Below are 144,179 nucleotides of genomic sequence, written 5' to 3' on the forward strand. Positions count from 1 at the left end.
GCGTCCTTTGGACTCAGGTAAAGGGCCATTCGCAGCAGCCCTTTACCACATGACCAGCTATGTCCAATGACAGCTGATCATGATGTAAACACAAGCCATGAATCCCTCAAAGGCAGTAGACCATGCTATCGATGCAATTTCTGCAGATTCATACATGCAGCACGCAGTATTCTGCTTCCTAACGGTCGCCTTTTTTAGATCTAATTTTTCGGTCACATGCCAATCAGTGGGCATTGTTTACATTATGCAATGTAAATGTCAAAGGTTCTATACTGGAAAAACCAAGCGACCCTTCTTCTGCCGAATAAGAGATCATGTCTCACTGATACACAAGAAACATATGGAAACCCCCATAAGTCGACACATTGGTTTACAACACAACTTTCATAGTAGCTACATGCACTTTTTTGCCCTTGAACACATTCCCCCTGGTGATAGAGGGGGGAACTATGACAAGGTGCTTCTTCAAAAGGAGGCACGCTGGATACATGAGCTATCAGCTCTGAAGTATCCAGGCCTCAACGACACATTTAGTTATAAACCATTTCTATAAATTTTCCCTACATACATACATTTTTTTTTCTCATTGTGTGTTGTATCCCAATCATATTGTATTTATCTGTATGTGTTTTTTCCTATTTCCCCATTCGTTTGATACCATGTCCTTTACAGGCTGCCTCAAAAATGTTAAATCATTACATACTTTTTTCTTAAAAAATTAATGTACGAGGTATTTAACCTAGTTTAATCTCTCTCACTCACCAGTGTCTCGGTCAGTTTGATTTTGGTCCACACGGACGCCAGAGGCACCCATGAGGCAGGCGAGTAATCAATCGCCCTCCACTTGGGTGTCCTTTTGAGGTATCAGCCTTTGGGTTGTTCATGAACGGCTTGGATTTATTACTCATTGCATATTGGCTTGAACATGTACAGTTGTACCCATTAATTCAATTATTTGTGCGGTTTTGAGGTCTGACTATGTTGTTGTCAGTTCCGGTCCACAATACCTTTCTGACAGTTTTACCACACTGCTCATAATATCTTTATCCCTCTTTCAAGATGGACCCTGAGGCTTCATCTGCTCTAAAGACACATTGCGCGCGCATTTTGGGTTGGCGCATGCGCACTGGCAGATACTGACGCAATCAGCATCACGCTTCCAGATGCTGCTACTCTCCTCCCCCTCCATTCCTCCCGTTCATGTGCCCTTCCTTGACCTCCTCATTACTCATCCGCATCACGGCGGTGATGTCAGATGCCGCCGTGATGGAGGGAGTATAAGTGCGGTTCTTCATACCGCCACATTCTGCTGCAGCCTCCTCACTACAGGGGAGACTTTGTGTCTCTCCCCAAACCTTGTGACTGCCTTTTTTCATCCAACTGGTAAGTGCCTCTTTACAGCTCAATCTATACAGAGGCTATGCCCAGGGATGCATTGCTTATTGTCTTGCCTGTTATATGTTTATGTTTCTTAGGATCATCTTTAAACTTCACCGTCTGGAATTTCATACACATGACTCCCAGATGATGAAGCAAGGCCCCCTAGTGGATGCTGATCAATATATCGCTTTGCAATATTGTTCATGAGGCTTTTGTGCCTCTAGCACAGAGATTTTTGATTCTATTAAAGGTACTCTTCATTTTTCCACCATAATGATCAGCATGGTTACCCTCCCAATTTGAACCCTATATTTATTTTATATTTTTATATTTCTATGTATCAAGATTATACAAACTTTACATCCCTCTGTGGCCAAAAATGATGGGAACTCTTGATGTGAGAGAGACGTAGTTGAATATATTCCTTATCACTGATGCCAATCATGGGCTTGGTTCTTTAAACACAATTTTGCTTTCTATGTGCGGCAGCCTGGTAAGACTACCAATACCAGTGTCCTGATTATCAGTACAGTCCCAAAAGTGCCCACCAGTGCTGCCTATCAGTTCCCACCAGTCCTTCCAATCAGTGCCCACCAGTGCTGCTAATCAGTGCTCATCAATGCTGCCAATCAGTGCCCATCAGTGCTGCCTATCATTGCCCATCAGTGTCACCTACCAGTGCTTCCTATAAGTGCCCCATCAGTGTCAACTACCAGTGCCTATCAATGTCCATCAGTGTCACCTATCAGTGCCCATCAGCACCACCTGTTAGTGCCACCTATCAGTGCCACCTACTGTATCAGTGCCCTTCAGTGCTGCCTAGCAGTGCCCATCAGTGCCACCTATCAGTGCCCATCAGTGCCGTCTATCATTGCAGCCTCTTCAGTGCACACCAGTGCCACCTCATCACTGCCCATCAGTGCCATCTATCAGTGCCCATCAGTGCCACCTCATCAGTGTCCATCAGTGCCCATCATTGCAGCCTATCAGTGTCCATCACTGCAGCCCTTTATCAGCACACATTAGTGAAGGAGAAAAATTACCTATTTGCTAAATTTTATAACACACTATGAAAAAAAAATTTTTTTTCAAAATGATTTTGTTTGTTTAGCAAAAAATAAAAAAACAAGTGATGATTATATACCACCAAAAGAAAGCACTATTTGTGTGAAAAAAATGATAAAAAGTTCATATTGGTACAGTGTTGTATGACTGCGCAATTGTCATTCAAATTGTGACAGAGCTGAAAGCTGGAAATTGGCCTGGGCAGGAAGGAGGTAAAAGTGCCCAGTAGCCAAGTGGTTAAAAAGGGCAACCCTAGGGTTTTTAACAATGTTCACCATTGTAATCGAGTAAATGAGGGTATGAACATCCAAAACCATTTGACCTCTGAACATGTCCACCACATGTGGAACATTGTTCCCACCTGCCCACAGCCCCCAAAACACAGAGAGGAGGAACCAGGGAAAATCTTTGAGAGGTGATCAGCTACTAGGTACCAGCAAGATAGAAACACCAGTTTTCATAAGCTGTTCTCAATGTAATGTTATTGGTAGTCCACTGAAGAGAAAGTAGAAAGTGTAAAATTTGCTGTAAACAGTACAGCTCAGTGTTCAGTATCTCAAGCTGCTGGGTAAAGTGGAATACCCCAATAGTCAAGGAAATGGCCTACACGGTACAATCCTTTACAAGGGTGGTGGCCAGGTGGGATTGTTTGCAGTTAGTTTTCCACTAAACCATTGTACCATTAGCTCTGTGTTTTACTTTTGGAGTAGGAGGTTTCCATGATCTCCTTAGTAACCATAAGGATATGCATGATCAGAGCTTATTAGTACCTGCTAATATCTGGTATAGCTTTGTGTAGTAAAGCTTCCCATGAGTTTGTGACTAGGGCATACTATGGACCCAGAGTTCACATCATTTTTCAAAATGATGGTCACAGCTCTTGAAAACCATAATGTCTGCAGGAAGTATGAATTCTAAAAATAAAATAACTACACAGAAACAAGCTATATGTCCTAAAATAGAAGTAAGTGGAACAACCAAATACACATCTCAGTAATAAACAAGAAGTAATGTAGTGTGACAAACTAAACATGGTCAGGCTTTTACAGCACAGATTTTAAAGCGGTATTAAAGCCAAAACCAAAAATGTAATATATTGCAGCTTACCAATCATCAGACACAGTGTCCGCATTCATTTTCTTTTTTGTAGGCTTTTTCATCCTGTTTTTACCTGATGATCTGGCCAGTAACACACCTCCTGTATTCATGTGTCTCCGCTCTAGATGAAGGAGCTCTAGATGAAGGAGCAAAAGAGACACATTGAGACAGCAATATTGTCAGTCCCCCCGATTGACAATGTTGCTGTCCTAATGTTTCTCTTTTGCGAGGAAAGGAGAAAGGAGAGTGTTAGATGGACTAGCCGATTTTGATTACCAAATTAACAAATTGAAGCCAAACTCTAGCTAACATTTTATGAGCAGTTACAGCAAACTGTTTTGTTCCTTTTGGGACAAAGTTTTTACGTAATTAAATTAAAGATGACCATTGTAAACACCCCTGTCAGTGTTAAATAGTTTGTCTCAATCTATTAACTGCTACATCTGCAGGACTGCTTGTTCTATTGAAAAACAAAAGACTTACTGGCCAGATCACCAGATGAGATAAAAGAAAAAAAGCCTAAAATGAAAACGAATGCAGCCATCCCAACTAAGTATCGGTAAGCTGCAATTCACTAAAGCACATGGCATGCGGTATTTAGGTGATCGCGCTCATTTTTCCTAAATATCTCATGCGATGCTAAAATGTCAGATTACTATCACCTTATGCGGTATTCACTTCAACTTCCAAAAATGCGTTGTAAATACTGCATAAAACGGCATTAAAGTCAATTCACTAAAGGAAATAAATGAATAAATGCATGTGTTAAATAAGTAGTGGTCCAGGGGTTATATGAAGTAAATAGAAAACACCGCGCTAACCAGTGAAATAAATAAAAGCTGCTGCATACAGTCTGACAAAAACAATAAATAGGTATATGGAAAAATGCAGCGCATGTACAAATGAGCATATGTGTTTATAATGATAAAATAGTGCTAGAATGAATAATTAACCACAAGTGAGTTAAAACCAAAAACGTCCATAAATGGATGTGGATGTCCAACTGCGCAGGAGGTATAGGTACTCCCAGAGGTGGTGGTGATCTGATGGTGGTCAGAAGTCACCTGGCATCTTATAACGACTTTCCAACAGGGTGGATCATTCAGACAAAATGCAAAAAAGCCTCTTACCAGATCTCGTGGATTCCCGTGTCAGCGTCAGGGAATCGCATGCGCAGTTTGTCACCAATGACGTGGAATGGGAGCTGGAATCGCCAATCCCTTGGGTTGTGGTCTGTAAGGGTCTCCGACAGCGACCGGATGGGTCTTCTCACCAAACCGTCCCAGCGTGAATCCGGGAGTTTTCAAAAGGTCACCGTAAGGAAAACGGTTGGAGGTACTGGGCCTCATGCGGTGAATGTGAAAACAAAAAGAATATGCCTCCACATGGTGCAGATAAAAAGGGTGTTTTTATTGACAAAAACAGCCATAGACAGATAAAAAACGTGATCACGATGCATAAAAACAAATGGGCAACAAGGAGAGTGGTATATGTACCCGACGCGTTTCGACCTAGGGGTCTTCAACAGGGGCATAGACCACCCACTCCAGGTTGCCATATATATATAATAAAAATATCAAGAGAGGACCAATCACAATAAGTGAAAAAACAAGGCATTTCATTGGGTGGATACAATCACATGACTTGCTTGGATGATAAAACATAAAGATCATACATGGTCTTTGTAATTAAATAGATAACACTGAACTGAAACACAGAGTACTGTAGAAAGATCAACCAGCAGAGAGACCAACAACTGTAAGATCTATCTAATGGTGATAAAACGCTTTGCATTAAGTCCTAGTGAGGAAATACTCCTCTGCTGACAGTCCAGCCGAATGTAACGCCCTGTCAGCCAGAGGAGCCAATCCCCGGTTGGTAAACAACAAATGTTAGAAGGAACAACCAATAGGCCGCTGTGTATAAGCCCACCTTTGTCCCTGCACTTCCGCATGTCCGGCCCGTGGAGGGAATGACGTCACGTCCGTGGGCGTGTCTAATGTCTCCCTCTCACGTGGCTCGTTCGGCCAATCAGAGGGCAGGCGTCCGACCCAGCTGTGCTGTTCGTACAATCTGTACACAGCAGAGGGATAGGACGTGACGCAGGCATACCAAGCGTCATTCGCCCTCTACCTTCTCAACTAACGGGTGCTCAATGTGGCCAAACGGCGTCACGGTTCCATGTACATAAAGAAGTGTGTGATGGGGGATATTGGATCCTGGTAACCCGGAAATGTGTGTAAAGGTTAAGTGGACAGGAAGTGTATTCAGATAGGGGACACACATGGTGAAATGTGTCGTAATGAGAAACGTCTCAATGAAATAAAATAAAAACGTGTAAAAAGATGACCTGAATGGCACACATATTTCACTTGTGATCCATATGTATATTGCTGAAACTAACTATAAATTATATAAAAAGAAAAAAGAAAAAAGAAAAAAAAAAAACGAGGACACACCTTATAAGGTGTGTCAAAATGAAAAAATATCTGAAAGAAATATAGAAATATGTAAAAAGGTGACGTGCATAGCTCACAGGTATCATTGTGATCCATTGAGTGATGAAAAACATTCAAATATACCGAATAGGTAGATTCTCAATAGAACAATTTATATTGGATGAATAGACCCTCTAGGTCCCTCCAATAACAAATGTGTAAAACATGTGAATGAAATTAAAAATGTGAATATGATGAAAAAAGGGGAGGGGGGGGTTACGATTGATTAATAAAGGAGTTGAGGTCCCACTCCACGTTCAAGCCAAACGGGAAATAGGACCTCAACTCCCATATCCAATAGGTCTCGAGGCATGAAACGCCTTGAAGCCGGGATTCTCCTCTCCAATGTGGGACAAATTTGTCGATCACCTGGAATAAAGTCCCCGTCGGGTCTTTATTGTGACATTCCAGATAATGGCGGGGTACTGTGTGTTTATCCTTGCCTTTCTTGATACCTGCCACATGTTCATTAACTCGTATAGAGAAAGTCCTGATGGTGCGACCAACATACTGTTTGTGGCAGGGGCAAGTGATCAAGTAAACAATGTATTGTGATGTACAAGTTGTAAAATGTTTCATCTGATAAACAAGAGAAGTAACTGTAGACTGGAAAGTGGTACTTTTTTGTCTGCCTCGGATGTTGTGGAGGCAGACATTGCATCTACGGCAGGGGTAATAACCCTGACATTCCTGAAAAAAGGATACTTTTTTGGGGGGATCTATTATATTCGGAGCAATCTGTCCTTGAATGGACCGTGCTCCCCTGAATACAACAGCCGCCCGTTCCAGGAAGAACTGACCCAAGAAGATTATCATTTAAAAGTACTTTCCAATGTTTCTTAATTATAGCTTTCACTTGTTTGGACTGAATGGAGTGAGTAGTGAAGAAAGACCATTTATACATAGGTTCAGCTATGGATTTAGGGCGTTCTATCAGGGTGGATTCTCTATCTGTAAATAGTGCTCTATTGAATTCCTCATCTAGATGTCTGGGATCGTAACCTTTTTCAATAAATCGATCTCTCAGAATTAATGCTTGTGACTGGAAATCAGTAGCATTGGTGCAATTGCGCCGTAGTCTCAAGAATTGGCTACGGGGGACAGACTTGAGCCACTGCTCCTGATGACAACTGTCAAGCGGAATAAATCCGTTCCGGTCCGTAGCTTTAAAATACGTGCGGAACTCAAGATGCTTATCCACCACAAATATTTCTAAGTCCAAAAAATGTACACTGGTAGAGCTGGCCTCATAGCTCAAAGATATTCCTCTATCATTGGTATTGAGACTGGTCATGAAAATATCTAGCGATGTGCGGTCACCATGCGGCCCGGAGATCTGAATTGATCCTCTGGGCCAGATACATAGACGACATCCTCTTCCTATGGGATGGTGACCGCACATCGCTAGATATTTTCATGACCAGTCTCAATACCAATGATAGAGGAATATCTTTGAGCTATGAGGCCAGCTCTACCAGTGTACATTTTTTGGACTTAGAAATATTTGTGGTGGATAAGCATCTTGAGTTCCGCACGTATTTTAAAGCTACGGACCGGAACAGATTTATTCCGCTTGACAGTTGTCATCAGGAGCAGTGGCTCAAGTCTGTCCCCCGTAGCCAATTCTTGAGACTACGGCGCAATTGCACCAATGCTACTGTCACAAGCATTAATTCTGAGAGATCGATTTATTGAAAAAGGTTACGATCCCAGACATCTAGATGAGGAATTCAATAGAGCACTATTTACAGATAGAGAATCCACCCTGATAGAACGCCCTAAATCCATAGCTGAACCTATGTATAAATGGTCTTTCTTCACTACTCACTCCATTCAGTCCAAACAAGTGAAAGCTATAATTAAGAAACATTGGAAAGTACTTTTAAATGATAATCTTCTTGGGTCAGTTCTTCCGGAACGGGCGGCTGTTGTATTCAGGGGAGCGCGGTCCATTCAAGGACAGATTGCTCCGAATATAATAGATCCCCCCAAAAAAGTATCCTTTTTTCAGGAATGTCAGGGTTATTACCCCTGCCGTAGATGCAATGTCTGCCTCCACAACATCCGAGGCAGACAAAAAAGTACCACTTTCCAGTCTACAGTTACTTCTCTTGTTTATCAGATGAAACATTTTACAACTTGTACATCACAATACATTGTTTACTTGATCACTTGCCCCTGCCACAAACAGTATGTTGGTCGCACCATCAGGACTTTCTCTATACGAGTTAATGAACATGTGGCAGGTATCAAGAAAGGCAAGGATAAACACACAGTACCCCGCCATTATCTGGAATGTCACAATAAAGACCCGACGGGGACTTTATTCCAGGTGATCGACAAATTTGTCCCACATTGGAGAGGAGAATCCCAGCTTCGAGGCGTTTCACGCCTCGAGACCTATTGGATATGGGAGTTGAGGTCCTATTTCCCGTTTGGCTTGAACGTGGAGTGGGACCTCAACTCCTTTATTAATCAATCGTAACGCCCCCCCCTCCCCTTTTTTCATCATATTCACATTTTTAATTTCATTCACATGTTTTACACATTTGTTATTGGAGGGACCTAGAGGGTCTATTCATCCAATATAAATTGTTCTATTGAGAATCTACCTATTCGGTATATTTGAATGTTTTTCATCACTCAATGGATCACAATGATACCTGTGAGCTATGCACGTCACCTTTTTACATTTTTCTATATTTCTTTCAGATATTTTTTCATTTTGACACACCTTATAAGGTGTGTCCTCGTTTTTTTTTTTTTTTCTTTTTTCTTTTTTCTTTTTATATAATTTATAGTTAGTTTCAGCAATATACATATGGATCACAAGTGAAATATGTGTGCCATTCAGGTCATCTTTTTACACGTTTTTATTTTATTTCATTGAGACGTTTCTCATTACGACACATTTCACCATGTGTGTCCGATATCTGAATACACTTCCTGTCCACTTAACCTTTACACACATTTCCGGGTTACCAGGATCCAATATCCCCCATCACACACTTCTTTATGTACATGGAACCGTGACGCGTTTGGCCACATTGAGCACCCGTTAGTTGAGAAGGTAGAGGGCGAATGACGCTTGGTATGCCTGCGTCACGTCCTATCCCTCTGCTGTGTACAGATTGTACGAACAGCACAGCTGGGTCGGACGCCTGCCCTCTGATTGGCCGAACGAGCCACGTGAGAGGGAGACGTTAGACACGCCCACGGACGTGACGTCATTCCCTCCACGGACCGGACATGCGGAAGTGCAGAGACAAAGGTCGGCTTATACACAGCGGCCTATTGGTTGTTCCTTCTAACATTTGTTGTTTACCAACCGGGGATTGGCTCCTCTGGCTGACAGGGCGTTACATTCGGCTGGACTGTCAGTACAGGAGTATTTCCTCACTAGGACTTAATGCAAAGCGTTTTATCACCATTAGATAGATCTTACAGTTGTTGGTCTCTCTGCTGGTTGATCTTTCTACAGTACTCTGTGTTTCAGATCAGTGTTATCTATTTAATTACAAAGACCATGTATGATCTTTATGTTTTATCATCCAAGCAAGTCATGTGATTGTATCCACCCAATGAAATGCCTTGTTTTTTCACTTATTGTGATTGGTCCTCTCTTGATATTTTTATTATATATATAAGGCAACCTGGAGTGGGTGGTCTATGCCCCTGTTGAAGACCCCTAGGTCGAAACGCTTCGGGTACATATACCACTCTCCTTGTTGCCCATTTGTTTTTATGCATCGTGATCATGTTTTTTATCTGTCTATGGCTGTTTTTGTCAATAAAAACACCCTTTTTATCTGCACCATGTGGAGGCATATTCTTTTTGTTTTCACATTCACCGCATGAGGCCCAGTACCTCCAACCGTTTTCCTTACGGTGACCTTTTGAAAACTCCCGGATTCACGCTGGGACGGTTTGGTGAGAAGACCCATCCGGTCGCTGTCGGAGACCCTTACAGACCACAACCCAAGGGATTGGCGATTCCAGCTCCCATTCCACGTCATTGGTGACAAACTGCGCATGCGATTCCCTGTCGCTGACACGGGAATCCACGAGATCTGGTAAGAGGCTTTTTTGCATTTTGTCTGAATGATCCACCCTGGTGGAAAGTCGTTATAAGATGCCAGGTGACTTCTGACCACCATCAGATCACCACCACCTCTGGGAGTACCTATACCTCCTGCGCAGTTGGACATCCACATCCATTTATGGACGTCCAGGGGTTATAACCCTCCCTTCTAAAATGAAAACGTTGTGCATATAGTTCTACTTTAGTGTGTACCATGCAGGTACTGTATCTGCATTAAAGAAATATCTGATGCTAGAGGCACTTTAAAGGGCTTCCATGTCAAAAACTAGTTTTTTGAGCAGCTATTAAAAATTTTACAGTCAACACTTTTTTCATGACATATTGGGGGGTTATTTACTAACACTAAAGTGTGCAAAATCTGGTGCAGCTCTGCATAGAAACCATCCAGCTTCCAGGTTTTATTGCTAAAGTTTAGTCGAACAAGCTGAAGCTAGAAGCTGATTGGCTACCATGCACAGCTGCACCAGATTATGAGTGTTCCAGTTTTGGTAAATCTACCCTATTCCCACAAAAATAATTCATTTACAACAGGCATGTATTATTAAAACAATTAGCAATGATGTTTATGGTAACCATAAACCAGTGGTCTCCAAACTGGGGCCTTCAGGCTGGATGTGACCCTTTGCTCACCTTTATCTGGCCCTTGGGGAACTGTTCCTCCTATTGATATGAGGCTATAACAGCTATAACATATAGCATAATAATATATGATTTAGCTTGATTAAAACAGTAGAAGATATTCATTCTCCCTCTTAACCGTGTGAGAAAAACATGGGATTGTTGGTAAATCTTATACCCATAAACCCATGTTTTTTCCTTGTAGTTAAGAGGGCTGGAAGGGAGCATTTGTCTTTTAGACACATGCCCCCTTCTATGACACTGGTGTGCCTCCACTGCAGCATTTTTATTGGACAGGTTGGGTGCTTTACCATTGGTCCAAGACTCCAAGCTGTCTAGTGAGCCCAGTGCCTCTGACAAGAAGTGAGGAGAGTCACTGTGAGCTCATCCTCTCAGTCTTCTGCAAACAGAGTGTGCCAGCTTGTATTTAAACTGGCCGCTCTCTATGTAGTGTCTGACAGGCTGCACAAGGATCCCCATATCTCCAGAACCATAGGCCGTAGGAGGCCCATATTTTGACCAGTGGTGGGGTAGGACTTCAGCTACCTATCCACTCTGTGACCCCAGGTCGCCGAGCTACAACCCTCAAAGCTCTGCCTCACCTGTCTCACCTGCCTCCCCTGGCTGCACATCCCTGCTATGCACAGCTGCATAGCAGGGATGTGCAGCCAGGGGAGGCAGGTGAGACAGGTGAGGCAGAGCTTTGAGGGTTGTAGCTCGGGGACTTGGGGTCATAGAGTGGATAGGTAGCTGAAGTCCTACCCCACCACTGGTCAAAATGTGGGCCTCCTACGGCTTCAGATTCTGTGTGCACCAGTTTTAATAAATCTTCCCCAGTGTTTCTGGAGTCAGAACTCTAAAGTGAAAAGCTACTTGCACTTTCATTCTGGTCCTCATCATTTCATTCCATAAAGTATTTTTCATGTCTTTAGGACACCTCTTGTATGCCAGGTTGTGTTTTGTCATCCTTGTAACATTTGAAAAAGAATATTTCTTTGCTTTGCTTGCAGCAGAAATTTCACTGTGGAAAGGTTTCCAAACTCTAGATGTTGGTCTCACCATTTTACAGGGGAGAAAAAGGAAAAAACGATTTACTGACCAGACTCTGGGTAAACAGTAGGCTATTATGGTGTAGAACATTAATAGGAATATTTAAAAGGTTAACAAAGATAAACTAATTTGTCAGACAAATTTACCCTCTTATCTGTCAATTAAGGCCTTAGTGGACAGAGATTATCATCTACTGTATCCCAACAATCACCCAACTGTAGAAGGTACAAGATGGAGCCCACAATCAAACTAATCTGGAGCCCTTCCCCTGCAGTGTCCACTAGTGACAGACATGCATATATCTCTTGTTTAAGAACTGCATTGAGAAGTACAGTGTTACTTGAACTGTATTCCAGGATTTGTTTGTCTTCAGCTGAGAGAACTTACAATAGTTTAAAACGTTACATAAAGTCTCAGAAATCGTTCAGTAAAGTCTTCATGTTATATATGCAGTATCCGCCTAGGTAGGTGCTAGGATAGTTAGCTAAGTGTTAGAATGTGTTTTTTTTTTAAACTTCATTTTTATTGTAGTTTATAAATGAGTACAGTACAACTTATGGGATATGTTACATTCAAAAGGCTGAAGAAAAATATACAGGAGTTAAGCCTTGTTAGGATAGTGAATAAAACATTAGTTGTAAGACAAGTATTCCATCTAAAGCATCTTATGCTGTTGCACATCTAAGAAACAGTATGTTGATGATACGTAAAAAAAAAAAAAAATTAACAATATGGGTTAGAAACCAAAGTAATGAACAAATAAAACCCTATAGAACTAACAACTCTACAGAAGTGGCAATATATAAGAGGATAATGGCAATATATAAGATAGATATCTCACCTCGCTTTTTGTACTTATATCAAACAGTGCCCATAGCTCTTCCTCTGACTTTTTTTCGGTCTCTAAGATCTAGCCTACTTCGGTATATCTGGCCAAACTCTTCGGCTAGGCTGTGTTACGATATCCTGGTAAAGCGGAAGATAGAGGGGGGAGCAGGTCTACCGCAGATGGAATTTTATTATATAGCCTCGGTATTGACTAGAATATTAGACTGGTTCCATTGTGATAGAATAAAACAATGGGTAGCCATTGAACAGCAAACAATAGGGGTCCCCCTGACCTCACTGCCGTGGGTTGCTTCTTAAATATGCCCATCTAGACAAACACTCCCACCCTTGACCCAGTCTTTGTTAAAAGTCTGGGACCGTACTGCCCAAATGTGGGGTGTCTCCTCAGTACCAGGCCCATTAACACTGATAATGGGGAATCCAGAATTTTTGCCTGGCATGTTGCCAGATACGTTTTTATGATGAATATGGCCAAATCCTTCCCTGATTACAAAAGCTTTGTCATCAAAAGGACTTCAGGCACTTTAATATGATAATGACTACTGAACGCAATTATGCAGGTCAGTGGTATCAGTACCTCCAGCTTCAAAATTATTATAGATACTTCTCCAAAATTACTTCACTCCATAGGGACTTATAGCTCATGCATTTCCCCTAAGGCCATATTAAATCAGAGACTGGGAGAGAGAATTGGGCCACTTGATATCTGTAGATGAATGTATGAAAGCTTTTTGGTTTACCTTTAAATCAAGATCTTCAACTCACATACAAGAAAAAAATTATAAAATATTAATTAGATGGTACAGATGCCTGGAGAGGCTACATAGAATTTCTCAGATTTACCCTAATAAGTGTTGGCGATGTGGAAGAGATGTAGGTACAATGATCCATATATGGTGGACCTGTCTACAGCTTAACGAATTCTGGGAGTCTATTTTCCAAATTTGCACCTCTGTTACTAGCATATCTTATCAGAAATCCCCAGAAATAGCTTTATTATCTAAATATCTGGGCTCTACGCGAGAGGTCACAAAAGAAGTGCTACCCCCACTATTAAGGAGTGGATTGTTGAACTCCATCAATTAATGAGAATGGAGGAAATAACTGCAAGCATGCAGGGATGCTACCATAAGTTTATGGAATTGTGGTCACCTTGGGTTGAATTCTTGAGCACGGAAATGTTGAGATCCTATCTTTGAAAAGGTAACTATGCATGAGCAGGACTTGGATTCTACTTGGGTGAATAGCCTGATGGTTGGGAGAGGGGGCTCCCCAGAAGTTTTTGAAGTTTTTGTAGATATGTCCATGTCTGTGTGGGTATGTGTTAATGTATGCCTCTTTCCTTTTTTTTCTTCTTTCCTTCTCTTTTCTCTTCTCTTTTTTTCTACTTTTGCCTGTCTCTGGGGCAGGCATCAGTCCACGGGGATCACTTGACAGCACAAAATAGCTATATGGAAGAATAGGTAAAAAATACCTAAATATATGTATTTTCTTTTCTTATTTTTCTCTTATTTTTCCCTTTTTTATTTAGTTTATATGAGTAGCCCTAAAGGAAGAATCTGAGCTATGGATTAATAATAAAAGTATAAAGGTATATGGGAATATGATATACATGTGCTGTGAGTGTAAAGACAAAATACTTAATAAAATGTGATTGTTATAAAACTCTACAGAAGTGGTCTAATCAGAAAAAACGTTCTTGTCATACAATAGGAAAATCCAGGAAAAGGTTAAGTATACAAGCACAAACTAAGACATTCCTCCACATATGAGAAATTCCTTTCGAAATGTTTGAATACATGGCACCCACTGTATACATTAGTAGCATGAGAAGGTCTAAAAGGAGTGAATCAGTTTTCACGCAATTCACACAATCCAAATGTATCCACCCATTGTCCCCAAATTTTATTACATTTTTGACGGCATCCCCTTGCTTCATAGGTTCTAAATATTTTTAAATAGTTTATAAATTGGTAGCTTATAAATTGGTAGCACATGATTAATGAGATTCTTCCAGAGATTAATGGGGACAATCTCTGAGTGAATCCACTACAGTACCACCGTTTTCCTGGCAAAAAATAACAGAAATCTAAGAAATTGTTTTTGATAGGAGCAGAGATCTATATCTTCTAAAACCCCTAGTATACACCACTTCGGACTACAAATATTAGGGAGATCAAAATGTGTGGCGATAAATTGAGTGATTTGAGACCAGAAGGGAAGTATTTTATCATAACTCCATAACATATGTAGAAGGGTACCCTGGGCATTATGATATTTATGGCACTCTGAGTGGTCTTTCCTTTACATCCAAAAGAGTCGGAGTGGGGTATAGTATGTCCTATGAAAAATACGTATCTGGATCAATCTATCCTTGACTGAGATTGTGGTAGTGAAATATCTGTGAAGCAGCTCTTCCCAATTATCACCAGACAAATCAGGGATATCCGCTGTCCTCTAGGCTCATATAGTGACGGGATGGGATACTACAAATTAGAGTACCCTAATAAGAACTAATTACCATAGTTTAGAATGTTCATTGTATAATAATTCTTTTTCCAGCAAGGAGTTATCTAGGTGCACTGCACTGAGTCCTAGTTGTATTGTGGCTGCATGCCTCAGTTGAAGGTAATGATAGTACCAAGAGTTTGGGATCTAGATATCCTGTTACAATTGGGCGAAGAATTTAAAGATATATTAGATTTGTCAAGGTTTCATAAAAAGTCACCACAGCAGCCTCAGCAGCTGTGGCAGGATCATTTAGTTGCGGGAAGAGCCACCAGTGTATATACACCAGTTGAGAGGCATAATAATACAAATGCAAATTAGAAAGCATGCTTAATGAGAGTCTGGGCACCTTAGGGTGCCAAAGAAATGAGATAAGGAGGGAGTTTATTTATTTCAAAATCCTATTGGGAATGAATACTGACCTGTTAGATAGTTTACAAGTATGCCACATAATTTACACAGGGGAGTAAACGTGTATTAGTAGGTACCATCATCCTGAATGTGAATACGGTCAGAAAATAGGGTTAAAAGAGGAATCAGAGCAAGGACCTCTCCAGTAACGTCCTGCCTCTTTTAATGAAAGAAAACGGACTGTTGCGGTACCATGAAGAAAAGACATTAATTTAAAAAGCATACATTTATTTCAAAACATAGTAAAAAGTCCTACAAGGGACATCAATTGAACATATTCATGATTTAGAAATACATTAACAATGATAATTGTTTTACAGCGTTGTTGATACTGGGTTGGTATAGCTAATGCCCACACAGATGCATGGACAAAAATTATATGGTGTAATACTTGCAGACGTGACCTCTACGTTTCGCGGTCACAGCCGCTTCTTCAGGAGGCGTCTGATAGTATATAATCTATGAAGATGAGAAACAATACAGTATCAACATGACAAAGTACATATATGATTTTGCAAAGAGATATACATGATTAATATTGGAGAACATATTTAAAATTTGAGATTTAGAATTTGCACTCACCAAACTATACCCATAAAGGTTCTCTGGAGCGATATTGTGAGACGCCCTTACGAGGCGTTCCCCCGGGGGCGAGCCAGGGAGGCACGTTAGGATAGTACTATTGTAAAGAATTCAAATAGGATATGGTTCTTTTAGAATCAATCAATTAGTGTGTCAAATTAAGAGGTCACCCAGGAGTGTCAAGGTGGGGGTGTGGTGACAAGGATGGTGACTGGAGTCACCATCCTTGTCACCACACCCCCACCTTGACACTCCTGGGTGACCTCTTAATTTGACACACTAATTGATTGATTCTAAAAGAACCATATCCTATTTGAATTCTTTACAATAGTACTATCCTAACGTGCCTCCCTGGCTCGCCCCCGGGGGAACGCCTCGTAAGGGCGTCTCACAATATCGCTCCAGAGAACCTTTATGGGTATAGTTTGGTGAGTGCAAATTCTAAATCTCAAATTTTAAATATGTTCTCCAATATTAATCATGTATATCTCTTTGCAAAATCATATATGTACTTTGTCATGTTGATACTGTATTGTTTCTCATCTTCATAGATTATATACTATCAGACGCCTCCTGAAGAAGCGGCTGTGACCGCGAAACGTAGAGGTCACGTCTGCAAGTATTACACCATATAATTTTTGTCCATGCATCTGTGTGGGCATTAGCTATACCAACCCAGTATCAACAACGCTGTAAAACAATTATCATTGTTAATGTATTTCTAAATCATGAATATGTTCAATTGATGTCCCTTGTAGGACTTTTTACTATGTTTTGAAATAAATGTATGCTTTTTAAATTAATGTCTTTTCTTCATGGTACCGCAACAGTCCGTTTTCTTTCATTAAAAGAGGCAGGACGTTACTGGAGAGGTCCTTGCTCTGATTCCTCTTTTAACCCTATTTTCTGACCTGTTAGATAGGATATATAAGAATTTAGCTAACGGAACCATTTTAAAAAGGCTTATCCTCCCTGACAAAGTCAAGGGTAAATTTTTCCAACTAGCAATCTTGGTTTTGAATAAGGATATACAGGGAAAAAGATTATTTGTCACATACGTGCTGCACCTGAATTCGGAATGAAGTAGTTAGCTGTAGTGGACATTCCAAAGGAAGGGAGATGGGAGACCCCAAGTCTACAGGACAGACACTTGATTTGGACCAGTTAACCTTGAAACCAGAAAAAGTCCCAAAGTCTTGTATAATCTTTAACACCTTCATAATTGTTGACAAGTAAAGCAACATATCATCCACGTAAAGGGATACACGCTCTTCCAAAGTACCAATCCACATGCCTTGCATATCAGGGGAATGACTAAGAATTTGCGCATGGGGTTCTATAGCAATCGAAAATAGTAATGGAGACAACAGGCAGCCCTGTCTCGCACCTCGATGATGAGAAAATGGTCTGGATACTCTACCGTTAATACACAGACGAGCTCGTGTAAGCGTACGAAAAGGAATAGAATCAACATATTCATACAACTCGGGGGGGGGAATGTGCTTGAGCTGCATAAAGATTGGTGTAAAAATGTAAAAAAAGAATCCATTATCCCTTCCTGAGACAAATGAAGAACAGCAGTGTGATCGTAAATACTGGCGATAGTTATAGGGTCAGGGGTAGCTTTTGCCAAAAGGGCCATTAGGCAACCATTACGATCACCGGACTCAAAGATCCTTTGTGACTGATACAAAAGCCTCTTCTGAGTTTTGTTCACCAAGGCCAATTAATTCTCTCTCTGGGCAGCCTTCCACACCTGATAACTAGTTGAGGTAAGATATAACATATATGACCTTTCCACTGCACCCAATCCATCTGCTAGTTCATCTATTTTTGTGCATAGAATGTGTTTTTGATAGGTAAATTAAGTTGCCACACTGTAAGCAGTGTGGCTATAACTTTGTGTAGGTAAAAGCTCTAGTTTGACTCACTGTATCCAGTGAGCTGTGATTGTTTAGTTAGGTCTGATCTGAGTGCTCTGCTGCTGCCGGTCTGCTAGATAGCTCCCTCTGTATCCAGGCAACTTGAGAAGTTTCTGGATGATAGGTGGGAAGCTATGCATATGGCAGAATGAATACTGATACAGTCCCATCCTATCCCAGAGAAGCAGGCATACTGGGACACTGTATTTATTCTGGGAACATACAAAGCTCTGGGTCTTGTCCCAGAGTGAAAGAGTTCAGCCTGAGAGGGGCATGCTGCCCTCTCAGGCACAAACTGCAATGAGGAGGCCTCAGGTGAGCGACCTGAGGGAGGAATGCAGAGACCCAGGTTCTTAAAAGAAAAGAAGCTGACTAAGGGGAGCTGTCTACCACATATCTGTCTGGTATTACTGCAGGGCATCGCTTTGGAAGATTGGAAGGCGGCATTCATCTGTCCAAACAGCACATGAAAGGGCAACACATGCAAAACAAAACCAAAGTAATTCCCGGCTCAACTTACTGACCAGCCAGCTAACCAACCGAATTGTCCTGTCTAACAACATGCGTTAAATACACAGGCAAAGGCCAGTTATAGGCGAGGGCATTGGCCATTTGTTTGTACTGTTGACATATTGGTGTAGGGGCTGTACCGGACACCTTTGCCTCCATGCAGCTATATGTTGGGTGTCCAGTGCGCCCCTGTGCCTTTAAGGAGGGATGGGCTCCCTCCAGGCTCACCTGTCATCTGCCTATCCATTATAATGCATGTGCTTCAACTGTGCAGTTTCTCAAAATTTAGAGTCAGGACTACAGATACTGAAGTGCCTCGACAAGGCTCTGTAGCTTACGCATGTATTTGCAAATGTGTGCAAACTAAACCCTGTTTTTAGCGCATACTGTTAGACAGGACAATTCGGTTAGTTAGCAGGCTGGTCTGTAAGTTGAACCGGGAATTTCTTTGGTTTTGTTTATCATCCATCTGTTTTGGGCCTTGTGAGTACAGACATTGAAAGATCTTGGGGACCTTGCACTTTAGCTACCCCTATGTTGCCTTGTTATAGTCGGTTGAGGGCCTATTAAAGGGGGCACTGGCTGGTGTTCTGAAGAGCTCTGTCCGGTTATTTTCCTACATAAAGGGACTTTGCTCTACTGCCTCTACTTCTACTTAAGCTGAAGTCTACAGCTTGTTACAAGTCCAGACTTCATTATGTCCTAAAGAAAACCCAAGTCCTCAGTTTTACATCTTATTCTTGGAGTATCCCACCACTTCCCTCATCCCTGTCCAAGTTCTCCAAAAATAAAAAAAAGCATCCTCTAGATTGGTCTTTGGAGAAAGAGTGAATTAGCCTGTTGTGTGCCTGGTGGCAGGGCTGAAGTTGGGAAGACTTGAACAGTAATTCCTGCAGCTCCTACATGATTAGCAACTACATATAGTTTGAGTACCATGTCATAGATACTGTATACTATTTATAATTTAAAATAACATATTTTACACTCCTTAAACAAACCCATGATCTCACATGAAAGGTAGGGCTGGATCTAGCCCATCTGATCTGGGGGTACCATAAAAAAAGTCAGAAGGTATAATGTCAACAGTGTGTCAGAAATGCAGGGAACCAGTATTCCTCGTTCACATCTGTACCACGAGTCACAACTTTGAAATAACACCTGACAGTAGTGCATAGGTGGTGCAGGAGTGAACAGCATCACTAGTAGGTATTAGGCTGTCATTAGATTAGGATGATTATACATAACCTGTATCAAGTGTCCCCATCAGAGTCCCCACTTTCATCAGAAGTCCTGTAAGGTAAACCAATTCCCAGAAACAGAAAACCAATGCAGGCTTATGCTCATATTTGTGCACGTGCACATTGCTCATGTGCTCATACGTTTAAGCAAAGAGGCAATGTTAGACGTACTATTCCAGCAATGGTGCTGACATTTAGTGCCATTTAGAAAGCATGTGTACATCTGTTGTTATATAGTGGGCATGTCACTTCTAGACAAAAGCAGACCTCTCCCAGGGTTCTTATGCCTCCACCATCCCCACCGCCAGCAAGGACCATAGCACCTGCATAGTATGGAAAAACAAAGTGCGGCGTTATGCATATGCTGTGTACATATAATTAAATACAGTGACAAAAAAAAACAATGAATGTATGAATCAAAAATAATGTGCCTTTCTGATTGAAGGCAAATATTTTTATGTGTGGCGCGCAGCGTGAGTACGGACCCCTGATGATGTCACTTCTGACGAAACACGTTGATTCGAGCTACGTACACACGCTACTGTCCATGCGCAACCAAGGTTTCCCGCCATCTTGGTTTTGTGAAACAGATTTGTTCTTAATGACATATGTTAAAAAGCGTAACTACTGTATGTCGTTTTGAATGTAAGTGCACTACTTTTCTTTTAATAAACATTGCAAGCTATACAGTATTGTGCTATGAGGAGTTTTATGTGTAGCGCTGGTAGATTTGCGATCTACCGCAGATTAGGTAAATTTAGTAAATTGTGTGTTAGGAAGGTTAAAAGTTCGCCTCTGTTCCAGCTTGGCTGACGTTGTGTGTGCTTCCGTGCTGACCGGTGGGTATCACTGTTACCATTAGTCAGTGTTGGAAGGGCAACGTGTCGAAGTGTATAGATGCTCCTCTGTCTCGGAGGCAAGCTCGGTGGAGGTGGTCCTCCGAGTTGCATTCTGGGAAGGGGGTATTTATGGGACAGACGTCATGTTCTAGGGTCGTTTTGCAGCCACCTGCTGGGGAGGTCCCAGGGGAGGACCCGTCTTGGAGGGATCACGCAGCATGCTGGTCTATAGAGGGGCCCAGTGACTCGGTTGCAGAACATATCCAAAAGAATAATTATACAGCATAGTGTCGCCGGTTCGGCTTGAAGGTTCAGGCACTGTGACTAACTGTTCACTGCAGAAGATCTGATACATCCTGTGGCAGAGGATCATGCAGATTTACCCCCCAAATAAGTCTGTGGCAGAGACTTTAGATTCATGCTGCGTACTGGCTGCTAGACCGGTGAGAGAGGCCTATCCAGACGAGCAAGGAGTGCGTCCCACGAGGGGAACGCATCCCATAATTATCTGAATTCTACCGGGACATTTGTCGCTAAGATCTTGCAAGAAGATATTTGAGTTTCTCCTGAAGGTTTCCTTTTCCGTCTCTTTCCTGCTACTTCCTAAAGTTTGACTGTTCAATAAAGCATTGAAAACGTACTCCAGTGTTGGTGTGTGTGTCATCCAGCAGTAAATTCAACGGAACCCCTAGACCGGTGCCGGTGAAACAGAGGGAAGCAAAGTGAAGGTAACAGACCCATTTAAACCAGCAGCTCCACTGTGAGTTAGTGCTACATATGTTTTACATATATCCCGTCCACTGAGTGTATACGCAGTTATACTGCTGCAACTTCCGTGATTGGTGGTCTATTCTACTCGGATGCTGTTTGGAGCCATGCCTAACGCTGTTTAAGTTAAAGTGATGGGATTTAAAGCCTAAACCATGCGCATATTGATCCCCCTGAGTAAGGGGGATAGCTGGCTCTTTGGTAAGCCTCCAGTGTGAATTTAATGTGGGTGTCACTGTTAAATTACCTGGATTCTTTTTGAGCACAGATTCCTTTTTGGGACATTTCTTTCTTTTCTGGACTACTATGTTTGATTCACATTATTTTTGATTCACACATTCATTGTTTTATTTGTCACTGTATTTAATAATATGTACACAGCATATGCGTAGCGCCGCACTTTGTTTTCCCATATTATCGCACCTAGTATCAAGGTTGTAATGCTTGGCTGCTGTTTTAGTTTCCAAGCGCAGATACCCCCCCCTCCCCCCTTTTTTTAGCACCTACATAGTGTTATAGCTAATTTCTTCATTCTTTGACCACCAGCAGAGGTGGCACACTATGGCCACGAGCAGAAGACTGAAAGGACATATAGCTAAACACACGGGCTGTATGTTGGGAAGCATCGGCCAGTTCAATAGAAACTGGCTGACATTTGGGCCCATGTGTACGGCAGCAGGTCCAACAGAAGCCGGCTTATGTCAAAGGGTCATGACCGAAAAAGGTCTGCTGACTTGCTCCTGATCAGTACTCTCAGCCAAATGGCTGAGAGCGCTGACCGGAATGTTCTGGTAGGGGGGCCGCCCACCTGTCAGAACACAATAGCACAGCAGGGGAGATCACTGTACTAACATTGTATTGTTAGTACAGCGGTTCTGACCTGAGCTGTCAGGTTTTGTCAGAGGGTTGAGAGGAAAAAAAAAAAACTAGTAGTGTGTACGAGACTTATGCCGCGTACACACGGTCGGACTTTCTATCCTACTTGGTCCGGCACACTTTCCGACGGACTTTGTCCACCAGGTGCGCCGGACTTTAAAACGGACGGACTTGCCCACACACGCCGGGACTTTCCGGCGGGCTAGGTCCGCCCGTCTTTCCGACGGATTTTCGCCGGAGTTCCGGCGGACTTTCAGAATGAACGGACTTGCCCACACACGGACAAGTCCGTTCATTTTGAACGTGACTCAGGTGCGACGGGACTAGCAAAGGATGTCAATCTTGCCGCTTTTATCGGCGAGATTGACACCTTGCGAGCCCCGTTGCGAGGCATACCAGGCCCTTAGGTCTGGTATGGATTATAAAGGGAAGCCCCTACGCCGAAAAAAACGGCGTGGGGTCCCCCCTAAAATCCATACCAGACCCCGATCCGAGCACGCAGCCTGGCCGGTCAGGAAAGGGGGTGGGGACGAGCGAGCGCCCCCCCCTCCTGAACCGTACCAGGCCGCATGCCCTCAACATGGGGGGTGGGTGCTTTGGGGGAGGGGGGCGCCCTGCGGGGCCCCCCACCCCAAAGCACCTTGTCCCCATGTTGATGAGGACAAGGGCCTCTTCCCGACAACCCTGGCCGTTGGTTGTCAGGGTCTGCGGGCGGGGGCTTATCGGAATCTGGGAGCCCCTTTAATAAGGGGGCCCCCAGATCCCGGCCCCCCACCCTATGTGAATGACCTCTGCTGGCAAGAGAGCTACCTGAAGACAGCAGAGGAGCCGGCCGAAGAACTGGAACACCGGGAGAAGAACCAACCGGACGCCGGGAGAAGATGAAGCGGAGGGACCCCCGAAGCCGGAGGAAGATCCCCCCCCCGGAGCTGTTTAATAAACTATTTTAAAAACCTGTGTAGTGTGTTTTATTACTTACACTTTTTCCCTAGGTGAATGGGTAGGGGTACCATGTACCCCATACTCATTCACATAGGGTGGGGGGCCGGGATCTGGGGGCCCCCTTATTAAAGGGGCTCCCAGATTCCGATAAGCCCCCGCCCGCAGACCCCGACAACCAACGGCCAGGGTTGTCGGGAAGAGGCCCTTGTCCTCATCAACATGGGGACAAGGTGCTTTGGGGTGGGGGGCCCTGCAGGGCGCCCCCCTCCCCCAAAGCACCCACCCCCCATGTTGAGGGCATGCGGCCTGGTACGGTTCAGGAGGGCTCGCTCGTCCCCACCCCCTTTCCTGACCGGCCAGGCTGCGTGCTCGGATCGGGGTCTGGTATGGATTTTAGGGGGGACCCCACGCCGTTTTTTTCGGCGTAGGGGCTTCCCTTTATAATCCATACCAGACCTAAGGGCCTGGTATGCCCCGCGCTCGCCGCAATAGGAAAATGTGTTTTTCCTATTGCAGCAAGCGCGAGATGCAATACCCTGCCCTCGTGTCGTATCTGGTCCGTCGGACCAGCATACACACGAGCGGGCTTTCCGTCGGACCAGCACACACACGAGCGGACTTTCCGCCCGAAACTGAGTCCGGCGGAAAGATTTAGAACTTTCTTCAAATCTAGGTCCGGCGGGCTTTTGGGAAAAAGTCAGCTGGAAAAGTCCGCCGGCGCCTACACACGGGCGGATTGTCCGGCACACTCTGGTCCGCCGGACCAAGTATGCCGGAAAGTCCGACCGTGTGTACGCGGCATTAGATGTAGCACCCTGATGTTTAGGCAGGGTTGCTATTAAATATATTTGCCAAGTGATAGTTGCCTTGGCCAATTGTTAGGAGGTTAGATAAGACAGGGGCATTGCAGGGACAGATTAGAAATGAATGGGGTGTCTCAGCCAATGAGCGCACCACAGAGGACAGATGTGAACCCTATATGCATTGTGGTGCTCTGGAATGACAAAAATTTTAAAGATGTGTTAAAACCACTGATGGTGATATTTTTTGTTCTCACATACAGTTTAACTATCTGTTTACTTTCACTTCCTCTGCACCAATATGACATTGCCACTATGAACAGGAAGCATCACAAGAAGAACATATGTGGGAAATTATATTAAAGTGGAACTGAACTCTCTCAATCAACATTAATTATTTTTAATCCTCAAGCTGCTAGCATTAGTAAACAGGTAGAATGATATATTATATTATAAACTATTTCTTTACATTTCTTCAACTGCTTCCTGGTTTCTGGCCTAGGCCAAAATGATGTCATACATCCCAGGAGCCTTCACGGCCAATATTTTTTATTTTTTTATTTCTCAGCTAAGCACACACTCCTGGCTGCATTTTTAAGCTAAGGGCTGATGAATTCCAGGAAGTAAATGCTGCATTAATCAACTGCCCTTACTCAAGATGGCCATGGCTAGAAATGCTAGGGGGGGGGGTATATTTCAAAGTGGCTTCTCAGAAAAATAAAGCATGCAGACATGGATAGATGGGTGAGTTTGCTTTAAAAAATAAAAAAGATTTAAATAGTGTTTTCAGTTTGTGGTTCTCTGATACAGTTTAGTTCCACTTTAATTTAGTGTATCTGGTCGCAGGACATTTTATCATGAAGGTAGCTAAAGCACTCTACAAGACATCTTTACTTGGAGACAGCAAAATCAGAGAGAAATATGAATTTAAAAATATCACTTTAATATCACTTTGAGTCATTTTTTTCTTCTTTTTAAAGTAAATCCTCAGATCCCGTGTAAGCAATACAGACCTTACATGAGAAGAGAGAGAGAGAAAGAGAGAGATTTTTTTAGCCACATTATAATAAATGTATACGCAGATTTAGAAGTCATTGAAACAGAAATTCAGGTAAATATTCCTTTCCAGGCAAACACTCCTCCTTCCTTTGCTTTTTTCCTGGGTGCTCCTTTTTTTCTATGAATATCGTCCACTGCGAATGGTAACTGTCTGTATGGAGAACTCTTGGAGAACAGCAATACAGGTTCTTTACTGTATCCACTTTAGTAAATTAATAATTAGAAGAAAATTAGAGTGCAGCACTAATAACTCATATGCAAGACCAAAATGTCTGACATAATGTGTGCAAAATAAGCAAACAATTGATCAAAAAAATATACAAAGTGCTTGTGCATGAATAATCTATGAAATTTATATAAACATTTTTAAAAAATGTGGCAAATCAGTTAATCAGAAAAAATGAATAAAGTGCTAATGCATAAATAATCTGTGAAATTCATCAAGAAACCATTAAATGGGGGTAGCCAATAAAGTGCTAGTGCCAAAAGATTAATGAATTGATCAAATTGTGCATATATAATAAGTTCCAAAAAAGATAACCATAAAAGACTCCAAAAAAGCCTATAGAGGTGAAGAGGTGTCTCCAGCAGAAGATAATGGAAGGTATCCAGATGCCCCAAGAAAAGGAAACAAGGTTAAAGCCACCCTAGTGTGATAAGCAGGGGGGCTTACCAAAAGACTTGACCAGGTGGTCAATATGCGCCTTGGTAATATCAACTCGCCTTGGTAATATCAACTCCAGTACTCTAGAAATAAAACTATAATCCTGCCACGTTATAAGACTCTGGTTCGACCACATCTGGAGTATTTTGTCCAGTTCTGGGCACCAGTCTTCAGAAGGGAGGTGAGGGAACTGGAGAGAGTCCAGAGAAAGGCAACAACATTAATAAGAGAGATGGAGGACATCAGTTATGAGGATCGCCTACAAGCACTAAACTTTTTCTCCTTGGAGAAGAGACACTTAAGAGGAGATTTGATAGCGATATACAGATATCTTAATGGTGATTCTGGCATACAGAATAAACTATTCAGTCTCAGGGAGTGTAAGGCCTGATTCACACCTATGAAATTTTAGTGAAAATTTTGCAGATTTGCACTACAGAACGTGTTCCATAGGAAGCCATATTAAATGGACTGTAGTGCAAATCTACAAAATGCAAAAAGCAACTAAAAAGACATGGGGCCACTCAATTAAATTGGAGGAGAAGCGATTTAACCCTGAACTATGTAGGGGGTTTTTCACTGTCAGGGCTGTAAGGATGTGGACTTCACTTCCACAATCAGTGGTGTCAGCAGGAAGTATTGACAGTTTTAAAAAAAAAAACTCTGGGACGTGTTTCTTAGCAAGCACAGTATACTGGGATATGGGAAATGTTAATGAACACACACACCTACACAGGTTGAACTGGATGGACTGGTGTCTTTATTCAACCTTACCAACTATGTAACCCCATTGCGTTTCTTTTTAAATTAAATTAATTTAAGCAATGCTTGGCACAGATAAGACTCCAATCTGTGTGAGAGGCTGACCTGGAATAAGCACCAGGGCAAATCTAGAGCCTTTGACCTGGACGATGAGAAGGGCAAACACAACAAGATATCCCATTCATGGTCAAGGAAAAGATTTTCATGGGCTAAAAAAATATACCATGCTAAATGTGCTATGTTGCTTCATTAATTGGCAGGTATGAGGAAAGGTGGATGTTGCTAAAGAACATTGTTTACTGTGATACACCTTTTCATATCTTCCATCTACAGCTTCCTTGGCAGACACTTGCCATTAAGTTGCATGACATCTAACAGCTGCAAAGAAAGTTGATGCTGGAAGACTCTTTTTTGCCAGAGGCTATAATTGCAGGACTGAACAGAGAGCCGGTAGCTATAGTATGTGTCACTTGTAAGCAGGTTGAAATGATGCTAGTTAGGTGCTGCCCCAGACGGGAGGGTAAGGGTTAATGTTTTTACTGGTTCCTTAATTATTGGGGGAGGGTTATCCTTGGGTCTGACCCCCACTGCTCCTGTGTTATAAACAAGGGACAGTGGTCTGGAGCCAGAGGGGGGGGTTGATGGGAGTTAGTGGTTGGGAGCGGTGTGGAGAAGAAGCCCATAAGGGAGAGAATCGGAGAGCTGCACCTGCGAGGAGGGTGTATCACCTACTGCTAGTACTACCATTCTCTGGAAGGTGATTCGGACCTGGGGTTCGTCTCCAAAGATACCAGGTACTGGGAAATGCCATTGATGGACTCCTGTCTATACATGGACTTTACCTTTGCAGGTATGCCACGGCAGCGCATAGCCTGAGTTAGGAGTAGGGACATAGGAATGAGATGTTCATTCTGTACGTTTCCATGTAAAGCTCTGAAACTTTGTTCCCTCTTGGTCTGAAGTTACTCAAGGGGTGTAATGCAAGTAACTGGCACATGAATATATATATATAGCCAGGGGAACTGAGAGGGGTAGCTTATTGGGCATGAAAACGTGTGGTAGAAAGGATAGAAGACCACCTGTATACTACACCATTTAGTATGGAGTTTAAAAAAATAAAAAATATTGTTGAACGTCACCTCCCCATATTGTATGGCGACAGGGGGAACGCCCATACTCTTTCTAGTGGCATCAGAGTGGTTCCTGACATGCCTTTTCTTTGGGCAATTTCCTCTCCCCCAGTTATTTTATTATTTTTTTTAATTCTTTATTTAAGGTATGCAACATGACTATGTAGTATGACATGACAGTCTGTTCTCAATGATAACCATCAACAGTGATACAATAAGTGAATACAGACAGCAGGTTTAAAGCCAGCGTTAATGCCATAGGCCAAGTTCCTTCCAATAACATACATTGCCTAAAGTCTTATGCCCCGTACACACGGTCGGACATTGATCGGACATTCCGACAACAAAATCCTAGGATTTTTTCCGACGGATGTTGGCTCAAACTTGTCTTGCATACACATGGTCACGCAAAGTTGTCAGAAAATCCGATCGTTCTAAACGCGGTGACGTAAAACACGTACGTCGGGACTATAAACGGGGCAGTGGCCAATAGCTTTCATCTCTTTATTTATTCTGAGCATGCGTGGCACTTTGTCCGTCGGATTTGTGTACACACGATCAGAATTTCCAACAACGGATTTTGTTGTCGGAAAATTTTATATCCTGCTCTCCAACTTTGTGTGTCGGAAAATCCTAAGGAAAATGTATGATGGAGCCTACACACGGTCGGAATTTCCGACAACAAGGTCCTATCACACATTTTCCGTCGGAAAATCCGACCGTGTGTACGGGGCATAAGTCTGATGATCATGGCATTCACGGTGAGTATATCCTGTAATGCGGAGAAAGTCACATAGGAGAACATGACTGACAGTTACATACCAAAACTACTATGAGGTCGGGGGGGGGGGGTAAACAAAGACCTCATATGGCATAAGGCAATTACATCCAGGCTTCAAAGCAGCCACGCCAAAGGTCAGCGAAATACCGGGTAGCTTTTTTTCCCTTTATTTTTGAGGGAGAGAGAAAACTACATGCTGGGTATCTGGGAAAAGAAGAGAAGGGGTACTGAGAGAGGAAAAAATTCAGAAGATGTTTCAACAAAGAACCTACGGTATCTCTTACTGGACATAGGGGTTATGTTAAGGAGCGCTGCAGCTGGGTTGTCAAAAAGAGAAATGTCCCTAAATTTGTGAACAATCTGTAAGACCTGTTGCCAGAAGGGGTGGAGCTTTGGTCAGTCCCAGAAGATATGAAGTGCCAGTCTGGGAACCACATCACCAACACAACGGCTGTGTCCAGGGAACAGGGATGTTAATACTGATGGGATCCGAAACCAACGTGTCAAAATGTATCTCCTGGGCTGAGGGGGATTCTACCAACGTCACTGATTAACCTAAGTGGAATGCCTTCTCTATATCTACTTACCATACTATCTTAACCCCCTTATTTCCCCCTCCTTTCTCTCTTCTCTCTTTTATATGTTAAAGTGCTACATGAACACCCAAACCATAACTTTTAGTCTCGCCAGACAAGAAACCTGCGATCCAAATAGTGTACCCCTTTACGAGAAATTCACAATAACAAAAGCCTTATCAAGTTTTCAATAAGTGGGCATTGTTCGTTGAGTAGATAGTGGTGTTCACCGAATCTTCATGTGTTATGCAAGATGTTATAGCTTCTTATGCTTCTTATGGACTAAGCTCCGTCGGCATTTCCAACGGAAAGATTTAGAACATGTTCTATATCTAAGTCCGTTGGAAATGCTGACAGAAAAAGTCCGATGGGGCATACACACGGTCGGAATGTCCGATGAAATGCTCCCATCGGACTTTTTATGCCGGAAAGTCCTACCGTGTGTACGCGGCATTAGGCTTATGTACTTAACAACTTCTCTATACCTCAAGAACATAAGATCCTTTACAAGTAATATTGTTTATTTCTATATCTGTATTGCTGAACGATATATTTGTGTATTATACACTTTTCCCCAATAAAATAAGATTGAACTAAGATTTTAAATGTAATTTCCAGGTATTTACTGCAGAGGGAAGACTTGTGAGCAAATAGAAGTATCTGGTTCTTTTGATCCTCTGAGAATGTAGCATTAACCACTTCCCGACCGGCGCACGCCGATGTACGTCGGTAGAATGGCACGTCTGGGCAAATGGGCGTACCTGTAAGTACCATTTGAATTCCCCGCCATGCCATTGCGTGCGCACCGTGAGTCGGGTCGCGGGTCCTGCGGACTCGATCACCGCGAGGATACCTACGATCGCCTTACGGAGAGGACGAACGGGGAGATGCTGATGTAAACAAGCATCTCCCCATTCTGCCTAGTGACAATCTCACTGATCTCTGCTCCCTGTCATCGGGAGCAGAGATCAGTGACGTGCCACAGCTAGCCCATCCCCCCTACAGTTAGAAATCACTCCCTAGTACTGACTTAACCCCTCTCCACCCCCTAGTGGTTAACCCCTTCACTGACAGTGTCATTTACACAGGAAACAGTGCATTTTTATAGCACTGATTGCTGTATAAATGACAATGGTCCCAAAAATGTGTCAAAAATGTCCGATGTGTCCGCTATAATGTCGCAGTCACAATAAAAATTGCTGATCGCCGCCATTTAAAAAAAAAAAAAATATTAATAAAAATGCCATAAAACTATCCCCTATTTTGTAAACGCTATAACTTTTGCGCAAACCAATCAATAATCGCTTATTGCAAAATTTTTTTACCAAAAATATGTAGAAGAATATGTATCGGCCTAAACTGAGGAAAAAAATGTTTTTTATTTATTTTTTGGGGCTATTTATTATAGCAAAAAGTAAAAAATAATGCGTTTTTTTCAAAATTGTCGCTATTTTTTTATTTATAGCGCAAAAAACAAAAACCGCAGAGGTGATCAAATACCACCAAAAGAAAGCTCTATTTATGGGAAAAAAAGGACGTCAATTTTGTTTGGGAGCCACGTCGCACGACCGCGCAATTGTCAGCTAAAGCGACTCAGTGCCGAATCCCAAAAAGTGCTCTGGTCAGGAAGGGGGTAAATTCTTCCGGGGGCTGAAGCAGTTAAGGTCTTTTTCACATTTGCGTAAATATGGAGGACCGTGCTGGGATGTACAGTATCTCACAAAAGTGAGTACACCCCTCACATTTTTGTAAATATTTTATTATATCTTTTCATGTGACAACACTGAAGAAATGACACTTTGCTACAATGTAAAGTAGTGATTGTACAGCTTGTATAACAGTGTAAATTTGCTGTCCCTTCAAAATAACTCAACACACAGCCATTAATGTCTAAACCGCTGGCAACAAAAGTGAGTACACCCCTAAGTGAAAATGTCCAAATTGGGCCCAATTATTTTTCAGCACTGCCTTAACCCTATTGGGCATGGAGTTCAAAGGTTGCCACCCAAGTCCTCTTCCACTCCTCCATGATGACATCACAGGATGGTAGATGTTAGAGAGCTTGCGCTCCTCCTCTTTCTGTTTGAGGAAGCCCCACAGATGCTCAATAGGGTTTAGGTCTGAAGACATGCTTGGCCAGTCCATCACCTGTACCCTCAGCTTCTTTAGCAAGGCAGCGGTCATCTTGGAGGTGTGATTGGGGTCGTTATCATGTTGGAATATCGCCCTGCGACCCAGTCTCCAAAGGGAGGGGATCATGCCCTGCTTCAGTATGTCACAGTACATGGAAAAGAGAGTGGGACATAGGGGACAGTGGCTGATGTTGGCCCCATAATGTTCACACCCTAAAATGGCTGGACTATACCGGTACAGGTAAACGATGATAGACAAAATATATAAAAGAAGTTTATTACAAAAAGGAAATACATGGTATACAAATTAAAATGCAAAAACAGAAATTCAAAGATCACCAAAGAATATCTGAAAATTACAAAGTATTGACTGGTCTGGTTCTCGACTAGTTTCGCGATATTATCGCTTCCTCAGGAGGACCAATCTATAAGACAAATAATATAATACAATACAAGCAAAAACATTATACAGTACACTACAAGTAGTGATCGTAAAAACAGCATGTAGAAAGGGGAAAAAATAAAACATAATTACTAGTTCGGCTTACCCTATAATTGGGTGATCGTGTGCGGCACCGGGGCGCCCAAACAACTCTCCCCCGCGGCGGACAAGGGGGATAGTTTAGAGCCCTCTAAAAAAAGCATAGCATAAGTGGGGGGCCACAAAAATAGCTGATGAAAGGATACAATGGATTTAGCCAAACACAAGTTAGGGGGCGGAAGGGAAAGGGAAGGGAGGGCCAAGGGGAAAAGGGGGAGGGAAACTGGGGGGAAGGGGAAGAAGGAGGGGGGGAAAAGGAGGGAGGGAAAAAGGGGGGGAAAGGGGGGGCGGGGAGGGAGGAGGGAAGGAGGGTAAGGGTAATGGAACATGGGAAGGGGAAGGGGGGGGAGGGGGGAGGGAAAACTGGGAGGGACACCGGGGGAGGGGGTAGTGGAGGGAAGGGAAGAAGGGGGTGGGGGACAGGGTGAGGAAGAACAGACAAAGCACAGGGACAGGGAAGATAGAGGGAGGGGGGGAAAGGGGAGCAAACAAGAGGGATTACACTAGGCTAATAAACAGTAGGAACATGTAATGTGGCTCACCATAATGGTTGGAACGAAGGGTAATACATATGCTAGCCACGAAGAGACTTGCGATGGCGTGGGGGTCGGGTGGCCCGTAATGAGCAGGAGAGCCAACCAATTCCAAACACTGGGGCATCATGGAGGATACAATGTGTGGAAGTCCACCACTAAGGGTAGATAACCACAGGGTTGCATGGCAGTCTGTCAATAAATAGTATCAAATGTAACATGAGATACAGGATAAAATCCAAGTGAAGGTATCTAGAATAGATAGCGTCGGATAGAGGATACTATCCAAGGTAAGAGAGCATAACGTACCTATAGATGTACACCAGTGAGGTGTTGAAGGCCTCCCTTCCATCCCAGCCCCACGTCAGCAGTCTATCATGGGGAGAGCTCAGATGCTCACTCACAGGCCCGAGGGCCCATTAAGTGAGCTCCCCAACCCGGAGACGCCCACGACGCTGCCGGCCGGCAAGCGTCTGACATCACCGGGTCAGTTTCTCCGCACTGCGCAGGTGCGCGGATCGCGCTACTGCGCAAGCGCGTTCAAGGCGAGCCCGTGGGTAGGAAACCCTGGGCTCCACAAGAACAAGCAGGAGACGAACACCAAAGCGTCTTCTCCTGCCAGGAGAAACACATGTCCGCCGCTTGAAAAGGCACAGGCAGCCACGGACCACACAGGGCACCTAGGGTCAGCCGAACAAAATAAACAAAAACATTAAACATCATGACAAAAAATGGTAATAAATAAATAGCAGTATGTGTAAAAGAAATAAGAGTGGCAGTAAATTGCCACCCAATCCATTAAGGTGTTGGTAAACACAAACGGGACTTAGTCCCCATAGATGGCTCTACAAACAGAGGGGGGGCAGCATTGGCTACTAAGAGACCTAGTTGAAGGATAAGTATTAATAAGTTGGGGCTACCTGTTGGTGAGTGATAGGAGTGAGAATAAGGACAGGGAACAAAAGGGGGGGGGAGGGGTGTGGGGGGAGGGGGTGTAGGGGGAGAGGGGGGGTTGGGGGGGTTTTATGGATGTGCCGATGCGAAGATGAAGTGTGTGTTGTAAATGAATAGAGGTGATGCAGTGAAGAGTGGTAAGGGATAGATGAAAATTATACATAGTTGATTGGTAGTATCGGATAATAAAATAAAAAACGTGAGAATGTGTGAAACAGTGGATCTAAGTACAACGTAGTGGGGATAGAAATCTGGAGGTAATAGTGACAACCAACAGCGAGGAAACCATGACAGATGAATGGGAAAAATGGAATAAATCCTAAAATTAATTAGATTAGGGGTTAGATGACATGAAGGCAGGGGACTCCATAGAGTGTCAAACTACATAATGTAATATTCTAGGCTAGAGAGGGGTAATCGCAAAAGGGCGATGATGTAGCACTGATAGGATTAGGTTACAAAGGGCCAAAATGGGTAAGGGTCAGCTACGGATTAGGAGTATGGATAACACAATAATCACACTGGGCCGGAGATTAACCGGTCCATAGTAGCACGTACTCTTGGGTAAAGGGTAGTGAATATAGACTGACCAAACCCCATTCATGGCAATAAAAGGTGTAATATTGAAGGTTTGAGTTGAAACATGGTATAGTGGGGTAACTGTGAAGGAACGTCTAGCTGTATGGAACTTAACCTGCGTAGTCAGTGATAGGGCTGCTCCCATGTATGGTCCATCTAAAGGAGGGGGCCAAACTCCGACGTAATGGGATAATTGATAAACAAAAAAGTGATATAAGTTAGGAATGAGAGGCACTCAAGGGGAAAAAAAGAAAACGGGTGTGTTATCCACCCAATGAATATGCACAAATTGTGAGTATAGCCTCAAATAATAAGGGTAATAAAATTTAAACCGTACCATCATCCAAATTAATATGTACAAGGAAAAGAGAGTGGGACATAGGGGACAGTGGCTGATGTTGGCCCCATAATGTTCACACCCTAAAATGGCTGGACTATACCGGTACAGGTAAACAATGATAGACAAAATATATAAAAGAAGTTTATTACCCTTATTATTTGAGGCTATACTCACAATTTGTGCATGTCACAGTACATGTTGGCATTCATGGTTCCCTCAATGAACTGTAGCTCCCCAGTTCCAGCAGCAGTCATGCAGCCCCAGACCATGACACTCCCACCACCATGCTTGACTTTAGACAAGACACACTTGTCTTTGTATTCTTCACCTGGTTGTCGCCACACACGTTTGACACCATCTGAACCAAATAAGTTTATCTTGGCCTGATCAGACCACGGGACATGGTTCCAGTAATCCATGTCTTTAGTCTGCTTGTCTCCAGCAAACTGTTTGTGGGCTTACTTGTGCATCATCTTTAGAAGAGCCTTCCTTCTGGAATGACAGCCATGCAGACCAATTTGATGCAATGTGCGGCGTATGGTCTGAGCACTGACAGGCTGAGCCCCCACCCCTTCAACCTCTGCAGCAATGCTAGCAGCACTCATACGTCTATTTCCCAAAGACAACCTCTGGATATGATGCTGAGCATGTACACTCAACTTCTTTGGTGGACCATGACGAGGCCTGTTCTGAGTGGAACCTGTCCTGTTAAACCGCTGTATGGTCTTGAGCTCCATGCTGCAGCTCAGTTTCAGGGTCTTGGCAATCTTCTTATAGCCTAGGCCATCTTTGTGTAGAGAAACAATTCTTTTTTTCAGATCCTCAGAGAGTTCTTTGCCATGAGGTGCCATGTTGAACTTCCAGTGACCAGTATGATATAGTGAGAGTGATAACACCAAATTTAACACACCTGCTCCCCATTCACACCTGAGACCTTGTAACACTAACGATTCACATGACACCGGGGAGGGAAAATGGCTAATTGGTCCCAATTTGGACATTTTTACTTAGGGGTTTACTCACTTTTGTTGCCAGCGGTTTAAACATTAATAAAGCAAAAAATGGGGGGTAAAAGGTCCTTGAATCCACACTCACCAAAGTAGCAAACAGCAAATAGAGTACCAGCCGATTCGTCAATATGTGACGGGATACCTGCCCTAAAAGCAATGGCACTATATCAACAACAGAAAGAGGAGACAAGGGAGTCCCCAGAAAGCAAAAAAGGGGAATGGTCAACTACGGCTTATGGTACAAAAATGCAAAAAGGCTTTATTAAGGGTAGGGGGGGTGGGAGTATTTACATATACAAAAAATTCCAAATATATGTAAGATAAACAATGTATCTAAATAACACAGTCCGTCTCACTACACTAAACCAAAATTAAAAACCATGCTGCAACATTGATGAATAAAACTGCAGAGCGTGCCTGCAGGCCAAAAACGCATGCAGTGTCCATTTGAATCCAAAGAAAAAAGTATTGCACCAAACATTACATGGAGTAAGCTACTGATGGGATATCAAGTCTTATGTGGTCTAGTATTAACTGTGCATCAGATTGAGCAGTACTGAGAAAAAAAAAAAAAAAAAAAAAAACCCACATATATCCACATAGACAGGACCTTACATAGCTGAATTAGGTGGGGTTTTTTAAAAAAACATTGCATTTTTGTACCATAAGCCGTAGTTGACCATTCCCCTTTTTTGCTTTCTGGGGACTCCCTTGTCTCCTCTTTCTGTTGTTGGTTTAAACATTAATGGCTGTGTAAAGAAAAAAGAATAGAATTTGGGACGGGACTTTGCATGAGGCATATCAAGAAGTTGATCATGGTTATTTATTAAGAGATAGATTGGATTTATTTTAATATAATATGACAATGTCAAATCAGTGGTCCATGGTATTAAAAACATATGAATATGCAGTAATATAGACTGAATAGTGTAATCACAGAGGATTTACATATAAAATATTTAATATAATTAAACACAGGACATGATAAGGTTAGTACAGAATAAATCAGATAATAAACATAATTGGTACAGTTGATGCAAAGGTCAATACATAAGAAAAATTATGAATATACAGGTTTTTTTGGGGCATCCATTAGTTGGTAACTCAACGCGTTTCATGGCTTTCAATTAATCATCAGGAGTCAGATGCATATATAACTAAAAAATGATAATACAACATCTGTTAATGTATGAGGCCCTCTATATAGGTAGGAGGTAAGTAAAAAAGAAATACCAGTTTCAATACTACTTACGGAAAACCGCAGATCGATCACCACTCCTAGGGTGGGTTATATCGGTGGATTGGGTTACAAAGTCTCACCCAGGGTTGAGGCAGAGAACATCCCCCAAGAAGATGAGCTTCAGACCCGAGGAAGGCAGCAGCCAAGGACACCGGAACACCCCAACACACCGCCACATGGGAGTGGCAGACATGCTGCAATGCGCACCCAGTTCTAAAAAAGGGGAAGTGTGGATGATTAGATAAGGTTGGGAAGGGAGGGATGAGTAAGTTTAGATAGTGAAGGTAAATGTTGCATCCATAGGTAAACACCAGGGGATGAGTGTATGTGAGTGTAGAATATGTGTTATGCACTAGAGCCCACTAGGAAGCATGGACCAGGTGTATGTGATGGTCGGAAAAAGGCACAGCAAAGAATCAAGGAATAAGTTTATGTGTACCATAAGGGTGTGCAACAAAAAACAAAACAACAAAATAGCAAGCTAGTGAGTGGAAATGAACACAAATGGTGAAGTGTTTACATGTCTGGTCAATGTGTGGCACATGGGTGGTCACTTCCCCACTGTGGTAATGCATGGAGTGGACCGGCAAATGGCCCCCCGCTAAAATACCCCGGGTTAGGGGCGTGTTCACACCAGCATCATGTAGAGGCCTCAGAGCAGCATGTAGGGACAAGGGGACATCCCCCCGTGATACACCGATCATGGTGGGTGCCCGCCCAGCGCTGCAGCGCAGGATGGAATGGACACAGATTCCCACAGCATGGCGTCAGATGGCTCCGCGTGCGGAACGTGAGACCATGATGCCGATGCGCTGGAGTCACAACCCGCCCCCATCATGTGACAGGGATGGGCAGGGGGTGGTGAACTGAGCGCATCGCAACCCGGGGACTAAGACCAGATAGACCAGCCCCGAACACCCACATGATGGAATGGCTAGGAGGTGAATAGGGGGATACTTGCAGGGAATCATATATCCCTCCATCTAGGTATAGCAATTTATTTAAAAAAAATGCAGCCTTTGTGATCCTGTGATTCTATGGAGGTTTATATGTTTTTTTTGACAAGCCTTGATCCACTTTTAACTAGTGAGTGCATTTTTATTGTCTTTTATACTTTATTTAATAAATCACTGCAGTATTTTTTATAGCCTGCATTGACCCACTGGCTTATCTTGGTGTTTTTTTTGTTTTCTCTTTCTTTCATATCTCTACCCAAAACTCCCAAAGTATACTTAACCTAACAAGTTATAGCTTTGAGTGAAGCCTATTCTTAGGATTCAACACTTCAACAAAATACAATGTAAGATACAGTGCCTCCTCTTTCAACAGCTGGCTTGTAAGTTTAAAGACAAATTCTAGGTGTTGATTTTTTTTTTTACAGTTACATTAGTCGAGATTGGACCAGTGTAATATGCATATACCATACCTGTGTGATCCATCTAGAAGCTGTACATTTCTACAGTAGAGCCTGCTAATACAGTGATCTCCACCTGCTTCTGGGTGTCGTGCTGACTGACTGGCCTGCTGCATTCTAAACACGGGAGGTTACATGATTAGCACAGGCTCCAATCAGAGAATGCTCTGCATTTCCTTAATGAATGAAAAATGTTCTCTGATTGGATGAAGTGGAGAGACGGGTGGTGACATCATACCTCCTACCTCGTCCCATCAGAGAATGCTTGCATTCATTAAGAAATGCAAAGTATTCTCTGAATGGCATACTTGCTGACTAGGTAACTTCCTGTGTTCAACATGCAGCAGGTCAACCGCTTTGTATGGAACCCAGAAGCTACTGGAGTAGCGGTGCATATTACAGTAATTTTCAGCTTCCACAGGGATCCCACAGGTATGGTATATGCATAGTTACATTGGCCAATGCTTAAAGATAGGAAGGCCCGGAAAAATAAAACTGAAAAATTGGGGGAAAAAAATGTTTCCCATTTTTTTTTCAAATCTGTTTTTTTTCAGGAAAAAAAAGAAGTGTGGAATATTTACAATGATAAATTATATATGATAAATTATATATCTAAGACATGGTCTTCAAACTATATAACATGAAGACCTTGATGAAAGACTTCTGAGACTATGTAAAGTCTTAAATTATTGTAAGATTGAACTAATTATTGTAAGTTGAAGACTAGCAAATCCTGGAATACAATTCAAGTAACACTGGGGTTTATTTACTATAGCTGGAGAGTGTAAAATCAGGCTCACTTCTGCATAGAAACCAATCAGTTTTTAACCTCAGCTTCTTCAATTAGGCTTTCACAATAAAACCTGGAAGCTGATTTGTTTATATGCAGAAGTGATCCTAATTTTGCACTCTCCAGCTTCAGTAAATAACCCAAACTGTATTTCTCAATGCCATTCTCAAACAAGAGAAATATCAAAAAAGGAGTGGGGAAGGAGGTGCACCTAAGTGTATTATTAATAACACAGTTTATTGCACAAGATACAATTCACTTACAAGATGTAAGAACAACACACGCATTGTGTTAAGGAGATCCTCATCCTCAAGGGCTGCCCCTGTCCACTGTGTCTTCCAGGGTCCAGAGGTCCTAAAGGCCAGTAGAAGGAGCTGTGAGCTCCGAGCACGTAGCCAGCTATCCTCCCATCCCATCTGGGTCCCGCCCATCTGTCAATGTAATTTCCTTCTGTGTGGTCCACGCTGAGCAGCTCTGACTTCCTGGTTGCTTCCTGCGTCCCAGCTCTCCCCTCCACAGCCATCTGGACCCCGGAAGACACACCGGACAGAGACAGCCCTTAAGGATGATGATCTCCTTAACATAATACGTGTATTCTTCTTACATCTTGTAAGTGAAATGTATCTTGTGCAATAAACTGTGTTATTAATACTACACTTAGGTCTGCCTTCCTCTCCCTTCCTTTTCTGTCATTTCTTACAGAGTCTTGGACACACTCTGGGGGTGGCTGCCACCTAAAATCACTTTTAAATGTATAACTTTTCTCTTGGATACGGAAATTAACAACTTATTATAAGGACAATATACACACATTTTTCCTGCTACTGTGGCACAATTGTCAATATGTTGTGCACCGGTTTATTTTTACTTTTAAAACACAATATGCAGTTCTGCCACTACAGGGCACTGCAAGGGAAATGCTCCAGTTTAGTTTGCTTGTGGGCTCTTGTACCTCCTACAGTGATTGTTGGGATACAGTAGATCAGAGATATGCAATTAGCGGACCTCCAGATGTTGCAGAACTACAAGTCCCATGAGGCATAGCAAGACTCTGACAGCCACAAGCATGACCCCCAGAGGCAGAGACATGATGGGACTTGTAGTTTTGCAACAGCTGGAGGTCCACTAATTGCATATCCCTGCAGTAGATGATGGTTTCTGTCCTCTCAGGCCTTAAAGTGTTACTAAACTCAGGACCCTGCATTCATTATATCTGGTCTCCCACAGAACACAGAACATGGAAATGCAACTCTTTTAGTAAATATAAACTGCTAAATACATACATTTTCTTATCAGCAGTATATAGCAGTCGTGTGACTTCTATCAGTGTCCAACAGAGCACTGGTTAAAGCTTGTAGTGGAAGTTTTCATTCTCCTCTGACTGTCCTATGAGGCTGCATGAACCCTGACCCTCTGTCTGGACAGTGCTGATTGGCCATGTGCTAATCACATGCACCCTCCCAGAAAAAAAAATCTCTAGCACTACACATGAAACTGATCATGTGCACAGTATCCCCAAGGCTCTGTACTATCAGGAGATGCATTGGGGACAGTGGACAAAGGGAAGGATCAGAGAAGACAGGCTCAAACAAGGTTTTTAAACAATGTGCAGGATTAACCCCTTAGGTTCCTTAGTGAGTATAGCAAGCATGCTTTAGTGCATATACAGACTGATTTTACTGTTGTGGGTTTAGTAGCACTTGAATTGACAGGTAAGAGGGTACATTTGTCTAACAAAGTAGTGTATTTTTTTAAACTTTAAAATGATTCCTAATAACATTCTTCACCATAACAGCATATAGACTGGTCAGTAAATAGTTTTCCCTTTTCCTCCTGTCAGTAAAATGATGAGACCAACATCTAGAGTTTGGAAACATTTCTACAGTGCAATTTCTGCTGAGAGCAAAGCTGCAATTTGCAAATCTTCTTTTCCAAATGCTACAAGGATGACAAAACACATCCTTGCATGCCAAAGGTGCCCTAAGGCCATTAAAAATACTTTATGGAATGAAATGATGAGGTTCATAGTGAAAGTGCAAGTAGCTTTTCCCTCCAGAGTGTTTCATTACCAGCAGCATCTTCAGGTAAGGAAGAGTTGCAAGCATAATTGATTTTTATACACTGCATTTTACCTTGCCAGCCAGTGTAACAAAAGGACTTTTAATTCATAAAACTACTCCACACTAAAAAAAAAAAAAAAAATTTCAAACAAATTTAAATTTTTCCCAGGAAAAAAACTTCCAGAAATTTTACATCTCTACCCCTGTTGGACCAATGTAACTGTGTAAAAATATCCCAGAATTCTTCTTTAAGAGAAACTATACTATAGCTTTTAGTGTGTATGTATTCAATGTATTTGCAAATGAAATTGTTATTGACTGTTAAAGTTTTCGCAAACTTGCTTTTATATGGATACATTCATAATTCATCTCTCGTTAAATGCCTGCAAAAATGTGAAGCCCCTCAGATCCAAAACACATACACACACATACTATATATTATACATTTAGAGTCCATTAATGAAATAGTTATTGTCTGTTGGATACCCAGATAGCAAGGATAACTTGCCACAAATTTGTGGCAGTGTTGAATTGTAAGTTTTGTTAACTTGCTGCACATTTTCACTGGCATGTTGCACACTTGAAGAGCACTTGAAGCACAAGTTCTAGTTGACACTTTTCCAATTTGTAGCAAATTTGCGTGGCAAGTCTTTAGCAGGAGCAAAATTGCAGTGGTGAATCTACAGCAAGAGCTCTGCAAGTCTACAGCAGGGAGCAAAGATGAAAATTCAGCCACAGCGACCCCTGTGGTGGGATGACTATTGCACAACATAACTGAACCAGAACTTGAAGCAAATTTGCAGAATGTTTGCAAAGAAAGTTGCTTGCTACCTGAGTAGATATAATTATCCCCATGTGTATGTTTCTTCTTTTTTCAGTGTTCATTCTAAGCTCATTTCTCATGATACCTAGGGAACCACAATGATCAGCACATCTAGCAGTAACAACAAAGTATGCAATCTGACTCTTTGTCAGTAATTTGTTAGCTGAGTTCGCCCTACTGAACCTTGTATACAAGCTTAATCTGCTTATATTTTGCCATTTCTGGTCCCTCCTTTCCCCCCTCATAAACATGTTGATGAAATTATTAAATTAAATCTTTTTATTTTTATGCTGTAAGGCCTAGTGAGATTGTCACTAGGTCTCTGTGCTTCTTTATACAATGACAGCAGATCATGAGTAGTGAGAGGGTCCTACAGGGTACTAAACAGAAAGCTGCAGTAACACTCAGATGTGAAGCTAAGCCTCCTTGATTGAAATTAAAGTGAAAGGGGTGGGCAGGGACAGCCAGGCTTGATAGGAAACAAGATTGCCTCTATCTAGTTTGCCGAAGCTTCCAACTCATATATTGTAGGTGGGAACTGCAGCATGGGGGAACCATTCTATTTATGCCACAACAACAGTAATAATGAGTGTGGGTTTACCACCCGCAGGTATTCATATCTTGAATTATCCTGCCAGGCCCCACACTAGAAGGGTCTCGTCTCCTAACCAGCCTTTGGCATGGGTCTGTTTCAACCTGCACTAGACTATAGAGCATTTTGTGGCTAACAGGGCAAAACATGAAATACTCTCCACCAGTTCTTTAACACAGCACAATTGTCTTGCTCCAACCCGTGGTTTTGTAGGGGATTACCTACACTTGCAAGGCCTCACTTCTTCTGTGGCTTAGGCCCTTTCTCTGGAAATGCTCTGTACCACTGTGGGTCTAGCATAGGGACCCACCACTGAGAAGGGCATGCTTAGACAGACACCAAGCCACCTTTTCGATTGGAACACTCCATTAATGGCCACCACCATCCCCATCCCGGACTGGCTGCTCTTTCTTCTGTATGGTGATGTTACACAAGCACTGCAATTACTCCCTTCATTATAACACTGTAATGACAACATAAGCTCATGTACATTAGGACCAGACTTTGTGGAATAAATTAACTGATTTATTGGAGTTTCTCTTCACAGTACTGGTACATTGATCTTAGACAGTTCAGTATTTAACACCTCCAGATGCAAACTTAAAAGATACAGTAACAGTCGCTTTAAAATAGCTTTGGGACACAGCAATAGATTAACTGGTGCAATGTTTAACTGGTGCAATGGTTTAGACTTGTGCAGTGGTGCGCATACCTTTAGCTTGATCCACCTCCTTAAAAATGACTTTCATTTGCTCACTTTTACCTGTACCCAGGTCCCATCTTTTTGTATAGCTTGTTCGCTGATTTGGTGTGGGGGCACATTGATTGCCTTCAGCTGCCATTGTGCTATTGCTAGGCATCCAATATGTCCCCATGCCTTTAAGGAGAAGTGGGGTCTCTCCAGGCAAACTTGCCCTTAATTTATCCATTATATATGTGCTCCAACTTGGAGACTCTCAAAACTATAGAGTTAGGACCATAGTATACAGAGTCTTTTTTCATTGATGTTTTGTCAACCAATAAAATTGTGATTTTTTTTTTTTTTTAATGAAAAATATGCCTACAAAGTCCATTTTTTTAAACTATTTTTTTACTATTTTTTTTACTATTTATTTCCATAGTATACAGAGGACTAAACCCTCAGTTTTTAATTATGAATTAATAAAATACTTAAAATCTGTGCTAGTGGCAACAAAAAACAAAGCAACTGAATGCTATGCCTTGATACCAAGCCTAGTCTTAAATGTAAACCAAACAGTGCAGTGCATCTACTATAATCAGTGACCCTTGGGCATCAAAAAGTAACAGTATATTGAACTAACACAGAAAATTGTAATACACTTGTGGCTACTGTCATTACATGACCAATAAAGTTGCGTGCAGTAAAAACAGTGACTGTAAATAAACAGAAAAAAAAAAGTGTCTTTAAATTAACCAAAACCAAGAAGAAAAATTACCGATATGAGCAGTCCAAAATGACAGTCCCACAAGTAATGATGGAAATGGAAAACTTCTAGGATAATCAAGATGACAAAATCCACTCCACATGCAAGGCTTACCAGAATGTCTGTGACCCCCTAATAAGAGTGGTCAACAAACGCTTACTGTAATACAATAGAGAGACTGTCATCATTGAAGAGGATGATCTTCATATAAAACCCAGGAATGTTTTGTAATAATTAAACCACACCTTTCTTAACAGAGACTCCTCAGTCATTTAACTCAGCCCAATGCATTAGGATATGCCGTAGAATGCCTGGGTAAGTCTGGGAGCTCATGTCAGGCCAAGAGGATTCTTCGAGAAATTACAACCAGATCCAACAGCCAGAAAATGTGCTAAGCAAAAGAACATGAAAGAACCACTTTGTGGCAAAGCAAATCCAATATCACCAACATGAAGCCACTGAGAAAGACTTCCAAACGTACGGACCTCAGCTGCCTATATTTATCAACTGTATGGCTTCCCCTGGCCTTCCCAACGTACCGGGCCTTGTTCTATCTCCGCCCACAAAGCTTGTATATTCTCCTGTTCTACCCGAGGCTCTACGTTTGTTGATCACTCTTATTAGGGGGTCACAGGCATTTTGGTAAGCCTTGCATGTGAGTTGTTGGTGCTACCTTGGTTTTCATCACAGCTTGTGGGACTGTAATTTTTGACCGCTCAAATCGGTCATATTTCTTCTTGGTTTTGGATAATTAAGGACACTTTTTACTGTTTATTTACAGTCACTGTTTTTACTGTACACAGCTTTATTGATCATGTAATGACAGTAGCCACAAGTGTATTATAAATTTCTGTGTTAGTTCAATATATTGTTACTTTTTGATGCCCATATGGGTACTGATTATAGTTACAAGTTTACGAACCTTGGTGATAGCCAATTCAATTTTTTGTTTAACCCTTGCACTTCTCCTTTGATAAAATGAACAATGTAAGCTCTATTTGTTCCTGCTTATAAGAGCATAAGTGACTTTCTCCTCTGATTGTATGACCCTTGGGTGAGAAGGCCTGATGATTTCAGCATATTTAAGATCTTCTGTATCCTGCAACAGTGACATAGTTACATAGTTAGTCAGGTTGAAAAAAAGACACAAAACCATCTAGATTAACCAATGAAAAAAATTAATTAATAGAAAACCTCTATATATAAAACACTATACCCACAGCTGATCCAGTTGAAGGTAAAGAAAAACATCTCATAAAGCATGGTCCAATTTGCTCCAGTGGGGAAGAAAATCTTTCCTGATGGCCTATTTTGTGCATTTTTAAAACAGTCAACTAGCTGGCCAGAACTCATTCCTGATGGAGTCTATTCCATGTTTTCTCTTAATTTGAATAATCCTTTCTGTATATATGGAGGTTATACCGCTTTTCCTCCAGACGTAAAGATTAAAAGTAGAAGAATACTATACGTTACAGTACATAAATTAGAGATGAAAAATGAACAAAGAATATCCTTTTATAGTATTTGCCTCAAACCAAAGCACTGAGTGTTATTTCTGTCTCCTCCCTCATTCCTTAGATAGTTACATAGAAAGTCTGGTTGAAAAAAAAGTCCATCCAGTTCAACCAATAATAATAATATATATATACACATATATATACATATACATACATACATATACATACATTCAGACCCCCTTAAATTTTTCACTCTTTGTTATATTGCAGCCATTTGCTAAAATCATTTAAGTTATTTTTTTTCCTCATTAATGTACACACAGCACCCCATATTGACAGAAAAACACAGAATTGTTGACATTTTTGCAGATTTATTAAAAAAGAAAAACTAAAATATCACATGGTCCTAAGTATTCAGACCCTTTGCTGTGACACTCATATATTTAACTCAGGTGCTGTCCATTTCTTCTGATCATCCTTGAGATGGTTCTACACCTTCATTTGAGTCCAGCTGTGTTTGATTATACTGATTGGACTTGATTAGGAAAGCCACACACCAGTCTATATAAGACCTTACAGCTCACAGTGCATGTCAGAGCAAATGAGAATCATGAGGTCAAAGGAACTGCCTGAAGAGCTCAGAGACAGAATTGTGGCAAGGCACAGATCTGGTTAAGGTTACAAAAAAATTTCTGCTGCACTTATGGTTCCTAAGGAAAAAAAATGAACTTAAATGATTTTAGCATATGGCTGCAATATAACAAAGAGTGAAAAATTTAAGGGGTTTTGGATACTTTCCGTCCCCACTGTATATATACACACATATATATATATAATTATTATTATTATTATTAAACAGGATTTATATAGCGTCAACAGTTTATGCAGCGCTTTACAACATGAGGGCAGACAGTACACTTACAATACAAATCAATACAGTAGGAATCAGAGGGCCCTGCTCGTTAGAGCTTACAATCTAGAAGGGAGGGTCAAGTGGAAACAAAAGGTAATAACTGTGGGGGGTGAGCTGATGGAGAAAATTAAGAAACAGTTGTTAGGTGTGGGTAGGGTAGGCTTCTCTGAAGAGAAGGGTTTTCAGGGATCGTCTAAAAGCTAATAGAGTAGGAGATAAGCGGACAGATTGGGGTAAGGCATTCCATAGGATTGGAGAGGCTTTGGAAAAGTCCTGGAGGCGAGCATGGGAGGAGGTGATGAGGGAGCTAGAGAGCAGAAGGTCTTGAGAGGAACAAAGAGAACGAGTAGGTTGGTATTTAGAGACTAGGCTAGTGATGTAGCCAGAGGATAAATTGTGGATGGCTTTGTACGTAGTTGTTAGTATTTTGAATTTAATTCTTTGGCTGACCGGAAGCCAGTGGAGGGATTGACAGAGAGGGGTATCAGAGAAAGAGCGATTGGTAAGGTGGATGAGTCTGGCTGCAGCATTCATGATGGATTGAAGAGGTGATAGACTATGTAGAGGTAAGCCAATGAGAAGGGAGTGTCAGTAGTCGAGGCGAGAGATGACCAGCGAGTGAATTAAGAGCTTTGTTGTGTCATTGGTTATAAAGGGGCGTATTTTGGAGATGTTGCGGAGGTTGAAGCGGCAGGATTTGGACAGTGATTGGACGTGGTGCTTGAAGGGAAGTTCAGAGTCCAGGACGACACCTAGAACCTTGGCATGTGGGGATGGGCTTATAGTTGTGCCATCGATTTTGACCGAGAGATCAGGGGAAGGGGCATATGGGGGAGGAAAAATTATAAGTTTGTTTTTGGATAGATTGAGTTTGAGGAAGTGGTGTGACATCCAGACTGATATATCTGATAGTAAATTAGTGATACTTGAGGAGAGGGAGTGAGCTGAGGGGTAGAGAAATAGATTTGGGTGTCGTCAGCGTAGACGTGGTATTGGAAGCCATGGGATGCTATCAGCTGACTCAGGGAGGAGGTGTAGATTGAAAATAGGAGAGGTCCAAGAACAGAACCTTGGGGGACCCCAACTGAAAAAGGAAGAGGAGAAGAGGAAGTAGAGTTGTAGGAGATGCTAAAGGTGTGGTTGGATAAGTAGGAAGAGAACCAGCGAAGAGCACAGTCACGGAGACCAAAGGCGTGGAGTTTTTTGAGGAGGAGGGGGTGGTCAACCGTATCAAAGGCAGCAGAAAGGTCCAGGAGTAGGAGTGCAGAATAGTGTTGATTGGTTTTGGCCGTTAGTAGATTGTTTGTTAGTTTTAGGAGAGCAGTTTCTGTGGAGTGTTGAGGGTGAAATCCAGACTGAAGGGGATCAAGAAGGCTATTATCAGTGAGGTGGACGCTCAGTCGGTTGTAAACCAGACGTTCGAGGAGTTTGGATAAAAACGGGAGCAATATATATATATATATATACACACATACAGTGCCTTGCAAAAGTATTCACCCCCCTTGGCTTTTTACCTATTTTGTTACATTACAGCCTTTAGTTCAATGTTTTTTTAAACTGAATTATATGTAATGGATCGGAACACAACAGTCTAATTTGGTGAAGCAAAATTAAAAAACTGATAATTGGCATGTGCGTATGTATTTACCCCCTTTGTTATGAAGCTCATAAAAAGCTCTGGTGCAACCAATTACCTTCAGAACTCACATAATTAGTGAAATGATGTCCACCTGTGTGCAATCTAAGTGTCACATGATCTGTGATTACATATACACACCTTTTTGAAAGGCGCCAGAGGATTCTACACCTAAGCAAGAGGCACCACTAACCAAACACTGCCGTGAAGACCAAGGAACTCTCCAAACAAGTAAGGGATAATGTTGTTGAGAAGTCAGGGTTAGGTTATCAAAAAATATCCAAAGCTTTGATGATCCCCAGGAGCACCATCAAATCTATCATAAGCACAGAGACCTAAGGTAACCCTGGAGGAGCGGCAGAGTTCCACAGCAGAAACTGGAGTATTTGTACATAGGATGACAATAAGCCGTACGCTCCATAGAGTTGGGCCAGAAGAAAGCCATTACTTTCAGCAAAATCAAAATGGCACGTTTTGAGTTTGCGAAAAGGCATGTGGGAGACTTCCAAAATGTATGGAGGAAGGTGCTTTGGTCTGATGAGACTAAAATTTAAATTTTTGGCATCAAAGAAAACGCTATGTCTGGCGCAAACCCAACACATCACGTCACCCAAAGAACCCCATCCCCACAGTGAAACATGGTGGTGGCAGCATCATGCTGTGGGGATGTTTTTCAGCAGTCGGGACTGGGAAACTGGTCAGAGTTGAGGGAAAGATGAATGGTGCTGAATACAAGGATATTCTTGTGCAAAACCTGTACCACTCTGTGTGTGATTTGAGGCTAGGACGGAGGTTCACCTTCCAGCAGGACAATGACCTCAAACACACTGCTAAAGCAACACTTGAGTGGTTTAAGGGGAAACATGTAAATGTGTTGGAATGGCCTAGTCAAAGCCCAGACCTCAATCCAATAGAAAATCTGTGGTCAGACTTAAAGATTGCTGTTCGCAAGCGCAATGCATCCAACTTGAAGGAGCTAGAGCAGTTTTGCAATGAGGAATGGGCAAAAGTCCCATGGTAAGATGTGGCAAGCTCATAGAGACTTATCCAAAATGACTTGGCGCTGTGATAGCCGCAAAAGGTGGCTCTACAAAGTATTGACTTTAGAGGGGTGAATAGTTATGCACATTGACTTTTTCTGTTATTTTGTCCTATTTGTTGTTTGCTTCACAATAAAAAAAAAAAAACATCTTCAAAGTTGTGGGCATGTTCTGTAAATTAAATGATGCAAACCCTCTAACAATCCGTGTTAATTTTAATTCCAGGTTGAGAGGCAACAAAAGACGAAAAATGCCAAGGGGGTGAATACTTTTGCAAGGCACTGTATTTACAATCCTATATATTTAATCCCATACTCACAGTTGATCCAGAGGAAGGAAAAAAAAAAACAGCAAAGCATGATACAATTTGCTCCAACAGGGGGAAAAAAATCCTTCCGCATCCCCCAAGAGGCAATCGCATATTGAAGTCTTTCTGTATTTGGAGATTAAATCTCTTTTCCTCCAGATGTAAAGAGTGCCCCCTTGTCCTCTGTGATGACCTTAAAGTGAATAACTCAACACCAAGTTCACTATATGAACCATTTATGTATTTGTACATGTTGATCATATCCCCCCTTAATCTCCTCTTCTTTAAGAGAGAATAAATTCAGTTCCTCTAATCTTTACTAATAGCTGTGCTCCTCCATGCCTCTTATCAGTTTGGTTTGCCTTTCTCTGCACTTCCTCCAGTTTCCCGATACCCTTTTTGAGAACTGGTGCCCAAAATTGAACTGCATATTCCAGATAACATCATACTAATGATTTGTACAGGGGCAAAATGATATCTCTCGCTCTGGAGTCCATACCTCTCTTATAACAAGAAAGGACTTTACTCGCTTTGCTTTGCATTGCATTGCAAAACTGCTGCTTGGCATTGCATGCTATTATTAAGACTACGAACTAGCAGAATACCCAGATCCTTCTTCACTATTGATTCCCCCAGTTGTACCCCCCACCCCCAGTACCTATGATGCATGCATATTCTTAGCCCCCAAGTGCATAACTTTACATTTATCAACATTAAACCTCATCTGCCACCTAGTCGCCCAATTAAACAGTGCATTGAGGTCGGCTTGTAAGTTGGAGACATCCTGTAAGGACATTATTCCACTGCATAGCTTGGTGTCATCTGCAAAGACATGGTACTTTTAATCCCAGACACTATATCATTTATAAAGATATTAAAAAGTAGGGGTCCCAACACTGAACCTTGGGGTACACCACTGATAACCTTAGACCATTCAGAGTACGAATCATTAACTACTACACTCTGAATTCTGTCTTTTAGCCAGTTTACCATACATTTACAATCTGATTTTCATGATGAAGTCATGTGATGCTATGCAACGGGTAGAGCCCCCGTGAACGGAAGTGATGTGAGACACCATTATTTGCCGAGTATACACATCATTACATGCGCTTTTGTCTTTCCTATTTTAATAAAGTGTTGTACATACGGTTTTACGCTATGGGAGACTTGTTATGCTTTATTCTAACATGTTACTGAGCGTATGCAGTGGAGGTATTAAGGGACCATTGGTGTCCTAAAGGGACCAGCACCTTATTACCCTGGTTATCTGTGTATGAAAAGTGGAGATCACTGGAGTTCATTGGAAACAAATTTATCACTAAAGACTTATATTTATATTTATCACATGCATTAAGTGTGTCCTGAGAGTACGTCAAATTATGAAACGCAGAGGGCGGGGCAAGGACGCTAACATCGTTGCGCACACCTTTATCACACTCGTGGCTTTGAGATCATGGCCAGAGGTGATAGCCAAACACTAATAAGCGTTATTACCCTAGTGTCGGGGAGAAACTTAATGCATGTGAGTGGATCTATGTTTTAAATAAAAGTTTGGTCCTAAAAACATTTTTACTCTATGGAAACCTTGCTTCCTCTATCTTGATTTCATGTGTGACCGGGACTTGCTTGAGCGGGCTCAAATGTGAGGGACCATATTGGCAACCAGGATCATGGAGATTAACCCCTTTGGGTATATTGTGGAGTACAGTAACTGGTTTACATTAATTCTGGTGAGTCAATAGAGTGTGGATGGTGAAGGATTTGCACTGGATGTCGCCTATATCGATTTGAATAATACTTTTAAGAAGATTTTCTGTGGTTTTCTGGGGTTCTTCCTTCTGGATCACAAATGAACTTTGTTTTCTGATTGGACATTTATTTTTGTACTTTGCACATTTTTACATTTGTAGCACAATATTTCCCAGTTTTTTGCAGAATTTGAACTTTATTGATAAGCATTAATAATAAGCATTGTTTACACATCACATTGTATTTAATTAATCTATTATTCATTACATGATATATATTTTTATGTTTATTGTTGCACATGTCAAATGTTTGATTAGGATTACTTTCATCTATATTTTCACTACTGGTATAAGCCAGAGTGATTACAGAAGGGATTATAGACCAGCGCCACAACTTTTTGGCAGCAGTTTTAAAAATGTTTCCCTTCATTTCCCATGAATATCCTAGGTGCTGTATTTCCTCTTTTTTACAGAGATTTCTACATGTATTGCTGCTTCTAGAAGCAACTACACTATATACAGGTTCATTATTAAAGTGTGAATTGTTCGAATTAGGGAATTGCAGCTTATTACTGCAGGTTTTATTTAATATCTGGGTTACAACTAAAATTAAAATTTTCAATCAATTTGAAACATTGTGTGAAATAAAAATAAAAAAAATACGTACAATGTGTCCAGTGACTTGTCTTTGAAAGCCAGATGTTGATGCTGTAAAGACAAAAATGAGAACCATTAAAGTAAAAATCAGGGCAAAATGATATACAGAAATAAAAAACATATTCAGGATACTTATTTTTTCAATATGTGCTCTATTCCCTATATTTTACTTGTTCATCTGCTACAAATCCTTCTGTGTAGGATGACGACATGGAGACTTTCTATTCAGACTGACAACTCTGCTGCAGTGAAATCCTTAGCAGTGTTGTCAGAGCTGCTTGCTGGACTATAGAACTCCACCTATTCCCCACCACTCTTTGTCCCCCTCCACATGCATAGTTTTATTTCTTACCTAGCAAAACTTTTCTGCTACCTGGAGTACCAAGAGCCTGCACACAAACTCTGAATGTAGGAAAAGAGCTCTTGCGAGATGTAGTTCTGGGGTGTGCCTAAAGCCTGGTACACAGAGGTGGTTTTTGTTTCGTTCAACTAATCACACTGAACAAAAAAATAACGAAAGAGATTGCTGTACTAACTATGCAATGTTAGTACGGCAATCTCCCCGCTGAGCTATTGTGTTCTGACAGGGGGACTGCCCATCCCCACCAGAACACATCGGCCATTGGCTGCAAGCGCTGATCTGATGCCGGTCGGCTGCTGGTTTTACAGCGTGGCCGCTTGACAGAAGCCGTACAATAGGCTGGCTTCTGTTGGACAGGTTGCTGTACACACGGTCTGAATGTCGTCTGGTTTCTGTTAAACCAGTTGATACTGACCGATGTAAAAATGAAAGAACCAAGCGTCAATGGATATGAAACGTAATAAGCTTCCTGATGATGGATCGCTGATTGGCTGAAACGCGTCTAGGTATTACCGCGTCACTGCGACACACTTCCGCCCAGACGAACACAGGGTATCAAGCAGCACCATGGTTAGCGGTAACTACCACCGTTGTGGGACGATTTTTCCCAAAAAAATCACCTGTTACACACGTCGGGTACCAGGATGTTCAGGCACCCTAACATGTGAGTGATACTTTTTATTTTTAAATGCTTTTAACAAACGTTTTGAAACAATATTTTACGCAATGAGAATTCTATAACCATTGTATGCCCAATTACTTGCATATAAGCCTTCAAAATGGACACTTTTGATTTTTGACGTTCAGGTCCCTTTGACTTTAATGAGGTTTGTTAATTGGGTCCAAACTTTCACCGTGTTTGAAAGTTCTGGTGCTTACCGAACAGGGGTCCGTTCGGCCCATCCCTAGTGGTAATATCACAATGAGTAATAAATGTTGTTTTTCTGTACAGGTACAAGTCTAGTTCATGCGCTAGAGGTCACCAAACTTTTCTGTACAAAGACCACATCATATATTTTACAAATATCAATTAATTATTTTGTTTTTACTTTTTAAGAATCAGCATAATGTGATTCAGAACATAAGAGAGAGAACTTACGAAAAACAAAGCAAAGTTCCCCCTTACATCAGGTCCCCCCATCAGAACCCCCTCACATTAGTGTCCCCATCAGATTCCCCTCTTACATCAAGGTCCCCATGAGAGTCCAACTTTACATCATGGTTTCCATCAGGGTCACTCTTACATTATGGTTCCCATCAGAGTACCCCTTAATATCAGGATCCCCATCAGTGTCCTCCCTTACATCAGTATTCCCATCAGAGTTCCCACTTACATCAGGATCTTCATCAGTGTCCAGCTTACATCAGGTCTTCTTTTACAACCCCCCTTACATCTGGGTCCCCAAACAGAGCCCCCTTACATCAGGATTCCCATCAGCGGTGACCAACTGATCGGGATCCTCAGTCTGCGCACATCAGATTTCGGCAGGATAAAATTTTGTAGCGTGCCAGATCTGGCCCCTGGGCCTTAGTTTGGAGATCCGTGCTCTAGAGGTAGTTGAGAGGCTTGGGGTAAATTTGGATAATGCTTGGGCTTGCTCTTTAAGTTACTGTTAAAGTTTTGAAAATTGATGACTATTTGATTGGTTGCTTTTGCCAAAAACATTTTATCCTCTCTATTTTAATTTATGTATGAGGTCCATTGTAATGATGTCTTCTTAACAATATTTTAAAGGCTAATGCTGGGCATACACTATATGAAAACTTGTCCAAAATTCAGTCATTTGGACAGTTCATTCGTTTTTTGGCCAGTTAATGGGCACACATCGGTAATCGGTTGTGACGTTTTTGAGCCAAAAAAACGAAGGACAAGTTTGGAAATGTTCTGCCGAACGAACAATTAATTGAAAGGTTAATGTGTTTCTCATTCAAACTGTTTTCACTAGGTATATGTGAAAAAAAACAAACAAAAAACTGATTCATTTATATCAATTGAACGATTTATCGGTCAGTACATGATGGCACTATCGTTTGCTCTCACGGCCGAGTGTTCGTTTTTTGAAAATGAGTTTGAACGATAATTTGTATAGTGTATGGCGAGCATTAGTTTATAGAATAACACAGTTTTTGAAGGAATTGGATGGAATGGGGAAGGGTCAGAATGTTTGTTGTAATTTTATTGCTCTCTCTCTGACAACACTGGGGGGTTGTTTCTCCTAACTTCATGTGTGGTCACCAGGACAGGAAGTAAAAAGGGAAAGCAATCATAGTATTTGAGATCAATAGAGTGGGAACAGATTAGAATTTCCATCAGGTTTTTTCTCTTTGCTTCACCTCTGAGGTTTCCCTTACTTTCTGTGTGGTCACTGGGACATGAAGTGAGAAAATATCTTTTTAACAAAGATACATAAAGCAAAGTGAATAAATGAATACATCCAAAATGAATTAAAAAAAAAGTTTTTACTGTGAATGAACTTTATCAGCCTTGAATACCTTGTGTTAAAGTATAACTAAAAGAAAAACTTTTTCTAACTTTGGATAGGGGAGTTTTTATTACTGTCTGTACCCCTGTTAGGGATTAGGGATTTACCCTCTCTATTTGTCCTCTTTACCATTATCATTGAAAGTGAAAGTAAAAGAAAATCCCAAATTTCGGGTTGTCCCCAGAAAAGTAATAGAGGAGAAATCTTCCAATGGGGACACTAGTTCTGGTGACTTGGAGGTCCCCAAGGAATTCCCTTAATGTGCAGGTATTTCCTCTCACTTCCTGTATTGGCTATGGGACAGGAAGTAAAGGTAAATCTCCCCAATGGCACAAGAATAAACCTTACAGGGGTTATGACCCTCCCTTACTCTATCCAAAATAAAGAAAAAAGTTTTGCCTATAGTTCTACTTTAAGTGTAAAATCATTATGTAGGCTAATGAAATGTACTCGCAGGGTGATTTGAACAATGTTTGATATGAAGCATTCGGCTAATTCTTCCCTTAATTAGATATCTAATTCTTCACTCTAAAATAGACATACCTGCACGCGGACGCCTAAAAGCCATTACAAGAAGGATAAAGATGATACAAGTCTGAAGCACTATAACACCATATGGGATGTATGATGGTATATCTGTTTGATTTTGGTGTTCACCACCCACACCTGTCATGGAAAAAAAAAAATTCTTATTTTACTAAATGTCAAATATGTTTGTGAAATAGTTTTTCTCCTTCAAATGCAATAGGTAATTTTGGACCCTTACAGAGTTAGTTCATTTTTAGACACATTATCCACAAAACCCCCTATGCACTGCAGGCATCCAAAGCACATTACAATCCATTTTTCAGCTTTTAAAAAAAGTTCTTCCTTGTCATTCCATATCTGTAGGCGATACATGGCCTTCCCACAAACCCTCTCCTTTATCCTGCTTAAATGGGAGGATGTTAAGTATTAAGCATGCGGCTCATTCAAAGACCACACATGCTCAGTGCATGAAATCTCTCCCTGAGCTCAACCACTCAGAGGGTTGCCTACTCAGAGTTTTTGTAGACAGGTTGTGTATATAGACTACAGGTATGAAATAAAAAAGGGGCACTTTTTTAAAAGCTGAAAAGTGGAGTGCAATGTGTTTGGGATGCTGCAGTCATTTACAAGAAAAGGTGTGATGCTGCAAGACATCTGTAAATCATGTATTCTTCCCTCATTAGAGCCCTGCAGGTGCAGCAGCTGATTGATAATTATAAAGACACTCCCATTAGATTCACTTTGCTAATGGACACAGATAAACAAACAGCTATTTCTTCAGAATAACAAAAGGTAGGAATCTGCTACAAAGTTTGTTAAAATCCTTGCAGTCTACACAGATCACCCAGAGGGGAATGTTTTTCTTCTCAACAAAAGTGGAGTTACTCTTTAAATGTATTACCAATTAGTGTAAAACTGTAATTTGGCCATTTTTGTTTAAAAATATTACTCAATAGCAAAAAATAGTGGGGTTGATTTACTAAAGGTAAATAGACTGTGCACTCTGCAAGTGCAGTTACTCCAGAGCTTAGTAAATGAGGAAGAGCTCTGCTGACTTCCATCTTCCAATTATGTGCAAGCAGAAATTCCATTTTTTTTTATTATTGTTCTTGCATGTGATTGGGTGTTCCTTCTAAAGTGAAGCTTTCCCTCTTAGTAATAAGCTCTGGAGCAACTGCACTTGTAAATGTGCACAGTCTTTTTGCCTTTAGTTAATCAACCCCAGTATGTAGAACCCAGTGGCGGCCCGTCTATTAGGGGCGCCCGGGCGTTGCCCCCTCTCTCCTCTCCACCCCTATATGCAGTGGATAGATTCATGCATAGCATGAATCTATCCACGGCCGCCGCCGCCACCCCCTATTCATGTGTCCAGCCCCTTTCAGGGCACCGGGCACATGAATTACAGCTGCCAGGCTTTATTTTGGAAGCACCTGATTAGAACCATAGGCTCTAATAGGCTTCTAAATAGCGTGGACTCAGGTCTCAGAGGATGCGTCCGGAGCCCACCCAGGTGTGTTGCAACAGCGAATGAATATTCTCTGTTGCAACACTGATCGTCCTCCCGGCCAATCAGGAAGCAGGTATGATCCTGATTGGCCAAAACGTCAGGTGAGCCTATTGGATGCCTAGCGGGAGGAGCAGAGAGGAGACGCACCGCGGAGAGGACTCCAGGAGAGCCCGCCACGCTGGATGATGGCCACAGCAGCTCCAACTGCCGCATCCACGGTAAGGACAGCAGGTGGTGGGGGGTTGATAGTGCCGCACCGTGGCGTGGGGTGTAGCTGGCTGCCCCCCCCCAAAAAAAAAAACACCAGCTGCCACTGGTAGGACCGCCCTACAGATAGAAAACACCATTAGTTGAACAGATTAGATTTATGTCTTGCCACTGCTGTCCTCAAAAAAGATGTAGGCAGGTGCATTTTTTTCTCTCCTCTGTAGGTGGCACTATTTTGCTGGCCGCTGTACAGAGGGAATGGAGGTTTGTTCTTCCTCAGCCTCTGTAGGTGTCATCAGGGGAGCAGCTGTTTGATTGGATGCTGTAACACTGTTTGACCTCCACATCCATCTTTAGTGAGGTAAATGCTAATAAATAGCACTATCCCACTGCAGTTGGCATGCATTTGCAGAGTGGATAGAGTAGGGACAGGATCCCCACTGGTTAGGGGCAGTATGTAATACTTTAGGAGAGGTTCCTGTCGAGGAGGGACAGAGCAGGGAAACCACTTGGGGCTCCACTATCTGGGGATCCTAGAGAGTTGGGACAGGGATCCTCTCCTATCAGTCTACTAAGTGCATTTGCATCACTGCTCTTCCTATCAGCCACCCCTTTCACTCAGATGCTGCTCTGGTAATGTAATCATTATCAAAGTATCATCTCAAGTGCTGGGAGTGTGTTGAAGTACCGCCAAGGTTGCTGAGAACTGTTGTACCCGAGTTGCCTACGCTATCAAGTTACTGATGCCATATTGTTTGGGACTGTTAAGTAAGTACCTTGCCGCTGCCTTCCACATGTTATTTGTTACTTCTAATTAACTAAATAATAACGGTGCCTCTTTTCTTGGTCTCTGTGTGCCTTTACTCCATCTTGGGTTCCAATCAACTGGCCCAGCCTACAAAGAAATCACTGAAACCTAGATGTCAATTTAGCAGCGTCAGTATGTGTCTGTTAACCACAGTGCGCTCCTAATTCCACATTAAATGATTGTGATGTAAATGAATGTTCTTTATGCACAGGGCACTGTGATGAGAGATGTTAATCTACAGATTGCAATTAGAAACAAATTAATTACTCAGTTAAAAAGTGCTAAACAAATATTGATACATTACCTCCACTACTACATGGCTCTATAACCTGAAGCATTATGAAACGCTTTAATGTCTTCTTAACAGTCTTCACAGCGCAACAGTAAACCCCAGAGTCTTCCTTTGTCAGGTTTGTAATAGTGACATTCAGGCTGTTGTTGGTGAATCTATCTTTGTAACGCTTGTGGAAGGTGAGGTTCTCATTCCCAGGGAACAAGGACCATGCTGCAGAGAAAGAACTGACTTCCGGCTTACTGCAGCTTATCGTCACAGACTCCCCGACTTCAGCTTTAATATTCTGTAACTCTTCCTTATAGGTATCTGTTGTAAAAGAACAAACTTCAAAAGAAGCTTCAATGTAAAGTTTCATAAACAAGCTGTAACTTCAAACCTCAAAAGATAACTGCATTAAACTACAGTTCTTTTTATATGGACACAAATGAATGTAAATAATCTCACTAGTATTAGGTAGTCTTAAGGCTTAAGTAAGGTGACCAGACGTCACTGGACTGAGGACACTGACCCCGGACCAAGACTGTCCCCGGTTTTGTCCCGGGATTCAGGGGGGGCAGTTATAAGCTGACAGCCGCTTCATTGAAAGCCACACAAGGAGATCAGTGCTTGTAACTGCTCCCACCACCGCACACCGATCAACCCCTGACTGTCCATCAAAATATCCCTAATCTCTGGGCCCCGTGCCCTCCTCCAGGCTCCCCCTCTGTGCCCCTCTTGGCTCCCCCTCTGTGCTGCTCCGGTCTTCCCATTTATGCTCCTCTGGGCTCCCCCTCTGTGTCAGGATGGAGAGCGGAGGAAGGAGATGGTAAACAGTGATCACTGACTGCCCATTCATAACTGAGCGAGTTTATGAATGGAGAGGAGCCTCTGTCTCCTCCCCATTCATCTTCAGTGCAGCTGAAAAAGAGAGTGGGGTATCTGAGTCCTCACTCCCTTTCTCTGTTTCAAAGAGGAGATGTCAGGGGTCTGTTTAAACCCCTGATAATTCACAAAATCAGCCCCCCCCCAACAGGGCTGATAAAAAAAAATGTAAAAGAATCGTAGTAAATAAATATTTAAAAATGAAATTGTAAAAATAATGAAAAATTAAAAAAAAAACATTGACACCATTTACTGCCCTCACAAATTGTTTATAAAAAAAGAATATAAAAATAAAATTGTAAAAATAAAATAATAAACAAAAAAAAATTACACTGTCTATTGCTCTACTGACACTATCCACTGCCCTACTGACACCATCCTGCACATACTACCCACCCCAATATACTCCACACTCTTCTCCTGCACATACTACCCACTGCCATATACTCTGCACTCCTCTCCCTTTGCTAATCATTATATTAGTGTCACTGTCGATGTCACTGTCAGTTAGTCAGTTAAGCAAGACATACAGTATATACATACACAGTATATATATTTATATATATATGCAGCGCTACCCCCATGAGGGCTGCTTAAAGGATTTGTACCCCATTGGTTGCCCTGACCTTGCAAGTCCTCCGACACCTCTGACACCCTGGGTTCAGACGTCTTGTTGTGACCAAATACACTAAGACCCCTTTCACACTGGGTCGCCCCAGGAGTCAGCGGTAAAGCGGTACTAATTTTAGCATTCATTTCCTGTCGTTTTAGCGGCGCTAGACGCAGAAAAGGGGTTAAATCCGCCCGCAAAATGTCACTGCAGTGGCGCTTTGCCGGCAGTATGGCGTCGCTGCCCCATTGTATTCAATGGGCAGGAGCGGTGGAGGAGCGGTGTATTTACCACTCCTCCACCACTGCAAAGAAGCTGCTGGCAGGACTTTCTGTGACGCCCTACCATCGCAGAGCCCCAGTGTGAAAGCACTCGGGCTTTCACACTGGGTTTGCAGCTGAGGCTTTTTTCAGGCGCTATTCAGGCGCTGTTTTTAGCTTTTAGCGCTGTAGTGCCTGAAAAAACGCCTCCAGTGTGAAAGGGGTCTTATAGCAGAGTTCCCAGGGGACATGTATCAATGCAAACATTTTTTTAAAAGGGCCATTTTTTTGGGAGCAGTGATTTTTTTAATGCTTAAAGTGAAATAATAAAAATGAAATATTCCTTTAAATATTGTGCCTGGGGGGTGTCTATAGTATGCCTGTAAAATGGCGCATCTTTCCCGTGTTTAGAACAGTACCACAGCAAAATGACATTTCTAAAGGAAAAATTGTCATGTAAGACTGATCTCGGCTGTAATGAATTGTCGGGTCTCGGCAATATAGATAAAACTCATTGAAAAAAAGAGCATGGGATCCCCCCCCCCCCCAGTCCATTACCAGGCCATTTGGGTCTGGTATAAATATTAAGGGGAACCCCGAACCAAAATTTAAAAAAAAATTGCGTGGGGGTCCACCTAAAATCCATACCAGGCCCTTCGGGTTTAATATGGAAATTAAGGAGGGAGGACTGATCAGCTGTGACTTTTCTACATCAGCTGTCCAGCGAGCACCCCGCTCCCTTGCTCCCGGGGAAGTTCACCAGTGGTATGCACTTCCCATCTCACTGATAGCTAGAGGGATCTCTTAGGAATGGCACTGCGCCTATAGATCCGTCATTTTATTATATTCTTTTGGTTTTTGATTTTTAATAAATTATCAAACGGAGCTGGACTATGTGGATTCTTTTCCCCATATGAGGATATTGCGGATATCACCTGAATACCTGCCTGGGAGGCCCTCGAGAGTGATCGAACGGAGGTTATGATCCAAGGCTTACAATCCTTTTGGTTCTGGTGAGTGAGAACCCCTTGCGGGAGATTTATTGCATGTGGTGATATAAGATCTGGTGAAGGGTGCACGTATCAGATCTACTGCATATACCAGGGATATCAAGCTGAAGACCGCATCTTGTGTCCATTCTATGTTCTTTCGCTGAAAGCTTTCAGCTTGCGTTTTAAATCATAGACATTTGTTCCGGTCAGAGTTCATTACTGTGTATAGCGCCGCTTTGATGTATTAGAGATTGATTGGTCAAGTGATTATTTATACATCTGTTATATAAGTTCAATTTTGTTAAGTGGCTGCTGGGAGACATCTCATATTTTTATTACTGATATCAGGTATCATCACTGCTAGTTTATCCATCTATATATATTGAATATTCCTAAGCGCTGAGAAGAATTGTGGCAGGGCGATTTTTCCACTTTCTTTGTTTTTTAAATTGAATATATTATCACAGGTTAAAGCATATGATAAACCATTTAAAACACTGTTTAACCATTTTGCAAAGAATGAATACATTAGAAAAGACAACCTTCAATACTTAGCAACTGTAAAGTTAGAAAAGGGCAGTAATCTATATGCCCATAACACAGACGCTGAGAGGGAGGAGAGAAGATCTATCAACTTCTCAGCTCATTCTGGGCCACAAACACCATTGACAGTAACAATACAAAAAGAAGAAATGGTTTAACAGGTAGAGTAAGCACAGTTCTGTAACGTTACAGGTCCTGAGTTGAAGGGTAATAGTGTCTTCTGCTAGCAAACGTTGGGGCCCTTTGTAAAGAGAGTAGGTTTAACCACTTCAGCCCCGGAAAGGTTTTACCCCCTTCCTGACCAGAGCACTTTTTACAATTCGGCACTGCGTCGCTTTAACTGCTAATTGCGCGGTCATGCAATGCTGTACCCAAACGAAATTTGCGTCCTTTTCTTCCCACAAATAGAGCTTTCTTTTGATGGTATTTGATCACCTCTGCCGTTTTTATTTTTTGCGCTATACACGGAAAAAGACCGAAAATTTTGAAAAAAAATGATATTTTCTACTTTTTGTTCTAAAAGAAATCCAATAAACTCAATTTTAGTCATACATTTAGGCCAAAATGTATTCGGCCACATGTCTTTGGTAGAAAAAATGTCAATAAGTGTATATTTATTGGTTTGCGCAAAAGTTATAGCGCCTACAAACTAGGGTACATTTTCTGGAATTTACACAGCCTTTAATTTATGACTGCCTATGTCGTTTCTTGAGGTGCTAAAATGGCAGGGCAGTACAAAACCCCCACAAATGACCCCATTTTGGAAAGTAGACACCCCAAGGAATTTGCTGAGAGGCATGTTGAGCCCATTGAATATTCATTTTTTTTGTCCCAAGTGATTGAATAATGACAAAAAAAAAAAAAAAAATTACAAAAAGTTGTCACTAAATGATATATTGCTCACACAGGCCATGGGCATATGTGGAATTGCACCCGAAAATACATTTAGCTGCTTCTCCTGAGTATGGGGATACCACATGTGTGGGACTTTTTGAGAGCCTAGCCGCGTACGGGGCCCCGAAAACCAATCACTGCCTTCAGGATTTCTAAGGGCGTACATTTTTGATTTTACTCCTCACTACCTATCACAGTTTCGGAGGCCATGGAATGCCCAGGTGGCACAAACCCCCCCCAAATGACCCCATTTTGGAAAGTAGACACCCCAAGCTATTTGCTGAGAGGCATGGTGAGTATTTTGCAGCTCTCATTTGTTTTTGAAAATAAAGAAAGACGAGAAAAAAAAATTTTTTTTTTCTTTTTTCAATTTTCAAAACTTTGTGACAAAAAGTGAGGTCTGCAAAATACTCACTATACCTCTCATCAAATAGCTTGGGGTGTCTACTTTCCAAAATGGGGTCATTTGGGGGGGGTTTTGCCACCTGGGCATTCCATGGCCTCCGAAACTGTGATAGGCAGTGAAGAGTGAAATCAAAAATTTACGGCCTTAGAAAGCCTGAAGGCGGTGCTTGGTTTTCGGGGTCCCGTACGCGGCTAGACTCCCAAAAAGTCTCACACATGTGGTATCCCCGTACTCAGGAGAAGCAACAGAATGTATTTTGGGGTGTAATTTCACATATTCCCATGGCATGTTTGAGCAATATATCATTTAGTGACAACTTTGCGCAAAAAAAAATAAAAAAAATAAAAAATTGTCTCTTTCCCGCAACTTGTGTCACAATATAAAATATTCCATGGACTCGACATGCCTCTCAGCAAATAGCTTGGGGTGTCTACTTTCCAAAATGGGGTCATTTGGGGGGGTTTTGAACTGTCCTGGCATTTTATGCACAACATCTAGAAGCTTATGTCACACATCACCCACTCTTCTAACCACTTGAAGACAAAGCCCTTTCTGACACTTTTTGATTACATAAAAAAATAATTTTTTTTTGCAAGAAAATTACTTTAAACCCCCAAACATTATATATTTTTTTAAAGCAAATGCCCTACAGATTAAAATGGTGGGTGTTTCATTTTTTTTTTTCACACAGTATTTGCGCAGCGATTTTTCAAACGCATTTTTTGGGGAAAAAACACACTTTTTTAAATTTTAATGCACTAAAACACACTATATTGCCCAAATGTTTGATGAAATAAAAAAGATGATCTTAGGCCGAGTACATGGATACCAAACATGACATGCTTTAAAATTGCGCACAAACGTGCAGTGGCGACAAACTAAATACATTTTTAAAAGCCTTTAAAAGCCTTTACAGGTTACCACTTTAGATTTACAGAGGAGGTCTACTGCTAAAATTACTGCTCTCGATCTGACGTTCGCGGTGATACCTCACATGCATGGTGCAATTGCTGTTTACATTTGACGCCAGACCGACGCTTGCGTTCGCCTTAGCGCGAGAGCAGGGGGGACAGGGGTGCTTTTTTTTTTTTTTTTTTCTTTATTATTATTATTTTTTTATCTTATTTTTAAACTGTTCCTTTCATTTTTTTTTTTTTAAATCATTTTTATTGTTATCTCAGGGAATGTAAATATCCCCTATCATAGCAATAGGTAGTGACAGGTACTCTTTTTTGCAAAAATTGGGGTCTATTAGACCCTAGATTTCTCCTCTGCCCTCAAAGCATCTGACCACACCAAGATCGGTGTGATAAAATGCTTTCCCAATTTCCCAATGGCGCTGTTTACATCCGGCGAAATCTAAGTCATAAAATGCTCGTAGCTTCAGGTTTCTTAGGCCATAGAGATGTTTGGAGCCACTCTGGTCTCTGATCAGCTCTATGGTCAGCTGGCTGAATCACCGGCTGCATTCTCAGGTTCCCTGTTGAGACAGGAGAGCCAGAGAAAAACACGGAAGACGTTGGGGGGGGGCATTCCCTCCCACTGCTTGTAAAAGCAGTCTAGAGGCTAATTAGCTGCTAGGATTGCTTTTACATGAAAGCCGATCGCTGGCTGAAAAGAATGATACCAAGATGATACCTAAACCTGCAGGCATCATTCAGGTATAACCACTCAAAGTCGTGAATGGCGTACCTGAAGACAAAAAAATGGTTAACAATAAAGCACAGTAAATGGTAAGGTATAAAAAATTGCATACCTGAAAAACAAACATTATAAAACATAATAACAATAAAACATTGCAGAATAGAATACAGTAAAAAAGAGCAGAACAAGAGAGAGAGAATAGAGAGAGAGAGAACAATAAAACGACAACTATTTTTTTTTTATTTTATATTTTTGTATGTGTTTTTTTTTTTACACTTTTTTTTGTAACTAACTTTTATAACTGTAACCGGTTCCAGGTTCGGGTCTCTCAAAATGCGATGGCATCTTGGGAGACCCTGTGAAAGTGTGCCTAGTCTGTGCAATGCTGTACCCTACGCTAATACTCAACTAGTGAATGGTAGCGTTCAAAACATTCACCAATGCAAAGACCAGGATTGTCAGGACAGGAGGGACAATAATAGCGGGTGTCACGCCTATATCCACGCTTGCTGCAGACACAACATCTTTTTTGGGGGTTCGCTGGGTAGGGGTACTCGGGAGGACATAAAGAAAATGCCTCTCATGCAGCCGACTGCATTTGGTTGGGGATGTGAATGGGGGAAGTACGGGCGCTGCAGAAGCGGTGGGTTCCCAATTAGGATTGGTGAATGCAGCAGGAAGGGCATTATGGGCACGACGGGCCTGTGTTTGTCTTTTTGGTGGCAGCGGGACACTACTTGTGCTTGCCACCTCACCAGCTTGAACTGCACTTATGGGACTCGCCACGTCACCAAGTGTTACTGCAGTGCTGGTTTGACTACGACCGGGGTGTACTAGGCCGCTGGTGCTTGCCAGTTCACCAAAACGCTACAAAAAAAACTGTTAGCGATCGCAGGGATCAGGCCTGACTCTGCGAACGCTGCAGTTATGCGTTAAGTGTTTTGTAAGTGACAGTGATCGATCGATACTGCACTTGGGTGGGGTGGGCTGGGCTGGGCCGGGCGGAGAGGCAAAACGCAGGTGCTAGCAGGTATCTGGGCTGATCCCGCTAACACTGCGTTTGTGGGAACCCTAAACTGCTGAGGACGCTAGTATAGATCTGATCAGATCAGATATTGATCCGATCAGATACTATACCACTAAGGGAGGTGTACGGTGCGTGCGTGGGTGTTAGCGGTGCTGGCGCTAACCTGACGCTGCCTGGGGCTGGTGCTTGCCAGTTCACCAAAACGCTACCAAAAAAACTGTTAGCGATCGCAGGGATCAGGCCTGACTCTGCGAACGCTGCAGTTATGCGTTTAGTGTTTTGTAAGTGACAGTGATCGATCGATACTGCACTTGGGTGGGCTGGGCCGGGTGGAGGGGCAAAACGCAGGTGCTAGCAGGTATCTGGGCTGATCCCGCTAACACTGCGTTTGTGGGAACCCTAAACTGCTGAGGACGCTAGTATAGATCTGATCAGATCAGATATTGATCCGATCAGATACTATACCACTAAGGGAGGTGTACGGTGCGTGCGTGGGTGTTAGCGGTGCTGGCGCTAACCTGACGCTGCCTGGGGCTGGTGCTTGCCAGTTCACCAAAACGCTACCAAAAAAACTGTTAGCGATCGCAGGGATCAGGCCTGACTCTGCGAACGCTGCAGTTATGCGTTTAGTGTTTTGTAAGTGACAGTGATCGATCGATACTGCACTTGGGTGGGCTGGGCCGGGTGGAGGGGCAAAACGCAGGTGCTAGCAGGTATCTGGGCTGATCCCGCTAACACTGCGTGTTTGGGAACCCTAAACTGCTGGGGATGCTAGTATAGATCTGATCGGATCAGATATTGATCCGTTCAGATACTATACCACTAAGGGAGGCGTATGCTGCGTGCGTGGGTGTTAGCGGTACTGGCGCTAACCTGACGCTGCCTGGGGCTGGTGCTTGCCAGTTCACCAAAACGCTACCAAGAAAACTGTTAGCGATCGCAGGGATCAGGCCTGACTCTGTGAACGCTGCAGTTATGCGTTTAGTGTTTTGTAAGTGACAGTGATCGATCGATACTGCACTTGGGTGGGCTGGGCCGGGCAGAGGGGAAAAACGCAGGTGCTAGCGGGTATCTGGGCTGATCCCGCTAACACTGCGTTTTTGGGAACCCTAAACTGCTGGGGACACTAGTATAGATCTGATCGGATCAGATATTGATCCGTACAGATACTATACCACTAAGGGAGGCGTATGCTGCGTGCGTGGGTGTTAGCGGTACTGGCGCTAATCTGACGCTGCCTGGGGCGACGCATATCACCGCCGGGCGATCAGGGGGCTAAACCTTTATTTGGTAATAAACAGCGGGTGCCCTGACACTATAAAAAATAAACGAACTAACCAGCGTCACCCGTAACGGTTATACGGTGATCAGTGGTGAAAGGGTTAACTAGGGGGCAATCAAGGGGTTAAAACATTTATTAGATAGTATATGGGGGTCCCTGTCGCTATAAAACGCTGACGGCGAACCTAAATATTTACCTCCCTAACTAGCGTCACCAGCGACACTAATACAGCGATCAGAAAAATGATCGCTTAGTGACACTGGTGACAGGGGGTGATCAAGGGGTTAAAACTTTATTAGGGGGGGTTAGGGGGGTATCCTAGACCTAAAGGGGGGTAATACTCACTGCCCTAACACTGTAACTGTCACAAACTGACACCAATGCAGTAATCAGAAAAAAAAAAAAAAATACTGCTTGCTGTCAGTTTGTGACAGGGGGGGGTGGTTGGGGGGGGATCGGGGGGCGATCGGGGGGGGATCGGGGGTGTAAAGTATGCCTGGCATGTTCTACTGTGTGTGTGTGTGTGTTGTGCACTTACATGTCTTCTCTCCTCGTCGCTGGAACGGAAACTGCCGAGCCGAGGAGAGATGACATCACATCCTCTGCCTGTGTGAAACTACACACAGGCAGGGGAGGATTCCGATTGGCTGGGAGCGATCGCGAGGGGGGGCCACGATCGGATGGTCTGCCCCTCGCCTCCCGACGCTCCCAGTCAAATGCCGACCGCCGCTGGCACCGGGGGGGGTCCGATTGGACCCCCCGCCCGCGGGAGGCAGATCACGTACGGGTACGTGATTCTGCCTGCCCGTGCCATTCTGCCGCCGTATATGTGCGTTAGGCGGTCGGCAAGTGGTTAATCAATCAAAAGTGAGACAGTAATCCTCTAGGAAATCTCGTTAGGTAGTGGTTTGTAAGAACAGAATGGCTAAAAGTGGCAGCTCCAAACAAGCATCCTCTGACAGTAGAAAGGGGAATAGGTCTCTGCATGCAATGTCTGTACTGTGCTAAGAAAGATGTTGGGCTTGCAACCATTCACCAATCCTCTGGGTGTTGACACAACGGAAGTCCCAAATGGTGGTTCAGGCTCCTGGCAGTGTTGTAAGGCACTGGATCACCTCCTGTTGGCCGATCAGGATGGCTGGTAGCTGAACTGGCAGGGTGATGGAACAACGGCCAACAGGACACCTGGATGGATCTTGTGATCCCCAAAGCAGTGTGTGGGTTGTCTCTGCTGGGCTAGATGGTGCTGAGTTGCTGAGCAGGGTCCCTGGGCTGAACGGTGGAGGACCGTGTGGGTGACACTGTTCCTGGCTCCTTTATCCTCAGTCTCTTGGCAGCAGTCTCGGGAAAAGCGTGGCTCTCTTTCTCTTAGGTGCTGGTAGACAGTGTGGCTCTCTCTCTCTTAGGTGGAGTTCCACCACACAGTTCTGTCACCTCACCACTCCTGTCCTCTATCCCCCTCTCCTCACGGTAACTCTCTCCGGTAGTCTCAAGAGAAACGTGGCTTTCTCTCCCTCTGTTGGGTCACACAGTCCCTGCTGTCAGCGTGTGTCTCTCGCCTTAATCAGATGCTGGTACCTCAGACCGCTCTCCTCAATCTCCTCAGACAGCCCTCCTCAGATCTTCCGCCAGCACTCTCTCTGTAGTGTTGTGTGGGAAACCTGTCTCTCTCTCTTTCAATCATCTCAGCACTTCCCTCTCTTTAGTCTCCTGTCAGCACTCTCTCTGTAGTGCTGTGTGGAAAACCTGTCTCTCGCTCTTTTCTCTCACCTCAGCACTCCCCTCTCCTTATTTACCTTAGCACTTCCTGAAACTCCCCTTTTTCCCAGTGTGCTTTGTGTTTCTGAGTTTTCTGGAAGGACAGGTCAGCATCCCTCTGTCTCCATCTTGTGGTCAAAAGGAGAAATTGCATTACAACATGCCTGCTACATACTCCCCCCACCAAAGAACTTTTGATCCCCAAAGGAAGGACAGAGTCTATCAACATATAATGTCCACAACATGTTTTCAAAAATACAACGGGAGGAAAAAACAGGTTAGTACATGTAAGAAAACAAACAATTGGCATGCACGTATGAACCTGGCAAGGGAACCTCCCACCATTTGTCATAAGAAGTGAGGTTGTCTTGCTCAAGAGCCACCGATATTGGGATGGCCCACCTAGATGTGCCAGGGGGTGAGTTGGAGTCACCCTCCACTAAACCTGTAGTGGGAAGGATTGGCATGCCATGCATTCTCTGAGATCTGAGGATCGCTTCTTCAGAACTTTCACCTAAAGTATAGTATGTCAGCCTTTTTGGTGGGCAAATTGTTCGCTTTGCTCTCTGCTGTTTGGGCTCAGGCTTTTCAGGTATAGTAGACTCTTCCTCAGGCTCTGATGCTGCAGAAGGTTGAGAAGGTTCTATGTCCTCTACAGTTGGGGAACTCGGAAAGTCTCCTTGGCTTGCCAAGGGTTGCCTCTGTGGGATGAACTCCAGAGCCTCAGGCCTGAGGGTTCCCGCATCTGCTTCTCTTGGAGAAAGGGGAGTGCCAGTCTCTGCCAGCATAGACTGCCCACGCCAATCCATGCCCATTTCTTCATCCTCACTGTTTTCGGCATCCATGTTTGGTTGCAAGGATTTGTTACTGGAGGTGATTCCTGAGAGATGGTTTGAGTAGGCTGTGGATTTGGTTGATGAGGTATACAAACTGCTACTGATAAAGGTAGCAGATAATTCCTGATGCCAGGTCTTTTTTTTTTATAAAGGTTAACTTTTTTTTATTGTTTCATAAAACACAACAAAGAACAAATTCAAAGGTGTATATTCAGAGCGAACATCGCTTCAGTCATAATGTAATACAATTGTCAGGTATTCAGGCATAAACCACAAAGTAACATACAAGGAATGTCACAATTAGCACAATCTATCTCATTCAGGGTTCAGCCACAGATAGCCTACATAATGTAGTATCACAACTTTATTCTGTATCTCAAGGAGCGGGTGGTATGGTGCTATCTGAGTTGACCCAGGAGTTCCATATTTTAGAGAATTTTTTTGGGCATCCTCTAGCTTCGTTTGTCAATTTATACAGTGGTATGGCTTGGTTAACAACGGTGAGCCAGAACTCTACAGTAGGTAAGGATTGGGACTTCCAGTGCATGGTTATCGTTTTTTTGCGTAAAACATCACTATATGTATAAAGGACTCTACATTTTTGGATAAATCTTCATTGTCAGTGTATCCCAGCAGACATCTAAGGGAATTACAAATGTTAGGTATCTTAGCTACGGAGCTGATAAAGGCCGTGACTTCTGACCAGAATTTCCTTATCGGAGCACATTCCCACAGTAAGTGAAAGATTGTACCATTAGCCATTCTGCATCGAGAGCATAAGGGAGAAGGCAATCTCTGCAATCTATATAATAAACATGATGTGAAATAGGATCTATATAATAATTTGGCCTGGATCACCTTGTCCCATGAGGAAATGACAGAGGATACCTGCAGGGGAAGAACCTCCCTCCAGACATCCTCCAACAACTTAGGTATGTCAGAACGCCACATATGTTCAATGGTGGTAAGTCTGCTAGTCGTGGAGTGGAGTAATATGTAGAAACAAGTTTAGTGTGAGAGGGGTCGGTCAGTAGACGCTCAAGTAGGAAAGATCGCACCTCTATTTTTCAGGGGCCGAATTGTGCAGCAGCAGTGTGTCGTATCTATAGGTATTGAAAATAAGCCGTGTGAGGGAGACCAAAGTCCCTTTGGAATTCCGTGAAAGAGCGGAACGTATTATCTGTAAACAAGTGTGTGTTTTTACACCTTTTTTGAACCAGTAACCCCCATCAGTTCTTTGGAAAAATTCTGGTAGACATGGGTTCCCCCAAACACTCTGTCGCCAGGCTGCATATTGTGTACTCTCGCCTTCAGGTCAAAGTTTTGCTTGTTTCGCTGCCCCCGTGTGTCTGAGGCAGCCTGGGCTATCTCATATGCTGTTTTCAGACTCTTCCTCAGGCTATCCACATACCCTCTATGTGACACCATTGAGGTATGATCTAAAGAAGTACCGAATGCTAAGTCAACTGGCAGTCGAGCTTCCCTTCCGAACATCAGCCTGTACGGTGAATGGCCTGTGGCATCATTTTCAGTGCTATTATAGGCTTGTATGATAGCTGCAATGTGCCTGCTCCAATGTTGCTTCTTTTCAGCTGTAAGAGTCCCAAGCATATCCAGGAGGGCGAAATTAAAGCGTTCTGGCTGGGGATCCCCTTGAGGGTGGTAGGGAGTGATTCTTGACTTCTGAACACCTAACAGGTCTAAACAGTCTTTTAATGAGTCTATCTCAAAGTCTCTCTCCTGGTCAGAGTGAATATGCTGAGGTAGGCCGTAGTGGACAAAGAACTTCTCTACCAGTATTTTTGCCACCGTAGGTGCTTGCTGGTCTTCAGTTGAGAATGCCTGGGTATACTGGGTGAAATGGTCAGTCACCACCAGAACATTTCCCTATCCACTCGAGTCAGGCTCCAGACACAGAAAATCAATACACATTAATTCCAGTGGTCCTTGACTTTGAAGATGGCCCATTGGGGCAGCTCTGTGGGGCAAAGTCTTCCACTGTATACACCGTATGCAGGAGTTACAGTATCCCTCAACTTCAGCCCACATACAGGGCCAATAGAACCGCTCTCGCACCAGTTTGAATGTCCTCTCAGACCCTAGGTGGATTGTCATTTAAGGCAGTCAGCAGTTTCCCTATGCTTTCTCGGTAAAAATAGCTGCCACTTATCTTCAGGATCATCTGAGGGGCCCCTTCGGTAGACCACCCCATTGTGCAACTGCAGTGGATTCCATTCCTTGTGCACTAGTCGTGCTTCTGTTGGAGAGTCTGTTAGCAGTAGATCTGGGCATTGGCTCTCCAGGGCCTTCAGTGTTAAACTACAGAGGGGATCTTCCATCTGGTCCTTTCTTAAGTCCCTGTCTAAAAGGATAGGTAGGCCATTGTCCCTGACTTGAGACAAATCACAGTAGTATTTGGAGACACCTGCCACTGAGATTCCGATGGCTTTGGCCCCAGTTGTTCCTCTGGCCTGATGTTCCGCCCCCTGACACAAGGCTTGTATCCCTTCTGGTGTTATTTGAGCCCACTCTTCAGGGCAAGTCCCTGCATCATAGGGTCTCCTTGACAGGGCATCAGTATCCCGGTTCCCAACCCCTGGTACTTTAAACTGAAACAGAATCCTTATAGGGCAGCCAACCACCTGTGCCCAGTGGCATTCAGCGTGGCGGTCGTAAGAATATTTGTGAGCGGGTTGTTATGGGTCTTAAATACAAAGTCTGCACCATACAAGTAGTCTTTCAACTTGTCCACCACTGCCCACTTCAGAGCCAAGAATTCCATCTTGTGAGTAGAGTAGTTCTTCTCAGCAGGTGCAAGACTTCGACTGACATAAGCAAAAGCTGCAGGTGTCCATCGTGCTCCTGATACAGTACCCTGCCTAGCCCATCTCGACTGGCATCAACATCAAGTTCATACAGCTTGGTTGGATCAGCATAAGCCAGAACAGGAGCAGTCGTTAGATTTCACTTCAATTGTCAAAAGGCTTGCTCACACTGGTAGGTCCACTGGTCTTGGATTGACTCCCGAGGTTTCCTTGGCCCTCCGGGTTGTCTAACCAGCTTTGTTGGGTTTGGATCCTCATCAACATCCTCATTCTTCAATAATTCATTAAGGGACTGAGCTACTTTAGTAAATACTTTGACAAACCTTCTATAGTATGAGCAAAATCCCAGGAACGACCTACTGTAAGCTCAGTTACATTGGTGGGCCCTGGCCAAGAGCTGACAGCTTCCAACTTCTGGGGGTCAGTAGCTATTCCTTCAGCAGAGACAACATGACCGAGGTAATTAACTGAAGGCTGGTAAAACTAAAAATTTTCTAGGGACAGCTTCAATCCCTTGTCATGGAGTCTCCTCAGAACCTTCTCCAGACACTCATCATGTTCTTCCAGAGTTTTCCCGAAGACGATGATATCATCCAGATACACGAATACTTTGATTAGGTTCATGTCCCCTACTGTCTTCTCCATCAGTCTCTGGAATGTTGCTGGGACACCGGACAGACCTTGAGGCATCCTATCAAACTCAAATAACCCTACTGGGGTGATTGAAAGCTGTCTTTTTCCCTGTACTCATTGTGCATGGGGATTTGATAGTACCCACTCTTCAGGTCCAGCACACTGAACCACTTTGCCCCCGATAAGCTCTGCAGGGTATCTTCTGTCCTTGTAATGGTGGTTTGATCAGGGATGGTCCTCCTGTTGAGCGTGCGATAATTGAAGCACAGCCTCAGGGACCCATTTTTCTTCCGCACCACCACTATGGGAGAGGCATAAGGGCTCCTAGACTCCCTGATGATGCCTGATCTCTTCAATTCTGCCAGCTGCTCACGTATATCTTCTAGGTCCCCCAAAGGGATCCGTCTGACTCTTTCTCTGAATGGCTTGTCTTCCTAAAGGCAAATCTGGTGTTGGGCACTTTTTGCACACCCCACATCAAACTCATCTTTCGAGAACATATTCTGCCATCTCAGGAGCTGGGCTTTGACCTTTTCTTTCCACTCAGGTGATAGTATGGCATTTTGTTCCTATGGAGAGTCCATCCTTCTCTCCCTTACCCAAATCAGATGGTGAGACTGGAGTGGTTGGATTTACTTGTCCTAACAGCAAATGGGCTTGCAGTTTTAACGGCGAGGCCGTAACATTCCTGATGCTGACAGGGATCTTCCCACGACTCTGTTGCAGAGCCCTAATTGATATGACTTCAGGGATTACCTCCACTCCCACATCCTCTCCCTGTCGGTCAGCTTCAAGGACAAAGGGTACGGTTGTTCCCAATTGAGCTTGACTAAAGCTTGTAGACACACCACCTCTCCAGGTTGTAGTATCTTCTCACTTCTGTCCAATCGCCAAATCTTCCCCACTCCTTCAGCTGGGGCTCTTTGTTCTTCGACTAGGTGCTGATACACTTGTCTCAGCATAGGGTGTATGCCTTTGGTTGGGGTGTCAGACTTCAGTACAAGAGGAGTGAGCAGCCTTCTGACAAGGTCAGTGTTCGTTCCTATTATCAGAGAACTCTTGTTGGCTCCTGATGGGCGAGGGCGTACAACGGCTAAGGTATCAAACGTTTCTGTTGGTTCGGTCACAGAGGGGTCAAAAGTCAACTTGACAGGTACGTATCTATCATATGGGAAATTTTGGGTTCCAATACCCCATATCTCCAGTTCCTCCAATTTCTGCAGGGGTAAGTGTTTGAGGTGCCAGTCGTAAAAGTCTCTATATAGCAGGGTAACTTGCGCCCCCGTGTCCAGAAGGGCCTTTGTATAGATGCCTTCTACTTGAATTGACACGATGGGAGAAGGTCCCACTAGTTTGTCAGGGAATCTGTAGGGTAGTTTGTTTGTCCTGTCGTCTGTATTTGCGCCCCCTTCTTGATGGGCTTCGGGTTTTGCTGGTGTCTCTGTTGGGCTCCAGAGGGCTGGTATACACTGACTCTCCGCGACCGGGCACTTGAGGTCAATAAGAGCGGATTGTCTGGTCATTCAGAAACAGCAGTGAGGGCCCTCTGTGACAGTTTAGGCTTCCGCTGTGGCTTGCCTGAGTCTTTGCCTTTTAGGCTAACTGTTGTAGGTGGGCACCCGTTTGGCTTCTTCACCAGGGCCCTCTGAGGTTTCCTACCGGCCTCTGGGAACCAGCTGACATGTTTTAGCGGACTTGTGCAGTTGTGTCGGTAATGACCCACTCCTCCGCAATTAAGACAGACTACTTGACTCATAGGATTCTCTACAGAAATGACTGTAGGGTTCAAAGTCTGCTTGGGCTCTGAGACATTCTCGTTAGCTGGTGGAGTGATCCTGGATGCTAGCAGCATCATCATCTCCATTATTTGCGACACATGGGATTTCAAGAGCTCTATCACTGTGTCATCACTAGTTACACTAATCAATCTGACCTCAGTGACAGATTCTGGTTTCAGGTTTCTTTTTTTCTCTCCAACAGAGCTTCTTCTTTTCGCACTGTCCGGATTAATTTAGGGTACTTCAAAATTCCACCATCTCTTTGAGTTTTCAACTGGATCATAATAGGATCTAAGGGCTGAGCCCCCCTTAAAACCTGTTGTGCCCGGACCCTGTCAACTGACCTGGGATCTATACCTTTCTTTAGCAATATCTGTTGCATTATCTTGTCAAGATGCCTCATGTATTCAGATAGTTTCTCCCCCTCATCTTGGTAGGTATGCTCAAACTGGTACACGAGGTCAGAGGCCTTTTCTGTTATCCCGAACATGTCTTGCAAGATATCTAAGTAGTTGTGAGCAGTACAGTCCTGTTTGCCAAGTTTCAGGTTGCAAATAGCTTCTGAGGCTGGCCCCCTCAAACTCTCAGTGATTCTCTGATTTTTCTGAGCCTCATGGACAGGGCTGGACTGGGACAAAAATTTGGTCCTGACTTCATCCAGACTGGTCCACTTTAATTTTGAGCGTCCCTGTCAGCAGTTCCCTTACATCTATGTCCCCGTCAGCAGTCCCCTTACATTAGTGTGTCCCCGTCAGCAGTCCCCGTACATCAGTGTGTCCCCCTCAGCAGTTCCCTTACATCAGTGTCCCCATCGTCAGCAGCCCCCTTTCATCAGAGTGTCCCCATCACCAGCAGCCCCCTTTCATCAGAGTGTCCCCATCACCAGCAGCCCCCTTTCATCAGAGTGTCCCCATCACCAGCAGCCCCCTTTCATCAGAGTGTCCCCATCACCAGCAGCCCCCTTTCATCAGAGTGTCCCCATCACCAGCAGCCCCCTTTCATCAGAGTGTCCCCATCACTAGCAGCCCCCTTTCCTCAGAGTGTCCCCATCACCAGCAGCCCCCTTACATCAGATTGTCCCCATCACCAGCAGCCCCCTTACATCAGAGTGTCCCCATCACCAGCAGCCCCCTTACATCAGAGTGTCCCCATCACCAGCAGCCCCCTTTCCTCAGAGTGTCCCCATCACCAGTAGCCCCCTTACATCAGAGTGTCCCCATCACCAGTAGCCCCCTTACATCAGGGTGTCCCCATCGGCCCACCGGGAAACTTACATCAGGGATGTCCCACTCATCTAAGGCTTGCATTGCTGACTGCAGCCATTCCTCGAAACTCTCGTCACTGACAGGAACTGGCTATTTTCCAGAAAAGGTTCCCAGCTTTTGGTATTGGGACCCAGTGTATAGTGGACTACTCTTCTGACACTTTGCCACAAACTCTTCAAAGGCGGCAATGAATTCCGGCCCTATCATGGCTACAAGTGTTGGTAAGGTAGCTTTTTCCGAAGAGGCTACTTGGTCTGAACTTTCTGGGCTCACATCGACATGATTCATCTTGATGCTTCCAAGGGTGTTGTCTTGGTTGTTTGCTAGCAGAACAGGAAATCCCGGACGAGTCCCCACGTGTAGCTCCACCCCGCTCCTCTCTGACAGTGAGTGATCGCGATTTCACTCCTGTCAGGAGGAGCAGCTGCCTTCACTTGCTGGAGAGAGCATTAGACTTTCTGCTCCCTCCAGCCTGCAGGGGGAGATAGACAGCTGGCAGACTTTTCTTCCTCTCTCCCCTTATCACTTGTCACTTATCACATGACTGGAGAGAGGAACTAGATGCTGCCTTCAGAACTGTGAGTACACATGGGAGGGGGAGGAGAGGTGGACACTCTGATGTAAGGGGGCTGCTGGTGATGGGGACACTCTGATGTAAGGGGGATACTGGTGATGGGGACACTCTGAGGAAAGGGGGCTGCTGGTGATGGGGACACTCTGATGTAAGGGGGCTGCTGGTGATGGGGACACTCTGATGTAAGGAGGCTGCTGGTAAAGAGGACACTCTGATGTTAGGGGGCTGCTGGTGATGGGGACAATCTGAGGAAAGGGGACTGCTGGTGATGGGGACACTCTGAGGAAAGGGGGCTGCTGGTGATGGGGACACTCTGATGAAAGGGGGCTGCTGGTGATGGGGACACTCTGATGAAAGGGGGCTGCTGGTGATGGGAACACTCTGATGAAAGGGGGCTGCTGGTGATGGGGACACTTTGATGAAAGGGGGCTGCTGGTGATGGGGACACTTTGATGAAAGGGGGCTGCTGGTGATGGGGACACTCTGATGAAAGGGGGCTGCTGGTGATGGGGACACTCTGATGAAAGGGGGCTGCTGGTGATGGGGACACTCTGATGAAAGGGGACTGCTGACGATGGGGACACTCTGATGAAAGGGGACTGCTGACGGGGACACTGATGTAAGAGGACTGCTGACAGGGACACTGATGTAAGGGGACTGCTGACGGGGACACACTGATGTACGGGGGCTGCTGATGGGGACATACTGATGTAAGGGGACTGCTGACGGGGACACTGATGTTAGGGGACTGCTGAAGGGGACACTCAAAATTAAAGTGGGACAGTCTGGATGAAGTCCAGGACCAAATGTTTGTCCTAGTACAGCCCTGCTGTTGGGTTACACAGTCCCTGGTGTCAGCGTGTGCCTCTCCCCTCAATCAGGTGCTGGTAACCCAGGCTGCTCTCCTCACTCTCCTCAGACAGCCCTCCTCAGATCTTCTGTCAGCACTCTCTCTGTAGTGCTATGTGGAAAACCTGTCTCTCTCTCTTTTCTCTCACCTCGGCACTCCCCTCTCCTCATTTACCTCAGCTTCCTGAAGCTCCCCTTTTTCCCAGTGTGCTTTGTGTTTCTGAGTTCTCTGGAAGGACAAGTCAGCAGCTCTCTGTCTCCCTCTTGTGGCCAAAAGGGGAAATTGCCTTACAACACGCCTGCTACATGTAGATGATTGTGGGCATTGACCCCTGGATAGAATTATTACTGCATTTTTTTTGTCTTACCTCATTGACTGATATCAACGCTGGTCTTCCACAGGTCTACTTCCTTTACCTTACAAATACAGTCCCACTTTTTGTTTCTCCATTTGAATATTGGTCTATTCAGGAAAGCTGTACTTTGCTTTTCAATTACTCAATACCCACAAAATGTCTATACTGCGTGGAGTTGAGAGGTGGATTGGGTTTTATTATATGTAGTCTGTCTTATGTGGTACCATATTATGTTGTTGATCTTTTCCCTTTTCCATTTGACATTAATAAATACTGTTTTATTGATCCAGCGAGTTAGAACTTTACTCATACAATTTTATCTCAGTTTTTGCACATGTCTCCTCACCTATAGCTCCCATTCCTTCTATTGGTTGTCCAATTGAAACATCCCAGGTACTTAGATATTATGATAATTTAGGATAATACAGATATAGGTGTTAGTTTCTGGAGGACCCACCCCCTGCAGTGTGAGAACTACAGCATTAAGTGCCGTTGTTCATAGTAACCAGCGAGAGTTGCCTGTTAAGTATTGCTGCCTGCTTACCCAGTTGCCCAACCGCGGCTGGGATGGAAACTTGTGCTAAATTCTGCAATTCAGTAACTACTTTACCATGTGCTGTGCCCCGTGGATTACAAATGTGTCCAGCAAGCTAAAAACACTGGGCATTTTAAACTTTTGCTTCAAATTCCTGCTTTATACAGTGAAGTGCGCCTGCAGATGTCTACTGTTGCCTGGGGTGATCAGGGTAAGCCTGAGGGTGCCTGCAGGCGGGACTGTGCTAGAAATGTTTCTTTTAGTGAGACATGGACTAAAAACTTTATTGTTGCTATTGGCAACCACCGGAAAAGTCAGCGGTCATCTTTTCCAAGATGCTCGGGCACAGACAAGTTCTGCTAGTCCCAGAGTGCCTGCAAACTTCAGTTAGTCTAACAAGGTGTTACAGTACGCCAAGGGAGGGGCCTGCCTATCAGTTATACAGACGTCAGCCTGTCTGGAAGCGAGGGGGTGGTGCCACCCCCTAGAGGAAACCCAGCGTTCCCTGCTAGCAGACACCATGAGGCAGAGGAGCAAGATGGCAGAGTGTGCTCATGTGTTTCCAACACTGACCTGGTTGCCTGATCTGCAGGAGCAGACACTGGTGTATACCAGTGTCCGGTTGGAGCGTGGCGGGGGATTCGCCCTCGAGGTGCTTGGTGGGGTGGAGCGTCTGTGCCTGCTGGGTCCAGAATGCCGGATACCGACCGTAATGGTCAGTGCATGGATCCGGTGCCGTCATTGCGGCGAACCGCTTACACAGCTTGCATCCAGCCAGCAGGAGCCACAGTACTACAACATGGACCTGCAGTCAGGACTGTGTCGAGTGCAGCCCGGAAGGCTGAAACGGGCCTGGAGTCATCGCCGAAAGGCAGGGTAGAGTCTGAGCCTGGTGACTCCCCTGCGAATACCAGCGACATAAGGGATGATAAGTCTGTCGTGGCCTGCGGCCTGGCCAGGGACCTGGTGACTGTAAGCCCCTTTTACACTGCCGCGACTTAAAAGTTGTGCGATTTTACAGCGATTTTGCGGGCGCGATTTTGACGTGATTTAAGGGAATGCCTGTGTAAACTTGAGGTCTATGAAAGTCGGACCAAAGTAGTACAGGGACTACTTTGAAGTCGGCACGACTTGAAGTCGCACATATGAATGGTTATCATTGGAAATCATGGGGAACGACTTGTCATGGGACTTTGCAGTCCCAAGTCGCAGGACAAGTCGCACAAGTGTGAAAGGGTCCTAAGGCTAGGTTTCCACTATTGCGACCTGCCACGATTTTGATGCGACTTGAAACAATGCTTCTGTATTCTTGAGGTCTATGGACCTCAAGTCGCATCAAAGTGGGACCAAAGTAGTTCAGGGACTACTTTGAAGTCGCTGGGACTTGAAGTCGCACAGATATGAATGGTACTCTTTGGAAATCATGGGGTACGACTTGTCAAGTGACTCTTCAATCCCAAGTCGCAAGACAAATCGCACTAGTGGAAACCAAGCCTTTGTACTGCCCAACAGGAACCAGTAAAAGTCCCAAAAATGCCGGCTGCTTCCATGTCCCTTCCTAGCCCCATCTGGAGGGAGCCAGTGCTGGAGGGGGATGTGCCCTCAGGTGAGCCAGAAGGGAAAGGCGAGGACAGGGCCATAGATTGGGGTTCTCCCAGACTGCAAGCAGAATTCAGGGCCCTGGAAGAGATAACAGATTGGTCGTCCCACAGCAGCTCGGAGGAGGAATGGGAGCTGGGAGGCTCCCAGGTCCAGTAAATCCAGTCCGGGGTGGTAGATGTTCCAGATCTGGCAATGGGAACGGAGTAAGCTGCGGGAACTCCCATCAGCAGTAGACAACTCTTCTACAACAGACCTTCCACCACCCAGACCAGAGCAGCTGAATACAGGCAGTGGGTCAAGAGGTCCCCCAACGCTTCTGTCCTGCTAGTGTGAAATAATAATAATCTGAAAATGTCTATTTTCTTATGTGCATACATATTTTTCTCCTTACTCATTATATAAGTATACAGGTTTGCTCTGTTCCTATATTCTTCTCAAAATGGCGGGTACCCCCTACATCCCACACATCAGAAGAACGCGGAACTGAAGATAAAACCAAGAACAGCCAAACCTCGTTATGAAGATTCTCCATCTTCTTTTCTATCCTAACCAATGAGATGTACCTATTAGACTAACATAGCAATGTGTGTATAAAACATTAGCACCGCCTTGAATAAATCAGAAGTGTAAGAAGTAACGGAGCTGAGCGTGTCTCAGAGTGTTTACTTTTATATGCATGCATATCCACACTTTCCAATTAGAGACAGCAGCAGATAACCTTGGGCTCGATTGGAGCTCTTAATCATTTCCTTAACACTAGGAAAAGGGAAGCCCAGAGAACTGCCCAGGTTTTCCAGGTTCCAGCGGGAAGTTCAGCACAGAGTTGCTCTGGACTACCCTTATGTCCCTTCTGACACTATAGACATCATGGAGAACTCCCAGGGAGAGTGGGAGGATGACCTAGTGTGGGAATACTTGTATATCCCCAAACCTTTGCGAGTGCCAGAGTGTGAGGAGGCCTGGGCCCGCTTTGAGGACATGCGGAAGGAATGGAGGCTGGGGAGATCTACAAAGACAGAGTGGTGGTCATAAAAGCAGGATGGCCTGCAAGGAGCCACTCTGTCTCCATCAGAGAAGAAGGGGGGCAGTAACAAGAGACTACCTGACCCGTATTTCTATGTGTGAGAGACTGCTGAAGCATGCAGCTCACCTTTGAAATGTGCAACATAGACTGCCATGAGGGATGCAGACTGTGGGGCTGATATACTAAGAAGAATGTGCTGCGCCAGTTCATACATTAATTGGTGCGCTGGAAAAGCCATTAACCGAACGTGCGAACCGGGGCACTTTGAAAATATAAGATAATAAATACCCGCCTATGTAAACTGCAACTGTCGCTAGGATAACGGCGGTTTTCTTATTGATAATAGTGCACACCCAATCCAATTGGTTAATTTCATCTCATTGTATGTGTCTTGTTAGGCAATTAGTAGGTGTTCTCAGTTAATTAACACTTTGGATGCTAATCTCATTCCTATCACTTCTAATATATCTTTGATTTTTTTTTTACCCAAATCTTTCAATACATTATAAAGAACAAAGAAGTGTTTCTAAACCCAATAAATGTATATTTTCAGATCTTTAAAGGTGATCATACACTGCAATCAGTTAGATCTTAAATAAGTTAGATTTAGTGCAAGAGCCTGTTTGATTTCCTATAATTTGAATTAATTGTTCAAGTGCGTCTTCCTATTACCTATTTTAACTAAATATTAAGTTGGACAGCGATTGGCCAATCGGTTTGCATAGTGCATGACCATCTTAAGTGCAAAAAAAAAAAAAATGATCTTAATTTGCAAATAAGGATCATCTCTTCCTCAGAGAACAGTGAGCGGGGCATGGTGGTGGGAAGAAATTAGCAGCAGTACAAGCAACTTCCTGTAGGGGCGTGATGTCATTCCTGTGTGCTGGCCACTACATCTGGGAACCAGCTATGCTTGGGTACATACCTCCGCGCACACAGCAGTTGCGCATCTCACATACACAGCGGTTGCGCATCTAGCTGCAGGAACCCAATTTTTAGGGAAATTAATAGTAAAGCAGATGCAGATTTCCAGGACTGGACTAACAAATGTTTCTAGTGAAAGGCAACTGGTGTTTTCTATTAAACAAGGTCTAAATGGGCAATTGACATACATCACAGTTGAACTTAAGAATGTGTCTTTGCAAAGTTAAACTAAATGAAATCCTTTCTTATTTTTGCTTGGGGATAGAGTGCAGAGGGATTAGAAGTCTTGTCAGTTTTTGGGTTTGTCTGCGCCCCTGATAGGATGAAGACACCTCCCAAATGTTGCCACTTTCTCCTTCAAATTTATTCACTTCCTGTCACATAGCCAAACAGGAAGTGAGGGTAAAACCCTACCAATGTCTTTTCTTGGGGACACACAGGTCAATCTAAATAGTTTCCCCATTAGATAAATTGCACACTAGAATTTTGCTGTGTACACCCCAAATTAGTAGATATCTTGGACTTTGGGGTTTATTTAATAAAGGCAAATCCACTTTGCACTACAAGTGCATTTAGAAGTGCAGTTGCTGGAAATCTGTGGGGGACATGCAAGGAAAATAAAAAAACAGCATCTCTACTTCTACATGATTGGATGATAAAATCACCAGTGCTTCCCCTCAGATTTACAGCAAGTACACTTGTATTGCAGAGTGGATTTGCCTTTAATAAACCCCAAAATACCTAATAATGTGGGGTGTACACAACAAAGTGGTAGAGTGCAATTTGCCTAATGGGGACACTAGTTAGATTGACCTGTGTGTCCCCAAGAAAAGACATTGGTAGAGTTTTACCCTCACTTCCTGTTTGGCTATGTGACAGGAAGTGAAGCCAATTTTCAGAAAAGGGACACAAAGCCCAACCTAAAAAAGGCAAGCAGGGGTTCTAATACTCACTTGGTTTCCCTCAAATGCCCACGATTAGAATAGGATTGTCTTGAGCTAGATTTTAGCTCAGTGCTCTAAATCAGTGCTTCTCAACCCTGTCCTCAAGTACTCCCAACAGGCCATGTTTGCAGTTTTCCTTCATCTTGTATAGGTGCTTTAAATCACAGTCAGTGGCTTGGTATTTTGGCCAGCTATTTTAGCTAAGATAAATTCCCAATAATGTTTTGCCGGGGGTACTTGAGGACTGAGGCTGAGAACCACTGTGCTAAAATGGAAAATGTAATACTTACCTCTCTGTAATTTTCCTTTTCTGCTGCCATGAAGGCACCAGGAAAATAGCTTTTAGACAAATCACACCTTTTTTTGTTTTGCCATGCCAATCAGCCTAGTTAAAGAGAAGTTCCAGTCAAAAAAAAAAAAAATTAAAAGTCAGCAGCTACAAATACTGCAGCTGCTGACTTTTAATTGGACACTTACCTGTCCCTGGGTCCAGCGATGCGGAGGATCGATGCCCCGCTCGTCTCCCCCTCCGTTCGGCGGCGCCGGCATTGCAACTGTGGGCGCCGGGCTGTGGCTTCACAGCCTGGCACCCACTGCGCATGCGTGAGCGGCCCCGAGTGCCGTGATTGGCCGCTCAGTCACATGGGACCTGTAATGGGTCCCAGATGATTGACAGGAGGGAGGGAGCAGAGCTGAGCCCTTCCTGTGCCGAGGGGGAAGTGATGTCACCAGCCCAGGCACTGGAAGAGGCAGTCTACGAGGGACCCCCTAGCAACAGGCATTTAGAGGTGAGTAAAAAAAAAATATATATCCAAATTTTTTTTGTATTTTTTTTTTAGGATTTTTCATGTAGTTTTTTTTTTTGGGGTGGAACCCCACTTAAACTGCAGCTGGGAAACCTGTTGCATGAAAACACATAAAACAAATTTGCTACAAATTTTATTGGTCAACAAAACAGGACTTGGAAAAGAGCAAGGAAAGCAAAAAACACATGTATGTTAATTTGAGACACTAACAGAACATGGATTTGAGGTCTGACCATTTTGCAGAGGAAATTAACAGGAGTTAAAAGAACTGTGCCCACAAACAGACAGTCTCTTAAGGATTTAAACATTTATTAGTCACAACATCTTGAGGAAGATTTTGGAAAATAATGCAGCACAGACAATTAAATCAAAGTGAAACACACACACCTCTTTTCAAGGCAAGGTAAAGAATGTTATCTGCAAGCTTTATATAACATAGGTTTGCATGCTAATTAGGCAATTGAAAACACATGCACGGTCCATCAAACACACAAAATGCAAGTTCACCCAATGTAGAGACAGAACTTCAAAGTGAATACACCTGTTAAGGATGTACTTAAATTACTAACGCAAAGAACACACTCTTTGAGCATGCCCAGAAAAATCCAAGTGCTGTTCACACACAAAAAAAAGTCCCTGAGCATGCCCAGACCAACCCAAATGCAGCTAGCACAAAATAAGCCACCCTCCTGTCCAAAATTAAGCACATTATTTAGCATGCTACAAAATTACAGATGGGACAAATACCCCCCGGTCCAGAGGCAAACAAAGAGCCTAACATGAGCAAAAGTTCTACAACAAATACCATTGCAGTCTAGAGGAAGTGACTTGTTAATTTTGCTAGTCCCCACTTGGCTGGCATATCTTCCAGTTTTTGGCCTTAAAATGGGTATGGGAACCCAGGTCCCACCTGAGGGACATATATCAATGTCACCAATTTGGACAACCCCAAAAATGAAATAAGGAGAAGTGCCTTTAAAAATGCAAAATTGCTTAAAAGCTAGTAACTTAGGGGTGGGGGGGGCTTACTCTGCCTGTAAAGTGGTGCATCTGTAGCATGTATCCAAAATGCTGCTTCAAAGATGTATGGCTTTAGAGAAAACTTACAAATCTACATTGCAGCTGCAAGATTTTAACATAAAACAAAAAATAGCCTGCCCCCCAATACATACAAGGCCATTTGGGTCTGTTAAGGCTTAAAATGAGAACCCCCACGAGAAAAATACCACCCCAAACTACAAAAATATTGTGCCCCTCCCATATACTAACAAACCCATACCAAACACACAGCAAGCCAGTCCATGAAAGGGGGGTGGATGCTTGGGGGCAGGAGGGGCTTGAGCACCCCAAAAGTCAACCACCTTGTTCCCATATTCAGGGGGACAAGGGGCTCTACCACACAACCCTAGGCTGGGGTTGTGGGGGCTGCAGACAGGGGGCTTTAAGGAATGTGGAATGCCCTTTAAACTAGTGGGTACAAGGTGCTTTGTGGTTGGTATTGGGCTGAGCCCAACATGCCCCAAAGGCAAGGTAGCCAGCTATGTTGAGTGCATGTGGCCTTGTATGGTTCAGGAGGGGGTTGGGCAATCGCTCTTCTCGCCCCTTTCCTAGCTGGCCCTGTTGTATGCTCTAAAAAAGAATGTGGTTTGAATTGGTGAAGGCATCTCACAGCCTTTTAAGAATGGAGTGGAGTGTGAAGTTCTCCTTTAAAAGCTAGCCCATGGAAATCCAAGGGGTTAGAGGGGGGAGACATGAGCATTGGAGAATGGAGTGTTGAGTTCCCCTTTAAAAGCAAAAGAGACCTAGAGAGTGAGCTCAAAAGTCAAGTAAAGTGCTGGAGAGTGATATCAAAAGTCAAGTTTGTGCTGGAGGAAGTTGTATATATAAGAGGTGTATATAGTTCCCCAGTCCCTAATATTTTATGCAGTCAACTGGGCATCTCATAACTACCCTATCCCCATCCAAAATAAATCCTCTCAAGAAAACACACAAAAAAAATAAAGTGGACTGTTTTCTGTCTGAGAGTGACTGAGGAAAGCATGCCTGGCTCGGCAGGGCGACAGACGGACTACAACTACCAGCAGTTCATACGGGGGTACCGCTACATACTATAAAAAATATATATATATAAGGTGTAAAATGGTGCTCAGATTTTCTAAACTTTAATAGTCCTTCTTTCTTTGCCATGAAGGAATGTTGATAACGTGCACCACCAAACAAAAAGGATGCTCGCAACAGGAATTACCACAAGCCATTAAATGAGCTCCTTACCAGTTGCTGTGAGCACACAAGGAGACCATCAGATGCCTTGCTGCATAGCAGCCATAAACACCACGATCTCGCATGCAAAGTTTCCACGATCTCCTAAGCCAAGATAGACTCAATGGAGAAAGTTAAAGTACAGAGGAAAATCCACATAGTATAGTATTCCACCAAAATTTTAATAAAATGATAAAATCCCACTTACAATTTTGAAGAGATTACACAGCATGTGTTACAAACAACCAGCAGGTCCAAGCGGTCAGGCTGACTTGGAGAATAACGTCTCGTGTGAGGCCACTCCCAATGCACCCGTTGCTCTGTAAGCAGTGTCGTCTGGGGATATGAGGCTCATGTGGGATATAAACACTGAGGCTTTTATATAGCCCAAAAGGGGATAACGTGGCTTAGGACACCTATCACCATGACTACTATAACAAATAACTCTGATGGCAGTAAAAACAGGCAAAAGGAAGAATAATTGATTGAAATATATAAGTAATGAGTACCTACACAAGATCAACAGAATCTGCTTGAGTTGGGCACTGTGGGTCCAGGCAGGTGAAGGGCAGGGGAATGACCCGCTCGTGTCAGACCACTCCCTTCTATACCCCTGACACCACAGGTCCAGAAAAGGTATAACACTGTATGTGGTTCAATGCAACCAATTTAACCAATTTAACCTTAAAGGGTTACTAAACTCTCGTGTTTTAAAAAATAAAACAACAAACATGTCATACTTACCTCCACTGTGCAGTTCGTTTTGCACAGAGTGGCCCCGATCCTCCTCTTCTGGGGTCCCCCAGCGGCACTATTAGCTCCTCCTCACATCGGAAAACCACCTAGGAGAAGCGCTCTCCATGGGTACCCATGCGGGGGCGCTCCTGAGTCCAGCGTTTACGTCCATAGGATGCATTAAGGTGGAAAAACACAAGGGTTTACAACCCCTTTAAAGTCTTAAACCCCCTCACTTAATAAATAGAGTCCTAGGTGAAAGTAGGGCCTTTATGGCACCAAAGGTGTTAATCCCTTGTGGTAGGGGATATGTTGTAGTCCCTTAGAAGAAAAAGAAAGCCTTGTGTCTTCATCTAGCTCTTTGGTGATATACTGGAGATATCCCAATAAGCAGAGTGAAGAGAGTTAGGCTGGTATGTCCAAGCAAGCAGGGTGATGTAAAGTGTGCTTGTTTTGTCCTGTAGCAGGATGAACACTGTCATTGCTCGACAGGGAGTAAGTGTAGCACAAAGTACTACAGGTTTAGGCTAAAGAACAAGACATTGTCTGCATGCAGTGTTCCTTTTTATTACATAGAGGGCGGGCAAGTGACCGCTCACCAGTCCTAGCAATGTTCCCCGATGAGAAGTGATGTGAACACCACAACAGTCTTCTGCAGAGCAGTGGCGGCTGGTGCTTAATATTGTGGGGGGGGCGGCAAACTAACACCAAACCCCCCCCCCTTGTGGGGAATAGACAGTCCCGCTATAAGTCGCTTATCACTGCCATTACAAGTATAAAAAAATAAATAAATAAAAATTCCATAAATATATACAATAGTTTTTAGACGCTATTGTGTTCGCATAAACCAATCAATATACTCTTATTGGTATTTTTTTATTTTACCAAAAATGTAGCAGAATGTATATTGGCCTAAACGTATGAAGGAATTTGATTTTTTTTTTAATGTTATTGGATATGTTTTATAGCAGAAAGTAAAAAATGAATTGAGAAAGAGTAGAAGTGGTGCTATTTCTCCTTTTATCTAATTGTGAAATTGGAGTGTTGCACCCCCTGCCTGTTGGTCACAAAGTGTATTTGGAGGAAATGTATATAGGCACAAAACTTCAAAACAGATATGTCCAACTGCCTTGTTGTAACCTCTGGTGCAATGAACCACTAATGTGTTACATCCCCTGGAGTGCAAAAATATAAAATAAATATATAACAAAAAATTTATATAAAAAGGTGTCACATCCTCTGCCTGTTAATTACAGAATGTATTGCAAAAATGGGTGCTAAACCTCAGAAAAGGTCTAACTAACTGCCGTGCTACACTCTCTGGTGTAATGTAACCACCTGGTGTGTTACACCCTCTGGGGTATGCAAACCAAAACCTGATCTATACCGTGAACTAAAGTTATAGAGAAATAAAAGTACTCTATTACCTGTGTGTGCAAAGTGATCAATGTGATTGACCCTCTGTATCAAAACACAGAGGTAAATGTGCAAATGTATATTCACAAAAGATCAAGAAAAATAAAATAAAAAGGGGGAAATACATATATGAAAAAGGTGTAAATAAACATGCAAACCCAAAAACAAAGCAAATACAAAAACCAAACCAAATGATAAAGTTCTTTCAAACACTAGATCAATACCAATTAATCCATACAATAAATAAAGTACTTGTGCACAGTGTCAGTGCTTCAAATCAATGGCAATTAGTCCATTCAATGAATAAAGTGACTTGTGCTCAAAAAACAGTGTCCAGTGCTTCATCAAAAATTGGTGCTGGTTTTCTTTTCAAAGTGACAGAGGTGATGTTAGCTGTGTTGATAATGTGATTGCACTCACCAGATGACATTAACCCCACAGAGGTGTTATGCCTTCACAGTATAAGTCACTGTGCAGCTCTCTGTAATCTTGCTGGGCAATCTGAGAAGCGTATTTGTTGGCTTTCACCCGGGGTATCATATGAGGGAAAGAGGAATGCCCATAGCGTAATATTGCTTAAGAATGGCTTTATTTTATAAAAAATTGAGAGATATACTCACATTTTAAACAGTTAAAAACAATAGCGAAACCAGAGCCGGCGCTGTGTAAACAACAATCGCCGTTCAGACCAGAAGTGACGCAATGACGTTCTACGCGTTTCATCATCCAAGACGTCCTCTGGAGCCCAATTATTGATCTAGTGTTTGAAAGAACTTTATCATTTGGTTTGGTTTTTGTATTTGCTTTGTTTTTTGGGTTGCACGTTTATTTACACCTTTTTCATATATGTATTTCCCCCTTTTTATTTTATTTTTCTTGATCTTTTGTGAATATACATTTGCACATTTACCTCTGTGTTTTGATACAGAGGGCCAATCACATTGATCACTTTGCACACACAGGTAATAGAGTACTTTTATTTCTCTATAACTTTAGTTCACGATATAGATCAGGTTTTGATTTGCATACCCCAGAGGGTGTAACACACCAGGTGGTTACATTATACCAGAGGGTGTAGCACAGCAGTTAGTTACACCTGTCTGAGGTTTAGCACTCATTTTTGCAATACACTCTGTAATTAACAGGCAGAGGATGTGACACCTTTATATATATTTTTTTATATATTTTTTTATATTTTTTCACTCCAGGGGATGTAACACATTAGTGGTTCATTGCACCAGAGGTTACAACAAGGCAGTTGGATATATCTGTTTTGAAGTTTTATGCCTATAAATATTTTCTCCAAATACACTTTGTGACCAACAGGCAGGGGGTGCAACACTCCAATTTCACAATTAGGTAAAAGGAGAAATAGCGCCACATCTACTCTTTTTCAATTCACCTTGTGCTCCACTTAAGTGGTAATAATTTGTAGAGGCAGCAATTCTCTCCTTTGGAGCATCAGGGCATTTTTTCTGCCCATTTTTTCTGCCCATTCATATTACTAATATTATCCTATCTCTTTTAATCTCATACTGTGTATGTGGATTCCGTGGCGTAGTATCATCTACGTTTTTCAGAAAGTATAAAATATTGTTTTTGTTTTTTTTTCAAAATTGTCAGTCTTTTTTTGTTTATAGAGCAAAAAATAAAAAACGCAGAGGTGATCAAATACCATCAAAAGAAAGCTCTTTTTTTGAGAAAATAATTACAAAAATTGAATTTGGGTACAGGGTTGCATGACCGCGCAATTGTCAGTTTAAGTAACACAAGTGGTTAAAGTACAGAAAAAATCCTGTTGAACTGTCAGAAATGCACTCTTAATTTTACAATCATGTACTAAAAACTCAGCATTTTGGTGGCCTGAGGGGTGTTAGCCCAGTTTTCTTATGCTAAACTGTTCCACCACTCCCATGCTCTCTAATATAAACATTCAGCAGGTGTTTATGAGCTGTTAGAAACTGAAAACTCGGCTTTGGAACCTTTGTTGTGAATTTTGAATATCTTTGATAATTAATTACTTCACAGTACAATTAGCTACAGAGGTTGGGATAGCTTATTTTAAAGTCCTTTTAATGCTTGTTAAAGTAATTCATTTAATTCATGACTATAGTCTGAGCACAACAGCACTTTACCACTTGACCCCCAGAAGGTTTTACCCCCTCCATGACCAGGCCATTTTTTGCTATTTAGTTAATGTAACTGCCAATTGCTCGGTCATGCAACACTGTACCCAGTTTAACATATTTATCATTTTTTGCACACCAATTGAGCTTTCTTTTGGTGGTATGTAATAATAACTGAGGTTTTTTTTTGTTCTATAAATGAAAAAATGCTGAAAATTTTTAAATAAAAAATGTTGTCCTTTCTGTTATAAAGTTTTGCAATTAAATAATCTTTCTAGATAAATTTAGCCAAAAATGTAATTTGCTACATTTCTTTGGTATAAATAACCAAAATCAGTGTATATTATTTAGTCTGGTGAAAGCTATAGAGTCCACAAACTATGGTATATACAGTATATTTGAAAATTGATCAGTCCTGATGTACTGATGGATTATCTAATTTCTTGTGGTACTAAAATGCTAGGACAGTACAAATACCCCTTAAATGACCCATATTTGGAAAGAAGACAGTCCAAGGTATTTAGTAAGTGGCATGGTGAGTTTTTTTTTAAGTTGTAATTTTTTGTAACAATTTTTAGGAAAATTAAGAGATTACATCAATTTGTCTTTTTTTACTATTTTTTTTTTACAGACTGTCACCAGTGTGTGTGTCAGTGATCAGGGATACTGACTGGTAATATACATATATATATATATATATATATATATATATATATATATATATATATATATATACTCTATATAGTGCTCACCATAAATGAGTACCAACAGATTTGTCAGAAAACCTTTACTTTCTTTTTAGAATCAATATTTTCTATGGGACACTATACTACAAAATACTCCCACAAATGTGAGCCATGAATTGTAACCAAGATTTGTTAATTTGCACACACAAAAATAGTATTTTTCCTAACAAATTTATTCAAGACCATGTTGCAAAAATGACTACACCCCAATGAAAGTCAAAAGCTCCCATACACACTAGATTAGATTTTAAGCAGATTTTTGTCTTCAGATTTACCAAAACCATGTAGTGCAAGGGCCTGTTTGCATACAAATTGAAACTCTAAAGCTGCGTATACACGATCGGACATTTCGACAACAAAATCCTGGATTTATTTCCGACGGATGTTGGCTCAAACTTGTCTTGCATATACACGGTCACACAAATGTTGTCGGAAATTTCGAACGTCAAGAACGTGGTGACGTACAACACGTACGACGAGCTGAGAAAAATGAAGTTCAATAGCCAGTGCGGCTCTTCTGCTTGATTCCGAGCATGCGTGTAATTTTGTGCGTCGGAATTGTGTACACACGATCAGAATTTCCGACAACAGATTTTGTTGTCAGAAAATTTGAGAACCAGCGCTCAATTTTTTGTTGTCGGAAACTCCGACAAAAAGTGTCCGATGGAGCCTACACACGGTCTGAATTTCCGACAACAAGCTCCCATCGAACATTTGTTGTCGGAAATTCCGATCGTGTGTACGCGGCATTAAGGTTTGACCTAATATTATATGGTTTTGGTAAATCTGAAGACACAAATCTGCAGAAAATCTAATAGTGTGTATGGGGCCTTAGGAGCAAAGCTACATTTTAAACAACAAAGTCCTAATTAACAAGAATTCAACTACAGGTGAGTGTAATTATTCATTAAACAGGTGTCCAGCAGACAGTTGATTATAAAAGGGCATTACTTAGCAAAGAAAAATCCCTTCACATTTCATGGTGTCAGCAATGGCACCACATGAAAGAGAAATGTCACAAGGCCTAAGAAAGAAAATAATTTCTTTACACAAATAAGGTGAAGGCTACAAGAAGATCAGCAAAGCTTTACTTATCAGAGACAGGGCTGGTGCAAGGAATTTTGACACCCTAGGCGAAACCTCATTTTGCCACCCCCCCTTGGCTCCACCCCTGACTCCATCCCCTTTGCCCTGCCCATGTATACCCCACCTTTCTAATGAAGTGCCTGTCAATTGCAGCCCACCAGCACCCATCAAATGCAGCCTACCATCACCCCTCAATGAAGCCTACCAGCGCCCATCAAATGCACCCTCACCAGCGCCCATCAAATGCAGCCTAACAAGCACCCATCAAATGCAGCCTCACCAGCACCCATAAATGCAGCCTCACCAGCGCCCATCAAATGCAGCCTCACCAACGCTCATCAAATGCAGCCTACCAGCACCTATTAATGCAGCCTCACTAGCGCCCATCAAGTGCAGCCTAACAAGCACCCATCAAATGCAGCCCCACCAGCGCCCACCAAATGCAGCCTCACCAACGCCCATCAAATGCAGCCTACTAGCGCCCATCAATGAATGTTTGCTTGCTTCCATTCATTCAGGAGTCGGGACACAGTCCTCCACACACGCTGCGCCTCTGACAATATATGCGAACGGAACGGCGGCTGCCTGCTAATGCTGAGACTTAGTTGCTTGCTGCAGAGAGAAGAGTGTAGGAACACCAGTGGCTGGTGCCCTAGGCAGGAGTGCGCCCTAGGCGGCTGGCTAGTTTGCCTAGTGGTAGCACCGGCCCTGATCAGAGAGAATACTGTAACAAAAGTAATACAAAAATGTAACAAATATAGAACTGCAATCATTTTATAGAGACGTCCAGGCCATCCACAGAAAGTAACACCTCGACAGGAGCGTCTTCTGATGAGAAGGGTTGAAGAACATCACCATGCAAGTTCAATGCAGTTAGCTAAAGAAGTAGAAAGCCAAACTGGGATGATTGTAAATGAAAAGGGGTGATTGTTTCCCGTGACACAATACAGCGTAAACTGCAGAGGAATGGCATGCATGGATGTCGTCCATGAAAGAAGCCTCTCCTAAAGCCCATTCACAAATAGCCCGCCTAGAATTTGCCAGGGCCCATGCTGAAAAAAAAAGACTACTGGGACTCTGGAATGATGAGATCACAATAAATATTTTTGGAACTGATGGCTTCAAAACTGTATGGTGTCGCAAAGGTGAGGAGTACAAAGAAAAATGTATGGTTCCTACAGGCAAACATGGTGATGGCAGTGTCCTTCTGTGGGGCTGCATAAGTTGCATAGTATCATAAATTCACAGATGTACTGCTCTATATTGAAAGAGAAGATGCTACCATCACTTTGTGCCATTGGTCGTTGTGCATTTTCCAACCTGGTTCAAAAAGACATGGATGAGTGCCTTCTTGTCCAACATCAGTGCCTGAACTCACAAATGCTCTTCTGGAAGAATGGTCAAACATTCCCATAGACACACTCCTAAACCTTGTGGACGGCCTTCCCAGAAGAGTTGAAGCTGTTCTAGCTGCAAAGGGTGGGCCAACTCAATATTGAACCCTACGGACTAAGACTGGAATGCGATTAAAGTTCAGGCATGTAAAGGCAGGTGTCTCAATACTTTTTACAATATAGTGTATCTTAATATATTAACGCATTCCAATCCTTAGATGTAGTGTTGCAGTATTATATATTTTTTTTAAATAATATATTACAGCTTATCAATCCTTAGATGTGATAGCTGCATTGGTTTTCTAAGAACAGTTTTAAGTAGAGAAAATACCTGTTGAACTTGCCAGAAATGCCAATTCCTTGTCACTTCCAGTGAACTTAACAGATATCAAAACAATTTTTTACTCCTGGTATAAGCGACAACCATGGCTGCCTCCATAGATATAATGGAGGAAAAATTGTAGCCACACAGGGACGAGTGTTTTATTCACAGGATCCCTAGCTGAAAATAAAGTGAAAAAAGAAAAACAAATGCAACAACCATATCTAAGGACTGGTAAGCTGTAATATATTAAATTTAAGGTACCCCCTATACCAGCCTTTCCAACCTTTTTTAACAAAGAACGCTTGAAATATTTTTTAGGTTGCAGGAAACTCCTACTGATAATTAAACTGTTTGAAAACTCTGTTACACCACTTGTAGCTACAGGTAAGCCTGTAATAAGGCTTACTTGTAGGTACTGTAAATATCTCCTAAACGTACACAGCTTAGGAGATATTCATTGGCACATGCGCACTGAAGAAACAGCCCGCTGGTACTGGCGGCTCCCACGCACATGGGGAAGTAACTCTGCTGAAAGATGTCAGCCGGTGCAGATTCAGGGCATCGTTCTAAGGTAAGTATTTCATAATGAGCTAGTATGCAATGCATACTAGCTCATTATGCCTTTGTCTTGCAGGTTTTTTTTTTTTTTTTTTGTTCAGAGGTTTACAACCTCTTTAATATTATCATGTTATTGCCATGAACACACAAAGAATGTGACATATTGAAACACCCAAGGAGGCTCTATATAACAAAATAATTTTCAGTAGAAATAATGGAAGAAAACAAGTATTAATGATGGCAAGAAAAGAAATGCAGAGAGTGAAAATTGCAGTGTTCTTTCCATAGTGTGGTGATCAGTGGAGAAGGGTTCCTTAACGTGGTGGTCAGCAGGAGAAAGACTGCCTAAAATTGGTGATTATAGAGGGAATGCTCCTTTTACATATAGCCAAAAAGAGCATTGGTGTCAGTGGTTACCTATCCAAGAGGTAGAAATTGCTCAGTTCTTAATGAACCCTTAGCCACCTCTGGAAGAACCACGTCACCCTGGTTGAGGAACCCTGCCCTAAACAATTGTGAAATGTCATTCAATATGGAAAATAAAGGAATCACCAAAGGATTAATTATCTCTCCTGTTTAAGTATCTATGCCCCTGTGCCCTTGTGCCCTGGTGCCCTTACAGAATATATCAGTACCCAACCTGAACCAATAATCCTAATATACATTCTTTATAGTGAAAGTTGTATCATTTCCTACCTTTTTGTAGGACAAGGCAGCTGAAGAGTAAAGGAAATATGCAGGTGAACAGAAGGAGCTTCATTTCGCCAAGACAGAGTGTTGAAAACTGCTAGCTTTTTACTCTAGTCTCATTTCTTTGTTTCTTGACCACCCCCACCTGAACCCTTCCGCTTCTACACTCATCCTTTGCTACGCTGGTGACATCATGGAAAGTGTGGTAAAGACAATGTAACACCTAGCCTTTAGGGCCAGTTTAATTAAAATAATTGAATACTGAGCTCAATGCAAGCTACTAAAGACACATGAAATACACGCAGTACATTTGCCTTACCTGCAATAATTGTGATCCAGTTCAATAAGCCTTGTGATATGGACACATCTAAGAGACAGCGCAGCCTGGTCCTTGACCTGCATTGCAGTCCTGAAGCTCCAGTTTGTCCAGGATATACCACCAGCCAACAGATTGAACATTGAAAACCTGCTGACTCTGCCAGAAATCCAGTGAGCACCTAAATTCCCCATTTTAGCTGCCAACTTAGTGCCTCTGCTGTTCTGAAAATCTTCACCAAATTTGTTTAGTTTTGTTTGGTTTCTTTATTTTTTAACAAATTCCAATTTTTTAGACCAATTTGAATTCTGTGTGAAGAATAGCTTGTTGTTAAGGAGCAGGCAGGGAAGTCGGCCGCTGCATCCCTAACAACCGATGACTGACAGCTGAATGTGAACAAAAGAATGCCGGCAATGTGAAATAAATGAAAAAAACAGCATGGGGTCCCCCCAAAATCCATACTAGATCCTTATCTGAGCATTAGCCTTGCAGGTCAGGAAAGGGGGAATGAGTGAGCCCCCCCCCACCTCCTGAACCATACTAGGCCCCATGCCCTCAAAAATGGGGGGGGTTGATGGGGACAAGGGCCTCTTCCCCACCACCCTGGCTGGTGGCTGTGGGGGTCTGTGGGTGGGGGTCTTATCGGAATCTGGAAGCCCCCTTTAACAAAGGTCTGCCCGCCCCATGTGAATAAATATGGGGTACGATCTGAAGTACCCCTACTCATTTAGAAAAAAGTGTAGAAAGTAAATAAAAACACAGCACAAGTTTTTGAAAACTCCTTTTTAAAAAAATAAAAAATAATGTCCCCCCCGGTGTAGATCCATCGTCAGTCACAATTGTAACAAATCTGATGTTGAACTTTACTTGTAATGCCTGTTGTTAAATAGTAATAAATGAGCTTGTAATTGTATCCAATGATATATTCCACTAGATCGCCAATCCTTAAAAATGATACTTGTGTACTGTATATTATATTCAATAAATCTAAAAAAAAATGTGTCCTTATGTGTAAATTTTCCATGAATTAATTTAATAGCATACAACCAATACTTATGTGAACTGTCTCTGAGTGAATGTGTAAAACCTTAAAAAATATTTTAAGTCATACAAAATAATAAGTGGATTTTCTCCTCTGGGTAGTGAATCCAAATATCCGGAGCTACAAAAGTGCTGACTACTGTGCAAATAAGCAATTGCATAAATAAATTACATAAAAACATACATTCTTTAATAACCCTACTGGGTGGTGTATCCAACCCACCAGTGTTGCAAATAATTGTGCAAATAAGCAAAAATAAATGTACCAAATTCATATAATAGTCATTAAAGTTCATCAATAGAATATTAGAATACAGTCCATTTTAGAGCTTAATATACGAAAACCAAGTGTCCATACATAAGTGAACTAAATTCCAGTGTTGATAAAGTGCATATAGATTAGACTTCTTGTGTGATGTGGTCACACTCCCATACACCAACTGCAATCCACACTGTGCACTCTAGCCACTCACTGCACGTTTAGAGCATATAGGTCTAACAGCGTTTAGAAACAGGTGATTCCTCAGTGTGGCTCACTGTGTGTTCTCCTTTCCTCCGGTCAGCAGTGTCAGGATGTAATAAAATAGAAATAATACTCATGGTGTAATATTTTATCAAAAGAAGAATTTATTAAAAATAGTAACTCACATATACTCTACAGTAATCAGCATGGGTAAGTCTCCTGAGCGCATCAACATACAGATCCTCCGGTCCCGACCGTGACCAAAACTGCTGTCACCTGACTCCTTCCGACACGTTGCGTCACAGCACACATGACTTCATCGAGGTGGTCAATCACGACACCCACCTCCACCCCCAACCTGGGGAAAAAACAAAACCTCTGGTGTAGACAAAGGCTCCTGCCATCTGAAAGCTCTTAAAAAACTAAGGGGGCGAGGCCACCCAGTGACGTCATTGGGTGGCACTGCCCCCTTGTGACATCATCGACCGAGGGCATACTGGATCGATGATGTCACAAGGTGGTGGTTTCCGCCCGGGTGGCCCATGCCCCTTAGTTATTTAATAGTTAGCAGACGGTGGGAGCCTTCATCGGGACCGGAGGGATTTTTTTTTTTTTTTTTTAGCCACACAGTGTGCACTATATATTCATTTTTATATTACATGCGAATATGATCACCAATTGAGAACAACTGAGTGCGGTCTCCTAAAATCGTGTGACTGTCTGCCCATGCAAGTTTCCATCTATGTCCACTGAGAGTGGTAAATGCCTTTTTGACCCATCTGTTAGTTCAGGGGTCCATTTGCTGAGGTGAGCGGTTTGGCTAACTGGTGGTGGAATCAAGTATTGCATAGCACTGTATGAACTGTTATGAGCACCTAGACAACCGCAGAGGAGACCTTTTTTCTATAAACCTGCCTATTTCTACATTTAAAGGGGACTTTATTATATTTATAAAGTAATAAAACTAAAGCGCTTTATGGATTCTGACAGTGAATACGTGAATAATTGTGAGAAATTGTGTTTGTATGTAACTGTTCAAGAATTCTTAAAAATAAATATGTGCTAAATCATGGTGATTCAAAAAATTCCTTACGTGCTATTAATACACTCAGATGTGTTCCGTATACAAAACCAATATAAAACAATCTGTAAAAAGCTGCACCTTTAATCAGTGTTCTGATGCCACTATTAAAACTTAAAACATATAAATAAATAAAAAAGTGCTCTAAATACTCTGCTTCAATTGTGCTAAAAAAATGCTAAAAAAAATTATATATTAAATTAGTGATGTGCTCTAAAAACTTATCATAAATAAATCGTAACTGATAGCTTGCATCAATCTATTGGAAATCACAAGTCCACCTACTGCATTATAAATATTAAGACAAATGTGGAGTAGGACACAGATAAATCAGAGGACATTCAAGTTGAATAAATGTCTCCTTTATGGCATATGTTAAAATTGCAATCTCTGTCAGCTCGCTGTTTAGGCTGGTGATCCACTGCTAATCATCTGTTTATAACGGTAATCTGCTGTTACTCATCTCCAGTAATGTATTCCAATCATGCAATTAGAAATAGAAAGACATTAATTGCGCAATATGCTGTTAACTATTCTCTTGGAAATAAAGAAGATGCACTCACTTGAAATAATCTATTGTAAAAGCGCATAGAGCAGTCAGCCGTCCACCAATATCCTCCTCGCACTGACCTGCGAGTAACACTACAGCATTATGGATGACATCACTAGGCTCCTCCCAACGCGTTGCGTCACATGTCACGTGACTTTATCAAGGGTCAATAAAACGATTTATTTATGATAAGTTTTTAGAGCACATCACTAATTTAATATATAAATTTTTTTAGCATTTTTTTAGCACAATTGAAGCAGAGTATTTAGTGCACTTTTTTATTTATTTATATATTTATTATATTTAGGCTATGAGTAACATTTGAGTCTTCTGGTTGTACATATAGCGCTGCAATGCTTATTTATTTTGTATACTTTAAGGTTTTATATGTTTGCCTTCAGTGTTCAGCTGCTTTTATTTTACAGTTAGGATTTAGTTTTTGCGCTGACTGAATTTCCATTTTTATTGTGGGGAAGAGTCCCTTGTCCCCAGTAACATGGGACAAGGTACTTTGGGGGGGGGGCGTAAGGCCATAAGGCGTTGAGGCCATGAGGCCTGGTATGGTTTAGGAGGGGCCACTCGCTCACTCTCCCCCCCTTTCCTGACCTACCGGGCTGCATGCTTGGATAACGGTTTGGTATGGATTTTGGGGGGACCCCATGCCCTTTTTTTAAAAAAATTTGGTTTGGCCACCAATTTTTTTTTTATATTCAGCTGTCAGGGGGAAACCTCCTGACAGCTGATGAGTCATTGGTTGTTAAGGACGCAGTGACGGCTGCCTGCTCTACCATGTACTTGTATGTAAAAGTATCCTGTTCTCTTTGCATTACTTCCAGTACCTCTACATTCTACATAGTAAGTGAGTCTGAAAAAAGACACAAGTCCATCAAGTCCAACCTATGTGTGTGATTATATGTCAGTATTACATTGTATATCCTTGTATGTTGCGGTCGATCAGGTGCTTATCTAATCATTTTTTGAAACTATCGATGCCCCCCCCGCTGAGACCACCTCTTGCGGAAGGGAATTCTACATCCTTGCCACTCTTACAGTAAAGAACCCTCTACGTAGTTTAAGGTTAAACCTCTTTTCTTTTAATTTTAATGAGTGGCTATGTGTCTTGTTAAACTTACCTCTGCTTTCCTATTAAAAACTGACTACACTAGGCATGAGAGCACAGCATGGTCAGTTCTTTGGCTGGGTTGGGAATTCAGTGTGCTCTCCTCCGATGATCAGACTTGTCCTTGCACCCTTTCCCCCCACCACACAGTCTTTCACTGGGAAGATCAGTGTGGTGCTGTTGGTCCTCCCCACCTCTCTATGCAGCTGACAACAGAGGTAATGTGATCACTATTTTTAATGTTTCTTTTTATATCTATGCACAAATGTTTTTCCTTTCATTTCTATTTTAAACTTGAATGGGTTGTTTTTCAAGGTGAGGCTTTACACATACACAATAGCAGTTAGAGCTTTACAGTTATGTTATCAAGATTTGGGAGTAAGTGCAACAAGTAATTTCTAGTTTAACAAGGACTGTATTGAAGTAAGGAGGTATAGTTGGAGGTGAGGGAGTGAAGAGGACGAGAGTGTTGAGGATAGGCAATTTGTGTGAGAATGAACCAAGCTTATATAGAAAATGAATTGGCCAAGCTGACCTGGGACTGGGTCTGTAGCTGATTGAATCAAATAGCAGGGGAGCAATGGTGACACCCATAGTCTCCAGTATTCAAACAGATTTCTGTAGGAAAACAGGTAACAGAAGAGCCTTGCATGTTTCAGCTGTTGGGACTACAAGTAACAGCTTGCCTGCTGGTCCGTGGAACTACAAGTAACAGATCAGTTACATGTAATAAGCAAACCTTGCAAATTAGAGGAGCTAGTAACAGGTTATCTTTTCATGTCTGTGGGCAGGGCCACTCGCCCAGCATATGGGGGTACTTTGCGCCGTGTATGAATGTTGCAATTTAGAGGGACACTGCTGTGCTTGCGCCCACTCCACCAGTCCAGCACCCTCTGCTACCTCACTCCCAGTAACAGAATGAGGTCACATAGTGGGCCCCATGTGTGCTCATTAACTCTTTCCATACCATACCTCATGATCAGGCCTTGAATTTCTGTAATGCTAGTTTGCTCCCAGTGACCGAAGGAGACGGCACACTGACCCCCTCGCTACTGGAGGACCTGTCACCTACCCAGGTAGAGCGCCAAAAGACTGGTTGCTGTAGCCGATCTTCCATACAGTTTCCCATGGCAACTACCACCTCTTCTTTGCCTCGCCACCCAGTGCCAGGGCAAGGTCATCTAGAGCCCAGGGCGAACAAGCCAAACTGCCCCCCCCCCAAGATGTGAGAGCATCATGTGTCAGCAAACCCCCCTCCAAATCTTCTACCCCTCAAATCCCCCCCACACACACACACAAACACCCTAATCCCCCATTCCAGCACAAATTTCCCCTCAATGACTCCTCCAAGAACAAATACTAACCCCCCCAAAAAAATTTCCCCTCCTAGCACAAGTACTCCCCAATCGTCCCCAACCCCCCCCCCCCACCACCACCATATCACCGCTTCTAGCACAAACTCCCTAAATCCCCTCTCCTAGCACAAATCCTCTTTACAGACCCAGGTTCTGAGGAATACGCCAAGACCCACATGCACCCCCTTAAATGACTTCAGACCCGGCTTAAAGCAGTAGGAGCAACTTTACTGGAACTTTGGCATAACAGGATAAAATGTCCTTTCCCAAACTAACCCTATTTGTGGCTGCCCCAGCATACCTGCATGGATAAGGTCTTTTAGGGACAAGTCCATAGTTGGAAGACCCAGGGTGGTGGTGTCCATCTTTATGGTTTCCTGACCAGCTGGCCTTCCTGGAGAGCACAACAGGTCCCAGCAACTTTCTTCTATGATAGTTCCCACTCTTTCTTTCTCTCGGGGACCCAAACCTTCCCCCTTTTATAATACAGGGGAAAAGATGCCAGACCCCAAAACAGCCCATGAACCTGACCAGAGAAGGCGGCAAAACATTAACTCATTATCCCTGACTTGGACAGCTAAGCTGGCTAGCTAACTACAGTACAGCAGGCAACCTGCCTACATTCATGATCAGACTTTATTAGTACTTGCTAATATTCTGTATAGCTTTGTGTCGTAAAACTTCCTATGAGCTTTTGACTAGGTTGCATGAGAGTACAGAACTATCTAGATAAGGCATTATCTCTGTTCCATCATTGATGATAAGTACCCCTTCTTTATTTGGTGTACTTATTGTGACTTTACATAATAAGTTGTTTCTATTTGAGCTACCACCCCCGCCGCTGTAATTCAGGTGCCCGGAGTCTGAAAAGGGGCTGGACGCCTGAATAGGGGGTGGCGGCAGCCATGGATAGATTCATGCAATGGCTGAAGAGAGGGGGCGGTGCCCGTGCGCCCTTAATAGACACACCGCCACTGCGTACGTCCAAAACGCAGTCCTATTTTTTTTTTGTTACTAATGCTTGATGTGTTACTTAAAGTGGTTGTAAACCCTTTACAACCACTTTTTGCTACAGGTAAACCTATAATTAGGCTTACCTGTAGCTACGCTGGATACCTCCTAAACCTGCACGGTTTAGGAGATATCCCCTGTATTTGCATGTGCCGACATCATTGGCACATGCGCACTGAAGCAACGGCACGTACGTGCCGTTGCTTCAGTTAGACTGTGCCATTACCGGCAGCTCCCGCACGCATGCGCGGGAGTGACATCATCGCGGCTCCGGTAAAAACACAGCGCCGGAGCCCGTGATACCTGGAAGTAACTCAGAGAGCGATGTAGGGGCTTCGATCTCAGGTAAGTAATTCAGGTAAGTAACTCATAATGAGCTAGTATGCTATGCATACTAGCTCATTATTCCTTTGTCTTGCAGTTTTTTTTTCTAGGGTTTACAACCACTTTAATGCTTTGTACTCTAAAATTCTTTACCACGTTTTATGTACCTTGCCATGTACACTGACATATTTCAATAAAATATTTGAACAAGGAAGTAGAATTACAAGTATACATTTGGATCCAGTCTGCATTTTTTTGTTACCATTTTTTTAAATACTAATGCAAGTCAAGTGAAATGAATGTCACAGCTCTTGAAAAACATAATATCTGCACAAACCACAAAGAAGCAAGCTATACAGTGTGTGTCCCAAAATAGAAGTAAAGTGTAATGCAGCAGCAACCAAGTACATATCTCAGTAATAACCGAGAAGTAACATTGTGTGACAAACTAAAAATGGACAGGCTTTAACAGCACCGATTTTAAAGTGGTATTAAACCCAAAACCAAAAATTATTAGATGTGGCCGCATTTGTTTTATTTTTTTTGTTTAGTCTTTTCTTGTTTAGTCTTCACCTGGTGAACTGGCCACACCTAATGTATTAGACTGCCCCAACTCCATTTAGGAAGCTTCTACTGGGAAAACAATTTCCAGCAGCAGATATTACACACATACTGAGGTGATTTTAGCCGTATTAGTGCAATTGAGTGCAATTTTTTTATTTGCACTAACATACAATTTTTCAGGACAAGCTTTTGGGGTATGTCCCCTTCTTCAAGGTACTGCTTGGACCTTGAAGAAGGGGACATACCCCGAAAGCTTGTCCTGAAAAATTGTATGTTAGTGCAAATAAAAAAAGTTTCACGGACAGTACTAATTTTTCTCTATATTACACACAGACAGCAGAGTGTAGCCAGTGTACAAATTGAATCCGGTTGAAAGTGATTTGTAAAGTATGACAATTCAGACCTGAGACTGGTCTACTCCCACTGATGTCGGGGTTTTTTCTAATCCCACTAGCTACAGTTCGGCCCCCTAAATTCTAAAGGACAAGAAACTGGTCCTTTTTTAGAAAGTTAGTGGCTCCTGACCTAAACTTTGTTAATGCAAAATAAAGCTTCATCTCTTTTGTCTTTGGCTCTTAGAATTCTTTTTTGTATTTGTTTTTTATTTTGTATTTGCTTCGGTTTTTGTATTCACTTTTCATTAAAACTTCGCTTGCTACTTGTAAAATTATTGAGTGGCTGACACTTTTTTCTTGCCTTAACCACAAGTTAAAATCAGTATTTTTTGCTAGACAATTACTTAGAACCCCCCAAACATTATATATTTTCTCCAGCAGAGACTCTAGAGAATAAAATGTTGAACGTTGAAATGTATTATGTCACACTGTTTAATAGTTTATTTTTTCGGAAACTAATTTTAAAAAAAACATAATATATACCCTGATTTTTTTGTGTAATATGAAAGATGATGTTACGCCGAGAAAATAGATTCATGTCATGCTTTAAAATTGCACACGCTAATGGAATGGTGCCAAACTACGGTACTTAAAAATCTCAATAGGCGACACTTTAAAAATTTCTACAGGTTAACTGTTTAGAGTTACAGATGAGGTCTAGTGTAGAAGTACTGCTCTTGCTCAGACATTTGCGGTGATACCTCACATGTGTGGTGCTAACACCATTTACATATGTGGGCGTGACCTACGTATGCGTTCACTACTGCACGCGAGCACGCGGGGGCGGGGGCACATTACATTTTTTTTTCTATTTTCTTATAATTCTTACATTATTACAATGTTCCTTTAAAAAAAAAAAAAAATGATCACTTGTATTGCTATCGCAAGGAATGCCCAGATCACATCCACATTTCAGCCAGGAGCTGGCTGTAGAATTTTAAAACAAGATCATGGCTGCTAGAAAGAGTAGACAAGTAGAGATGGTGGGATCTTAGAGGTGTTGAAACCTTCTATCAGATTAATACAGATGACAATATTAAAAACAATCACATTTATTGAAAAATAGTTTAACCACTTGCTTACTGGGCACTTAAACCCCCTTCCTGCCCAGGCCAATTTTCAGCTTTCAGTGCTGTTGCACTTTGAATGACAATTGCGCGGTCATGGTATACTGTACCCATATTAAATTTTTATCTTTTTTTCACACAAATAGAGATTTCTTTTGGTGGTATTTAATCACTGCTGGGTTTTTTATTTTTGCTAAAAAATTTTTTTTAAAAAGAGCAAAGATTTTGAAGAAAAATAAAACTTTCAAAGTTTGTTATAAAATTTTGAAAACAGGTAATTTTTCTCCTACATTGAGGTGCGCTGATGAGGCTGCACTGATGGACACTGATAGGCGGCACTGATGGACACTGAAAGGCACTGATAAGGTGGCACCAATGGGCACTGATAGGTGGCACTGATAAACACTGATGAGGCGGCACTGAGAGGTGGCACTGATGGTTGGCACCGATGGGCACTGATGGTTGGCACTGATGGGCACTGATAGGTGGCACTGATAAGCGGCACTGGTAGGTGGCACTGATGGGTGGCACTGATGGGCACTGGTAGGCACTGGTAGGTGACACCACTGATAGGCAGCATTGATCGGTGGCACTGATTCATACCTCCCAACATTTTGAGATTTTGAGATGATAGTAAAGCACCCCCCTTCCCTTTACATAGTATGGTTATGAATTGCAGAAATATAACTATATGAAATATAGAGGTAAACAGGGAAGGATGCTGCAGTGCTTTTTTCCAATGCATTTCACATTAACTGCCTGATCTTTATGGTGTTCTCCAAGATATATTTGGTATCGTTATATTTCTTCAATTCATAACCATACTATATAAAGCGAAGGGGGGTGCTTTATTATCATGGGGCTGGTGTCTGTCAATATGGTCTGCTGAAATCTATGTTTTTAAAGGATTACTTACCCCAAACTCCTTAACAAGGTTTTTCCAAATATATGTGATCATTTTTAATAATATTGTTGTCTGTTGTAAAATCCCACCATCTCTACTTGTCTACTTTTTCTATACATTTAGGGATGTGGTGTTACTATTATCAATTGGACTCATGTATTATTATTTATAAGATCATGACTGCTATTGCGGTGAAGGGTGAAGACAAATGAAATGATACACCTAATCACAGACTGTTTGCATGAATAAGTGCAAAGTAATATAGGAAAACCCGTAAAATTAAAGCATAATCCTTTGAGAAACTATGACAACCTAAACCAAAAGTGTTCTGTGCTGTCCCTATTATATGAATATTTTGAACTTAGTATTACCCTTAGACATAACAGATCACAAATAAGTACATCGAATCTAAATACATAAGAGCCACTGTCCAAAACCAAGTAGGAGTTGTGTCTAATGAAACGCAAGTAGAAGATTCTCCCATTCACGTACCCTAAATATTCCGATTTTTTTTTAGGCAGCCTCTGTGGTCATAGATCAGTTCTTTATATGGGAGCATTTTACTAATCTCTGCTCCATTGTTGGAAGGTAGGCACCCCAGCTTGGATCCATGCCTTGACTATCAGTTTCTTGGCAGTATACCTCATGCAAAAAGGTTCACAGATAAATGTTTAATTCGAAAGATTTAGGAGGACCCAGCAGGCATAGACGAGGGTTAGTTGTATCAGGGAACCCATCGCGCAAAAAGGTTATTATTTGCTTCCAGTGAGCTTGTATCTGTAGGCAGGACCGGAGCAAGTGGACTAGGGTCCAGTTTAGAGGCAGTCTTGAAAGTTATTTGTACTGTTTCTATCTAGGACTAAAGCTGGATACACACTATACAATTTTCTGTAGATTTTTTCCTTCAGATTTACCAAAACCATATAACATGAGGTCAACCCTTTAGGCATTGTACACACGATCAGATTTTCCAATGGGAAATGTTCGATGACAGGTTGTTGGCAGTAAATCTGACCGTGTGTATGCTCCATCGGACAATTGATGTCAGATTTTCCACGGACAAATGTTGGCTAGCAGGTTTTTAAATTTTCCGCTGACTATTGTCTGTTGTCGGATTTTCCGATCGTGTGTACACAAGTCCGTCGGACAAAAGTCCAAAGTACAAACACGCATGCTCGGAAGCAAGGACGAACCAGAAGCGGTTGGTCTTGTAAACTAGCGCTCGGAATGGAGAATTAATATTCCTGACGTGGCAAATTATGAAATGTCCAAATGCAACACACATTCTCTTCTTCTTTAATGGGATAATAATGAAGCTGCTTTGCTGGTGATACTGATGGAGTTATTGCAAACAAATTTTCAAAGGCTTTTTTTTTCTAGTGATATCAAGAATAATATTATTATGCTTTTTTTAAATTTTATTTGGGCAAGTTACCACAACACCATTATCCTGTAGTTTTTAAGATCAAAGATACAACTATGTTGGTGTCCCTTGTTAATTTTTCATTGTATTTTTTAAAATAAAACTGCCTACTCCCAAACTGTCATTTGAAGTAAAACACATAGCCAAGTATTATTCTCCACAATTTTTTTATTGTGCATTAAAAAAAGAAAACAAATAAAATTAGACATGCTATCGGCCAATAGACCTTAACCAAAAAGTGCATTTTCTGCATCCTTAAATATATAAAATATACCAAATCAAATCATTATTCAACCAAAAAAATAATATCAAAGCAATAACTCCAAGGCCAATAATAAATAACACGTTTTCTCTTCCGATTGCACAACATGTCTGGTTGACCAATGGCCGTTCAGAAACAAACTGAAAAGCGCTAAATGAAAAGCACAAATCAACACTCACCAAACTTCTCCTAACACAAAATTAGCAGAAGGAGCCCAAAGGGTGGAGCTAAAGAGCTGAAAAACCACGTAGTACATCTAGTAGTCTAGTACGTCACTACGTTCGTAATTTTTGGCCAACAATTGTGTGGCCATGTGTATGCAAGACAAGTTTGGGCCAACGCCCTTCGGACAAAATTCCTCGGTTTTGTTGGCCAACAATTCGATCGTGTGTAGGAGGCTTAAGAGTTTCAATTTGTATGCAATCAGGCAGGCCCCAGCACTACATGGATTTGGTAAATCTAAAGGAAATCAGATAAAAGTTGTATAGTGTTTATGGGGTCTAACATGAGCTGTCTCTGCCAGACAAACCCCATGTCTGTGTGGGAGTTTTTGTAGTTTGCTTAATTGCAGCCACAATTGCTAGAAAGGTCAAGTCCAGCACTCGTTCAAATAGGTTTGTAAATTGCGATACTTTCCTTTTATTCAAAATTTGAGTATATTTATGGACATGTAGCGATTATACTAGTGGTTAATTTAATCCAATATGTTTTTATACACAGTATGCAATATTATACTTACATTTAATGAAAATCCTGTGTTTTAAAAACAATACCCGGTGATTTGTCAGTTTAATTATCAGTGGTCTGGGGGAATTCTCTTTCAAATTCATATACTGTATAGGGAGCTACAGGTATGTTTGTTCTTATGTTAGTTCAGAGGAGGGAGCGATGTTTACTGTGAAGTTTTAAAATTTTTTATTAATTTAATTAAAATAGGATTTTTTAAATTCATGAACTTAGATACCGTATATACTCGAGTATAAGTCGAATTTTTCAGCACATTTTTTTGTGCTGAAAGTGCCCCCCTCGACTTATACTCGAGTCAAGCACTTTTCTGCAGCAAAAAATTTCATTTTCCGTACCGACTTTGGGCCCCGTATCTCAGGGCCACTTAGTGTTAGGAACCCCAAATTTGGTGTAGATACCCAGTGGAACTGGTATCACAACATACCCAAAGCTGAAGTTCCTAGCACTAAGTGGCCCCGAGATACGGGGCCCCAAAATCGGTTCGGAAAATGTCATTCTATGCTGCAGAAAAGTGCTTGACATTTTCTGAACCGAATTTGGGGCCCCATATCTCAGGGCTACTTGGAGCTAGGAACCCCTAATTTGGTGTGCAAACCCAGTGGAACTGGTACCATAACATATCCAAAGCTGGGGTTCCTAGCACCAAGTGGCCCTGAGATATGGGGCCCCAAAACCGGTTTGGAAAATGTCATTCTCTGCTGCAGAAAAGTGCTTGACATTTTCTGAACTGATTTTTGGGGCCCTGTATCTCGGGGCCACTTGGTGCTAGAAACCCCAGCTTTGGAAATTTTATGGTGCTAGTTCCACTGGGTTTGCACACCAAATTTGGGGTTCCTAGCACTAAGTGGCCCTGAGATACGGGGCCCCAAATTCGGTCAACTGTGTCCATGTGCAGCAATGTCATTTCGGGACCCTTTGGGTTCAGAGACCCCAAATTTTGGCTGCAGCTAGGGGGCATCTAGGAACCCTTAACTACCGAGTTTGAAGTTCAGGGGACCTATGGCTGCAAATGGGCACAGTGATGCTGCAAATGGGCATTGTTGACCCTCTTTTCCACTTACAGTAGCTGTGTATTTCTCACCCTCGTCTTATACTCGGGTCAATAAGTTTTTCCCATTTTTTTGTGGTAAATTAGGGCCTTGACTTATACTCGGAACGACTTATACTCGAGTATATACGGTACCTCTGCTTTTGTACACTGTGTAGCATTGTAGCTGTTGTAAAATACAACCAGCAATTAACCACTTTAGCCCCGGACCATTATGCTGCCTAAGGACCAGAGGTCTTTTTCCAGTTTGGCACTGCGTCGCTTTAACTGCTAATTGCGTGGTCATGCAATGCTGTACCCAAACGAAATTTGCGTCCTTTTCTTCCCACAAATAGAGCTTTCTTTTGATGGTATTTGATCACCTCTGCGGTTTTTATTTTTTGCGCTATAAACGGAAAAAGACCGAAAATTTTGAAAAAAAATGATATTTTCTAATTTTTGTTATAAAAAAAATCCAATAAACTCAATTTTAGTCATACATTTAGGCCAAAATGTATTCGGCCACATGTCTTTGGTAAAAAACATGTCAATAAGCGTATATTTATTGGTTTGCGCAAAAGTTATAGCGTCTACAAACTAGGGTACATTTTCTGGAATTTACACAGCTTTTAGTTTATGACTGCCTATGTCATTTCTTGAGGTGCTAAAATGGCAGGGCAGTACAAACCCCCCCAAATGACCCCATTTTGGAAAATAGACACCCCAAGGAAATTGCTGAGAGGCATGTTGAACCCATTGAATATTTTTTTTTTTTGTCCCAAGTGATTGAATAATGACAAAAAAAAAAAAATTTACAAAAAGTTGTCACTAAATGAAATATTGCTCACACAGGCCATGGGCCTATGTGGAATTGCACCCCAAAATACATTCTGCTGCTTTTCCTGAGTATGGGGATACCACATGTGTGGGACTTTTTGGGAGCCTAGCCACGTACGGGGCCCCGAAAACCAAAATGACCCCATTTTGGAAAGTAGACACCCCAAGCTATTTGCTGAGAGGCATGTTGAGTCCATGGAATATTTTATTTTTTGACACAAGTTGCAGGAAAGTGACAATTTTTTTTTTTTTTTGCACAAAGTTGTCACTAAATGATATATTGCTCAAACATGCCATGGGCATATGTGGAATTACACCCCAAAATGCATTCTGCTGCTTCTCCTGAGTACGGGGATACCACATGTTTAGGACTTTTTGGGAGCCTAGCCGCGTACGGGGCCCCGAAAACCAAGCACCGCCTTCAGGATTTCTAAGGGCATAAATTTTTGATTTCACTCCTCACTACCTATCACAGTTTTGAAGGCCATAAAATGCCAAGATGGCACAAAACCCCCCAAATGACCCCATTTTGGAAAGTAGACACCCCAAGCTATTTGCTGAGAGGCATGTTGAGTCCATGGAATATTTTATTTTTTGACACAAGTTGCGGGAAAGTGACAAATTTTTTTTTTTTTGCACAAAGTTGTCACTAAATGATATATTTCTCACACAGGCCATGGGCATATGTGGAATTGCACCCCAAAATACATTTAGCTGCTTCTCCTGAGTATGGGGATACCACATGTGTGGGACTTTTTGGGAGCCTAGCCGCATACGGGGCCCCGAAAACCAAGCACCGCCTTCAGGATTTCTAAGGGCGTAAAGTTGTGATTTCACTCCTCACTACCTATCACAGTTTTGAAGGCCATAAAATGCCCAGATGGCACAACCCCCCCCCCAAATGACCCCATTTTGGAAAGTAGACACCCCAAGCTATTTGTTGAGAGGCATGTTGAGTCCATGGAATATTTTATATTTTGACACAAGTTGCGGGAATGTGACAATTTTTTTTTTTTGCACAAAGTTGTCACTAAATGATATATTGCTCAAACATGCCATGGGCACATGTGGAATTACACCCCAAAATATATTCTGCTGCTTCTCCTGAGTACGGGGATACCACATGTGTGGGACTTTTTGGGAGCCTAGCCGCATACGGGGCCCCGAAAATCAAGCACCGCCTTCAGGATTTCTAAGGGCGTAAAGTTGTGATTTCACTCCTCACTACCTATCACAGTTTTGAAGGCCATAAAATGCCCAGATGGCACAACCCCCCCCCCCCCAAATGACCCCATTTTGGAAAGTAGACACCCCAAGCTATTTGTTGAGAGGCATGTTGAGTCCATGGAATATTTTATATTTTGACACAAGTTGCGGGAATGTGACAATTTTTTTTTTTTGCACAAAGTTGTCACTAAATGATATATTGCTCAAACATGCCATGGGCACATGTGGAATTACACCCCAAAATATATTCTGCTGCTTCTCCTGAGTACGGGGATACCACATGTGTGGGACTTTTTGGGAGCCTAGCTTCATACGGGGCCCCGAAATCCAATCACCGCCTTCAGGATTTCTAAGGGCGTAAATTTTTTATTTCACTCCTCACTACCTATCAAAGTTTCGAAGGCCATAAAATGCCAAGACAGCACAAACCCCCCCAAATGACCCCATTTTGGAAAGTAGCACTAAAACACACTATATTGCCCAAATGTTTGATGAAATAAAAAAGATGATCTTAGGCCGAGTACATGGATACCAAACATGACATGCTTTAAAATTGCGCACAAACGTGCAGTGGCGACAAACTAAATACATTTTTAAAAGCCTTTAAAAGCCTTTACAGGTTACCAATTTAGATTTACAGAGAAGGTCTACTGCTAAAATTACTGCTCTCGATCTGACCTTCGCGGTGATACCTCACATGCATGGTGCAATTGCTGTTTACATTTGACGCCAGACCGATGCTTGCGTTCGCCGTTGCGCGAGAGCAGGGGGGGTCAGGGGTGCTTTTTTTTTTTTTTCTTTATTATTTTTTTGATTTTTTATCTTATTTTTAAACTGTTCCTTTCATTTTTATGTTTTTTAATCATTTTTATTGTTATCTCAGGGAATGTAAATATCCCCTATGATAGCAATAGGTAGTGACAGGTACTCTTTTTTTAAAAAAATTGGGGTCTATTAGACCCTAGATCTCTCCTCTGCCCTCAAAGCATCTGACCACACCAAGATCGGTGTGATAAAATGCTTTCCCAATTTGCCAATGGCGCTGTTTACATCCGGCAAAATCTAAGTCATGAAATGCTCGTAGCTTCTGGTTTCTTAGGCCATAGAGATGTTTGGAGCCATTCTGGTCTCTGATCAGCTCTATGGTCAGCTGGCTGAATCACCGGCTGCATTTTCAGGTTCCCTGTTGGGACAGGAGAGCCAGAGAAAAACATGGAAGATGGTGGGGGGGCATTCCCTCCCACTGCTTGCAAAAGCAGTCTAGAGCCTAATTAGCCACTAAGATTGCTTTTACATGAAAGCCGACCGCTGGCTGAAAAGAATGATACCAAGATGATACCTAAACCTGCAGGCATCATTCTGGTATAACCACTCAAAGTCCAGCAACATACCAGTACGTTGCTGGTCCTTGTTGGGCATATATTGTAAACTTTTTTTTCATGCAGCCTGTGGGCTGAACGAAAAAAAGATATTGATCGGTGGGTATGCCCACCATTAGAATACCTCCCTTCATCCACCCACTTCTAATAATGGGCATACATGCACCATTTATATATGCCGAAGCATGGGGGCATCCTCCCGCAAAAGGCAGGAGCAAATTGCTCCTCCACCCACTGCTGCCCCCACGCTTCGGCATATATGCTGAAGTATGTAACTGTGGTGGTGAAATCACCTCCGACAGCGCTGGAGTCACGGCTTTATATATCGTGGGAGCAAACGCTGTTGCTGTCAAGATAAATAAATCCGCGCTGCAACTGAATGGCGTACCTGCTCAGCAAATGATGGTTAACAATAAAACAAAGTAACATTACAGTATAACAGTAATGCACACGGTCGGATTTTCCGATGGAAAATGTCCGATCGGAGCGTGTTGTCGGAAATTATGACCGTGTGTGGGCTCCATCGGACATTTTCCATCGGATTTTCCAACACACAAAGTTGGAGAGCAGGAGATAAAATTTTCCGACAACAAAATCCGTTGTCGGAAATTCCGATCGTGTGTACACAAATCCGACTGACAAAGTGCGACGCGAGCTCAGAATAAATAAAGAGATGAAAGCTATTGGCCACTGCCCCGTTTATAGTCCCGACGTACGTGTTTTACGTCACCGCGTTTAGAACGATCGGATTTTCCGACAACTTTGTGCGACCGTGTGTAGACAAAACAAGTTTGAGCCAACATCCGTCGGAAAAAATCCTAGGATTTTGTTGTCGGAATGTCCGAACAAAGTCCGACCGTGTGTACGCCCTATAAGACTTACCATACCTGCAAAGCAAATACAAAAAAAACATAGTAAAAAATAAAACATTTAACGCAACCTGTGCCTAAAATATATATATAAAAAATATATATATGCCGAAGCATGGGGGCATCCTCCCACAAAAGGCAGGAGAAAATCGTTCCTCCACCCACTGCTGCCCCCACGCTTCGGCATATATGCTGAAGTATGTAACTGTGGTGGTGAAATCACCTCCGACAGCGCTGGAGTCACGGCTTTATGTATCGTGGGAGCAAACGCTGTTGCTGTCAAGATAAATAAATCCGCTCTGCAGCTGAATGGCGTACCTGAAAACAATAAAATGGTTACCAACAAAACACAGTAAACAGTAAAGTATAAAAAAATTGCATATCTGAAAAGCAAACATGGTAAAACATAATAACAATAAAACATTGCAGAATAGAGCAGAAAAATAGAGAGAGAATAGAGAGTGAGAGAACAATAAAACAACAACTATTTTTGTTTTTTTTTATTTTATATTTTTTTTGTGTTTTTTATATTTTCTTTTATTTTTTTTTATTTTTTACACTTTTTTTAGTAACTTTTAACTTTTGTAACTGGTACCAGGTTTGGGTCTCTTAAAATGCAATGGCATCTTGGGAGACCCTGTGAAAGTGTGTCCTAGTCTGTGCAGTGCTGTACCCTACGCTAATACTCAACTAGTGTATGGTAGCGTTCAAAACATTCACCCATGCAAAGACCAGGATTGCCAGGACAGGAGGGACAATAACACCGGGTGTCACGCCTAAATCCACGCTTGCTGCAGACACGACATCTTTTTTGGGGGGCTTTTTGGGTAGGGGTACTCGGGAGGGCATAAGGAAAATGCCTCTCATGCAGCCGGCTTACTGCATTTGGTTGGGGATGGTGAGGTGGAGCACCGTCTGGATACAGAAGGGCTATGATGATCTCTTCCTGGAATGTAAGGAAGGATCCAGTCCATCCTGAAGCTCTGTATAGCACATGAGCGTTCAGCAAAGCCAATTGAAATAAATAAACAGACACTTTTTTGTACCAGCGTCTGGCCTTACGGGCAACTAGGTACGGCGCCAACAACTGGTCATTGAGGTCCACCCCTCCCATATTAAGGTTATATTCGTGGACACGGGGTTTTTCCACAACACCAGTCGCCGTAGTACTTTGGGTTGTCGTGTCTGCATGAAGGGAGGTGAGAACGAAAACATTCTTCTTATCCCTCCACTTCATAGCGAGCAAATTATTACACTTTAAGCAGGCTCTCTCCCCCAGCCTAAGACGGAAATCTACAAGCCGCTGGGGATAAGCCCCGGCGATAAGGTCGCATGGTGCCACATGCTCCAATCTGCTGATCAAACAAGTGACTAAAAAGTGGCACGCTCGTGTAATAATTGTCCACGCACAAGTGGTACCCCTTTCCGAATAAGGGTGACACCAAGTCCCACACTATCTTGCCAGCGCTTCCTATGTAGTCAGGGCAGTTTGTCGGCTCTACGTGACTATCTTTGCCCTTGTAAACCATAAAACTACATGTATAACCTGTGGCCCTGTCACAGAGCTTATACATCTTGACCCCGTATCTGGCACGCTTGCTGGGAAGGTACTGTTTGAATGACAAGCGGCCAGAAAATTTAATCAGGGACTCATCAACGCAGACAACTTGATGGGGAGTAAACAAGTCTGCAAAACGTTGGTTGAAATGGTTTACGAGGGGCCGAATTTTGTAGAGCCGATCGTATCCAGGGTCTTCACGAGGAAGACAGAGTTCATTGTCGTTGAAGTGCATGAACCGCAAAATCTGCTCGTATCGTGCCCTGGCCATGGAGGCAGAGAACACGGGCGCATGGTAAATTGGGTCAGTGGACCAATATGACCGCAACTTACTCTTTTTATTCAAGCCCATGTTGAGGGAAAGGCCCAGAAAGAGCTTAAATTCGGAGACCGTAATTGGTCTCCAATCTCTGGCAAGGGAGGACTGGGGATTAGCGGCGATGTGTTGACCAGCGTATAAATTGCTTTGGTCCACAATAGATCTATAGAGATCTTCGGTGAAAAACAGCAAATAAAAATCCAGTGGCGTAAAATCAACTGTTTCCACCTGAATTCCGGGTTGGACAGTGAATGGGGGAAGTACGGGTGCTGCAGAAGTGGTGGGTTCCCAATTCGGATTGGCGAATGCAGCAGGAAGGGCACTATGGGCACGACGGGCCTGTCTTTGTCTTCTTGGTGGCAGCGGGACACTACTTGTGCTTGCCACCTCGCCAGCTTGAACTGCACTTATGGGACTCGCCACGTCACCACGTGATACTGCAGTGCTGGATGTACGACCAGGGTGTACTAGGCCGCTGGTGCTTGCCAGTTCACCAGAAGGAATAGGGGCACTAGTACTTCTCTGCTCCATATGAGAGCCCTGCGGTTCTTGCACTTCAAGGACAGAAGAAGAAGATTGGGGTCTGGTACGCCTGACCTTGGCAGGGACCACAACTCCGTTGTCAGAGCTATCTGTCATGGAGCCTCTGTCCTCTACAGGATCGTATTCTGAGCCTGTATCTGACAGATGAGTGACTTCCTCTTCACTATCTGTCATGCTCAGAAACGTGTAGGCCTCTTCACTAGTGTACACTAGTGAGACTCACAGGCAAAAAAGCTCCTGACTGTCAGCGACTGTATCAAAACACCACCAAAAAAACTGTTAGCGATCGCAGGGATCAGGCCTGACTCTGCGAACACTGCAGTTATGTGTGCTTAGTGTTTTGTAAGTGTCAGTGATCGATCGATACTGCACTTGGGTGGGCTGGGCAGGGCTGGGCCGAGGGGCAAAACGCAGGTGCTAGCAGGTATCTGGGCTGATCCCGCTAACACTGTGTTTATGGGAACCCTAAACTGCTGGGGAGTATAGATCTGATCGGATCAGATATCAATCCGCTCAGATACTATAGCACTAAGGGAGGTGTATGCGTAAGTACTGGTACCGGTACTGGCTCTAACCTGACACTGCCTGGGGCGACGCAGACCTTATCTGACCCTAAAAACGCAACTTATATCACCGCCGGGCAATTAATGGGTTAAACCTTTATAAGGTAATAAACGGCGGGTGCCCTAAAACTATAATAAACTATAATAAACTACAAAATACAAACTAACCAACCAGCGTCACCCGTAACACTTATACGGTGATCGCTGGTGAAAGGGTTAACTAGGGGGCAATCAGGGAGTTAAAACCTTTAGCAGGTAGTATATGGGGGTCCCTGTCGCTATAAAACACTGACAGCGAACCTATATACTTATCTCCCTAACTAGCGTCACCTGTGTCACTAATACAGCGATCAGAAAAACGATCGCTTAGGGACACTGGCGACGGGGGGTGATCAAGGGGTTAACCTTTATTAGGGGGGGTTAGGGGGGTACCCTGGACCTAGGGGGGTACCCTAGACCTAAAGGGGGCTAACCTAACTGCCCTAACACTTATAACTGTCACAAACTGACACCAATGCAAAAAAAAAAAACTGCTATTGGTGTCAGTGTGACAGGGGGTACAGGGGGGTGATCGTGGGGTGAAGGGGGGTGACAAGTGTGCCTGGTGTGTTCTACTGTTAGTGTAGTGTTGTGCAGACTTACTTGATGTCTTCTCTCCTCGGCGCCGGATCAAAAAGACCGGCTCGAGGAGGGATGACATCACTTCCTCTCCCTCTGTTTACATTACAGAGGGAAAGGAAGCGTTTTCATTCGCCGGGAGCGATCGGGAGGGGGTGGCCACGAATGGATGGCCTCCCCCTCACCTCTCATCGCCCGGGAAGACATGGCGACCGCCTCGGATCGGATCGGACCCCCCACTCACGGAAGGCAGATAACGTATATCTCTGTGATTTTGCCTGTCCGTGCCACCTTGCCGACGTATATCGGCGTGAGGCGGTCGTCAAGTGGTTAAATTACTTGAGTCTCTCCTTATTAGTGTACCTTTGATAACAGACTTTGCTGCATTTAGATGTCACTATTTCATCAGTGGTTATTCTTGGAGCCAGAAATCCTGATGGGGGCTTCTCCACTGGGGACACCTGATGCAAGGGGGGCTCTGCTGCCAGGGACACAGATCTGTAAGGAGGGTCTCTGCTTCTGGGGGCACCTGATGTAAGGACGGACTCTGCTGGGGGCACCTGATGGCACCTGATGGCACCTGGTGGCAGGCGACATGGCAGGTGACATGCTCAGGGGTCCCACTGATTCTGGATTATGGTGAGTTGAATGATCACATTCTATATTACAATGTAATAATAGAAATAATGCTCTTCAATTATCCTGACACCACAACAACTATGGTGCTGGGATGATTGAAGCCTGGTGTTTTGAGTATCTTTATCTGCTGATTTGTTAAACTCTGGAATACACATTTCTATTGTGGTGTAGGATCTGGGCCTGCTGTCCCTCCATCCCTCTTTCCTTCCTTCTCTCTCCTTCCCTCCTTCCTTCCTTCTTTCTCTCTCCCTCCCTCCCTCTTTTCCCCTTTATTTCTCCATCTCACGTTCATCTCAGGCTCTAACCACACCCCCAATTGAACCACACCCATATAAGCCACGCCCACTATTTTACGTAAACCACTCCCCGAATGGTAGTGTGTGTGTGTGGGGGGGGGGGGAGGGGGGCAGCATTGAAGGACCCAGCCTTGGGGCAGCAAAGGGAGTAAATCTGGGCCCTGGCACAGTGGCTGCATATGATGGGCACAGTGGCTGCATTTGATGGGGCACAGTGGCTGCATAAGATGGGCACAGTAGCTGTATTTGATGGGGCACAGTGGCAGCATTTGATGGCACAGTGGGAGCATTTGATATGGCACAGTGACTGAGTTTGATGGGCACAGTGGCTGCGTTTTGATGGGCTCAGTGGCTGCGTTTGATGGGCACAGTGGCTGCGTTTGATGGGCACAGTGGCTGCATTTGATGGCACAGTGGCTGCGATTGATGGTACAGTGAGAATTTTTCAGTTTGTTTGCGCCCCCCAAAAAATTTTGAACACCAGCTGCCACTGCTAAAACTCATTAAAGTGTGTTTTTTCCTGAAAATTTAAGTTTGCTAAACCACTGTGCAAATATCATGCAACATAAAAAATTGCAACAACAACCATTTTAATCTTCAGGGAAATTCTAGCAAAAAATTGCAAATTTTCATGTATGGGACAAATGTCAGAATTGGCCCAGATTGGAACTGGTTAATGAGGAAATTAAATTGTGTAAAGCTGGGTTCACACTTATTCAAATTGGATGCAGGTTTACCACATCCACTTCGCGTAACAGGAGATTGTGACCACCTCTGTATGGAGCCAGTTCACACATCTCCGGAGCGTCTCCGGTGTGAATTGCATGGGAGTCTTGTGCGTCTTCTGGTCCGTTTCAGGTTCGAATTCAGACAAAAATTCGGACTGAGATCAGACCTGAAACAGTGAACAGGGATGCACCGGACCCCTGCTGTGAGTCGCTCCAAGAGGCAGTGTGAACCCAGACTCAGTCAGAGATAGAGTTGCCACCATTTCTTCAAGCCAAATCCGAACATTTTAGCGGCACACAGGAATTTTATTTTTTTGCATATATTTTGTAGACGGGAATTCGAAAATATGGAAATTCGGGAATTCGAAAATTCAAAATTCGAAAGTTTGGAAATTCGGAAATCCAAAAATAAGAATGAAAATCCAAAAATTCTAAAACCCTAAAATTTGAAAATCTGAAATAATAACTAACAAATAATAACTTAACTTTTACTAACTATTAAATTATAGGTATTGGAATTTCCTTTCAAATTTGGCTGTTAGTAAACGTAATGAATACAAAATTATCCAAAGTTACAAATTATCCGTAATAACGAATGCCGTATCTAAACGAATGGAATGTAACGAATTATTAATAATAAATAACAATAATAATAATAATAATAACATATTATTTTGTTCCGATCCATTTGTTTAGATACGGCATTCTTTATTTCGGATAATTCAAAACTTCAGATAAATTCATATTCGTTATGTTCACTAACAGCCAAATTTAAAAGGAAATTCCATAACCCATTTAATAGTTATTATTAGTTAGTTATTACTTAGAATTTTTGGATTTTCGTTTTTTCTAATTTTCGGATTTTCCTTTCTTGTTTTTTGAATTTTTCGAATTTACAAAATTACTAAATCCGAAATTTCAAATTTACGAATTTACAAATTTACGAATGTTCGAATTTATGAATTCTCAATTTTCGAATTTACGAAATACGAATTATCGAATTTTCGAATTTACAAATTTTCAAATTACAAATTTACGAATTCTGAATTCTCAAATTGACAAACTTTTTTAATTTTCGAATTTTTGGAATTTTTTAATTTTCAAATTTCCGAAAAAAACAAAAAACTAATGAAGCGAAAACCAAAACAAACAAATTTTTCGGCAGTGCACATGTCTAATATTTTGTGATTAAATAACATTTTTAATCATATGGAGCATTCAAAATATTTTTTTTCAGATATGAATAAATAGAATTATAGGGGAACTTTAAGGAGGACATGGAGTGCTAATATAAGGGGGATATCTCTCATCTAATGGAGGTCACTAAGGAAGGAGAGGATACCGATAGAAGGGGAATGTGAGTTAATAGGGGTCTCTAATGGGTGATGATGTTCGGGGCCGGATTTCCCACAAGGCCACCGAGGCCAGGCCTCGGGGCGGCAGGGGTACAGGGGCGGCCCGGCGCCGCTCCTGCAATGACTTCTCGGCCGCCCCCCACACTAACCTAGCAGCATGCAGCGCACCCGGGCACCAGAGAGGTGGGGCGCTGAAGCGCTAGAGTGCTCCTCTCCCTCCTCCTACTCTCTGTGTCCAGACGCGGCTCCCTCCGCTCCCACCGCCGCCGCTGCTGTTTTTTTTTGAGGCTTCAGCCTGTCCCCCCTCCCTCCTCCTGTCAGAGAAGGAGAGCAGCCGCCGGAGATCGGAGCGGCTGGTCTCTGTGCGGGGGGCGGGGGGGCGCGTGTTCTCTTGTGTCTCTCACTCCCGCCCAAGCCTGTCTCCATCTGTTCCATCTGTTCACTTATGGAGGGGGAGTTGTCCTGGGAGGGGGGGTTGTCCTGGGGCTCTGTACTAGTGAAGGGGGGGGGGTTGTCCTGGGGCTCTGTACTAGTGAAGGGGGGGTTGTCCTGGGGCTCTGTACTAGTGAAGGGGGGGTTTGTCTGGGGGGGGTTGTACTAATGAAGGGGGGGTTGTCCTGGGGTCTGTACTAATGGAGGGGGGTTTGTCCTGGGGGGGGTCTGTACTAATGAAGGGAGGGGTGGTTTGTCCTGGGGGGGTCTGTGCTAATGGAGGGGGTGGGGGTTGACCTGGGGGGGGTTTGTACTAATGGAGAGGGGGTTGTCCTGAGGGGGGTTTGTACTAATGGAGGGGGGTTGACCTGGGGGGGGGTTGTACTAATGGAGGGGGGTTGTCCTGGGGGGTATGTACTAATGGAGGGGGGTTGTCCTGGGGGGGTTTGTACTAATGGAGGGGCGTTTGTCCTGGGGGTTTGTACTAATGAAGGGAGGGGGGTTTGTCCTGGGGGGGTCTGTACTAATGAAGGGAGGGGGGTTTGTCCTGGGGGGGTCTGTGCTAATGGAGGGGGTGGGGGTTGACCTGGGGGGGTTTGTACTAATGGAGAGGGGGTTGTCCTGGGGGGGGTTTGTACTAATGGAGGGGGGGTTGACCTGGGGGGGTTGTACTAATGGAGGGGGGTTGTCCTGGGGGGTATGTACTAATGGAGGGGGGGTTGTCCTGGGGGGTATGTACTAATGGAGGGGGGTTGTCCTGGGGGGTTTGTACTAATGGAGGGGCGTTTGTCCTGGGGGGTCTGTACTAATGAAGGGAGGGGGGTTTGTCCTGGGGGGTCTGTACTAATGAAGGGAGGGGGGTTTGTCCTGGGGGGGTCTGTACTAATAAAGGGAGGGGGGTTTGTCCTGAGGGGGTCTGTACTAATGAAGGGAGGGGGGTTTGTCCTAGGGGGGGTCTGTACTAAGGGAGGGGGGTTTGTCCTGGGGGGGATCTGTACTAATGAAGGGAGGGGGGTTTGTCCTAGGGGGGTCTGTACTAAGGGAGGGGGGTTTGTCCTGGGGGGATCTGTACTAATGAAGGGAGGGGGGTTTGTCCTGGTGGGGGTCTGTACTAATGGATGGGGGTTTGTCCTGGGGGGGGGGGTCTGTACTAATGGAGGGGGGTGGTTTGTCCTGGGGGGGTCTACACCCAGGAAAGTACACCCAGGACTCCAGAGGGAGAGGGCAGTGCTGAGGGAACACCATCAGAGAGAGAACCCCGCTGCCCTGCGCCACCAGAGGGAAAGCCACACAGCCTGGCGCCATCCCTGGCGGAGAAAGGAATGGAGTCATTGCAGGAATACAGATCTGGGTGCTACCGAACAGACTCGCCATGGGCAATTCAGAGTGAGCTGACTCCTGATCAGAGGGAACCGTTGCTGTATCGCTGGGTCAGGTGAGAGGGCCTATCGGCCATTATCTACTAATGTCCATAGGAACTGCAGTCTCTGACCGTCTCCTGTATCATGTCTGCAATCTCTGACCATCTCCTGTACTATGATTGCAGTCTCTGACCATCTCTTGTATCATGTCTGCAGTCTTTGACCGTATCATGTCTGGGGGCTCTTTCTGGTGGTGTGTGTGTGTGTGGGGGGGGGGGTGGCATTGAAGGGCCCGGCCTTGGGGCGGCAAAGGGAGTAAATCCGGGCCTGATGATGTTTGGAGATCATTAGATCAGCAGTCAGCCACCTCCTCTACAGACCCCCCGCCCCATTAGATCAGAGTCTCCTTATATCAGCACCCCCTCTTAAAGAGTCTGCAGGGAGGGGGGTGGGTGCTGATTAGGGATGAGCTTTCGGTTCGGGTCGTACATGAGTTCGACTCGAACATTGGCTGTTCGCCCGTTAGTCGAAAACTGAACATTATGGGCCGTTCGCGCTAAATTTGAGAGAGAGAGTAACGGCCCATAATGCACTGCGGGTGCACAGTGCATTGCTGTATGATGATTGGCCAGAGCATGCACCATGACCTGCATGCTTTGGCCAATCACAGCATCCTCAGCTAAGAGAGCCATAATTGGCCAAAGGCAGGGTGCCTTTCGCCAGTCATGGCTCAGGGGGACTAAGTCCACACCCACACTATATAAGGCCACCTGCACGTCAGCCTCGTGTAGTGTGTTGTTGGCGTGGACAGAGAGAGAGTCTCATGTAGATTGAGCAGGCAGGCAGGCAGATTATTCACTTAGCTGCAGTGTATTTAATATACATATACAGATAGTCTTGTGTATATATATATATATATATATATATACATTCACTGTATCCAGTTTAGCTAGATCTCACTGCAGGCCATTCCTGGTGTACTGTTTCTAATATACCGTATTTATCGGCGTATAACATGCGTCGGCGTATAACACGCACCCCAAGTTTAGGAGGGAATTTTAAGGAAAAAAAAACTTTTAGGAGGGAAGTTGAAGGGAAAAAAACTTACATTTAAATGCCCATCATTGCAGCCTTCACAGTGCAGCCTTGCCCCAGTGCAGCCTTATCAGTGCAGCCATGTCAGTGCAGCCATGTCAGTGCAGCCTTGTTAGTGCAGCTTTCCCCAGTGCAGCCTTCCCCAGTGCAGCCTCGTCAGTGCAGCCTTCCTCAGTGCAGCCTTGTCAGTGCAGCCTTCCCCAGTGCAGCCTTGTCAGTGCAGCCTTTCCCAGTGCAGCCTTGTCAGTGCAGCCTTCCCCAGTGCAGCCTTGCCCTAGTGCAGCCTTTGATCCTGTGATCCCCTGCCATCCTGGGCTTCAAAATTGCCGACACAGAGCTGGTCCTCGGCTCTTCTCGGCGGCTCTCGTTCACTTTCGGCTCAATTCGTAGTCCCGCCAATGGGACTGTGAGCGGAGCTATCCGAACCTAGCCGAGTACACTCGGCTAGGTTCGGGCGGCGCTCGAGTGAAGCCGAAAGTGGGCGAGAAGAGCCGAGGACCGGCTCTGTGTATTTCGGCGCCAGCGGCGCCATTTTCAAATCGCGGTCGGCAATTTTGAAGCCCAGGATGGCAGGGGATCACAGGATCAAAGGCTGCACTAGGGCAAGGCTGCACTGGGGAAGGCTGCACTGACAAGGCTGCACTGGGAAAGGCTGCACTGACAAGGCTGCACTGGGGAAGGCTGCACTGACAAGGCTGCACTGAGGAAGGCTGCACTGACGAGGCTGCACTGGGGAAGGCTGCGGTTGGCGATTTTGAAGATCTGACAGCTCGGGATCGCAGGAGATCGGCGTATAACACGCACCCATGATTTTCCCCTGATTTTATATATATATATATATCCACTGCATACAGTTTAGCTATATTTCACTGCAGGCCATTCCTGGTGTACTGGTTCTAATTTTCTTCTGGCAGTCAGGTGATTCAGTTAGCTTCAGTGTATTTAATATATATATAATATATATATATATATACAGTGGGGACGGAAAGTATTCAGACCCCCTTAAATTTTTCACTCTCTGTTATATTGCAGCCATTTGCTAAAATCATTTAAGTTCTTTTTTTTCCTCATTAATGTACACACAGCACCCCATATTGACAGAAAAACACAGAATTGTTGACATTTTTGCAGATTTATTAAAAAAGAAAAACTGAAATATCACATGGTCCTAAGTATTCAGACCCTTTGCTCAGTATTTAGTAGAAGCACCCTTTTGATCTAATACAGCCATGAGTCTTTTTGGGAAACATGCAACAAGTTTTTCACACCTGGATTTGGGGATCCTCTGCCATTCCTCCTTGTAGATCCTCTCCAGTTCTGTCAGGTTGGATGGTAAACGTTGGTGGACGGCCATTTTTAGGTCTCTCCAGAGATGCTCAATTGGGTTTAAGTCAGGGCTCTGGCTGGGCCATTCAAGAACAGTCACGAAGTTGTTGTGAAGCCACTCCTTCATTATTTTAGCTGTGTGCTTAGAGTCATTGTTTTGTTGGAAGGTAAACCTTCGGCCCAGTCGGAGGTCCTGAGCACTCTGGAGAAGGTTTTCATCCAGGATATCCCTGCACTTGGCCGCATTCATCTTTCCCTCGATTGCAACCAGTCATCCTGTCTCTGCAGCTGAAAAACACCCCCACAGCATGATGCTGCCACCACCATGCTTCACTGTTGGGACTGTATTGGACAGGTGATGAGCAGTGCCTGGTTTTCTCCACACATACCGCTTAGAATTAAGGCCAAAAAGTTCTATCTTGGTCTCATCAGACCAGAGAATCTTATTTCTCACCATCTTGGAGTCCTTCAGGTGTTTTTTTAGCAAATTCCATGCAGGCTTTCATGTGTCTTGCACTGAGGAGAGGCTTCCGTTTGGGCCACTCTGCCATAAAGCCCCAACTGGTGGAGGGCTGCAGTGATGGTTGACTTTCTACAACTCTCTCCCATCTCCCGACTGCATCTCTGGAGCTCAGCCACAGTGATCTTTGGGTTCTTCTTTACCTCTCTCTCTCTACAGTTGACAGTGCTGGTCGTGGACGTGGTGCATCCTCAGCATGTGGCCTTGGGGCATGCTTGTCCTTTTTTCCTGCAGCTGGCCGTGTTATTGAGCCACAACATGCAGAAGAGTTGGTGGAATGGATAACAAAGTCGTCCTCACCCTCCTCATCCTCTGTCACCCAGGCTCAGCGTAGTTTGCCTGCCAATGCAGCTGCCAAAGTGGCCTATTTCATCGGCTCCATGTCAACAGTCACTCCTTCCCTAGCCCCACCATCATGCACGGAGGAGTCCCCTGAACTATTAGACCACAGTGTCGGGTACATGCTGCAGGAGGATGCACAGCGATTTGAAGGCTCCGATGATGGTACGCAGGTTGAGGAAGGGAGTAACGTCAGCCTAGAGAGAGGGGGTGCCCAAGAAGGTCAAGAAACTGGCAGTCATGTTCCCCCAGCTGCAGCATACTGCCAAGTTTGTTCCAGTGACGAGGAGGGAGGGGATGATGATGTCACTGACTCAACTTGGGTGCCTGATAGAAGAGAGGAGGAGGCACATCTCCAACGAGGTAGGATGCCATCCAGGGGGCAGCTTAAGGGCAGCCACCCTATCGCATCACAACGCAGAGCTAAGCAGGTGCAGGGCGCTGCTGACTCCCCACATATTTTGAAAAGTTCTTTGCTGTGGGCCTTTTTGACACGTGTGCAGCAGATCGCACCGTTGCTGTTTGCAACATATGTCTGAAGCGTATCAAGCGTGGCCAAAACAGCAGCTGCTTGGGCAAAACATGCTTGACCAGACATATGATGACCTCCCATGCAGTCCGTTGGCAACAGCACTTAAAAGACCCATATCAAAGAACAAGGCAGATCTCTCCTTGCTCCTCATCAGCTGGGTTCTCCAACCCCACTATATCTCCAGTCCTCTCAGAAACCTGCACTGAGAGGAATGAAGGTATAGCAATAGGTGTCCCAAGTACTTGCAGCCAATCTGCTCTCAGTACACCTCCATCTGATTTTAGTAGGCAAATTTCCCTACCCCAGTTGCTAAACCGTCAAAAGAAATTCAGTCCCAGCCATCCACATGCTCAGCGTCTGAATGCTAGCTTGGCCAAATTGCTAGCACTGCAACTGCTGCCTTTTCAGCTGGTAGACTCTGCCCCCTTTCGTGAATTTGTGGAATGTGCGGTACCTCAGTGGCAGGTTCCCAAACGCCATTTTTTTTCATGGGAAGCCATTCCGGCTCTCTACCAGCATGTGGAAGGCAATGTCTTGGCCTCGTTGGACAGGGCGGTCAGCAGTAAGGTGCATATTACTGCTGACTCATGGTCCAGCAGGCATGGACAGGGACGTTAGCTTTCTTTTTTCACGGCACACTGGGTAACTCTGCTGGCAGCTGGGAAGGATGCAGGACAGGGTTCAGTATTGTTGGAGCTTGTTCTGCCACCACGCCTCCAAAATGCTAGTGGTGATTCTGCCACAGCTCTCTCCTCCACCCCCTCCTCTTCTTCTTCCTCTATGGCCTCTTCCTCTGCAGATTTCTCCTCTGAACCAGTGGTGCTCCGTAGGCATTCAAGGGGCTACGCAAGCACTCAAGCAAAAAAAGATGCCATGCGGTGCTTGAGTTGGTCTGCTTAGGAGACAGGAGCCACACTGGGTCAGAGATTCTGTCAGCTTTGCAGGTGCAGGCTCAGAGGTGGTTGACGCCATGCTAGCTTCAGCCAGGAATAGTTGTATGTGACAATGGCACCATTCTCCTCTCTGCCCTCCGACAGGGACACTTGACCCATGTTCCCTGTTTGGCTCACATCCTGAATTTGGTGGTGCAGCAGTTCTTGAGCAGGTACCCGGGTACCTGAGGCAGGCCAGGAAAGTCTGTAGTCATTTCCGCCGGTCATATAATGCCAGTGCTCGGCTGGCTGACATTCAAAGAGAATGCAACCTGCCCAAGAACCGCCTTGTGACATGCCCACCAGGTGGAACTCAACGTTGGCGATGTTGCCCCATCAATGAGTACTTGTGTGAGTATGGCACCAGGACAGGGGCAGGGGAGCTTGTTGTTTTTTCGCCACGCCAGTGGCTACTGAACAAGGATGCATGCACTGTCCTGTCACCATTTGAGGAGGCCACGAGGATGGTGAGCAGTGACAGTGCATGCATCAGTGATACTGTCCCTCTTTTCTTCCTGTTGGAGCACACACTTCGTGGAATAATGGACAGGGCACTTGAGGCAGAGCAGCGGGAGGAAGAGGAGAACTTCTTTACCTCTCAAGGCCCCCTTTATCCAGATACTAGTATTCCTGCAGGCCTGCTGATCACACAGAAAGAAGAAGAAGAGGAGGTGGTTGAGGATCATGTGAACCTTAGTGACCTAGAGGACTCAGGATCGAATGCCTCTGCAAACCTAGGCTGCATGGCCTCCCTGATCCTGCAAAGCCTGCAAAAGGACCCTAGGATTCGTGGTATCAAGGAGATGGATCACTTCTGGCTGGCAACCCTTCTTGATCCATGTTACAAGGGTAAGGTTGTAGAACTTATCCAGCCTTTGCAGAAGCAGCAGAGGATGAAACATCTTTGGGAGGCCTTGCAGAAAGGTTTGTGCAATGCGTTTCCAGAACCTGGGAGGTTACAATTTCCTGGGGCTGGACAACGTGTTGCTGAGGCTTCGTTCATTCACAGAAAGAGCGGTGGAGAAGGTGGCCGGCTGACCGATGCCTTCAGGTAATTCTTCAGTCCTCAGCACCCAGGTCTGATCGGTCGCTGAGGACTGAAAAATTGCCTGAAGGCAACCATTGCCAGCGTCTGAATTCCATGGTGCAGGAATAACTAGGGGCAAGATCAGACTTGGAGACCTTTCCACCAGAACATCCACTGGGTTACTGGGTCTCGAGGATGGACCACTGGCCAGAGCTTGCTCAATATGCAATTGAGCCACTGGCCTGTCCTGCATCCATTGTTCTTTCTGAACACACATTCAGGGAGGACAGACCATATTGGCCCCATAAAGAATGAGAAGGACATCTGTTTACAAAGGATGGGGAGATGGCAAAGGTATTGAATTTATTCTTCTCCTCAATATTCACAAGTGAATCGGGGGGCTTCAGTAACCAAAACTGCAATGTTTATCCTCATGACACAACACAGGAAGCACCTACATGGTTAACAGAGCACGGAATTAAAATTAGACTTGAGAAACTTAACATTAATAAATCACAGGGACCAGATGGCTTGCATCCGAGGGTACTTAGGGAACTCAGTCAGGTGATTGCCAGACCGTTGTTCCTAATTTTTACAGACAGTCTATTGACTGGAATGGTACCAGCTGATTGGAGAAAAGCCAATGTAGCACCAATATTTAAAAAGGGCCCAAAAACATCCCTGGGAATTACAGACCAGTTAGCCTAACATCAATAGTATGTAAACTATTGGAGGGGATGATAAGGGACTATATACAAGATTTTAGTAATAAGAATGATATCATTAGCAGTAATCAGCATGGATTCATGAAGAATCGTTCTTGCCAAACCAATCTATTAACCTTCTATGAGGAGGTGAGTTGCCATCTAGATAAAGGAAGGCCCGTAGACGTGGTGTATCTGGATTTTGCAAAAGCATTTGACACAGTTCCCCATAAACGTTTACTGTACAAAATAAGGTCCGTTGGCATGGACCATAGGGTGAGTACATGGATTGAAAACTGGCTACAAGGGCGTGTTCAGAGGGTGGTGATAAATGGGGAGTACTAAGAATGGTCAGGGGTGAGTAGTGGGGTTCCCCAGGGTTCTGTGCTGGGACCAATCCTATTTGATTTGTTTATAAATGACCTGGAGGATAGGATAAACAGTTCAATCTCTGTATTTGCAGACGATACTAAGCTAAGCAGGGCAATAACTTCTCCGCAGGATGTGGAAATCTTGCAAAAAGACCTGAACAAATTAATGGGGTGGGCGACTACATGGCAAATGAGGTTCAATATAGAAAAATGTAAAATAATGCATTTGGGTGGCAAAAATATGAATGCAATCTATACACTGGGGGGAGAACCTCTGGGGGAATCTAGGATGGAAAAGGACCTGGGGGTCCTAGTAGATGATAGGCTCAGCAATGGCATGCAATGCCAAGCTGCTGCTAATAAAGCAAACAGAATATTGGCATGCATTAAAAGGGGGATCAACTCCAGAGATAAAACAATAATTCTCCCGCTCTACAAGACTCTGGTCCAGCCGCACCTGGAGTATGCTGTCCAGTTCTGGGCACCAGTCCTCAGGAGGGATGTACTGGAAATGGAGCGAGTACAAAGAAGGGCAACAAAGCTAATAAAGGGTCTGGAGGATCTTAGTTATGAAGAAAGGTTGCGAACACTGAACTTATTCTCTCTGGAGAAGAGATGCATGAGAGGGGATATGATTTCAATTTACAAATACTGTACTGGTGACGCCACAATAGGGATAAAACTTTTTCGCAGAAGAGAGTTTAATAAGACTCGTGGCCACTCATTACAATTAGAAGAAAAGAGGTTTAACCTTAAACTACGTAGAGGGTTCTTTACTGTAAGAGCGGCAAGGATGTGGAATTCCCTTCCACAGGCGGTGGTTTCAGCGGGGAGCATTGATAGCTTCAAGAAACTATTAGATAATCACCTGAATGACCGCAACATACAGGGATATGTAATGAAATACTGACACATAATCACACACATAGGGTGGACTTGATGGACTTGTATCTTTTTTCAACCTCACCTACTATGTAACTATGTAACTATGTAATAGTGCTGCTGGAGGATTTGTAACCGATCACACAGTGCGCCTGTCCACAGACTCTGTTGATCGGCTCACATTCATAAAAATGAATCAGTCTTGGATCACCAGCTACCAAGCACCTGACGCTGATGTAACCGATTGATTTTTCTATGAATGTGGGATCCCTTGAAGACTGCATATGCTGAGTGACTATCCTATTATGCTGAGTGACTATCCTATTCCTCCTCAATTTTCAGGATGATAGCTTCTAAGAATATTTTCGGTTCAGGGCACCACCACGATTATCTAAGGCCCAATTTTTCTGCCCCTGTTTTACAGGGGCGCGTAATTACAATTTTTAATCAAATATTTAACAGCAGGGCTCATTCCTGCACTCAACAAGAGTATCTGTGAGGGGTTGCAGTGTTGTGGCACCACCACCACTGCCTAAGGCCCAATTTTTCTGCCCCTATTTAACAGGGGCATGTAATTACAATTTTTGATCAAATATTTAACAGCAGGGCTCGTTCCTGCGCTCAACAAGAGTATCTGTGAAGGGTTGCAGTGTTGTGGCACCACCACCACTGCCTAAGGCCCAATTTTTCTGCCCCTGTTTCCCAGGGGCGCGTAATTACAATTTTTGATCTAATATTTCACAGCGGGGCCTGTTCCTGCACTCAACAAAAGTATCTGTGAGGCTTTACAGTGTTGTGCCACCACCACCACCACCACCTAAGGCCCGATTTTTCTGCCCCTGTTTACCAGGGGCACGTAATCACAATTTTTAATCTAATATTTCGCAGGTGGGCCTGTTCCTGCGCTCAACAAAAGTATCTGTGAGGCTTTACAGTGTTGTGCCACCACCACCATCACCACCTAAGGCCCAATTTTTCTGCCCCTGTTTAACAGGGGCATGTAATTACAATTCTTGATATAATATTTCACAGCAGGGCCCGTTCCTGTGAGGGCTTACAGTGTTCTGGTACCACCAACACCTAAGGCCCAATTTTCCACAGAGTGTATAGGGCAGGCCGTATAGTATATACAGGCAGTCCCCTATTTTCAAACATCCGACTTACAAACGACTCCTACACAAATGGAGGGAGACAACAACAGACAATGGAGGGAGACAACTCCTGTAAGAGTTAATATGGGAAAAAGGTGTCTCCCCACTAATGCTTTATCACCAATCCTAGTTTCCCTAATAACCCAAAATTTTCAAAATCCAATTGTCATTGGGACAGAAAGTGAGGTGAAATCTTCTGAACAGGGGTACAGACAGCAAAACAAATGTTACAGGGGTGATGACAAACCTTCCCTATGTTATCCAAAATGCTTAAAAATAGATTTTTTGGCTGGAGCTACACTTGTAAATTGTACCTGTTCCAAATTACAAACAGATTCAACTTAAGAACAAACCTACAGTCCCTATCTTGTTTGTAACCCGGGGACCGCCTGTATACTGCTGCTGTTCAGAGTATATAGGGCCTGGGGGCCCCACACCTTTTTAAAAAAAATTTGGGTGCGGGGTTCACCTCAATATCAATACCAGACCCAATGGGTCTGGTTATGGGCTGGTGGGGGGTCAACATTACATTACAGCCACAAGCAGTTTTAAATTACTTCTATTCCTTTAGAAATGTCATTTTCTGAAGGGACTGTTATAAACACTGGAAAAATGTGCCGCTTTACAGGCATACTATAGACACCCCCCAGGCACAATATTTAAAGGAATATTTCACTTTAATTGTTTCACTTTAAGCATTATTAAAATCACTGCTCTCAAAAAAACGGCCATTTTTACACTTTTTTTGCATTGATTCATGTCCCCTGGGGCAGGACCCGGGTCCCCAAACACTTTTTATGACAATAACTTGCATATTAGCCTTTAAAATTAGCACTTTTGATTTTTTCACGTTCAAGTCCCATAGACTTTAACAGGGTTTGCGCGTTCGCACAAATTTTTGGTCTGTTCGCATGTTCTGCCGCCAACCGAACTGGGGGGGTGTTCAGCTCATCCCTAGTGCTGATATAAGGAGACTCTGATCTAATGAGGGGTCTGTAGGGGAGGGGTGCTGCCTGCTGATCTAATGATCACCAACCATTAGATCAGCAATCAGCACCCATTAGCTCACAGTTCCCTTCTATCAGTGCCCCCTCCTTCCTTAGAGACCTCCATTAGATGAGAGAGATCCCTCTTATTAGGGCCACTGTTAGAAATCATGGGGCCCTGTACAGTCCACCTGACAGGGCCCCCTTTGACCCCACTTCCCTGACCCCGACACAAAACAAAATGATGGAGCACGGCTTTCGTAAATCACCCCCTATGTGATATCTTTATTAGGGAACAGTGAGGTCATAATGAAATATGAACTTAAAACTATTAATTTAAACCAATTTTCTTTATTAGAATAAACCCTCAGGCTGCAGAAGCAATCCAGGCCTTAAGAAAGCAAGGGAGAGAATGAGTTTTTTAGACCAGCACTTTAATGAATGTAGACAGGACCAGAGGTCATTAAAACAGAAATGCAGGCAAATTCTCTTCCTTCCATTGCTCTTTATCGGTCTGCTCCTTTTTTTTTCTATGTATGTCGTCCACTTTCTCTGCATGGAGAATTCTTGACTCTTGGAGGACAGGAAAGCAGGTTCTCCTCAACAAGATGTCTTTACTGCAATGCCCAGCAGGATGCTTAAGGTAAAGAGGCAGATAATACGAAGGTTCTCCATCACAAGATACAGAATATCCAGAATACAGCTATTATCTGCAGAGAGAGAGAGATCAGCTACTAGTAAGTGCTGGCCTGGGGTAAAGTCAACAGAGTTGATTTACTAAAAGTGTACAGCATGTTCACTTAGCAATTTTTTTTTTCGATTTAGCTTAGTAAATGAAGTGAAGTTGTGAAGTATTCAATAATTCTTTACTGTAGTTGTATAAGGAGTTGCATTACAATGTATACAAATGGTGAATCATTGATTTATTGTATTTTGTGAATCACACAAAGGATAATAGAAAAGCATAAGAGCCCTTTCACACTGCAAGTGGGCCGTGTCAGTGGTAAAGCGCTGCTAGTTTTAGGGGCGCTTTACAGTTGTTTTAGTGGTGCTTTTTGGGCGCTTTTAACCCCCGCTAGAGGCCGAAGAAAGGGTTAAATGCGTCATTCATTTCAATGGGCAGGGGCGGTGGAGGAGCGGTGTATACACTGCCCCTAAACCGCTCAAAGGTGCTGCTTGCAGGACTTTTTCTAACGTCCTGCAAGTGCACCGCTCCAGTGTGAAAGCACTGGTCTGGTTAAAACTGCAGAGCCCCAGAGGTGGTTCACAGGCGTGTATTGACTAAGCTTAAGTGCAAAGTCACACGCTCAGAGGTGAGCGTTTAATACCTAATCATTTAATCGCACCTGAGTGTGATCACTGTGGCTTGCTTTTGATTATCTACACAGTAGTTTCCAAATCGCATGGATTTTAGAAACACTTTTGAAATAATTGGATGACACATATGCACATAGAAGCACTTTTTATTAATCTATATGAAAAACATTCAGCGATTGCAGGCCCCCCAGCTCCCCCATTTACTGTACCTGAGCCCTTGAAAGTCCCATGTCGAGAACGTGCTTGATGTCGGCCCAGTCTTCTTGCCTGTTCTCGGCTCTTCATTGGATAGATTAATTGCAGTGCAGCCATTGGCTTGCGCTGCTGTCAATCAACTCCAATGACGCGAGGGCCAGGGGGTGGGGCCGAGCCCTGTAATTGGCGGCTTATGGACGCCGGATACAGGACTCGAGAGCGCGCCCGCAAGCTAACCCCCCCGGAAGAGAGCTTCCCAGAGGGAGTTAGCTTTAGCGGGGAGGAGCCCAGACAGCCGCCGTGGGACCCCAGAACAGCAGGATCGGGGCCACTCTGTGCAAAACGAACTGCACATTGCAGGTAAGTATAACATGTTGGTTATTTAAAAAAAAAAAAAATTGAACCTTTACAACCACTTTAAGTATTCATAACTATTTGTTGCACTATTGCCACTTTTTACAGTCACTAGTTACTGGATGTATCACGGTGTGTGATTCACATGCATATTTGCACTTTGGTTATCACATATATATAATGTGAAGAGTATATTTGAAAGCGCAGCGTATATATTTATTTCTACTCGGGCTTTCACACTGGGGCTGTAGGGGAGGCATTTTTCAGGCGCTTTACAGGTGCTATTTTTAGCCCTTTAGTGCCTAAAAAATGCCTCCGGTGTGAAAGGGGTCTAACAGTATGTTTATCAATTCTCTATAGTGCAAAAATCAACAGGGAGGTGGGAGATAGGGTACAAGGTCACTCATAGGTATGATTTTCCCAAATGAAACTTGCAAACTGAAAAAAGAGAGGGTTAGATGGAGCTCAGAAGCAGAATAGATGTTCTAAAGACAAATAGGCTTTTCCCCTTGCAAGGGAAGTTGTTCTTTGCAGGGGGAATTTTCCCCAGAGCTTAGTGAATGTGTTAAAGTTCTACTGACTTCCATCATTCCCTCCACTAAAATATGACTAAAACAATTCAGATGACTAAAATATGACTAAAACTAAAATGGCATTTTAGTCAAAAGACTATGACTAAAACGAAATCAAAATTTGTGCCAAAATTAACACTGCTCCACTTGAACGTTTCAAATCGCAAAAAAAATAGGAATATTTGAAAAAATACATAGAACGAATTCCGAATACAAATTCACAATACGAATCCCAAATACGAATTTAAGGAATCAACTGAGTTTAACTAAACTAAATAACTAGATTAACAAATCCAAACGAAACAAAACAAATTTTTCCATCATGCACATGTCTACACTTCATCCTGCCTGAATGCCCACTAATTAAGTACCAAGCGTGATGGCTCATTCAAGGATTAGACATGCTAAGTGCAATAAATCTCTCCATGCGCTCAGCCACTGCGGCTTCAATTAGGCAGAATAGTGGGGGCCTGTGTACATGTGATGTGTAGCATCACAGGACAGAGTATACAGCCCCAGAATCACAGGACAGAGTATACAGCCCCAGAATCACTGGACAGAGTATATAGCTCAGCCTCACAGATCAAGGTAGATAGCTCAGCATTACAGATAGGTATATATAGCCCAGCATTACAGATCAGTATATATAGCCTCCCCCCCTGTGTGGGAGGTCTGACTCGGGGCTCATTTTACAGCTGACAGCAACACCCCCCCCCATGGGAGGTCCGGCTCAGAGCTTGTTCCACTGGCAGAATCCCCCCCCCCCCGCGGGAGGTCCGGCACGGGGCTCACTGCACTGACAGCACAACCCCCCTGCCCCCCCTCTTGAGGTCCGCTCTTACCGTGCTGTGGAAAGGATCATGCCATGTCTCCACTCACCCCCACAGTGCGGGCAGCAGCAGCGGAGGAGGTGTCTGCTCCTCATTCTTCCTCCGCTTGCCAAAGCGCCGCTAGGCATCCAATAGGATTGCCTGGTGCTTTGGCCAATCAGGAAAAAGGTCTCACCGACCTGCTTCCTGATTGGCGGGGAGGCAGTTTAGCATGAAAATAGCGAAAATTAATTCGCTATGGTCACACAATTGGGTGGAATTGGGGCACACTCTATGCGCCCCGATCCCACCCTATTCTGAAGCCTATTAGAGGCTATTAGAGCCTATTAGAGCCTCTGGCTCTAATCTCGGTGCTTCAAAAAAAAAAAAACACCCCGCCATAGAAATCCTTGCACCCGGCCTCATGAAAGGGGTGGGGCGCATGGATAGAGAGGCGGCGGCAGGGATAGGGGGGCGCGCCCGTGTGCCCACAATGCATGGGCCGCCACTGCAATCACGGCAGGCTATAGAATGTAAAATTCACCTTTACTGTTCATTACCAATTAGTGGAAAATCTGTAGCATCGCGATTTATTTTTAAAAATACTACCCAACAGCAAAAAGCAGTATGTAGGACCACCTTGTAGATAGAAAATACCATTACAGTTGACCGGATTAGATATTTAGTCTAGAAACTGAAGTCCACAAAAAAAGAGGAAATTAAAACCTAAATATCAAGACTAAATATGGCAGCATCAGCATGTGTTGGTTACCACAGAGCACGCCTAGTTCCACATTATAATGTAAATTATTGTTCTTTATACACAGGGCACTGTGATGACAAATCTCATCTCAATCTCTTAAAATTGCAGTTGGCAACAAATTTATCCACTGGATTCATTTCTCAATTAAAAGGTGCTAATCAAGTAATGATACATTACCTTTACAAATACATGGCTCTTTAACAACAAGCATTATCAAATGCTTTACTTCTTTATTTGTAGTCTTCACAGAACAACAGTAAAGCCCAGAGTCTTCCTTTGTCAGGTTTTTAATACTGACATTCAGGTTGTCGTTGGTGAACTCCAATCTATCTTTGTAACGGTTGTGGGAGGTGAGGCTCTCATTCCCAGGGAACAAGGACCATTCTGCAGAGAAAATATTGTCTTTCAGCTTACTGCAGCTTAACATCACAGACTCCCCGACTTCAACTTTAATTTTCTGCATCTCTTCCACATGGGTATCTGTTGCAGAAGAACAGAATTTGAAAAAAGCCACAATGTATAGATTAATAGAAAATCTGTAATGTACATAACAGCATTATGACATAATGTAATGTATACATAATATAACCTATATATATACAGTTGTGCTCATAAGTTTACATACCCTGGCAGAATTTATGATTTCTTGGCCATGTTTCAGAGAATATGAATGAAAACACAAAAACTTTTCTTTCACTCATGGTTAGTGTTTGGCTGAAGCCATTTATTATCAGTCAACTGTGTTTACTCTTTTTAAATCATAATGACAACAGAAACTACCCAAATGACCCTGATCAAAAGTTTACATACCCCAGTTCTTAATACCGTGTATTGCCCCCTTTAACATCAATGACAGCTTGAAGTCTTTTGTGGTATTTGCGGATGAGACTCTTTATCTTCTCAGATGGTAAAGTCGCCCATTCCTCTTAGAAAAAAGCCTCCAGTTCCTGTAATTTCTTGGGCTGTCTTGCATGAACTGCACATTTGAGATCTCCCCAGAGTGGCTCAACCATGAGTGAAAGAAAAGTTTTTGTGTTATTATTCATATTCTCTGAAAAATGGCCAAGAAATCATACATTCTGCCAGGGTATGTAAACTTATGAGCACAACTGTAAATATATATATATCTATATATATATCTATATATATATAGATATATATAGATATATCTATATCTATATATATCTATATATATCTATATATATAGATATATATATATATAGATATATATATATCTATATATATATATCTATATATATAGATATATATAGATATATATATATAGATATAGATATATCTATATATATATATAGATATATATATATATATCTATATATATATGTGTGTGATGAGCTTGGGTTCAGGCCTAGGCTTGGTCCAAACTCAAGTTCATCCAAGCCCAGAAGTTATCAGTCATTGCTTGGACAGTGAGCTGTAGGTTGGAGATTCCCCACCCACCACACACACATACATAGTGGTTGGGCAAAATGATGTAAAACAAGTATGGTATGGTAAAAGAAATTGTTGCCTAATATGGTGTTGGACCGCCTTTGGCCTCCAAAACAGCCTGAATTCTCCTGGGAACTGACAAATATATCGTATATACTCGAGTATAAGTCGAGTTTTTCAGCACATTTTTTTGTGCTGAAAGTGCCCCCCTCGACTTATACTCGAGTCAAGCACTTTTCTGCAGCAAAAAAATTCATTTTCCGAAACGACTTTGGGGCCCCGTATCTCAGGGCCACTTTGTGCTAGGAACCCCAAATTTTGTGTGCAAACCCAGTGGAACTGGTTCCACAACATATCCAAAGCTGGGGTTCCTAGCGCTAAGTGACCCCGAGATACAGGGCCCCAAAATCAGTCAACTGTGTCCATCTGCAGCAATGTCATTTCGGGACCATTTGGGTTCAGAGACCCCAAATTTTGTTTGCAGCAAATGGGCATTGTTGACCCTCTTTTCCACTTACAGTAGCTGTGCATTTCTCACCCTCGTCTTATACTCGGGTCAATAAGTTTATACTCGAGTATATACGGTAAGTCTTTGATGGTGGAAAATGGAATCTGATACCATTCTTCATGCAAAAATCTGGTTCACAATCCTATGCAATGTCCTTTTGTCTCTTTTGGTCAGTTGACCATGTCGGCCCCGTTTATGCTTATCAGACATCATTTCCCTGGAAACTGTATATGCTGTCATAACCTTTAATACTGTAACATTTATGGGGTTAGTCCGTCTTGAGGTAGAACACCCAAAAGATTAGCACCTCATCCCAAATAGTTAGTTGTATGAAGGAAGAGAGGAAAAAAAAATATTTAACGGTGCTGACAAATAGTAATGAAAACCAATTAAATAAAATTTGTAATACTTTTAATGAGAATATAGTTGAAAATACCGGTATATAAACAAAACTACTTGGGTCATAAATGATCAACAATTGGTGATACAGATGGTCACAAGCGAATATTCAGCTTTTAAAAACAATTTCTGTTTAAAAGATGATTGATCATTTATGACCCAAGTGGTTTTGTTTATATATTTTTAACTTCTCATTAAAAGTATTACAAATTTTATTTCATTGGTGTTCATTACTATTTGTCAACACCATACAATTTTTTGTATATATACATGATATATATGAGCATTTTTTGCTAACTGTTTTTACAAGAAAAAAAATCTTGGTTGATCCACACTATTGGAGTACTATCTTTCTGTTGATGGCCAAATGTGACATCAGAAGCAGATGAGGTGACTGTGGTCCATTTGTTAATCCTATATTGGGATTGTACCATACTCATGCTAATGCCGCGTACACACGAGCGGACTTTTCGACAGACTAGGTCCGGCGGACCGGACTCCATCGGACAATTCGACCGTGTGTGGGCTCCAGCTGAATTTTTTTTCCCAAAAGTCCGACGGCCTCAAGTCCGGACGAAAAGTTTGCTCGTCTGTATGCTAGTCTGATGGACAAAAACCAACGCTAGGACAGCTATTGGCTACTGGCTGTGAACTTCCTTATTTTAGTCCGGTCGTACGTCATCACATACGAATCCGTTGGACTTTGGTTGATCGTGTGTAGGCAAGTCCGTTCATTCGAAAGTCCATTGGAAAGTCCATCGGAAAGTCCGCCAGACAGGGGCGTTGCTAGGTGGCAAAAAGACCAGGGGCTTCAGCCCGAAGTCCAAGGCCGGGACGGGGGAGGGGCCTCTAGTGGCGCTGGGTTTTTTTGGTTGGGCGGAGGGGTTGTGTGGCAGGGGGTAAGCTCACATGCTGACCACTAAACTGACCTACCTAACCTACATACACTGACCTACCTGACACACACACTGACCTACCCGATACACACTGACCTACATACACTGACCTACCTGACCGTCATACATTGACCTACCCGACACACACTGACATACCTGGTGGTCATACACTGACCTACCCACATACACTGACCTACCCGACACACACTGACCTACCCGACACACACTGACCTACCTGACCGTCATACACTGACCTACCCGACATACACTGACCTACCCGACACACACTGACCTACCTGACCTACATACACTGACCTACACTGACCTACCTGACCCACACTGACCTACACACACTGACCTACACACACTGACCTACCCGACACACACTGACCTACCTGACCTACATACACTGACCTACACTGACCTACCTGACCCACACTGACCTACACACACACTGACCCACACTGACCTACCCACATACACTGACCTACCCGACATACACTGACCTACCTGACACACACTGACCTACATACACTGACCTACCTGACACACACTGACCTACCTGACACACACTGACCTACCTGACCGTCATACACTGACCTACCTGACACACACTGACCTACCTGACCTACATACACTGACCTACACTGACCTACCTGACCCACACTGACCTACATACACTGACCTACCTGACCCACACTGACCTACCCGACACACACTGACCTACCCGACACACACTGACCTACCCGACCGTCATACACTGACCTACCTAACCGTCATACACTGACCTACCTGACCTACATACCCTGACCTACCTGACTGATACACACTGACCTACCTGACATACACTGACCTACATACACTGATCTACCCGACACACACTGACCTACCCGACACACACTGACCTACCTGACCATCATACACTGACCTACCCGACACACAATGACCTACCTGACCGTCATACACTGACCTACCTGACCGTCATACACTGACCTACCCGACATACACTGACCTACCCGACATACACTGACCTACCCGACACACACTGACCTACCCGACACACACTGACCTACCTGACCGTCATACACTGACCTACCCGACATACACTGACCTACCCGACATACACTGACCTACCCGACACACACTGACCTACCCGACACACACTGACCTACCCGACACACACTGACCTACCTGACCGTCATACACTGACCTACCGGACATACACTGACCTACCCGACACACACTGACCTACCTGACCTACATACACTGACCTACCTGACTGACCCACACTGACCTACCTGACCCACACTGACCTACATACACTGACCTACCTGACCTACATACACTGACCTACCTGACTGACACACACTGACCTACCTGACATACACACACTGACCTACCTGACATACACTGACCTACATACACTGATCTACCCCACACACATTGACCTACCCGACACACACTGACCTACCTGACACACACTGACCTACCTGACCATCATACACTGACCTACCCGACACACAATGACCTACCTGACCGTCATACACTGACCTACCTGACCGTCATACACTGACCTACCCGACATACACTGACCTACCCGACATACACTGACCTACCCGACACACACTGACCTACCCGACACACACTGACCTACCTGACCGTCATACACTGACCTACCCGACATACACTGACCTACCCGACATACACTGACCTACCCGACACACACTGACCTACCCGACACACACTGACCTACCCAACACAAACTGACCTACCTGACCTACATACACTGACCTACCTGACTGACCCACACTGATCTACCTGACCCACACTGACCTACATACACTGACCTACCTGACATACACTGACCTACCTGACCCACACTGACCTACCTGACCCACACTGACCTACATACACTGACCTGGTACCTGACATACACACACTGACTGACCTACCTGACCAGAAGGAAACAGACTTCAGACTTCATGTGTCCGGGTCCTGCAGCAGCAGCTCAGCCGTGGTGCTGGTGTGTGAGGCTGCCAGAGTAGATGAGGAGAGGCGCCCGCTCGAGCGCCGATCGATCCCGCCTTCTTCCTGTTCCAGTCACAGCACGCTGATAGGTGGAGTGCAGGCTCTGGGAGACGCTGGGGATGCTGCTCAGGGTGGCGGTGTCTTTTCTCTCTCCCTCCTGGGCTCTTCCCGGCTGCCCAGGTATCCCCATCCCTGCTGCTCTGCACTGATGCCGCCACCGGAGGGACGGTCAAATTGCAGGCCCCATGAGCACTATCGCGGAGGAGGAGGAAGTGCAATCCTCCTCCGCTTTGACTGCTGGGCAGTGTGGGCAGTGACGTCACTGGTTGCTAGCCGCTAGGCGGCTATAGCAACCAGTGATCAAAAGTAGAGTCAGGCGGGGGCGGAGCTGGAGCTGGAGCCAGCGCTACCACGGCTCAATCGCCCCTGTCCCCTGCATTCTGCACTGGCACAAAAGACTCTGGGCTATTGGCCCCAGGCTCGGGGCTGTAGCCCCAATAGCCACCCCCTGGCGACGCCTCTGCCGCCAGACCTAGTCCGTCAAAGTCCGCCCGTGTGTACACGGCATTAGACTGACCTCTAGGCATCGAGGTCCAACCTTTCAGTAAGCCTTGCATTCCATTGTGATGGTGGTGGTTCACTGGGGCGATTATTGGAGTCTCATTCATAATAAAAGTCATCGCACCTGTGAAAAAGAAGTGATACATCCGCATCTTGGAATTATTTTGATCATTGTGGCGGAGGCCTTTATTTTACACTGTGGAGGATCTGTATTATTATTGTTTGCACATTTTAAGACTTTTTGAATTTGCTCTTCTGAAATTTATTGTTGCACTTTATATATGTGTTGTTTAATAATCCATGATATCGTTTCATCATTAACATACGTATAAGCACCTTTATGTTGAGGAGTCTCACTACTGTTGTTACACTATTTGTAAGTCTTAACTAGTGCTGAAGTTTTCATATTCCAACATTGTATATCGTTCTAAATTTAGTAATACATGTACTAATTATTATTGCATATTTTAGATACATATTTCCATTGCTGCTTGAAAAAGCCTCAATTTGCCAGCTATCCTTTACTACAGTGATCTTTTTTCAACATTGAAATATACTGTATACGTAATACTGTATACGTAACAAATAACATGCATGTATGTAGTATCAGTATGTTCTACAAATTGTATTAAAAATGGGTAAAGGCAATATGGAAATGTATTCTGTTACAAATGTATCTTTCTATTTATTTTAAGCTATACTTTCCATATTTATGTATATAAAATAAATGAATGTCTACAAATTATTTGATCAATTCAATTGGATATATGCACCCTATGTGAAAGATGAGTGCAGCGCTCAAAATTAATCTCAAAGTGAACTGAAAACAATATATAAAACAGTGCACATAAACATATATATGAAAAAGTGCACACAGATGATATGAGAATAAACTCAAGACAATACAGTGTATAGATACACATATAAGACACATAAGTATACACTAAAATATACAAATGTAATATACCTAAAATAAAAATGATATACTGAGTGTCATATCAACAAATATGCAAATAGGAATTATGTGAATAATGTCCAATAATAATGTCCAAAGAAAAAGGAAACAGATCCTAAATGTTTGGAAAGGTGAACCAAACAATAATTGATAAATATCCAATAATAGCTGACACTTGGACTGGGTAACAGTGTGACATAGAAAAACGTGCCCAAACTTGCTGATAAGTGATCCACCACCAGAGAGTCAAAAGGCTTACAGAACGACTGAACCCAAATAGGTATACACCTAATGGGTCAATCAGGCTTGTAGGGCTACACACCCAAGGAAAACTGTCACAATGGACACAACCTCCAGCCAGAAGACCAACTCCAACAGTGGACCTCTATGGGGTAAATTTTAGACAGAAAACCACATGGATGGTTTCTCCAATGGGATATATTTATGAAAAGGAAGAAAAAGTAGGCACATAGTGTAATTCTGTTTAAATCAGAAGTTATTTATTGAAAAAAAAGGAGGAAATACACTCACATTTTGGTTGATAAAAGAGCGCTTAAAATAAAACAGTGACTTCAGCAGAATGTCCCTGCTCCCTTACATTTTTTGTAGACAGCGCGGTATATTTGCTTTGCTTTTTCACATCGATATATGCACCCTAAACAGTCCCTCTTTCTTCTGCCGTGGCTGTTCCTAAGGTGAATCCTTTTTGTGTTTTATTATATATTGGTCATTCTACTGGCAGCTGGTTTATTTATTTTTGGGTTTTTTTAATTTCCTTTTTAACACAAATATTACGTCTCATATTTTTATCTAATGTTACCTTATGTGATCTTTATGTGAACTATTTTTATTTTGTTTTCTCTGTTTCAGGAGACACTTTAGAAGTAGATCCAGGAAAAATCATATTTGCTATGATTCCTAAAACAAAAACAGTTCCTACAGGCTGATGAAAATTAAATCATTAGCAATTTATCTGCATTGTTTGTGGCTCTATGGCTACAGATACACTGTATCTAAACCCAAAAATGAAACTTAACATATTGATTCTTCAGTGTATATATTAAATTTAAGGTACCCCTAGACAATTGTGAAATATCATTCAGTATGGATGATAAAGGAACCCCCAGGAGAACAATAATCCCCCCTACTGTTTAGCTAACTTAAGTGCCCTGGTACCATTATCAGTACCCAATTAGAATAAATAATCCTAATACACATCCTTGATAGTGGAAGTTTTATAGTTTCCTACCTTTTTGTAGGACAAGGCAGCAAAAGAGTAAAGGAAATATGTAGATGAACAGAAGGAGCTTCATTTTCCCTGAGTGGTGAAAACTGTTAGAGATTCACTGTGGCCTCATTAATGTGAATGTTTCTTGACAACCTCCAGCCAAAACCCTTCCTCTTCTACACTCACCCTTTGCTACACTGGTGACATCATGGAAAGTGTGGTAAAGACAATGTAACACCAAGCCTTTAGGGCAAAATAAATTAAGACTAAGCTCAATGCAAACTGCTAAAGACACATTTGAAATACATACTGTGCATCTGCATTAACTGCAATAATTTGTGATCCTGTTCAATCAGCCTTGTGATATGGACACAGCTTGGTCATTGACCTGCACTGCAGTCCTGATGCACCAGTTGGTTCAAGATACACCTCCAGCCTGCAAGTTGGATGGTGATCCTGCCAGAAATGTTTCTAAAATCCTGTTTTTAGCTGCCAACTTACTGCCTCAAAAAACCCTAAGCAGTGTTAACAGCCCTGACCGTTGCTTCTCTGTGGACTGCAGAACATTTCCCCCTGATGCCATGTAAATGAGGAGATGGTGAAATGTTCTCTTGTCCTGTCCTATGGTGACAACACGAACCTCAAAGAAGCAAAACAGTGAATAAGTGTCACCACCCTATACAGGAACTGTGTTATTTGCAGAAACATGAAAATTAAGAAAACAGGAAACTACAGTAATGGAGCCATGACATCTAAGGACCGATAAGCTGCAACATGTTTATTATATCTTTAGTGGTGTGTTTAGATACATTTAAAATAAATTGAATGGATGTTTTGACTACAGAATATTTGCAGCAAACATAGATGGTTAGGCAAAGTACTTTCATAGACAGCATTATTATTATTATTATTATACAGGATTTATATAGCGCCGACAGTTTACGCAGCGCTTTACAACATTAGGGCAGACAGTACAAGTACAATACAATTCAATACAGGAGGAATCAGAGGGCCCTGCTCGTTAGAGCTTACAATCTAGGAGGGAGGATTAGAGCATTAGAAGTTTCATCAATTTCGCTTGATGACTGTAGTTGCTCATAATTTTTTTTTCATGAAAATGTAATTGCTTTACGATGAACAGGAAAAATACAAGTAGACAAGTTTGGTAAGATAACTTGATAACAAGAATACCATCAATATCTATGGGCTCATGAACACTGCAGCTCAAAAAAAAGCTGCTTTTACAGGCATTTAAGCTTTTATTTCTCTGCCTAAAAGCTTAAATAAGCTTGTGCTTTTTTGTGCTCTTTTGCACATTTTTATTGAGATTATTTTAGCTCATTCAAGCTCTTTGGAGCATAAGCGTTCACAAACCCTCCCCTCAGCTTGTTTTTCCTTTTTTTTGTGTCTTTTTGCGTGCTTTTTTGATCTTTTTTTTCTTTTGCTTTTTCGTGCTTTTTTGCACGTTTTTGGGCACTTGGGCATCTTTTCTGCTTGAAAGAGCCTCTTAAAAAACACGAGTTTGGTGGGGGGGGGGTTGTTTCTGCCTGTCAGAGCATATGCCTGTGAACTCCTGAAAAAGCCATAGTGTGCACGGACACATTAACTAACATGGAGGGAAGTTTCCAGGCAGAAAAAAATAAGAGCTCAAAAATGCTCAAAAGCCTGTAGAAGCCGTTTTCTTTGAGCTTCTTTGAGATGCAAGTGTGCATGAGCCCTACAAATGAATGATAAATAAATCAAGAAACCGTGGGATTACTGTATATGGCATTGGGATAAAGGGAAGTGCCATGTCCAAATCGTACATACAGTCAGGTCCATAAATATTGGGACATCAACACAATTCTAATCTTTTTGGCTCTATACACCACCACAATGGATTTGAAATGAAACGAACAAGATTTACTTTAACT

General features: G+C 43.2%; 1 protein-coding gene across 1 annotated transcript; it reads right to left on the reverse strand.

Annotated features, from left to right (window-relative positions):
- Nucleotides 1-44,439: 44,439 nt before the first annotated feature.
- LOC141107158 (uncharacterized) lies at nucleotides 44,440-94,086 on the reverse strand. Its single transcript, XM_073597907.1, has 5 exons — nucleotides 94,000-94,086; nucleotides 57,440-57,736; nucleotides 54,629-54,751; nucleotides 51,252-51,292; nucleotides 44,440-44,579 (listed from the first exon to the last, which is right to left on the reverse strand). The coding sequence occupies exons 1-5, from the start codon at nucleotides 94,061-94,063 to the stop codon at nucleotides 44,475-44,477; spliced, it is 630 nt and encodes a 209-aa protein (XP_073454008.1). The 5' UTR covers nucleotides 94,064-94,086; the 3' UTR covers nucleotides 44,440-44,474.
- Between the last annotated feature and the right edge of the window lie 50,093 nt (nucleotides 94,087-144,179).

The sequence above is a fragment of the Aquarana catesbeiana genome, linkage group LG09 (assembly GCF_042186555.1).
Source record: "Aquarana catesbeiana isolate 2022-GZ linkage group LG09, ASM4218655v1, whole genome shotgun sequence".
Classification (NCBI taxonomy): Eukaryota; Metazoa; Chordata; class Amphibia; order Anura; family Ranidae; genus Aquarana; species Aquarana catesbeiana.

What these genes read in the sequence shown, in the direction of transcription:
- LOC141107158 (XM_073597907.1), bottom strand. Translation starts at nt 94,063, where the DNA reads ATGAAGCTCCTTCTGTTCACCTGCATATTTCCTTTACTCTTCAGCTGC. An exon ending in CTGCCTTGTCCTACAAAAAG is followed by an intron (nt 57,737 to 93,999) that starts GTAGGAAATGAT and finishes CTTTTACAACAG; the next exon opens with ATACCTATAAGGAAGAGTTA. An exon ending in GACAAGTCACTGGACACATT is followed by an intron (nt 44,580 to 51,251) that starts GTACGTATTTTT and finishes TCACTGTTGCAG; the next exon opens with GATACAGAAGATCTTAAATA.